This window comes from Biomphalaria glabrata, unplaced genomic scaffold (genome assembly GCF_947242115.1).
Source record: "Biomphalaria glabrata unplaced genomic scaffold, xgBioGlab47.1 scaffold_30, whole genome shotgun sequence".
Taxonomy (NCBI): Eukaryota; Metazoa; Mollusca; class Gastropoda; family Planorbidae; genus Biomphalaria; species Biomphalaria glabrata.
Genome location: NW_026602934.1, coordinates 6262 through 135897, shown reverse-complemented (window position 1 = coordinate 135897; position 129636 = coordinate 6262). Strand labels below are relative to the sequence as shown.

The 129636-nt window shown below is 31.5% G+C and overlaps 14 long non-coding RNA genes across 17 annotated transcripts; 3 read left to right on the top strand and 11 right to left on the bottom strand.

The window, feature by feature from the left end:
- Window positions 1-24602: 24602 nt before the first annotated feature.
- On the top strand, window positions 24603-27659 carry LOC129924212 (uncharacterized). Its single transcript, XR_008776198.1, has 4 exons — window positions 24603-25075; window positions 26872-27071; window positions 27164-27369; window positions 27457-27659. It is a non-coding gene; the product is annotated as an uncharacterized LOC129924212 (long non-coding RNA).
- Window positions 27660-29549: 1890 nt separating this feature from the next.
- On the top strand, window positions 29550-31489 carry LOC129924210 (uncharacterized). Its single transcript, XR_008776196.1, has 2 exons — window positions 29550-30492; window positions 31345-31489. It is a non-coding gene; the product is annotated as an uncharacterized LOC129924210 (long non-coding RNA).
- A 15410-nt stretch (window positions 31490-46899) lies between these two features.
- LOC129924213 (uncharacterized) lies at window positions 46900-50031 on the bottom strand. Its single transcript, XR_008776199.1, has 4 exons — window positions 49913-50031; window positions 47884-48055; window positions 47627-47775; window positions 46900-47044 (listed from the first exon to the last, which is right to left on the bottom strand). It is a non-coding gene; the product is annotated as an uncharacterized LOC129924213 (long non-coding RNA).
- On the top strand, window positions 49515-53729 carry LOC129924215 (uncharacterized). Its single transcript, XR_008776202.1, has 3 exons — window positions 49515-49651; window positions 49930-50042; window positions 53659-53729. It is a non-coding gene; the product is annotated as an uncharacterized LOC129924215 (long non-coding RNA).
- LOC129924214 (uncharacterized) lies at window positions 52811-53751 on the bottom strand. 2 transcript variants are annotated; one of them, XR_008776201.1, is made up of 4 exons: window positions 53592-53751; window positions 53334-53482; window positions 53075-53227; window positions 52811-52996 (listed from the first exon to the last, which is right to left on the bottom strand). It is a non-coding gene; the product is annotated as an uncharacterized LOC129924214 (long non-coding RNA). The 2 variants fall into 2 exon arrangements; XR_008776200.1 differs by having other exon boundaries at window positions 52812-52996; window positions 53081-53227; window positions 53592-53750.
- A 4748-nt stretch (window positions 53752-58499) lies between these two features.
- Window positions 58500-59208, bottom strand: LOC129924217 (uncharacterized). The gene is made up of 3 exons (XR_008776204.1): window positions 59031-59208; window positions 58778-58924; window positions 58500-58693 (listed from the first exon to the last, which is right to left on the bottom strand). It is a non-coding gene; the product is annotated as an uncharacterized LOC129924217 (long non-coding RNA).
- A 2133-nt stretch (window positions 59209-61341) lies between these two features.
- Window positions 61342-64844, bottom strand: LOC129924216 (uncharacterized). Its single transcript, XR_008776203.1, has 4 exons — window positions 64698-64844; window positions 64441-64589; window positions 64188-64334; window positions 61342-61411 (listed from the first exon to the last, which is right to left on the bottom strand). It is a non-coding gene; the product is annotated as an uncharacterized LOC129924216 (long non-coding RNA).
- Window positions 64845-69596: 4752 nt separating this feature from the next.
- LOC129924221 (uncharacterized) lies at window positions 69597-72571 on the bottom strand. The gene is made up of 5 exons (XR_008776210.1): window positions 72424-72571; window positions 70393-70564; window positions 70136-70284; window positions 69883-70029; window positions 69597-69798 (listed from the first exon to the last, which is right to left on the bottom strand). It is a non-coding gene; the product is annotated as an uncharacterized LOC129924221 (long non-coding RNA).
- A 2784-nt stretch (window positions 72572-75355) lies between these two features.
- LOC129924222 (uncharacterized) lies at window positions 75356-78338 on the bottom strand. Its single transcript, XR_008776211.1, has 5 exons — window positions 78191-78338; window positions 76160-76331; window positions 75903-76051; window positions 75650-75796; window positions 75356-75565 (listed from the first exon to the last, which is right to left on the bottom strand). It is a non-coding gene; the product is annotated as an uncharacterized LOC129924222 (long non-coding RNA).
- A 2784-nt stretch (window positions 78339-81122) lies between these two features.
- LOC129924219 (uncharacterized) lies at window positions 81123-84083 on the bottom strand. Its single transcript, XR_008776207.1, has 5 exons — window positions 83957-84083; window positions 81926-82097; window positions 81669-81817; window positions 81416-81562; window positions 81123-81331 (listed from the first exon to the last, which is right to left on the bottom strand). It is a non-coding gene; the product is annotated as an uncharacterized LOC129924219 (long non-coding RNA).
- An 8596-nt stretch (window positions 84084-92679) lies between these two features.
- Window positions 92680-95344, bottom strand: LOC129924218 (uncharacterized). The gene is made up of 4 exons (XR_008776206.1): window positions 95219-95344; window positions 93188-93359; window positions 92929-93077; window positions 92680-92822 (listed from the first exon to the last, which is right to left on the bottom strand). It is a non-coding gene; the product is annotated as an uncharacterized LOC129924218 (long non-coding RNA).
- A 2927-nt stretch (window positions 95345-98271) lies between these two features.
- LOC129924223 (uncharacterized) lies at window positions 98272-101423 on the bottom strand. The gene is made up of 4 exons (XR_008776212.1): window positions 100811-101423; window positions 98780-98951; window positions 98521-98669; window positions 98272-98414 (listed from the first exon to the last, which is right to left on the bottom strand). It is a non-coding gene; the product is annotated as an uncharacterized LOC129924223 (long non-coding RNA).
- Window positions 101424-103174: 1751 nt separating this feature from the next.
- On the bottom strand, window positions 103175-106607 carry LOC129924220 (uncharacterized). 2 transcript variants are annotated; one of them, XR_008776209.1, is made up of 5 exons: window positions 105995-106607; window positions 103964-104135; window positions 103714-103862; window positions 103455-103607; window positions 103175-103376 (listed from the first exon to the last, which is right to left on the bottom strand). It is a non-coding gene; the product is annotated as an uncharacterized LOC129924220 (long non-coding RNA). The 2 variants fall into 2 exon arrangements; XR_008776208.1 differs by having other exon boundaries at window positions 103461-103607.
- A 2159-nt stretch (window positions 106608-108766) lies between these two features.
- LOC129924224 (uncharacterized) lies at window positions 108767-109679 on the bottom strand. Of its 2 annotated transcripts, none has more exons than XR_008776214.1 (4): window positions 109555-109679; window positions 109305-109453; window positions 109046-109198; window positions 108767-108967 (listed from the first exon to the last, which is right to left on the bottom strand). It is a non-coding gene; the product is annotated as an uncharacterized LOC129924224 (long non-coding RNA). The 2 variants fall into 2 exon arrangements; XR_008776213.1 differs by having other exon boundaries at window positions 109052-109198.
- Window positions 109680-129636: the final 19957 nt, after the last annotated feature.

The window sequence follows — 129636 nt, the reverse complement described above, 5'->3', positions numbered from 1 at the left end:
CCCTAACCCTAACCCTAACCCTAACCCTAACCCTAACCCTAACCCTAACCCTAACCCTAACCCTAACCCTAACCCTAACCCTAACCCTAACCCTAACCCTAACCCTAACCCTAACCCTAACCCTAACCCTAACCCTAACCCTAACCCTAACCCTAACCCTAACCCTAACCCTAACCCTAACCCTAACCCTAACCCTAACCCTAACCCTAACCCTAACCCTAACCCTAACCCTAACCCTAACCCTAACCCTAACCCTAACCCTAACCCTAACCCTAACCCTAACCCTAACCCTAACCCTAACCCTAACCCTAACCCTAACCCTAACCCTAACCCTAACCCTAACCCTAACCCTAACCCTAACCCTAACCCTAACCCTAACCCTAACCCTAACCCTAACCCTAACCCTAACCCTAACCCTAACCCTAACCCTAACCCTAACCCTAACCCTAACCCTAACCCTAACCCTAACCCTAACCCTAACCCTAACCCTAACCCTAACCCTAACCCTAACCCTAACCCTAACCCTAACCCTAACCCTAACCCTAACCCTAACCCTAACCCTAACCCTAACCCTAACCCTAACCCTAACCCTAACCCTAACCCTAACCCTAACCCTAACCCTAACCCTAACCCTAACCCTAACCCTAACCCTAACCCTAACCCTAACCCTAACCCTAACCCTAACCCTAACCCTAACCCTAACCCTAACCCTAACCCTAACCCTAACCCTAACCCTAACCCTAACCCTAACCCTAACCCTAACCCTAACCCTAACCCTAACCCTAACCCTAACCCTAACCCTAACCCTAACCCTAACCCTAACCCTAACCCTAACCCTAACCCTAACCCTAACCCTAACCCTAACCCTAACCCTAACCCTAACCCTAACCCTAACCCTAACCCTAACCCTAACCCTAACCCTAACCCTAACCCTAACCCTAACCCTAACCCTAACCCTAACCCTAACCCTAACCCTAACCCTAACCCTAACCCTAACCCTAACCCTAACCCTAACCCTAACCCTAACCCTAACCCTAACCCTAACCCTAACCCTAACCCTAACCCTAACCCTAACCCTAACCCTAACCCTAACCCTAACCCTAACCCTAACCCTAACCCTAACCCTAACCCTAACCCTAACCCTAACCCTAACCCTAACCCTAACCCTAACCCTAACCCTAACCCTAACCCTAACCCTAACCCTAACCCTAACCCTAACCCTAACCCTAACCCTAACCCTAACCCTAACCCTAACCCTAACCCTAACCCTAACCCTAACCCTAACCCTAACCCTAACCCTAACCCTAACCCTAACCCTAACCCTAACCCTAACCCTAACCCTAACCCTAACCCTAACCCTAACCCTAACCCTAACCCTAACCCTAACCCTAACCCTAACCCTAACCCTAACCCTAACCCTAACCCTAACCCTAACCCTAACCCTAACCCTAACCCTAACCCTAACCCTAACCCTAACCCTAACCCTAACCCTAACCCTAACCCTAACCCTAACCCTAACCCTAACCCTAACCCTAACCCTAACCCTAACCCTAACCCTAACCCTAACCCTAACCCTAACCCTAACCCTAACCCTAACCCTAACCCTAACCCTAACCCTAACCCTAACCCTAACCCTAACCCTAACCCTAACCCTAACCCTAACCCTAACCCTAACCCTAACCCTAACCCTAACCCTAACCCTAACCCTAACCCTAACCCTAACCCTAACCCTAACCCTAACCCTAACCCTAACCCTAACCCTAACCCTAACCCTAACCCTAACCCTAACCCTAACCCTAACCCTAACCCTAACCCTAACCCTAACCCTAACCCTAACCCTAACCCTAACCCTAACCCTAACCCTAACCCTAACCCTAACCCTAACCCTAACCCTAACCCTAACCCTAACCCTAACCCTAACCCTAACCCTAACCCTAACCCTAACCCTAACCCTAACCCTAACCCTAACCCTAACCCTAACCCTAACCCTAACCCTAACCCTAACCCTAACCCTAACCCTAACCCTAACCCTAACCCTAACCCTAACCCTAACCCTAACCCTAACCCTAACCCTAACCCTAACCCTAACCCTAACCCTAACCCTAACCCTAACCCTAACCCTAACCCTAACCCTAACCCTAACCCTAACCCTAACCCTAACCCTAACCCTAACCCTAACCCTAACCCTAACCCTAACCCTAACCCTAACCCTAACCCTAACCCTAACCCTAACCCTAACCCTAACCCTAACCCTAACCCTAACCCTAACCCTAACCCTAACCCTAACCCTAACCCTAACCCTAACCCTAACCCTAACCCTAACCCTAACCCTAACCCTAACCCTAACCCTAACCCTAACCCTAACCCTAACCCTAACCCTAACCCTAACCCTAACCCTAACCCTAACCCTAACCCTAACCCTAACCCTAACCCTAACCCTAACCCTAACCCTAACCCTAACCCTAACCCTAACCCTAACCCTAACCCTAACCCTAACCCTAACCCTAACCCTAACCCTAACCCTAACCCTAACCCTAACCCTAACCCTAACCCTAACCCTAACCCTAACCCTAACCCTAACCCTAACCCTAACCCTAACCCTAACCCTAACCCTAACCCTAACCCTAACCCTAACCCTAACCCTAACCCTAACCCTAACCCTAACCCTAACCCTAACCCTAACCCTAACCCTAACCCTAACCCTAACCCTAACCCTAACCCTAACCCTAACCCTAACCCTAACCCTAACCCTAACCCTAACCCTAACCCTAACCCTAACCCTAACCCTAACCCTAACCCTAACCCTAACCCTAACCCTAACCCTAACCCTAACCCTAACCCTAACCCTAACCCTAACCCTAACCCTAACCCTAACCCTAACCCTAACCCTAACCCTAACCCTAACCCTAACCCTAACCCTAACCCTAACCCTAACCCTAACCCTAACCCTAACCCTAACCCTAACCCTAACCCTAACCCTAACCCTAACCCTAACCCTAACCCTAACCCTAACCCTAACCCTAACCCTAACCCTAACGGAGATAGTTACCCTAACGGAGATAGTTACCCTAACGGAGATAGTTACCCTAATGGAGATAGTTACCCTAATGGAGATAGTTACCCTAATGGAGATAGTTACCCTAATGGAGATAGTTACCCTAATGGAGATAGTTACCCTAATGGAGATAGTTACCCTAATGGAGATAGTTACCCTAATGGAGATAGTTACCCTAATGGAGATAGTTACCCTAATGGAGATAGTTACCCTAATGGAGATAGTTACCCTAATGGAGATAGTTACCCTAATGGAGATAGTTACCCTAATGGAGATAGTTACCCTAATGGAGATAGTTACCCTAATGGAGATAGTTACCCTAATGGAGATAGTTACCCTAATGGAGATAGTTACCCTAATGGAGATAGTTACCCTAATGGAGATAGTTACCCTAATGGAGATAGTTACCCTAATGGAGATAGTTACCCTAATGGAGATAGTTACCCTAATGGAGATAGTTACCCTAATGGAGATAGTTACCCTAATGGAGATAGTTACCCTAATGGAGATAGTTACCCTAATGGAGATAGTTACCCTAATGGAGATAGTTACCCTAATGGAGATAGTTACCCTAATGGAGATAGTTACCCTAATGGAGATAGTTACCCTAATGGAGATAGTTACCCTAATGGAGATAGTTACCCTAATGGAGATAGTTACCCTAATGGAGATAGTTACCCTAATGGAGATAGTTACCCTAATGGAGATAGTTACCCTAATGGAGATAGTTACCCTAATGGAGATAGTTACCCTAATGGAGATAGTTACCCTAATGGAGATAGTTACCCTAATGGAGATAGTTACCCTAATGGAGATAGTTACCCTAATGGAGATAGTTACCCTAATGGAGATAGTTACCCTAATGGAGATAGTTACCCTAATGGAGATAGTTACCCTAATGGAGATAGTTACCCTAATGGAGATAGTTACCCTAATGGAGATAGTTACCCTAATGGAGATAGTTACCCTAATGGAGATAGTTACCCTAATGGAGATAGTTACCCTAATGGAGATAGTTACCCTAATGGAGATAGTTACCCTAATGGAGATAGTTACCCTAATGGAGATAGTTACCCTAATGGAGATAGTTACCCTAATGGAGATAGTTACCCTAATGGAGATAGTTACCCTAATGGAGATAGTTACCCTAATGGAGATAGTTACCCTAATGGAGATAGTTACCCTAATGGAGATAGTTACCCTAATGGAGATAGTTACCCTAATGGAGATAGTTACCCTAATGGAGATAGTTACCCTAATGGAGATAGTTACCCTAATGGAGATAGTTACCCTAATGGAGATAGTTACCCTAATGGAGATAGTTACCCTAATGGAGATAGTTACCCTAATGGAGATAGTTACCCTAATGGAGATAGTTACCCTAATGGAGATAGTTACCCTAATGGAGATAGTTACCCTAATGGAGATAGTTACCCTAATGGAGATAGTTACCCTAATGGAGATAGTTACCCTAATGGAGATAGTTACCCTAATGGAGATAGTTACCCTAATGGAGATAGTTACCCTAATGGAGATAGTTACCCTAATGGAGATAGTTACCCTAATGGAGATAGTTACCCTAATGGAGATAGTTACCCTAATGGAGATAGTTACCCTAATGGAGATAGTTACCCTAATGGAGATAGTTACCCTAATGGAGATAGTTACCCTAATGGAGATAGTTACCCTAATGGAGATAGTTACCCTAATGGAGATAGTTACCCTAATGGAGATAGTTACCCTAATGGAGATAGTTACCCTAATGGAGATAGTTACCCTAATGGAGATAGTTACCCTAATGGAGATAGTTACCCTAATGGAGATAGTTACCCTAATGGAGATAGTTACCCTAATGGAGATAGTTACCCTAATGGAGATAGTTACCCTAATGGAGATAGTTACCCTAATGGAGATAGTTACCCTAATGGAGATAGTTACCCTAATGGAGATAGTTACCCTAATGGAGATAGTTACCCTAATGGAGATAGTTACCCTAATGGAGATAGTTACCCTAATGGAGATAGTTACCCTAATGGAGATAGTTACCCTAATGGAGATAGTTACCCTAATGGAGATAGTTACCCTAATGGAGATAGTTACCCTAATGGAGATAGTTACCCTAATGGAGATAGTTACCCTAATGGAGATAGTTACCCTAATGGAGATAGTTACCCTAATGGAGATAGTTACCCTAATGGAGATAGTTACCCTAATGGAGATAGTTACCCTAATGGAGATAGTTACCCTAATGGAGATAGTTACCCTAATGGAGATAGTTACCCTAATGGAGATAGTTACCCTAATGGAGATAGTTACCCTAATGGAGATAGTTACCCTAATGGAGATAGTTACCCTAATGGAGATAGTTACCCTAATGGAGATAGTTACCCTAATGGAGATAGTTACCCTAATGGAGATAGTTACCCTAATGGAGATAGTTACCCTAATGGAGATAGTTACCCTAATGGAGATAGTTACCCTAATGGAGATAGTTACCCTAATGGAGATAGTTACCCTAATGGAGATAGTTACCCTAATGGAGATAGTTACCCTAATGGAGATAGTTACCCTAATGGAGATAGTTACCCTAATGGAGATAGTTACCCTAATGGAGATAGTTACCCTAATGGAGATAGTTACCCTAATGGAGATAGTTACCCTAATGGAGATAGTTACCCTAATGGAGATAGTTACCCTAATGGAGATAGTTACCCTAATGGAGATAGTTACCCTAATGGAGATAGTTACCCTAATGGAGATAGTTACCCTAATGGAGATAGTTACCCTAATGGAGATAGTTACCCTAATGGAGATAGTTACCCTAATGGAGATAGTTACCCTAATGGAGATAGTTACCCTAATGGAGATAGTTACCCTAATGGAGATAGTTACCCTAATGGAGATAGTTACCCTAATGGAGATAGTTACCCTAATGGAGATAGTTACCCTAATGGAGATAGTTACCCTAATGGAGATAGTTACCCTAATGGAGATAGTTACCCTAATGGAGATAGTTACCCTAATGGAGATAGTTACCCTAATGGAGATAGTTACCCTAATGGAGATAGTTACCCTAATGGAGATAGTTACCCTAATGGAGATAGTTACCCTAATGGAGATAGTTACCCTAATGGAGATAGTTACCCTAATGGAGATAGTTACCCTAATGGAGATAGTTACCCTAATGGAGATAGTTACCCTAATGGAGATAGTTACCCTAATGGAGATAGTTACCCTAATGGAGATAGTTACCCTAATGGAGATAGTTACCCTAATGGAGATAGTTACCCTAATGGAGATAGTTACCCTAATGGAGATAGTTACCCTAATGGAGATAGTTACCCTAATGGAGATAGTTACCCTAATGGAGATAGTTACCCTAATGGAGATAGTTACCCTAATGGAGATAGTTACCCTAATGGAGATAGTTACCCTAATGGAGATAGTTACCCTAATGGAGATAGTTACCCTAATGGAGATAGTTACCCTAATGGAGATAGTTACCCTAATGGAGATAGTTACCCTAATGGAGATAGTTACCCTAATGGAGATAGTTACCCTAATGGAGATAGTTACCCTAATGGAGATAGTTACCCTAATGGAGATAGTTACCCTAATGGAGATAGTTACCCTAATGGAGATAGTTACCCTAATGGAGATAGTTACCCTAATGGAGATAGTTACCCTAATGGAGATAGTTACCCTAATGGAGATAGTTACCCTAATGGAGATAGTTACCCTAATGGAGATAGTTACCCTAATGGAGATAGTTACCCTAATGGAGATAGTTACCCTAATGGAGATAGTTACCCTAATGGAGATAGTTACCCTAATGGAGATAGTTACCCTAATGGAGATAGTTACCCTAATGGAGATAGTTACCCTAATGGAGATAGTTACCCTAATGGAGATAGTTACCCTAATGGAGATAGTTACCCTAATGGAGATAGTTACCCTAATGGAGATAGTTACCCTAATGGAGATAGTTACCCTAATGGAGATAGTTACCCTAATGGAGATAGTTACCCTAATGGAGATAGTTACCCTAATGGAGATAGTTACCCTAATGGAGATAGTTACCCTAATGGAGATAGTTACCCTAATGGAGATAGTTACCCTAATGGAGATAGTTACCCTAATGGAGATAGTTACCCTAATGGAGATAGTTACCCTAATGGAGATAGTTACCCTAATGGAGATAGTTACCCTAATGGAGATAGTTACCCTAATGGAGATAGTTACCCTAATGGAGATAGTTACCCTAATGGAGATAGTTACCCTAATGGAGATAGTTACCCTAATGGAGATAGTTACCCTAATGGAGATAGTTACCCTAATGGAGATAGTTACCCTAATGGAGATAGTTACCCTAATGGAGATAGTTACCCTAATGGAGATAGTTACCCTAATGGAGATAGTTACCCTAATGGAGATAGTTACCCTAATGGAGATAGTTACCCTAATGGAGATAGTTACCCTAATGGAGATAGTTACCCTAATGGAGATAGTTACCCTAATGGAGATAGTTACCCTAATGGAGATAGTTACCCTAATGGAGATAGTTACCCTAATGGAGATAGTTACCCTAATGGAGATAGTTACCCTAATGGAGATAGTTACCCTAATGGAGATAGTTACCCTAATGGAGATAGTTACCCTAATGGAGATAGTTACCCTAATGGAGATAGTTACCCTAATGGAGATAGTTACCCTAATGGAGATAGTTACCCTAATGGAGATAGTTACCCTAATGGAGATAGTTACCCTAATGGAGATAGTTACCCTAATGGAGATAGTTACCCTAATGGAGATAGTTACCCTAATGGAGATAGTTACCCTAATGGAGATAGTTACCCTAATGGAGATAGTTACCCTAATGGAGATAGTTACCCTAATGGAGATAGTTACCCTAATGGAGATAGTTACCCTAATGGAGATAGTTACCCTAATGGAGATAGTTACCCTAATGGAGATAGTTACCCTAATGGAGATAGTTACCCTAATGGAGATAGTTACCCTAATGGAGATAGTTACCCTAATGGAGATAGTTACCCTAATGGAGATAGTTACCCTAATGGAGATAGTTACCCTAATGGAGATAGTTACCCTAATGGAGATAGTTACCCTAATGGAGATAGTTACCCTAATGGAGATAGTTACCCTAATGGAGATAGTTACCCTAATGGAGATAGTTACCCTAATGGAGATAGTTACCCTAATGGAGATAGTTACCCTAATGGAGATAGTTACCCTAATGGAGATAGTTACCCTAATGGAGATAGTTACCCTAATGGAGATAGTTACCCTAATGGAGATAGTTACCCTAATGGAGATAGTTACCCTAATGGAGATAGTTACCCTAATGGAGATAGTTACCCTAATGGAGATAGTTACCCTAATGGAGATAGTTACCCTAATGGAGATAGTTACCCTAATGGAGATAGTTACCCTAATGGAGATAGTTACCCTAATGGAGATAGTTACCCTAATGGAGATAGTTACCCTAATGGAGATAGTTACCCTAATGGAGATAGTTACCCTAATGGAGATAGTTACCCTAATGGAGATAGTTACCCTAATGGAGATAGTTACCCTAATGGAGATAGTTACCCTAATGGAGATAGTTACCCTAATGGAGATAGTTACCCTAATGGAGATAGTTACCCTAATGGAGATAGTTACCCTAATGGAGATAGTTACCCTAATGGAGATAGTTACCCTAATGGAGATAGTTACCCTAATGGAGATAGTTACCCTAATGGAGATAGTTACCCTAATGGAGATAGTTACCCTAATGGAGATAGTTACCCTAATGGAGATAGTTACCCTAATGGAGATAGTTACCCTAATGGAGATAGTTACCCTAATGGAGATAGTTACCCTAATGGAGATAGTTACCCTAATGGAGATAGTTACCCTAATGGAGATAGTTACCCTAATGGAGATAGTTACCCTAATGGAGATAGTTACCCTAATGGAGATAGTTACCCTAATGGAGATAGTTACCCTAATGGAGATAGTTACCCTAATGGAGATAGTTACCCTAATGGAGATAGTTACCCTAATGGAGATAGTTACCCTAATGGAGATAGTTACCCTAATGGAGATAGTTACCCTAATGGAGATAGTTACCCTAATGGAGATAGTTACCCTAATGGAGATAGTTACCCTAATGGAGATAGTTACCCTAATGGAGATAGTTACCCTAATGGAGATAGTTACCCTAATGGAGATAGTTACCCTAATGGAGATAGTTACCCTAATGGAGATAGTTACCCTAATGGAGATAGTTACCCTAATGGAGATAGTTACCCTAATGGAGATAGTTACCCTAATGGAGATAGTTACCCTAATGGAGATAGTTACCCTAATGGAGATAGTTACCCTAATGGAGATAGTTACCCTAATGGAGATAGTTACCCTAATGGAGATAGTTACCCTAATGGAGATAGTTACCCTAATGGAGATAGTTACCCTAATGGAGATAGTTACCCTAATGGAGATAGTTACCCTAATGGAGATAGTTACCCTAATGGAGATAGTTACCCTAATGGAGATATTATTTAAATTGCAATTAAAGGAAACAAAACGTACACACAGCATTCAAGGGAAGACGATTATGTCGTTATCCCTTAAGTACTGTTTTAGAAGTTTTGTTTCCTTTGAATGCTAACTAAATACTTAGAGTTTAGGGATGGGTGGTCTTATGTTATAGGATTTAAGGGAAAAAAAGCTTTATCAAGTATTAGAGATGACGTAGACTCGATTAATCATTGCATTTATATCTTTATCTTAGTAAATAGTTGAAACCTAGTGATCATGTTAGCTAGACCAGCGCTGGCAGTGTCACATGTCAAGTTCAGCGCTGGCTAAGACCAGCGCTGGCAGTGTCTCATGTCAAGTTCAGCGCTGGCTAAGACCAGCGCTGGCAGTGTCTCATGTCAAGTTCAGCGCTGGATAAGTAACAGTTTAGGTTAACTAGTTACAAGAAAAAATATAAATAGACAAGTTTTAAGTACCCAGCTAACGTAAACTTTCACGTATATGATTATTTTCCCCACGTCTAGCATCTACAACTAACCTTAACCTAAATTCCAATCATCTTTAAACATAAGGACAACTCTAATATTTATCTATAAATAAACATGCAATACAAAAAAAAAGCAATGGAACAATTGAAACAAGCTTTTAAGAAAAGTCAGAAATAAAATTAAGTGTGCAATGTTATGTATGCAATTATTGTCTAACGTTTACTGCCGTATTGGATGTTTGGGTTTACTTTAAATCCATGTGTCAAATGGTTTTAAATATGTTTGCATAAGTTATATTTATGTAAGCAAATGAGTAATTCCAACTTTTAAATTGTTAAAGAGCTATATAGGGAATATATAATTACATATTTTATTTAAGAGCATTACATAAAAAGCAATTGAACAAGTAAAACAAACTAACTATTAAAAGAGAATTGTATATCTGAGATAAAATTTAGGGTGTAAAATGTTATGCAACTGCTATCTAATGTTTATTACAATGTGTTGGGTGATAGGGTTTACTTGTAATGCATGTGTACATTGTACTAAACAGGTTTGTTTTATCTAATTTTATAAAAGTAAGACATTAAGGCCACCTCTTATTGGTTTTATTAGCTACAAGGAATAAATAATTGTCCATTTCAAAAATGAAATGGAAACCTTCAAAGTTTATGCATTTGATACCAAGGATTTTAACATTTCTAAAGTTTTAGTCCATAATATGTAACAATAAAGACCTTGAAAAGTCTATATCAAGAGATAAATTTAGATTATTTTTAAAGCCTTTTTAGAGTTGACATTTAACACTTAGTCTACGAGAACTAAAGAAACGTAATGACCCATGGTTCAACAGATTGATTGATATGTAAAGCTAAGAATTTAATGTATTTTGTAAAACATTTCATAAAATTGGTGTTAATTACATTAAGGGACTTTATTTTCATAAAATAATATTAGGTTTATGGTCCTTTCAACATTGAGTTATAGCAAAAAGAATGATAGAAAGACAATGTGAAGACATCAAAGAATGGGCAGGTCCGCTATGAAATGGTTTATCCAGGGCTAAATACAGAGAGGAATATAGAAGGGCTGTTGACAGATCTTGTGTGGTGCCCCCATGGTTCAACAGATTGATCGATAGGTAAAGCCAAGAATTTAATTTATTTTGTAAAACATTTCGAAAAAAATTGGTGTTAATTACATTAAGGGACTTAATCACTCTTTTTTATTTCCAGAAAATATTACCAGGGTTATGGTCCTTTCACAATTGAGTTCCAGGATGAAGAATGAAAGACAAAGAGCAATGTGAAGACATCAAAGAATGGGCAGGTCTGCCATGAAATGGTTTATTCAGGGCTAAGTACAGAGAGGAATATAGAAGGGCTGTTGACAGATTTTGTGTGGTGCCCCCATGGTTCAACAGATTAATCGATAGTTAAAGCTAAGAATTTAATGTATTTTGTAATTTATTTCCTTATATTTGTGTTAATTACATTAAGGGACTTAATCACTCTTTTTTTTTATTTCCAGAAAATAGAACCAGGGTTATGGTCCTTTCACAATTGAGTTCCAGGATGAAGAATGAAAGACAAAGAGCAATGTGAAGACATCAAAGAATGGGCAGGTCTGCCATGAAATGGTTTATCCAGGGCTAAGTACAGAGAGGAATATAGAAGGGCTGTTGACAGATTTTGTGTGGTGCCCCATGGTTCAACAGATTAATCGATAGTTAAAGCTAAGAATTTAATGTATTTTGTAATTTATTTCCTTATATTTGTGTTAATTACATTAAGGGACTTAATCACCACTCTTTTTTTTATTTTAAGAAAATATTACCAGGGTTATGGTCCTTTCACAATTGAGTTCCAGGATGAAGAATGAAAGACAGAGCAATGTGAAGACATCAAAGAATGGGCAGGTCTGCCATGAAATGGTTTATCCAGGGCTAAGTACAGAGAGGAATATAGAAGGGCTGTTGACAGATCTTGTGTGGTGCCCCCATGGTTCAACAGATTAATCGATAGGTAAAACTAAGAATTTAATGTATTTTGTAATTTATTTCCTTATATTGGTGTTAATTACATTAAGGGATTTAATCACTCTTTTTTTTCATAAGAAAATAATAACAGGGTTATGGTCCTTTCAATATTGAGATCCAGGATGAAAAAATGAGAAAGACAGAGCAATGTGAAGACATCAAAGAATGGCCAGGTCTGCAATGAAATGGTTTATCCAGGGCTAAGTACAGAGAGGAATATAGAAGGGCTGTTGACAGATCTTGTGTGGTTTCCCCATGGTTCAGATTGATCGATAGTTAAAGCCAAGAATTTAATGTATTTTGTAAAACATTTCGAAAAAAATTGGTGTTAATTACATTAAGGGACTTAATCACTCTTTTTTTATTTTAAGAAAATATTACCAGGGTTATGGTCCTTTCACAATTGAGTTCCAGGATGAAGAATGAAAGACAGAGAGCAATGTGAAGACATCAAAGAATAGGCAGGTCTGCCATGAAATGGTTTATCCAGGACTAAGTACAGAGAGGAATATAGAAGGGCTGTTGACAGATCTTGTGTGGTGCCCCCATGGTTCAACAGATTAATCGATAGGCAAAACTAAGAATTTAATGTATTTTGTAATTTATTTCCTTATATTGATGTTAATTACATTAAGGGATTTAATCACTCTTTTTTTTCCATAAGAAAATAATAACAGGGTTATGGTCCTTTCAATATTGAGATCCAGGATGAAAAAATAAGAAAGACAGAGAGCAATGTGAAGACATCAAAGAATGGCCAGGTCTGCAATGAAATGGTTTATCCAGGGCTAAGTACAGAGAGGAATATAGAAGGGCTGTTGACAGATCTTGTGTGGTGCCCCCATGGTTCAACAGATTGATCGATAGGTAAAGCCAAGAATTAATGTATTTTGTAAAACATTTCGAAAAAAATTGGTGTTAATTACATTAAGGGCCTTAATCACTCTTTTTTATTTTAAGAAAATATTACCAGGGTTATGGTCCTTTCAACATTGAGTTCCAGGATGAAGAATGAAAGACAGAGAGCAATGTGAAGACATCAAAGAATAGCCAGGTATGCCATGAAATGGTTATCCAGGGCTAATTAAAGAGAGGAATATATAAGGGCTGTAGACAGATCTTGTGTGGTGCCCCCCATGTTTTAACAGATTGATCGATAGGTAAAGCTAAGAATTTAATGTATTTTGTAAAACATTTCCAAAAGTTGGTGTTAATTACATTAAGGGACTTAATCACTCTTTTTTTATTTTAGGAAATACCAGGGTTATGGTCCTTTCACCATGGAGTTCTAGGATGAAGAATGAGAGAAAGACAATGTGAAGACATCAAAGAATGGCCAGGTCTGCCATGAAATGGTTTATCCAGGGCTAATAAGAATTTAATGTATTTTGTAATTTATTTCCTTATATTGATGTTAATTACATTAAGGGATTTAATCACTCTTTTTTTTTCCATAAGAAAATAATAACAGGGTTATGGTCCTTTCAATATTGAGATCCAGGATGAAAAAATAAGAAAGACAGAGAGCAATGTGAAGACATCAAAGAATGGCCAGGTCTGCAATGAAATGGTTTATCCAGGGCTAAGTACAGAGAGGAATATAGAAGGGCTGTTGACAGATCTTGTGTGGTGCCCCCATGGTTCAACAGATTGATCGATAGGTAAAGCCAAGAATTAATGTATTTTGTAAAACATTTCGAAAAAAAATGGTGTTAATTACATTAAGGGCCTTAATCACTCTTTTTTATTTTAAGAAAATATTACCAGGGTTATGGTCCTTTCAACATTGAGTTCCAGGATGAAGAATGAAAGACAGAGAGCAATGTGAAGACATCAAAGAATAGCCAGGTATGCCATGAAATGGTTATCCAGGGCTAATTAAAGAGAGGAATATATAAGGGCTGTTGACAGATCTTGTGTGGTGCCCCCCATGTTTTAACAGATTGATCGATAGGTAAAGCTAAGAATTTAATGTATTTTGTAAAACATTTCCAAAAGTTGGTGTTAATTACATTAAGGGACTTAATCACTCTTTTTTTATTTTAGGAAAATAATACCAGGGTTATGGTCCTTTCACCATTGAGTTCTAGGATGAAGAATGAAAGACAATGTGAAGACATCAAAGAATGGCCAGGTCTGCCATGAAATGGTTTATCCAGGGCTAATTAAAGAGGAATATAGAAGGGCTGTTGACAGATCATGTGTGGTGCCCCCATGTTTTAACAGATTGATCGATAGGTAAAGCTAAGAATTTAATTTATTTTGTAAAACATATCCAAAAATTGGTGTTAATTACATTAAGGGACTTAATCGCTCTTTTTTATTAAAGGAAAAGTTTGGGATGATTTCTATGGGTTGCCTCTCTTGAATCCAAGACAATATTTCATTATTTTTATTAAGATCTAGAGACTGAAGATTCATAGTAAACTGGGGCGTGGATATGAGGAATTCTAAGACGTGGGGGGCTTTTTTTTCTCAGGTGCTCAGGGCTGCTACACTTAAATACTTGTTCTATGCAAATTAGTTTTATTTACTTCTTATGCTGGGTAGGTTCAAGCTAAAATATTCATTGTATACATTTGCGGCTTTTCTTGTACCGAAAGGGAAAGTTTGGGATGATTTCTATGGGTTGCCTCTCTTGAATCCAAGACAATATTTCGTTTTTATTTAGATCTAGAGACTGAAGATTCATAGTAAACTGGGGCGTGGATATGAGGAACTCTAAGACGTGGGGGCCGTTTTTTTTTCAGGTGCTCAGGGCAGCTACACTTAAGTAGTTATTGTTCCATGCAAATTAGTTTGATTTACTTATACTGGGTAGGTTCAAGCTAAAATATTCATTGTATACATTTGCGGCTTTTCTTGTACCGAAAGAAAAGTTTGGGATGATTGCTATGGGTTGCCTCTCTTGAATCCAAGACAATATTTCGTTTTTATTTAGATCTAGAGACTGAAGATTCATAGTAAACTGGGGCGTGGATATGAGGAACTCTAAGACGTGGGGGGGGGGGGCTTTTTTTTTCCAGGTGCTAAGGGCTTCTACACTTAAGTACTTATTGTTCCATGCAAATTAGTTTGATTTTTTCTTATGCTGGGTAGGTTTCAAGCTACAATATTCATTGTACACATTTTCGGATTTTTTTGTACGACAGGGAAAGTTCGGGATGATTTATATGGGTTGCCTCTCTTGAATCCTAGACAATAATAATATCTTTTAGATCTAGAGACTGGAGCTTCATAGTAAACTGGGGCGTGGATATATGGAGGTCAAGACATGGGGGGGGGAGTTTATTTCAGATGCTCAGGGCTGCTACATAAAAGTGCTTATTACACGATGCAAACATTTTTTTTACTTCTTTTGCTGGGTAAGTTTCAAGCTAAATATTCATTGACACAAAGCTAAAATTAAAAAAAAAACTATTCCAAATAACGTAACCAAATATATGCACAAGTCTTATTCCAATAAACCACGCGGGAAAAAAAGCACAAGTCAATTCTAAATAAATACACCAAAATGCACAAGTCTATTCCACCACGAAAACAAAAGACCAGTTGTTTTTAAAAAGCACACTAAAAAAAGCACAAGCTGATTTCAAACTTCATCCACGTCAGAAAAGCACAAATTGATTTTAAATAGCCACAACGAAAAATAAAGCACAATTGATTTTAAACAGCTAACACAAAAAACACAAGTCCGATTCAGAATAGCCGGCACAAAAATGCACAAGCCCGAGTCAGAATAGCCGGCACAAAAATGCACACTTTTGATTCAAGATAGATGGCAAAAAACGAATAGGCACCACACAAAGAATTTAGTTGCACTTCAAAGTAGCACGACACAATACACAAACCTCCGATTCGAAATTGGAATACAAAACACCATATCGAAAATACTATACCACAGTCCATATTTGATATTAAATGTAAACGACGTTAGCTAAGACAAATGACAAAATGATAATGAACTGAAGCAAAATTTGATTATTGTAAACTCAACATGTATAAACAAGGGTCGAGAGAGCAAAATCTCAGGCCAAAAGATAGTAAAATAATGCAAAGAGTCTAAAAGAGCTACATCTAAATTCTAAAATAGCCTTTTCAATTTTGTTGACCTTAGTAAAACAAAGGACCAATGAATGTAGAATCTACAGACTATGTAAAATTAGATCTAGATCTACATACAACGGGCCAGAATTGTGCAATTATAGCTTATTTTGAATTTAATGGCTAATGAGTTGGGTTTTTTTTTTGTGTGGGGGGGGGGGGGGAGGAAAGGGGGGGGGTCTATCATTGTCCCCCCAAAGTATAACCAGTATAGGTTATAGAAATAAACTTAGAAATTCTGTTCGACATAGTCTACGGAATGTGTGGTCGATATAGTTTACGGTATGTGCGTTCAAAATAGATTACTCGTGTGTAAGAGATCTCGATTAAGCTCAATACCTAGATTTACACTAGTGTAGATCTAACTTTAGAAATATTAAATTACTACATCTAATTAAAAGCTAGAGTTGTAGATCTAGTATACATTCTACACATATCTATATTTCGTTAGGCAATATTCTATTTAAACTAGATCTATTCTAGATCTAGATAAATAAATCTAACATGTTCGACTGCAATGACAAATTGCATTGTATACGCGAAGGAAGTAATTAGATCTAGATATTTTGTTATGTAAAGTCTGTAATGTATTAGATCTAAACATAGATCTAGAAAGATTATCAGTTTAAAATAGGAATACATGGTGAATAAATCGATTTAAATCTAAAATTTAGTTTTGAACAAAAAAGTCAAACTCCATTTAACTATTATCATTTGAGTCTTGGGTTTTCCCACTAAAGTTGGGTTTTTCTCATCAAGAGTTTATGCTTGCTATAATTAAAGTATAGATCTAGATATTTTAACCTTACTAAAGACCGGGTGGGGCATTTTAATGTACGACTGAAAACATGCTGCATTTGTTAAAGTTGATTGTTTAAAGAAGAGACGAAAATGTATTTGCTAATACAGATCAAAATTAAGAATTGTCAAACGCCATTCCTTTAGCTTGGGTTTTCCCCTTAAAGCTGGGTTAAGTTTACCTTGCTATAAACTTTAGATTTAGATATTTTAACTATAATAAAGACCAGGTGTATGGCTAAAATAATGTTGCAAGTTGAATTTCTTACTTTGCAGAAGAGATGAAAATGCATTGCTAATACATATCAAAATCAAACATGTTAAATGCTGAATATAAGAGGTGGCCTTAGCAAAAGAATATTGAACTTTTAAAATAAATAGGGTACTCACAAATTGTAGACGATCCACTTCGTTGAATCCTCCACACATGAAATTTAATGTCACTAGTACACATTTTTAAAAGCAAAGTCATTGTCAATTGTGTACTGCACATTTTGAAAAGCACATAAAGTTCATAGTCTATATTGTGTAGACTATTTTGATGTCGTAGAATGATGCTGGTATAGCATGTTTATAAATAGCTCATTTTGGAGAGCACGCACTTCTGATAAGAAGAGTGTACTGAGAGCATGGGCATTAGCTGCCCGAAATGTTGACAACAGTTCTGCACACTATGTACGTAGTAAAGACGGGACTGCTACAGTTTTGGAATAGGCATTGATGAACAAACAGACCTAGGGAAAAAAAGTAATGTGTTAAAGTATGAACTTTAATAAATTTATTTCTTTCAAAAACACTTGTAAATATGTTAAGAACAGACATAAAAAAACACAAATCTAAAGTTACCGTTTAATTCTAAGTTTCATATTGACTCACCGATCTCCAGGTCAACTTCAAGAAACATGCATAGACACCATCTAAACTTTAGGGCATAGAAAATGACGACTTTCTTCTCTTCTTCCACTTTCAATCTCGTATGGGTCACCTGTAGATGAACTAACTTGATAGCCCAAATGTCTTGACTTTTATACACTATCGAGTTCAGAAAAAAGTGTGCTGAGTTAATTTTCAATTCAACGACAAAAAAAATATTAATAATAACGACCCAGTTTACAATAGTTCTAAATTGTTTTCAATAGGGAACAACAAAATTACAATTTTAAAGATTTTTGTGTTATAACTACTGACTACTGAGCTCATGCAGCCTAAGGAAGAGAGAATTAGGTCTAGATGTAGATTATATTAATTTTAGACTAAAAAATACGGTAAATCAATAATTTTTATCTATTTTCAGATAGATTTACATTTCCAAATTAAAATAAATAACCCAAACCATAGATCTAATCTGAAAAGAAATCGCATCACACGAGTCACTAGCAACACTCTAACAGTAACAGAGCGATACAGAAACAAACACTAAAAAAAAAAGTTGTTTTTTTTTCGATAAAAATGTTAATTTAAAGACAATTGTAAGCAAAAGTATATTAGATCTAGTCTGCCTATTATAGATATTTATTTTTTAAAAAATATTTCATCTAGATGCTAGCTGACGGTAATTCATCTTTTTTTGAATCCACGATAATACAAAGAGAAAATATCTGGATCTATGGGCTAGTTTTAACAATGTTAGAACCATCGTACATCAAATAAAACCTTGATCTAGAATTTTCTTTTTTTTTTATTCATGGCGAGTTCAAATATAATAAATGTATGCACTTTTTGTACTTCATTTTTCTCACGTGAAAAACAATTATCAGGGAGGGAAGCTTGTGTTGACGGCTAACCTTTGGGGAAAAAATCATCCAATTTTTTTTTTTTTATTTTGTGCTTGTAAAAAAAAATGGGAGCGGGCAGGGTTTGAACCCTCGACCGTCGATAAATCCGAACAACAGTCCAGCGTGCTAACCACTTGACCAGGCAGCCAGCTATGTGCGAGGCAGTTCAAAGCCTAAAAAAAAATAAAGAAAAAAAGAGTGTGCTGAGTTAAATTTCAATTCAACGACAAAAAAAAAGTATTAATAATAACGACCCAGTTTACAATAGTTCTAAATTGTTTTCAATAGGGAACAATAAAATTACAATTTTAAAGATTTTTGTGTTATAAATACTGACTACTGAGCTCATGCAGCCTAAGGAAGAGAGAATTAGGTCTAAATGTAGATTATATTAATTTTAGACTAAAAAATACGGTAAATCAATAGAAATGATACAGTTTAAATTTTAAGGAATAAGCTAGATCTACAAACTAGATATTGATTGAAACTTACAGAAATTCTATATAGATAATAGACTACCTTCGTTGAATACATTATGTCAAAATTGTTATTATCTAGATCTATTTTATAGAATCAAATTCGATTGTTTATCTTAGCAACAAGTAAGTTATTTTAAAACAAGAAATGAATTTCTAAAAAGGAAAAGATATTAATTGTTTTTTTTAAATACCGGTATATATAATTCCGATAAAACAAAATATATTTTTTTCCCATTGTTTAGCCCGGGGGGGGGGGGAATCGGTTCACAGAAATAGATTTCTGCTTAACTGTTTAATGTATCCTATTACATAGATCTACATTAATATATAATTTTTAACATTTTCAGCTAGATCTACATTTTCAAAATAAAAAAAAATAACCCAAACCATAGATCTAATCTGAAAAGAAATCGCATCACACAAGTCACTAGCAACACTCTAACAGTAACAGAGCGATACAGAATAAACACTAAAAAAAAAAGTTTTTTTTTTCCGATAAAAATGTTAATTTAAAGACAATTGTAAGCAAAAGTATATTAGATCTAGACAGCCTATTATAGATATTTATTTTTTAAAAAATATTTCATCTAGATGCTAGATTACGGTAATTCCACTTTTTTGGAATCCACGATAATACAAAGAGAAAATATCTGGATCTATGGGCTAGTTTTAACAATGTTAGAACCATCGTACATCAAATAAAACCTTGATCTAGAATTTTCATTTTTTTTTATTCATGGCGAGTTCAAATATAATAAATGTATGCACTTTTTGTACTTCATTTTTTTCTCGTGAAAAAAAAATTATCAGGGAGGGGAGCTTGTGTTGACGGCTAACCTTTGGGGGAAAAAATCATCCAATACAATTTTTTTTCTTATTTTGTGCTTGTAAAAAATGGGAGCGGGCTGGGTTTCCAGTGGTTCCCAAACTTTAAAAAATTATTTTATTTTTTTTTTTATTTTTTTTTTGTTTTATTATTTTTTTTTATTATTTTTTTTTTTAAATTTTTTAAAATTAAAAAAAAATAATAAAAAAAAAAAAAAATTAAAAAAAAAAAAAAAATTAAAAAAAAAGTTTAGGAACCACTGGTCTACAGTGAAGTCAGTCCCGGGATAGTGAATTCTCGAAAAAAAAAATAATAAAAAATTGAAAAAAAATTTTCTAAAAAAATAAAAAAATTAAAAAAAAAAAAATTAAAAAAAAAGTTTAGGAACCACTGGTCTACAGTGAATTCAGTCCCGGGATAGTGAATTCTCGAAAAAAAAAATAAAAAATTAAAAAATTGAAAAAAAATTTTCTAAAAAAATATAAAAAAAATTTTTTTCCAATAAAATTGTTAATTTAAAGACAATTGTAAGCAAAAGTATATTAGATCTAGACTTCCTATTATAAATCTTTTTTTTTTTTTAATATTTCATCTAGATGCTAGATTACGGTAATTCCACATTTTTTCATCAACGATAATACAAAGAGAAAATATCTGGATCTATGGGCTAGTTTTAATAATGTTAGAACCATCGTACATCAAATAAAACCTTGATCTAGAATTTTCTTTTTTTTTTATTCATGGCGAGTTCAAATATAATAAATGTATGCACTTTTTGTACTTCATTTTTCTCACGTGAAAAACAATTGTCAGGGAGGGGAGCTTGTGTTGACGGCTATCCTTTCTTATTTTGTGCTTGTAAAAAAAAATGGGAGCGGGCAGGGTTTGAACCCTCGACCGTCGATAAATCCGAACGACAGTTAAGCTTGCAAACCACTTGACCAGGCAGCCATCAATGTACGAGGCAGTTCAAAGCTTAGAAAAAAATAAAAAATAAAAAATGTCCTCTAATTTAAATCCTTACGTTAGATCTAATGGTTTAATTTAAAACTATTTATTATGAATGACTATATATCAATTACAAGTAAAGATCTATTATAATTGCAATGGGCTTGAATGGGTAATTCACTATCCTGGGACTGACTTCAATGTAGACCAGTGGTTCCCAAACTTTAAAAAAAAAAAAAAAAAATTTTTTATTTTTATTTTTTTTTTATTATTTTTTTTTATTTAAAAAAATAATAAAAAAAAAAAAAATAAAAAAAATATTTTTTTTTCTTATTTTTGTGCTTGTAACAAATGGTAGCGGGCAAGGTTTGATCCCTCGACCGTCGATAAATCCGAACGACAGTCCAGCGTGCAAACCACTTGACTAGGTAGCCATCCATGTGCGAGGCAGTTCAAAGCTTAGAAAAAAATAAAAAATAAAAAATGTCCTCTAATTCAAATCCTTACGTTAGATCTAATGGTTTAATTTAAAACTATTTATAATGAATGGCTACATATCAATTACAAGTAAAGATCTATTATTAATGCAATGGGCTTGAATGGGTAATTCACTATCCCGGGACTGACTTCACTGTAGACCAGTGATTCCCAAACTTTTTTAAAAAAATAATTTTTTTATTTTTTTATTTTTTTTTTTGTAGTTTTATTTTTTTTTTTTATTATGTTTTTTTGTTTAAATTAAAAAAAAAATAATAAAAAAAAATAAATAAAAAAATAATAAATTTTTTTTTCTTTTTTTGTGCTTGTAAAAAAAAATGGGAGCGGACAGGGTTTGAACCCTCGACCGTCGATAAATCCGAACGACAGTCCAGCGTGCAAACCACTTGACCAGGCAGCCATCCATGCGAGAGCAGTTTAAAGCTTAGAAAAAAATAAAAAATAAAAAATGTCCTCTAATTCAAATCCTTACGTTAGATCTAATGGTTTAATTTAAAACTATTTATAATGAATGGCTACATATCAATTACAAGTAAAGCTCTATTATTAATGCAATGGGCTTGAATGGGTAATTCACTATCCCGGGTCTGACTTCACTGAAGACCAGTGGTTCCCAAACTTTAAAAAAAATTTTTTTTTTTATTTTATTAGTATATTAGATCTAGACTGCCTATTATAGATCTTTTTTTTTTAATATTTCATCTAGATGCTAGATTACGGTAATTCCACTTTTTTTTAATCAACGATAATACAAAGAGAAAATATCTGGATCTATGGGCTAGTTTTAACAATGTTAGAACCATCGTACATCAAATAAAACCTTGATCTAGAATTTTCTTTTTTTTTTATTCATGGCGAGTTCAAATATAATAAATGTATGCACTTTTTGTACTTCATTTTTCTCACGTGAAAAACAATTATCAGGGAGGGAAGCTTGTGTTGACGGCTAACCTTTGGGGAAAAAAATCATCCAATTTTTTTTTCTTATTTTGTGCTTGTAAAAAAAAATGGGAGCGGACAGGGTTTGAACCCTCGACCGTCGATAAATCCGAACGACAGTCCAGCGTGCAAACCACTTGACCAGGCAGCCATCCATGTACGAGGCAGTTCAAAGCTTAGAAAAAAAAAAAAATGTCCTCTAATTCAAATCCTTACGTTAGATCTAATGGTTTAATTTAAAACTATTTATAATGAATGGCTACATATCAATTACAAGTAAAGATCTATTATTAATGCAATGGGCTTGAATGGGTAATTCACTATCCCGGGACTGACTTCACTGTAGACCAGTGGTTCCCAAACTTTTAAAAAAAATATTTTTTTTATTTTTTTTTTGTAGTTTTATTTTTTTTTATTATTTTTTTTTGTTTAAATTAAAAAAAAAATAATAAAAAAAAAAATAAAAAAACAATAAAAATTTTTTTTTCTTTTTTTGTGCTTGTAAAAAATGGGAGCGGATAGAGTTTGAACCCTCGACCATCGATAAATCCGAACGACAGTCCAGCGTGCAAACCACTTGACCAGGCAGCCATCCATGCGAGAGCAGTTTAAAGCTTAGAAAAAAATAAAAAATAAAAAATGTCCTCTAATTCAAATCCTTACGTTAGATCTAATGGTTTAATTTAAAACTATTTATAATGAATGGCTACATATCAATTACAAGTAAAGCTCTATTATTAATGCAATGGGCTTGAATGGGTAATTCACTATCCCGGGACTGACTTCACTGAAGACCAGTGGTTCCCAAACTTTAAAAAAAAATTTTTTTTTTTTATTTTATTAGTATATTAGATCTAGACTGCCTATTATAGATCTTTTTTTTTTTAATATTTCATCTAGATGCTAGATTACGGTAATTCCACTTTTTTTTAATCAACGATAATACAAAAAGAAAATATCTGGATCTATGGGCTAGTTTTAACAATGTTAGAACCATCGTACATCAAATAAAACCTTGATCTAGAATTTTCTTTTTTTTTATTCATGGTGAGTTCAAATATAATAAATGTATGCACTTTTTGTATTTCATTTTTCTCACGTGAAAAACAATTATCAGGGAGGGAAGCCTTTGTTGACGGCTAACCTTTGGGGAAAAAAATCATCCAATTTTTTTTTTTCTTATTTTGTGCTTGTAAAAAAACTGGGAGCGGACAGGGTTTGAACCCTCGACCGTCGATAAATCCGAACGACAGTCCAGCGTGCAAACCACTTGACCAGGCAGCCATCTATGCGCGAGCAGTTTAAAGCTTAGAAAAAAATAAAAAATAAAAAATGTCCTCTAATTCAAATCCTTACGTTAGATCTAATGGTTTAATTTAAAACTATTTATAATGAACGGCTACATATCAATTACAAGTAAAGCTCTATTATTAATGCAATGGGCTTGAATGGGTAATTCACTATCCCGGGACTGACTTCACTGAAGACCAGTGGTTCCCAAACTTTAAAAAAAAAAAAAATTATTTTTTTTATTTTAATAGTATATTAGATCTAGACTGCCTATTATAGATCTTTTTTTTAAATATTTCATCTACATGCTAGATTACGGTAATTCCACTTTTTTTAATCAACGATAATACAAAGAGAAAATATCTGGATCTATGGGCTAGTTTTAACAATGTTAGAACCATCGTACATCAAATAAAACCTTGATCTAGAATTTTCTTTTTTTTTTATTCATGGCGAGTTCAAATATAATAAATGTATGCACTTTTTGTACTTCATTTTTCTCACGTGAAAAACAATTATCAGGGAGGGAAGCTTGTGTTGACGGCTAACCTTTGGGAAAAAAAATCATCCAATTTTTTTTTTCTTATTTTGTGCTTGTAAAAAAAACTGGGAGCGGACAGGGTTTGAACCCTCGACCGTAGATAAATCCGAACGACAGTCCAGCGTGCAAATCACTTGACCAGGCAGCCATCCATGTACGAGGCAGTTCAAAGCTTAGAAAAAAAAAATGTCCTCTAATTCAAATCCTTACGTTAGATCTAATGGTTTAATTTAAAACTATTTATAATGAATGGCTACATATCAATTACAAGTAAAGATCTATTATTAATGCAATGGGCTTGAATGGGTAATTTATCATGAAGAATAATCTTTTGAAAAGAAAACCCTAAATTCTGTTTCATTTTGACCGGGGCTGCTCTGTCTAATTGTAAACCATGTGGCGGCCATGTTCATGATTTAATGTAACAATAAATTATCTTTTTCCTCTAAATCTAGATTATCAGTTCAAAATCTTCTACTCGACGTCTATATCTATAAATCCTTTATAACTAGTTCAGTCCTAGTCTAAAAACCAATGTTACGACTCAATTCAATAATTCATGTTGATGGGTCTAGACTGAATCGATTTAAGATAATTTATCTTATCGTAATTACTAATTTTATTAGATTTATTTAAATAGAACTAATAATTTAAAATTTAGATAGATCTATCTAGACTAGTTACTAGATCTATAGAAATTCTCAATCAAGATTATCTAAATCTATATAGATCAAGAAGAAGAACAGTTTAAAGGTAAGAAAATAATCTAGATCTAGAAAAAATCAGGGTCAACAGACAGAGAAGTTTTGTAAGGCTATCCAAACACACCACCTATTCAACTTATTCGATTGTCAATATTAGATCTATTTAGAAATATTAGATCTAGACTAGATTACTATAGATTATAATTATATAAGTAGATCTAGCATCATCTAGATTAATCTATCATCTATTTACTAGTCTAGATCTAGAAAAAAATCTAGATCTAGCTAGAATCTTTTAAATCTTTATCACTCAAGACTGAGTCTTTAAAGAAAGTTTATAAGACTAGATAGAGAGTCTAGAATACAATTCAATATTGATTGTAGATATAGTCAATATAGATTCTAGATATTTAGAATGTAGACTGTAAAGTTTCTTATTAATTTTAATACTAGAATTGTCATTAGAGTATTAGAGTTTGTTTAGTATAGTCTAGTCAGTCTAGAATAGAATGTCTAGATTACTCTAGTCCTAGTACCTAGTTATAGACTTGATCTATAGATTAAATCTAGATCTATATAGACTAGATCAAGAAGTAGAATAGTTTAAGAGGTAAGAAAATCTGCTAGATCTAGATAACTAGACCTATAATGTAGTCTAGATCATTAATTAGAATATTACTAGATCTAGATCTATTAACTAGTTTAGAAAAGTCTAGATCTATTATCTAGTCTAGAATAGTCTAGATCAAACTAGAAGCATAATCACTCAAGTCTCAGAGTCTTTAAAAAAAGTTTATAAGACTAGACAGAGAGTCTAGAATACAATTCAATATTGATTGTAGTAATATCCAGATTTAGAGTGTAGACTAAACTCTAGATCAGTGATTCCCAAAGTGGTCTATATAGACCCCCAGGGGTCTACGAAGACTTCCAGGGGGTCTACAAAATTAAAAAATAAATTGGGGGTCTATGAGAGGTCCACGGGGGTCTACGATAATAGATTTCATTTAAAGCAGATCATTTTAATTTTTACATTCATTTAATGTAATTATTTTATACAGTAATATATGATTTTTATCTTGGTAAATCATTTAAACATATTTCCTGCTAATCAAACCAAAGAATTGTCTCAATACTTATTTAAAAATTTTAATTTTGTCTACATGTAACAAATGTTTAACAAAAAGAAATGTACACTGTCCAGCGTTGATTATTTAAAACTGAGATTCATTCCTTCCTTGTCAAACAAGCGGTTGCCTAAGTGACTTTTTTAAAATAATGATACCAAACCAATGGCTAGAGGATCATCTGAGACAATGTCACCCTGACAAAATAGATAAAGATTTAAAAATTTTCTAGCACTCAAAGATAAAGTTAAGAATAGACCCACACAATCTCACTTCAACATCATATATATATAGAGAAGATGTTGGTTTGTGAGCGTCTTCCAATATCTCTTTACGTATAGCAAAATACGGAAACATAGGTAAAACATTGATTTTACCAGCCGTTGTAGTTGTGAAAACTGTTTTACACACACCTACATCTGATATTATTAAAAGAATTTCTTTAAGCAAAAATACAAATCAAGGGCACATCGGTGGCATGAGTTATCAAATTAAAAGCTTCTTATGTGATTCTTTGCAAAGGAAATATATACAGTTTGGGATCAGTTTGGAACCAGTGGCATCACAGGCTCTGATGGGGTGTAGCGATGTGTGCTGTAAACTAACCCAGACTTTTTAAAAAAAATGATACCAAACCAATAGCTAGAGGATCATCATCAGTCTGTTGAATTGGTGTTAATTACATTAAGGGATTTAATCACTCTTTTTTTATTTCCAGAAAATAATACCAGTGTTATGCTCCTTTCACCATTGAGTTCCAGGATGAAGAATGAAAGACAGAGAGCAATGTGAAGACATCAAAGAATGTGCAGGTCTGCCATGAAATGGTTTATCCAGGGCTAAGTAAAGAGAGGAATATAGAAGGGCTGTTGACTGATCTTGTGTGGTGCCCCCATGGCTCAACAGACTGATTGATAGGTAATGGTAAGAATTTAATGTATTTTGTAAAAAAATTATGAAAATTGGTGTTAATTACATTAAGAGACTTAATCACTTTTTTTTCTTTCCAGAAAATAATACCAGGGTTATGTTCCTTTCACTGTTGAGTTCCTGGATGAAGAATGAAAGACAGAGAGCAATGTGAAGACATCAAAGAATGTGCAGGTCTGCCATGAAATGGTTTATCCAGGGCTAAGTACAGAGAGGAATATAGAAGGGCTGTTGACAGATCTTGTGTGGTGCCCCCATGGTTCAAAAGACTGATTGATAAGTAATGGTAAGAATTTAATTTATTTTGTAAAAAAAAATTATAAAAATTGGTTTTAATTATATTAAGAGACTTAATCACTTTTTTTATTTCCAGAAAATAATACCAGGGTAATGGTCCTTTCACTGTTGAGTTCCAGGATGAAGAATGAGAAAGACAGTGAGCAATGTGAAGACATCAAAGAATGTGCAGGTCTATTATGAAATGGTTTATCCAGGGCTAAGTACAGAGAGGAATATAGAAGGGCTGTTGACAGATCTTGTGTGGTGCCCCCATGGTTCAACAGACTGATTGATAGGTAATGGTAAGAATTTAATGTATTTTGAAAAGAAAATTAAAAAAATTGGTGTTAATTACATTAAGGGACTTAATCACTCTTTTTTTATTTCCAGAAAATGATACCAGGGTCATGCTCCTTTCACCGTTGAGTTCCAGGATGAAGAATGAAAGACAGAGAGCAATGTGAAGACATCAAAGAATGTGCAGGTCTGCCATGAAATGGTTTATCCAGGGCTAAGTACAGAGAGGAATATAGAAGGGCTGCTGACAGATCTTGTGTGGTGCCCCCATGGTTCAACAGACTGATTGATAGGTAATGGTAAGAATTTAATGTATTTTGTAAAAAAATTATAAAAATTGGTGTTAATTACATTAAGAGACTTAATCACTTTTTTTATTTCCAGAAAATAATACCAGGGTTATGGTCCTTTCACTGTTGATTTCCAGGATGAAGAATGAAAAACAGAGAGCAATGTGAAGACATCAAAAAAATGTGCAGGTCTGCCAGGAAATGGTTTATCCAGGGCTAAGTACAGAGAGGAATATAGAAGGGCTGATGACAGATCTTGTGTGGTGCCCCTATGGTTCAACAAACTGATTGATAGGTAATGGTAAGAATTTAATGTATTTTGTAAAAAAATTATAAAAATTGGTTTTAATTATTTTAAGAGACTTAATCACTTTTTTTATTTCCAGAAAATAATACCAGGGTTATGGTCCTTTCACCGTTGAGTTCCAGGATGAAGAATGAAAGACAGAGAGCAATGTGAAGACATCAAAGAATGTGCAGGTCTGCCATGAAATGGTTTATCCAGGGCTAAGTACAGAGAGGAATATAGAAGGGCTGATGACAGATCTTGTGTGGTGTCCCCATGATTAAACAGACTGATTGATAGGTAATGGTAAGAATTTAATGTATTTTGTAAAAAAATTATAAAAATTGGTTTTAATTATATTAAGAGACTTAATCACTTTTTTTATTTCCAGAAAATAATACCAGGGTTATGGTCCTTTCACTGTTGAGTTCCAGGATGAAGAATGAAAGACTGAGAGCAATGTGAAGACATCAAAGAATGTGCAGGTCTGCCATGAAATGGTTTATCCAGGGCTAAGTACAGAGAGGAATATAAAAGGGCTGTTGACAGATCTTGTGTGGTGCCCCCATGGTTCAACAGACTGATTGATAGGTAATGCTAAGAATTTAATGTATTTTGATTCTTACTTGTCATTTTTGTGATTAATGCTCGGAATAGAATTTGTACATTTTAATTTTTTTTTTATGTGGTTATTTAGAATTGGCATTCAAGTTTTTCGTAGTGGCTATTTGAATCGACATATGCTTTTTGTGATTGCTGTTTGGAATCAAACTTGTGCATTCATTTTATAATTATTTAGAATGGACATTTTTTAATTTTTTTTTGTAACTGATGTTAAACATCGGACTTGTGGGTTTTTTTTTTTTTTTTTTTTTAGAATCAACGTGTTTTGTATAGTTGCTGTTTGAATAGAAATTCGATTTTTTTGTGATGGCTGTTTTGAATTGAAATTGTGCTTTTTTGTAATGACTGACTGGAATCGGACTTGTGTGATTATATTATCGATTTTCAGTATTGGACTTGTTCCTTTTTATGATCAGTAATAGAAATCCGACTTGCGCGTTTTTTTTTGGTGGTTATTAAAATTTTTGTGATGGTTGTTTTTAATCATACCTCTGCTTTTTTGTGTGGGCTGTTTGAAAAAGACTTGTGTTTTTCTGTGATGGATATTCACATTCCAAGTTGTGCATTTACTTTGTGTTTTTTTAGAATGGCATTTTTATTTGTTTATTTTATGTGACAGCTGTTAGAAGTCTGACTTTGCCTCCTTTTTATGATCGGTGTGGAGTTCGAAACTGGTGGGTTTTTTTTGTGATCATTGTTCGGCATAAGACTTGTTTTTTTTTTTTTTAATCAACTGCTTTTTTTAGTAGTGGCTGATTGAATTGACATTTGGGTCTTTATTGATGGCAGTTTGGACATGTGTTTTTTTAATTGATGTTCTTTATCAGATTTGTTTGTTTTTCTTTTATCAATGTTTTAAATTGGACTTGTGCGTTTTTGTGATCAATGTTCTGCATTAGACTTGTGTGCTTTTTTTTTGTGATGGCTTTTTATGAGCTCTGTTTGAAATTAGACTTGTGTGTTTTTTGTGATCATTGTTCAGTATTGGATTTTTTTTTTTTAAAGAATCATGTGCTTTTTTTTAGTAGCGAAAGAATTGACATTTTCTTCTTTGGAGATGGCTGTTTAGAATCAAACATGTGTATATTACTTAAGCTCTTCATTGGATTTGTGTGTTTTTATGATCAATGTCTGATATTGTGTTTTTCATAGTGGTTGTTTAAATTAGTTGCTTTTTTTTTGTGATGGCTGTTTGGAATCAGACTTTTGCATTTTTTTGTTTGTTTGTTTGTTGTTATTTAGAATTGACTTGATTATTTTTTGGCAGTTAATATTTGGAATCTACTTGATAACTTTTCTTTATGACTGCTTGGAATCGACTTTTGTGTTATTTGTAGTGGCTGTCTGGAATTATGTTGTATTATTTTGTTATGGCCTTTCAGAAACAAACTTATATTTTATTTTTTTTGGTTATATAGATTTGATTTTTTTTTTTTGCTTTAGCTATTATAATCCAAATTTGCTTTTTTTTGTGATGACTTTTCATATTGACACTGGTTGAATAAAAATTTAATTATTTTTTATTTCACATGATGCAAGTTTACCTTTTGTTTTGCAGTAATTAGATTCATTGTGAAGATGTGTGCACTGGGCTGGAACATTTCCAGAGAAAGCTGGACTAGCCATGCATCAGGTAATTATTTACTATTACTGAATGTTATTAAGGTATTGTCTTACACCTATCTTTTCCTCAACTGATCTTAGGTACCCATTAGAGTTGGGTTGACTTGGTATTATCATAAATATCCTGGAATTCAAAACCCCAGTTTTTATGTTGTAACCTTCAGCCACCAAATCATCTAGTTAGTAGGTGAAAGAAGTGTATACCAAAAAATGGATGCAAAAACTATTATCTAACATAGAGAACATAAATTTAGATCTCTACTCATCTATCATGATCTAGTCAATCTTGATTAGAGTTTATAATAATTTTAGATTCTAGATCTAAAGCTAAATAATATATTCTATTTCTATATTTTTCAATAGACTCTAGACTTGATTGTCACTAGATCTTGTTAGTCATCTAGACAATCTCATCTTATTTCTAAGTTTACTCAAGACTATGGTCTCTAGCAAAGATTAGAATTTTTTTGAAATTCAGGAATTAAAAGGGCGCCTCGGAGTAACCCACCCAACTTTAATGGGTACCTGACATTAGTTGGGGAAATGTATTTGCATATGGCCATTGTGCTGGCAGTGCTGGCCTTTGGTGATTGGATGCCATAGGCAAGGTGAATTTGGTGGCCCTTAATTAAAAAGAAATTGTGAAAAGTTAAAAATAAGGCTATTTCAATTGTTTGGTTGAAATAATCAATGCTGGCGAGTAACAAAATATTATAATGTCATTTAATTAAGCCCTTAGTTTTCAAATATTTTTTTTGTAGATCTTGATATATGTATTACATACATCTTAATTTATATATGTTATGGATTTAATTTATTTATAAAGCAGTTTAATAAATATTCTTTTCTATTTTTTTTTCAGCATACTAGCCAAGATTGATACCTCTCCACAAATCAACAAAGACATCAATGAAGCTTTGTTAAAGCTAGTGACAATTTACATGTTTTCTTATGTGGCTTAATTATAATAATGTCAAGAAAGCTAATTAAATAAGAACTATACATTTTATTGTCAGGCTTATGTTAGTCTTAACTATTTCTGTAATTTCTTATTCTTCATTATGGGGGGCATTATGAATCTTAGATAGTTTTCAATGGACCTCATTCACCAATTGTAAACAAACAACATTTAGCCACGTGGTGCTTTATCTCTTCTATATAATTTACGATCTCATGTTTAATTCATGATGGTTGTCACGAGACAATTTTTTTCATTGTTTTATCAATAAGATCACGTGACTAAATGTTGGTGAATGAGGTCCATTCTAAGATAAGTTAATTTTTATTGATCCAATCAAATGGATATTCAGTTTGACTACAATTTTGCTTATAAAAAGCTCAATCGTATAGTTTTGTATTAAATAATAGTTTAATTGCGTTTTAGGTACTAATAGTTAGTATGCTATGTAATATTTAAATGCAGTTTTTTATTATTAAAAATCATTGTTATGTAAATAATTAATTCTGTAATATTAGACATAATTGTAGGTCTTTCTGTGTAGCAACTATACTGCACACTTTTTTTTCATTCCTACGAGTAGATAATATAATTTATTCAATGATAATAAAGAGCTTTGAAATAAATCTCTTTATAATTCTGTACTTATTTCATAATAAAGTAATTTTTACTATCCAAAAAGAAATGCATTTAGAATTTCTATGTGAGAATGATATTTAAATATGTACAGTAGCATGACAAAAGAGCTTTTACATTATATTCTAAAAAGATGTATTACTCTTGCTTATAGCTATAACAATATTTGTCTTGATCTTTTGCAAAAATCAATTTTAAGATAAAACTTAAAATTCTGAAAATCACTATAACCCAAAATATTGTATTATTCTGTTCATGCATCATGGTCCCTCTCTCGACCTTGCTGATGAGATCCAAAAGAACGCTTCGAGTTACATTTGGCACCAACTCAGTTGCAGAAGCTGCTGGAGTAAATTTCACGGTTTATACTCCCAACGCCTAAGGGGATTATTCCTTGAGGTTGTTACCGCAATGCAGCGTGGGTTTGAAATCACAGTACCCCTAGATGAATTGCCTAACTAGGCTGACGAGCTCCATCTACCCGAAGCTCCCGGTTTTGTGGCGCCAAGTATCCGCCTTCACCTGTTAGTAAGAGCAGTTTTGCCGGGCTTAGTATTTAAGCCACACGAGAAGGCCAGGTGCTGGACTTGGTTGTCAGAGGCTATCTGAGACGCTTGCCTTTAGGAGTATTTTATATACAATGGAAGCTTATCCCCACTGACACCCCTGGCCATGACAACCACATTAAGGTGCACAATACTATGGTGTCTAGCTGTGCATTGTACCTGACTTAGCACACGCTGATTAAAATTTATAAGATTGAAAAAAGGTAACAAAAACTATTACCTTAAAATGCATCAATGCATTTCTATATGTTTTATTCTTATTCTCTTCCTATCAGTTATAATCTAGCGATATAAATCTATTATTTCTGTTTTTTTTTTTTTTTTGTTGTTTTTTTCCATATCAGTTTTCAGCTGGCGATATTAAAAATCAACTAGGTTATTCCCCCCTTGGAAAATACGTTTAGTCTTGATCCAGCGCCTAGACAACGCAAAAAATCTGGCCAGTGGTAGCAAGGTCTACTTAGAGACATAAATAGTTCTGTGAAGTTATAATTTGATTAAAATTTAAGGTGCTATTGACATGTATTATTATGAAGATAAAGTTGAAATAAATATTGAATTAAAATAGATCTAGGCTTATATCTAGTCGTATAGTAAAATTAGTTAATAGATCTGCGAAGTTATATTTTGATTTATGATGCTGTCAACATGTAATATTTTAAGATAAGGCGGAAATTGATATCGATCTTTTTTTTTTTAGCCTTTATATATATTATGGTCATATGGAGTTAATGCCTTTAATAGATAATATTTGGAATTATTTTTTTTTTCTGTCAATGATGAGTGGGTGCATTGGTGGATTTTTTTTTTGCACTACCACCCAATCTTCAATTAAAAAGTGATGCATCTTAGTAATCTTTCCTTTTTTTTCTCGCTTATTTATAATCCCTCACACACTGTCACACACATACACACACACACATTGGCAGACTGGCTGCATGGAGCAGCACATTATCCCCCAGCATCCTGCTGTCGTGTATGGGACGCCACTATTTGTAAGCATTCATGCATTAAAGCCCCGTGCTGCACGCATTTTACTTAATGATTACATTGAAAAATATTATTTTTTATGTAAAAAATGCATTTAATAATGGTCACCTTGTCATATAAGAGCTTAAAATGACCAAAAGATTCATTGTTTTTACTTGATATTCATACACAATGGTTAAAGGGAGCCCGCCATGTTTTGAAATTAATGATTTAAGTTTGAAGTTTCTTCCTTCCTATATAAATGCGTTTCTTGACTATAAAAAGAACTGCTAAGACATATATATATATCTTCTGTTTACATACAAGAATAATCCGATTGGTTCGCGTGATTTTTTTCTCTAATATGATTGATTGTCAATGGACGCTTTAACACAGGCTCACAGCAGAAGTGAACTTATTAGTCTTACGTAGATAAGAATCTAGAGATCTTTAACTTTGCTTAATTCTTTTTAAAGTTTAATTTTATCCAACAATTTCTTAAATCAAATAATTTTTTTAAAGATTCGTGTAAACTTCGTAGATCTAGAAATTAAAATTGGTTTAAACATGGAAATTACTCTGGCAACAGAAGCCGAAAGAGTCACAAGTCTAGATTCTAGATATTAAGATAGATATGTAAGAGTAAGAGTATGATCTACTTGATTTAGAAAATCACGATCTAACTTATCTAAGCATAGGTTGGTGAATGCTACAATCCCGAAGTAGACATATTATAGATCTAGATCTAGAATTTTACAATATAGATTTAGATCTATGTAAGAGATCTAGAAAAGTATATCTAGGTCTAGAATACTCTAGAGTCTACAGTAAAGTCAGTCCCGGGATAGTGAATTCTCGAAAAAAAAAAAAAAATTTATCTAAAAAAAAAAAAATATAAAAAAAATTAAAAAAAAAGAAAATAAAAACTAAAAATTTAAAAAAATTAAAAAAAAAATTGAAAATGAAAAAAAAATTTAAAAAAATTAAATGAAAAATAAAAATTTTTTTTTTTTAAATTAAAAAAAAAAAAATACAAATAATAATAAAAAAAAATCCAAAAAAAATAAAAAAAATAAAAAATAAATAATAAAAAAATTAAAAAAAAATTCAAAAAATTCAAAAAAATAAAAAATATATAAATAATTTAAAAAAATTATAAAAAAAAAAATTAAAAAAAAAAAAAAAAATTATAAAAAAAAAAAAATTAAAAATTAAAAAAAAAAGAAAAAAAAAAGAAAAAAATAAAAATTATAAAAAATTTTTAAAAAAATATAAGTTAAGCAGTGGGTCTACCGAAAAGCAGAAAACATGTCAAGGGGTCTATAAGACAAAAAAGTTTGGGAACCACTGGTCTACAGTGAAATCAGTCCCGGGATAGTGAATTCTCAAAAAAGAAATAAAAAAAAAATTTATCTAAAAAAAAAATTAAAAATGAAAAAAAAAAATTTAAAAAAAAATTAAAAAAAAAATAAAAAAAAAAAATTTAAAAATTAAAAAAAAAATATATAAAAAAATAAAAAAATAAAAAAAAATAATAATAAAAAAAATAATTTAAAAAAAATTTTAAAAAATTATAAAAAAAAAAATTTAAAAAATTAAAAAAAATATATATAAAAAAATAAAAAAATAAAAAAAAATAATATTAAAAAAATAATTTAAAAAAAATTTTAAAAAATTATAAAAAAAAAAATTTAAAAATTAAAAAAAAAAATAAAAAAAAAATAAAAAAAAAAAAATTAAAAATTATAAAAAAAATAATAAAAAAAAAGATAAAAAAATAATACGAGGGTTATGGTCCTTTCACCATTGAGTTCCAGGATGAAGAATGAAAGACAAAGCAATGTGAAGACATCAAAGTATGGGCAGGTCTGCCATGAAATGGTTTATCCAGGGCTCAGTACAGAGAGGAATAAGGAATATAGAAGGGCTTATGACAGATCTTGTGTGGTGCCCCCATGGTTCAACAGATTGATCATTAGGTAATGGTAAGAATTTAATGTATTTTTTAAAAAATTGGTGTTAATTACATTAAGGGACTTAATCAGTCTTTTTTTATTTCCAGAAAATAATACCAGGGTTATGGTCCTTTCATTATTGAGTTCCAGGATGAAGAATGAAAGATAGAGAGCAATGTGAAGACATCAAAGAATGGGCAGGTCTGCCATTAAAAATGGTTTATCCAGGGCTAAGTACAGAGAAGAATATAGAAAGGCTGTTGACAGATCTTGTGATGTGCCCCCATGGTTCAAGAGATTGATCATTAGGTAATGGTAAGAATTTAATGTATTTTGTAAAAAATTGGTGTTAATTACATTAAGGGACTTTATCAATCTTTTTTTATTTATAGTACACAAGTTTTTTTTACCGCCTAGCTGCTTACTAAGAACGGGTTTCGATAGAATCAATACGTTGGGACCACAATTTGCGAAAAACCATAGGCTTGCTATCAAAGCTTTGTATTTTATTTTTTGTATTTCCCAAATAACTTAATAAAGAAATTATAAGACTTGTCTACGAAAATCAAGATATCTCTTAAACTATTGCTTCTATTCAAGTGAAATTTAGTACACATGTTCCTTTTACCTCCTAGATGCTAAGAATGAATTTCGTCAGAATCAAAAGGTTAGGACCACAATTTGCGAAAAACCACAGGCTTGCTATCAAAGCTTTGTATTTTATTTTTGTTTTTTCCCAAATCAACTTAATAAGGAATATATAAAGCTTGTTTTTGAAAATCACGATATCTCTTAAACTGTCGCTTCTATTCAAGTAAAATTTAGTACAAAGGTTCCTTTTACCTCCTAGATGCTTACTAAAAACGGGTTTCGATAGAATAAAAACGTTGGGACCACAATTTGTGTAAAACCACAGGCTAGCTATCAAAGATTTGTTTTTTTTTTTTTTGGTGTTTCCCAAATCAACTTAATAATGAAATTATAAGGCTTCTTTTCGAAAATCAAGATATCTCTTAAACTGTCGTTTCTATTTAAGTGAAATTTAGTACACAAGTTCAGTTTTACCTCCTAAATGCTTACTAAGAACGGTTTTCGTCAGAATCAAAACGTTTGGACCACAATATGTGAAAAACCACAGGCTTGCTATCAGAGCTTTGTATTTTCTTATTGGTATTTCCCAAATTAACTAAATAAAAAAATTATAAGGCTTGTTTTTTAAAAAATCAAGATATCTATATATATAGAAGGGCTGTTGACAGATCTTATGTGGTGCCCCCATGGTTCAACAGACTGATTGATAGGTAATGGTAAGAATGTATGTATTTTGTAAAAAATTGGTGTTAATTACATTAAGGGACTTAATCAGTCTTTTTTTTATTTCCAGAAAATAATACCAGGGTTATGGTCCTTTCACCTTTGAGTTCCAGGATGAAGAATGAAAGACAGAGAGCAATGTGAAGACATCAAAGAATGGGCAGGTCTGCCATTAAAAATGGTTTATACAGTGCTAAGTACAGAGAGGAATATAGAAGGGCTGTTGACAGATCTTGTGATGTGCCCCCATGGTTCAACAGATTGATCATTAGGTAATGGTAAGAATTTAATGTATTTTTTAAAAAATTGGTGTTAATTACATTAAGGGACTTAATCAGTCTTTTTTATTTATAGTACACAGGTTTCTTTTACCTTCTAGATGCTTACTAAGAACGGGTTTCGATAGAATTAAAACGTTGGGACCACAATTTGCGAAAAACCATAGGCTTGCTATCAAAGCTTTGTATTTTATTTTTGGTATTTCCCAAATCAACTTAATAAGGAATATATAAAGCTTGTTTTCAAAAATCACGATATCTCTTAAACTGTCTCTTCTATTCAAGTGAAATTTAGTACGAAGGTTCCTTTTACATCCTAGATGCTTACTAAGAACGGGTTTCGATAGAATCAAAACGTTGGGACCACAATTTCTGTAAAACCACAGGCTTGCAATCAAAGCTTTGTATTTTATTTTTGGTATTTCCCAAATCAACTTAAGAAAGAAATTTTAAGGCTTGTCTTCGAAAATCAAGATATCTCTTAAACTGTCGATTCTATTCAAGCGAAATTTAGTACACAGGTTCCTTTTACCTCCTAGATGCTTACTAAGAACTGGTTTTGTCAGAATCAAAACGTTAGGACCACAATTTGCGAAAAACCACAGGCTTACTATCAAAGCTTTGTATTTTATTTTTGGTATTTCCCAAATCAACTTAGTAAGAAATTATAAGGCTTGTCTTTGAAAATCAGGATATCTCTTAAACTGTCGCTTTTATTCAAGTGAAATTTAGTTCAAAGGGTTCCTTTTACCTCCTACATGCTTACAAAAAATGGATTTCGTCAGAATCAAAACGATAGGACCACAATTTTCGAAAAACCACAGGCTTGCTATCAAAGCTTTGTATTTTATTTTTGGTATTTTCCAAATCAACTTAATAAGGAAATTATAAGGCTTGTTTTCGAAAATCAGGATATCTCTTAAACTGTCGCTTCTATTCAAGTGAAATTTAGTACACAGGTTCCTTTTACCTCCCACATGCTTACAAAGAATGGATTTCGTCAGAATCAAAACGTTAGGACCACAATTATCAAAAAACCACAGGCTTGCTATCAAAGCTTTGTATTTTATTTTTGGTATTTTCCAAATCAACTTAATAAGGAAATTATAAGGCTTGTTTTCGAAAATCAGGATATCTCTTAAACTGTCGCTTCTATTCAAGTGAAATTTAGAACACAGGTTCCTTTTACCTCCTACATGCTTACAAAGAATGGATTTCGTCAGAATCAAAACGTTAGGACCACAATTATCAAAAAACCACATGCTATCTATCAAAGCTTTGTTTTTTGTTTGTTTTTTTTTGGTGTTTCTCAAATCAACTTAATAAGGAAATTATAAGGCTTGTTTTCGAAAATCAAAATATCTCTTAAACTGTCAATTCTATTCAAATCAAATTTAGTACACAGGTTCCTTTTACCTCCTACATGCTTACAAAGAATGGATTTCGTCAGAATCAAAACATTAGGACCATAATTTGCGAAAAACCACAGGCTTGCTATCAAAGCTTTGTATTTTATTTTTGGTATTTCCCAAATCAACTTAATAAGGAATATATAAAGCTTGTTTTCGAAAATCACGATATCTCTTAAAGTGTCGCTTCTATTCAAATAAAATTTAGTACGAAGGTTCCTTTTACATCCAAGATGCTTACAAAGAATGGATTTCGTCAGAATCAAAACGTTAGGACCACAATTTGCGAAAAACCACAGGCTTGCAATCAAAGCTTTGTATTTTATTATTGGTAATTCCCAAATCGACTTAATAAGGAATATATAAAGCTTGTTTTCGAAAATCACGATATCTCTTAAACTGTCGCTTCTATTCAAGTGAAATTTAGTACACAAGTTAAGTTTTACCTCCTAGATGCTTACTAAGAACGGTTTTCGTCAGAATCAAAACGTTTGGACCACAGTATGTGAAAAACCACAGGCTTGCTATCAAAGCTTTGTATTTTCTTATTGGTATTTCCCAAATCAACTTAATAAAAAAATTATAAAGTTTGTCTTCGAAAATCAAGATATCTATATATATAGAAGGGCTGTTGACAGATCTTATGTGGTGCCCCCATGGTTCAACAGACTGATTGATAGGTAATGGTAAGAATGTATGTATTTTGTAAAAAATTGGTGTTAATTACATTAAGGGACTTAATCAGTCTTTTTTTTATTTCCAGAAAATAATACCAGGGTTATGGTCCTTTCACCTTTGAGTTCCAGGATGAAGAATGAAAGACAGAGAGCAATGTGAAGACATCAAAGAATGGGCAGGTCTGCCATTAAAAATGGTTTATACAGTGCTAAGTACAGAGAGGAATATAGAAGGGCTGTTGACAGATCTTGTGATGTGCCCCCATGGTTCAACAGATTGATCATTAGGTAATGGTAAGAATTTAATGTATTTTTTAAAAAATTGGTGTTAATTACATTAAGGGACTTAATCAGTCTTTTTTATTTATAGTACACAGGTTTCTTTTACCTTCTAGATGCTTACTAAGAACGGGTTTCGATAGAATTAAAACGTTGGGACCACAATTTGCGAAAAACCATAGGCTTGCTATCAAAGCTTTGTATTTTATTTTTGGTATTTCCCAAATCAACTTAATAAGGAATATATAAAGCTTGTTTTCAAAAATCACGATATCTCTTAAACTGTCTCTTCTATTCAAGTGAAATTTAGTACGAAGGTTCCTTTTACATCCTAGATGCTTACTAAGAACGGGTTTCGATAGAATCAAAACGTTGGGACCACAATTTCTGTAAAACCACAGGCTTGCAATCAAAGCTTTGTATTTTATTTTTGGTATTTCCCAAATCAACTTAAGAAAGAAATTTTAAGGCTTGTCTTCGAAAATCAAGATATCTCTTAAACTGTCGATTCTATTCAAGCGAAATTTAGTACACAGGTTCCTTTTACCTCCTAGATGCTTACTAAGAACTGGTTTTGTCAGAATCAAAACGTTAGGACCACAATTTGCGAAAAACCACAGGCTTACTATCAAAGCTTTGTATTTTATTTTTGGTATTTCCCAAATCAACTTAGTAAGAAATTATAAGGCTTGTCTTTGAAAATCAGGATATCTCTTAAACTGTCGCTTTTATTCAAGTGAAATTTAGTTCAAAGGGTTCCTTTTACCTCCTACATGCTTACAAAAAATGGATTTCGTCAGAATCAAAACGATAGGACCACAATTTTCGAAAAACCACAGGCTTGCTATCAAAGCTTTGTATTTTATTTTTGGTATTTTTCAAATCAACTTAATAAGGAAATTATAAGGCTTGTTTTCGAAAATCAGGATATCTCTTAAACTGTCGCTTCTATTCAAGTGAAATTTAGTACACAGGTTCCTTTTACCTCCCACATGCTTACAAAGAATGGATTTCGTCAGAATCAAAACGTTAGGACCACAATTATCAAAAAACCACAGGCTTGCTATCAAAGCTTTGTATTTTATTTTTGGTATTTTCCAAATCAACTTAATAAGGAAATTATAAAGCTTGTTTTCGAAAATCAGGATATCTCTTAAACTGTCGCTTCTATTCAAGTGAAATTTAGTACACAGGTTCCTTTTACCTCCTACATGCTTACAAAGACTGGATTTCGTCAGAATCAAAACGTTAGGACCACAATTATCAAAAAACCACATGCTATCTATCAAAGCTTTGTTTTTTGTTTTTTTTTTTTGGTGTTTCTCAAATCAACTTAATAAGCAATATATAAAGCTTGTTTTCGAAAATCACGATATCTCTTAAACTGTCGCTTCTATTCAAGTGAAATTTAGTACACAGGTTCCTTTTACCTCCTACATGCTTACAAAGAATGGATTTCGTCAGAATCAAAACGTTAGGACCACAATTATCAAAAAACCACATGCTATTTATCAAAGCTTTGTTTTTTGTTTGTTTTTTTTTGGTGTTTCTCAAATCAACTTAATAAGGAAATTATAAGGCTTGTTTTCGAAAATCAAGATATCTCTTAAACTGTCGCTTCTATTCAAGTGAAATTTAGTACGAAGGTTCCTTTTACATCCTAGATGCTTACTAAGAACGGGTTTTGAAAGATTCAAAACGTTGGGACCAAAATTTGTGTAAAACCTCAGGGTTGCTATCAAAGCTTTGTATTTTATTTTTTAAAATTTCCCAAATCAACATAAGAAGGAAAATTTAAGGCTTGTCTTCGAAAATAAAAATATCTCTTAAACTGTCGATTCTATTCAAATCAAATTTAGTACACAGGTTCCTTTTATCTCCTACATGCTTTTAAAGAATGGATTTCGTCAGAATCAAAACGTTAGGACCATAATTTGCGAAAAACCACAGGCTTGCTATCAAAGCTTTGTATTTTATTTTTGGTATTTCCCAAATCAACTTAATAAGGAATATATAAAGCTTGTTTTCGAAAATCACGATATCTCTTAAACTGTCGCTTCTATTCAAATAAAATTTAGTACGAAGGTTCCTTTTACATCCAAGATGCTTACAAAGAATGGATTTCGTCAGAATCAAAACGTTAGGACCACAATTTGCGAAAAAACACAGGCTTGCTATCAAAGCTTTGTATTTTATTATTGGTATTTCCCAAATCGACTTAATAAGGAATATATAAAGCTTGTTTTCGAAAATCACGATATCTCTTAAACTGTCGCTTCTATTCAAGTGAAATTTAGTACACAAGTTAAGTTTTACCTCCTAGATGCTTACTAAGAACGGGTTTCGATAGAATCAAAACGTTAGGACCACAATTATCAAAAAACCACAGTCTTGCTATCAAAGCTTTGTATTTTATTTTTGGTATTTCCCAAATCAACTTAAGAAGGAAATTTTAAGGCTTCTCTTCGAAAATCAAGATATCTCTTAAACTGTCGCTTCTATTCAAGTGAAATTTAGTACACAGGTTCCTTTTACCTCCTACATGCTTACAAAAAATGGATTTCGTCAGAATCAAAACGTTAGGACCATAATTTGCGAAAAACCACAGGCTTGCTATCAAAGCTTTGTATTTTATTTTTGGTATTTCCCAAATCAACTTAAGAAGGAAATTTTAAGGCTTCTCTTCGAAAATCAAGATATCTCTTAAACTGTCGCTTCTATTCAAGTGAAATTTAGTACACAGGTTCCTTTTACCTCCTACATGCTTACAAAAAATGGATTTCGTCAGAATCAAAACGTTAGGACCATAATTTGCGAAAAACCACAGGCTTGCTATCAAAGCTTTGTATTTTATTTTTGGTATTTCCCAAATCAACTTAATAAGCAATATATAAAGCTTGTTTTCGAAAATCACGATATCTCTTAAACTGTCGCTTCTATTCAAGTGAAATTTAGTACACAAGTTAAGTTTTACCTCCTAGATGCTTACTAAGAACGGTTTTCGTCAGAATCAAAACGTTTGGACCACAGTATGTGAAAAACCACAGGCTTGCTATCAAAGCTTTGTATTTTCTTATTGGTATTTCCCAAATCAACTTAATAAAAAAATTATAAAGCTTGTCTTCGAAAATCAAGATATCTATATATATAGAAGGGCTATTGACAGATCTTATGTGGAGCCCTCATGGTTCAACAGACTGATTGATAGGTAATGGTAAGAATTTAATGTATTTTGTAAAAAATTGGTGTTAATTACATTAAGGGACTTAATCATTCTTTTTTTATTTCCAGAAAATAATACCAGGGTTATGGTCCTTTCACCATTGAGTTCCAGGATTAAGAATGAAAGATAGAGAGCAATGTGAAGACATCAAAGAATGGGCAGGTCTGCCATTAAAAATGGTTTATCCAGGACTAAGTACAGAAAGGAATATAGAAGGGCTGTTGACAGATCTTGTGATGTTCCCCCATGGTTCAAAAGATTGATTATTAGGTAATGGTAAGAATTTAATGTATTTTTTAAAAAATTGGTGTTAATTACATTAAGGGACTTAATCAGTCTTTTTTATTTATAGTACACAGGTTTTATTTATCTCCTAGATGCTTACTAAGAACGGGTTTCGATAGAAACAAAACGTTGGGTCCACATTTTGCGAAAAACCATAGGCTTGCTATCAAAGCTTTGTATTTTATTTTTGGTATTTCCCAAATCAACTTAATAAAGAAATTATAAGACTTGTCTACGAAAATCAAGATATCTCTTAAACTATCACTTCTATTCAAATGAAATTTAGTACACATGTTCCTTTTACCTCCTAGATGCTAACTAAGAATGAATTTCGTCAGAATCAAAACGTTAGGACCACAATTTGCGAAAAACCACAGGCTTGCTATCAAAGCTTTGTATTTTATTATTGGTATTTCCCAAATCAACTTAATAAGGAATATATAAAGCTTGTTTTTGAAAATCACGATATCTCTTAAACTGTCGCTTCTATTCAAGTGAAATTTAGTACGAAAGTTCCTTTTACATCCTAGATGCTTACTAAGAACGGGTTTCGATAGAATCAAAACGTTGGGACCATAATTTGTGTAAAACCACAGGCTTGCTATCTAAGCTTTGTATTTTATTTTTGGTATTTCCCAAACCAACTTAAGAAGGAAATTTTAATGCTTGTCTTCGAAAATCAAGATATCTCTTAAACTGTCGATTCTATTCAAGCGAAATTTAGTACACAGGTTCCTTTTACCTCCTAGATGCTTACTAAGAACGGGTTTTGTCAGAATCAAAACGTTAGGACCACAATTTGGGAAAAACCACAGGCTTACTATCAAAGCTTTGTATTTTCTTATTGGTATTTCCCAAATCAACTTAATAAAAAAATTATAAGGCTTTTCTTCGAAAATCAAGATATCTCTTAAACTGTCGCTTCTATTCAAGTGAAATTTAGAACAAAAGTTCCTTTTACCTCCTAGATGCTTACTAAGAACGGGTTTTGATAGCATCAAAGAGTTGGAACCACAATATGTGAAAAACCACAGGCTTGCTATCAAAGCTTTGTATTTTATTTTTGGTATTTCCTAAATCAATTTAAGAAAGAAATTATAAGGCTTGTCTTCAAAAATTAAGATATCGCTTAAACTGTCGATTTTATTCAAGTGAAATTAAGTACACATGTTCCTTTTACCTCATAGATGCTTAGTTAGAACGGGTTTTGTTAGAATCAAAACGTTAGGACCACAATTTGCGAAAAACCACAGGCTTACTATCAAAGCTTTGTATTTTATTTTTGGTATTTCCCAAATCAACTTAATAAGGAAATTATAAGGCTTGTCTACTAAAATCAAAATATCTATATATATTGGAGGGCTGTTGACAGATCTTGTGTGGTGCCCCCATGGTTCAACAGACTGATTGCTAGGTAATGGTAAGAATTTAATGTATTTTGTAAAAAAAAAATATTAAAAATTGGTGTTAATTACATTAAGGGACTTAATCACTCTCTTTTTATTTCCAGAACATAATACCAGGGTTATGCTCCTTTCACTGTTGAGTTCCAGGATGAAGAATGAAAGACAGAGAGCAATTTGAAGACATCAAAGAATGTGCAGGTCTGCCATGAAATGGTTTATCCAGGGCTAACTACAGAGAGGAATATAGAAGGGCTGATGACAGATCTTGTGTGGTGTACCAGTGGTTCAACAGACTGATTGATAGGTAATGGTAAGAATTTAATGTATTTTGTAAAAAAATTATAAAAATTGGTTTTAATTATATTAAGAGACTTAATCACTTTTTTTTATTTCCAGAAAATAATACCAGAGTTATGGTCCTTTCACTTTTGAGTTCCAGGATGAAGAATGAAAGACAGAGAGCAATGTGAAGACATCAAAGAATGTGCAGGTCTGCCATGAAATGGTTTATCCAGGACTAAGTACAGAGAGGAATATAGAAGGGCTGTTGACAGATCTTGTGTGGTGCCCCCATTGTTCAACAGACTGATTGATAGGTAATGGTAAGATTTTAATGTATTTTGATTCTTACTTGTCATTTTTGTGATTAATGCTAGGAATAGAATTTGTACATTTTAATTTTTTTTTATGTGGTTATTTAGACTTTGCATTCAAGTTTTTCGTTGGGCTGTTTGAATCGACATATGCTTTTTGTGATTGCTGTTTGGAATCAAACTTGTGCATTCATTTTATAATTATTTAGAATGGACATTTTTTAATTATTTTTTTTTTGTAACTGATGTTCGACATCGGACTTTTGTTGTTTTTTGTTTTTTTTTTAGAATCAACGTGTTTTGTATAGTGGCTGTTTGAATAGAAATTTGCTTTTTTCGTGATGGCTGTTTGGAATGAAATTGTGCTTTTTTGTTATGGCTGACTGGAATCGGACTTGTGTGATTATGTTTTCGATTTTCAGAATTGGACTTGTGCCTTTTTATGATCAGTAATAGAAATCCGACTTGCGCATTTTTTTTTTGGTGGTTATTAAAATTTTTGTGATGGGTGTTTTTAATCATACTTCTGCTTTTTTGTGTGGGCTGTTTAAAAAAGACTTGTGTTTTTCTGTGATGGATATTCACATTCCGAGTTGTGCATTTACTTTGTGTTTTTTTAGAATGGCATTTTTATTTGTTTATTTTATGTGATGGCTGTTAGAAGTCTGACTTGTGCCTCCTTTTTATGATCGGTGTGGAGTTCGAAACTGTACTTGGTGGGGTTTTTTTTGTGATCAATGTTCGGCATAAGACTTGTTTTGTTTTTTTTAATCAACTGCTTTTTTTAGTAGTTGCTGATTGAATTGACATTTGGGTCTTTATTGATGGCAGTTTGGACATGTGTTTTTTTAATTGATGTTCTTTATCAGATTTGTTTTTTTTTCTTTTATCAATGTTTTAAATAGGACTTGTGCGTTTTTGTGATCAATGTTCTGCATTAGACTTGTGGGCTTTTTTTTGTGATGGCTTTTTATGAGCTCTAATTGAAATTAGACTTGTGTGTTTTTTGTGATCATTGTTTAGTATCGGATTTTTTTATATATTTTTTTTTTAAAGAATCATGTGCTTTTTTTTAGTAGCTGAATGAATTGACATTTTCTTCTTTGGAGATTGCTGTTTGGAATCAGACATGTGTATATTCAAATATTATTTTTGAAATTTTTGAATTTTTTTTTATAATTTTTTTTTATAATTTTTTTATTATTATTATTTTTTAATTTTTAAATTTTTTTAAATTTTTTTTTTTCTCATTTTTAATTTTTTTATTTTTTTAGAAAAAGTTTTTTTAAAGTTTATTTTTTCAAGAATTCACTATCCCGGGACTGATTTCACTGTAGACCAGAAGTTCCCAAACTTTTTTGTCTTGTAGACCCTATGCCATGTTTTCTGCTTTTCGGTAGACCCCCTGCTTAGCTTATATTATTTACATAACAATGATTTTTAATAATAAAAAACTGCATTTAAATATTACATAGCATACTATCTATCAGTACTTAAAACGCAATTAAACTATTATTTAATACAAAACATTACGATTGAGCTTTTTATAAGCAAAATTGTAGTCAAACTGAATATCCCTTTGATTGGATCAATAAAAATTAACTTATCTTAGAATGGACCTCATTCACCAACATTTAGTAACGTGATCTTATTGGTAAAACAATGAAAAAACTGTCTCGTGACAACCATCATGAATTACACATGAGATCGTAAATTATTTAGAAGAGATATAGCACCACGTGGCTAAATGTTGTTTGTTTACAATTGGTGAATAAGGTCCATTGAAAACTATCTAAGATCCATAATGCCCCCAATAATGAAGAATAAGAAATTACAGAAATAGTTAAGACTAACATAAGCCTGACAATAAAATGTATAGTTCTTATTTAATTAGCTTTCTTGACATTATTATAATTAAGCCACATAAGAAAACATGTAAATTGTCACTAGCTTTAGCAAAGCTTCATTGATGTCTTTGTTAATTTGTGGAGAGGTATCAATCTTGGCTAGTATGCTGAAAAAAAATAGAAAAGAATATTTATTAAACTGCTTTATAAATAAACTAAATCCATAACATATATAAATTAAAATGTATGTAATACATATATCAAGATCTACAAAAAAAAAATTGAAAACTAAGGGCTTAATTAAATGACATTATAATATTTTGTTACTCGCCAGCATTGATTATTTCAACCAAACAATTGAAATAGCCTTATTTTTAACTTTTCACAATTTCTTTTTTATTAACGGCCTTCAAATTCACCTTGCCTATGGCATCCAATCACCAAAGGCCAGCACTGCCAGCACAATGGCCATATGCAAATACATTTCCCCAACTAATGTCAGGTACCCATTAAAGTTGGGTGGGTTACTCCGAGGCGCCCTTTTAATTCCTGAATTAAAAAAAAATTCTAATCTTGGCTAGAGACCATAGTCTTGAGTAAACTTAGAAATAAGATGAGATTGTCTAGATGACTAACAAGATCTAGTGACAATCTAGTCTATATAAAATGGACAATAATTATTAAAAAAGAAATTTAAAATCATTAAATAAAATTTAATTTAATTTCTAATTATTAATAAAATATCTTACCAGAATGCTAGCCACTCTTTCTAAAACTATGACCAGTGCCTTATTTAAATCTTGAATTATATTTCTAGTCTAGGAGTTCCAATCAATTTTGTTGTATACAAAGGCCATGATACTGATTATAGGAATATGCCAGATGTCTGTTTCAGCATCTGAGTAAATAAATTAATGAAACTCCTATGACTCTAAGTTAGGGTAATGTCATCTTTCATATCTGTATTAAAAAAACACAAAAAAAAACAAAAAAAAACTGGACATACATTCCTCATTATCAGTTCCCATCCTGTTTGTCATTTAAATATTTTGGACATTCCTTTTACATTCCAGCCAAGATCTTGCAGCGGACAGTAGAAAATGGCAGTTTGAACTTCAGATCATTGTGTCAACCGTCTCGTGCAAACCACAAAACCAGGCAGTGTAATCAAGATCTACCTAAGAATGAAAAATACTATCAGATACAATTTCACATTACATCTAAAAAAGGATAGCTATATTTAACTTGATCTAGTAGAAGATGTACAACTATCATACCCATATAATGTAGATTAACAAACTGATTCAAGATAAATACTATTATCTTCTTATCTTATATAATACAGACGTTACTTCAAAAAAGAAGATGATTACGTCCTACGCGTCAAACATTTAGTCATGCATATTAACCAATGACTTAAATTCTGCCAAGTCACTGGTTTTCCTGGCTAGCTCAGGCAACCCATTCCATGCTCTAATAGCACTAGGGAAGAAGGAGTATTTGTACAAATTTGTCCTAGCATATGGGACGAGGAATGTGCCTTTATCTTTGTGTCTTTCAGAGTATTTTATTAAATTTTGTTTTTGTATTTGAAGATTATGGTTCAGTGTTTTATGTATGATTGCTACTTTACTTTTGAGCCTTCTGTCCTGAAGACTTTCTAAATTTAGTGATTTTACTAAAGGTGTTACTCTAGTCAAATGTGAATATTCGTTTGTTATGAATTGCACTGCTCTATTTTGTGTCTGTTCTAGTTTCTTAATGTTTTCTTGAGTTGTGGGGTCCCAAACGGAGGATGCATATTCTATTATTGGCCTAACCAAAGTTTTAAATAACATTTTAGTTTTATGTTCTTATTTGATTTATAGAAATTTCTTTTAATAAATCCTAATGCTTTGTTTGATTTTTTTGTAGTTTCATCAATATGTGGATTCCATGACAGTTTTTCATTTATTATAACACCTAGGTATTTTGCATTTTTAGTCTGTGTTACTGGTTTGCCATGAATAAGATAAGTGGAATTAATTTGTTTTAGTTTTTTTGTTACTCTTAACAACTGACATTTTTCTGGGTGGAAAGACATGCTCCAATTTGATTCCCATTTCTGTAATTCATCTAATTCTCTTTGTAAAATATCTGTGTCTTGTGTTGTTTTTATTGTTCTATATATTATGCAATCGTCTGCAAATAATCTGACTTTTGTTCCTGAAGTAATGCAATTTGGTAAATCATTTATGTAAATTAAAAATAGTAGTGGACCCAAGACTGTTCCTTGAGGTACACCTGAGTTTACTATTATCGGTGTTGATTTAGAGCCATTTATTATTACAGTTTGTTCTCTCCCTATCAGAAAGTCCTTAATCCACTGATGCAGTGGACCATTAATGCCGAAATATTTTAATTTTTAAGCAAACTATGGTGATGAACTTTGTCAAAAGCCTTAGAAAAATCTAGTAAGATAGCATCTATTTGTTCACTATTATATTAAGCCAATCCTACACCCATACTACTTGTATACATAAAATTGGGTGGATCTAGAATTTTAGATCTAGATAGACTAGATTCTTATTAAAATTCTAGATCTTTTCTATTAAGTAATAAAAACCTTTAAAATGTATTTTAATATGGATGAAGCTGAACAGAAAGGATTGGAAAATAGTCGATGCCAACGGAGAGGCTCTTGTTCTCGTATGAGCCATAGTTGTCTTTTGACTGAAGGTGGTGGAGATAATTCAACAAGATGATTTACAATGTAATTCAAGAGATCTGTCTAGGTTAGTTCATTATTTTTCTTGAAGATTTCTATGATCAAGTCTAGATTTTCTAGATCTAGCATCATATACAATAATTTCTAGAGATCTAGTGCTAAGTCCTATACATATGGGATCTAGATCTAATCAAGATCTATCTAAAATCAGAATAAAAAATATGGAATGTCACACTAGATTTAGAATAGAATAGCAAAGTTTTACCAATATCTAGATTTTTAGTCCAGTAAATCAACTTATATAGATCAAAATATAAATTAAATTCACCTTTATCTATCCCTTAGTCTGATGGACTGTTAAGGCACCACACAAGGTTTGTCGACCATTCTTTTCCTCACCGTCTTTTGAATGACTAATTCCTGAGAATAGTAAACCGTTATTGTTAAAGAATATACAGGTAATCAGTGCTTTTTTGTAAAGAAATAGGTGCCGGAGCTCAGTGATGGATTGCCTTTTAACAACTAATAAATAAATAATAAACTTTTAAATACAAAAGTAACTTTTTCGCTGCATTGAAAAAAGTGCCGGTACGCTGTACCAGTGCTTACTGTAATGCTGCTGACCTAAAAAATTGTAGTTAAACTAAATAATACAGTAATATTAAGCCCATACTAATTAGTCTTAGATATATAGATCTAGAAATGATATTGACATTGTGTAGATCTAGTCAATCTAGATTTCAAAGCAAAGAAAACAGAAGAACGGTAGACCATAAGGCAAAGACGATAGGATTGACATGGACCAAGCTGAAGAAATCCAGAATATTTATTGAAAATTTTAAGTTAGATCTAGACTAATAATCTAGAATACTAGGACTATAGTAATCTATACATTCTTTTCTAGACTCTACTAGACAAACTCTAATGATGATTCTAATATTAAATATGTAGATCTAGAGCAGTGGTTCCCAAATTTTTTTGTCTCAAAGACCCCTTGCCAAGTTTTCTGCTTTTTGGTAAAACCCCTGCTTAACTTATTTTTTTTTTTTTTGAATTTTTTTTTTTAGATAAATTTTTTTTAATTTTTATTTTTATTTATTTTTTTATTTTTTTTAGATAATTTTTTTTTTTTTTTTTTAAATTTTTTTTTTTCGAGAATTGACTTTCCCGGTACTGACTTCACTGTTGACCAGTGGTTCCCAAACTTTTATAAAAAAATTTTTATAATTTTTTTAAAAATTTTTTTATTTTTTTTTTTCCGAGAATTGACTATCTTGGGACTAACTTCACTGTAGACCAGTGGTTCCCAAAATTTTAGTAAAATTTTTTTTTTTTTTTTTTGTTGTTTTTTTTACAAAAAAAAATTTTTTTAATTTTTTTTTTTCAATTTTTTTTTTTAGATAAATTTTTTTTTGTAATTTCTTTAGATAAATTTTGTTTTAAATTTTTTTTTTTTTTTTTTGAGAATTCACTATCCCAGGACTGATTTCACTGTACACCAGTGGTTCCCAAACATTCAGTAAATTTTAAATTTTTTTTTTTTTTGTTTTTTTTTTTTTTTTTAATTTTTTTTTTAATTTTTTTTTTTTTTTTTTTTTTTTTTTTTTTAATTTTTTTTTTTTTTTTTTTTTAGTAAAATTTTTTTTTTTTTTTTATAAAATTTTTTTTTAATTTTTTTTTTTTTTTTTATTAGTAAAATTTTTTTTTTTTTTAGTAAATTTTTTTTTTTTAAATTTTTTTAGATAAATTTTGTTTTAAATTTTTTTTTTCTTTTTTTGAGAATTCACTATTGCGGGACTGACTTCACTGTAGACCAGTGGTTCCCAAACTTTTTTGTTTCGTAGACCCCTTGCCATGTTTTCTGCTTTTTGGTAGACCATCTGCTTAACTTATATTGCTTTTTTTTTTCAATTTATTTGAAAACTAATTTCTAATTTTAGTGAGTTGAAGAGTAAAATGCAATTTAAAAATACACATAAGTATTAAATAATAACTCATTTTTATTGATAAAATTCAAATTTAACCAATTTAATATGTATTGCTGGAATCATCAAACACACTGGAAATGTTTTTTTACCCAGGCTTATCATCTGTTCCTATGGATGTCATGTTTCATACATTCTATAAAGAAGACATTCAAACAATAAATATTAATTAATTAATTTGTTTTAAGTATCATTGTAAAAATTTTCGCAAAGAGTTTCTCGTGTATCTTTCACGTGTCCACCGAACTGTTTTCACTAAAGGGGAAGGGACAAAGGCGAGTAACTGGCGCCTTAGCTGGTAGGCTTCAAGCAGGAAGAGCTCATTAGCCACATAGCAGAAGGAAAACTGAATTTAAAAATCTGCTGCCTTGCAACTATTCCCAAACATGGGAAAGCTGTCGTGGGTCAACCCTGAGGAAAAATAAGGAGCTGGCAACCCCTAGGCAGTTTACAGCACACAGCGCTACACCCCATCAGAGCCTGTGACGCCACTGGTTCCAAACTGATCCCAAACTGTATATATTTCCTTTGCAAAGAATCACATAAGAAGCTTTTAATTTGATAACTCATGCCACTGATGTGCCCTTGAACTGTATTTTTGTTTAAAGAAATTCTTTTAATAATATCAGATGTAGGTGTGTGTAAAACAGTTTTCACAACTACAACGGCTGGTAAAATCAATGTTTTACCTATGTTTCCATATTTTGCTATAAGTAAAGAGATATTGTAAGATGCTCACAAACCAACATCTTCTCTATATATATATGATGTTGAAGTGAGATTGTGTGGGTCTATTCTTAACTTTATCTTTGAGTGCTAGAAAATTTTTAAATCTTTATCTATTTTGTTAGGGTGACATTGTCTCAGATGATCCTCTAGCAATTGGTTTCGTATCATTATTTTAAAAAAGTCACTTAGGCAACGGCTTGTTTGACAAGGAAGGAATGAATCCCAGTTTTAAATAATCAATGATGGACAGTGTACATTTCTTTTCGTGAAACATTTGTTACATGCAGACAAAATTAAAATTTTTAAATAAGTATTGAGAAGATTCTTTGGTTTGATTAGCAGGATATATATTTAAATGATTTACCAAGATAAAAATCATATATTACTGTATAAAATAATTACATTAAATGAATGTAAAAATTAAAAAAAGAGTGATTAAGTCCCTTAATGTAATTAACACCATTTTGTTTACAAAATACATTAAATTCTTACCATTACCTATCAATCAGTCTGTTGAACCATGGGGCCACCACACAAGATCTGTCAACAGCCCTTCTATATTTCTCTCTGTATTTAGCCCTGGATAAACCATTTCATGGCAGACCTGCCCATTCTTTCATGTCTTCACATTGCTCTCTGTCTTTCATTCTTCATCCTGGAACTCAATGGTCAAAGGAGCATAACCCTGGTATTATTTTCTGGAAATAAAAAAAGACTGATTTAGTCCCTTAATGTAATTAACACAATTTTTTTTAAAAAATACATTAAATTCTTACCATTACCAATCAATTAGTCTGTTGAACCATGGGGGCACCACACAAGATCTGTCAACAGCCCTTCTATATTCCTCTCTGTACTTAGCCCTGGATAAACCATTTCTTTGCAGACCTGCCCATTCTTTGATGTCTTTCCATCTCTCTGTCTTCCTTCTTTGTACACAAATGGGGAAAAAATGGACCATAATTCTTAAAAAAGAAATTTAATATCATTAAATAAAATTTAATTTAATTTCTAATTATTAATAAAATATCTTACCAGAATGCTAGCCACACTTTCTAAAACTATGACCAGTGCCTTATTTAAATCTTGAATTATATTTCTAGTCTAGGAGTTCCAATCAATTTTGTTGTATACAAAGGCCATGATACTGATTATAGGAATATGCCAGATGTCTGTTTCAGCATCTGAGTAAATAAATTAATGAAACTCCTATGACTCTAAGTTAGGGTAATGTCATCTTTCATATCTGTATTAAAAAAACACAAAAAAAAAACAAAAAAAAACTGGACATACATTCCTCATTATCAGTTCCCATCCTGTTTGTCATTTAAATATTTTGGACATTCCTTTTACATTCCAGCCAAGATCTTGCAGCGGACAGTAGAAAATGGCAGTTTGAACTTCAGATCATTGTGTCAACCGTCTCGTGCTAACCACAAAACCAGGCAGTGTAATCAAGATCTACCTAAGAATGAAAAATACTATCAGATACAATTTCACATTACATCTAAAAAAGGATAGCTATATTTAACTTGATCTAGTAGAAGATGTACAACTATCATACCCATATAATGTAGATTAACAAACTGATTCAAGATAAATACTATTATCTTCTTATCTTATATAATACAGACGTTACTTCAAAAAAGAAGATGATTACGTCCTACGCGTCAAACATTTAGTCATGCATATTAACCAATGACTTAAATTCTGCCAAGTCACTGGTTTTCCTGGCTAGCTCAGGCAACCCATTCCATGCTCTAATAGCACTAGGGAAGAAGGAGTATTTGTACAAATTTGTCCTAGCATATGGGACGAGGAATGTGCCTTTATCTTTGTGTCTTTCAGAGTATTTTATTAAATTTTGTTTTTGTATTTGAAGATTATGGTTCAGTGTTTTATGTATGATTGCTACTTTACTTTTGAGCCTTCTGTCCTGAAGACTTTCTAAATTTAGTGATTTTACTAAAGGTGTTACTCTAGTCAAATGTGAATATTCGTTTGTTATGAATCGCACTGCTCTATTTTGTGTCTGTTCTAGTTTCTTAATGTTTTCTTGAGTTGTGGGGTCCCAAACGGAGGATGCATATTCTATTATTGGCCTAACCAAAGTTTTAAATAACATTTTAGTTTTATGTTCTTATTTGATTTATAGAAATTTCTTTTAATAAATCCTAATGCTTTGTTTGATTTTTTTTGTAGTTTCATCAATATATGTATTCCATGACAGTTTTTCATTTATTATAACACCTAGGTATTTTGCATTTTTAGTCTGTGTTACTGGTTTGCCATGAATAAGATAAGTGGAATTAATTTGTTTTAGTTTTTTTGTTACTCTTAACAACTGACATTTTTCTGGGTGGAAAGACATGCTCCAATTTGATTCCCATTTCTGTAATTCATCTAATTCTCTTTGTAAAATATCTGTGTCTTGTGTTGTTTTTATTGTTCTATATATTATGCAATCGTCTGCAAATAATCTGACTTTTGTTCCTGAAGTAATGCAATTTGGTAAATCATTTATGTAAATTAAAAATAGTAGTGGACCCAAGACTGTTCCTTGAGGTACACCTGAGTTTACTATTATCGGTGTTGATTTAGAGCCATTTATTATTACAGTTTGTTCTCTCCCTATCAGAAAGTCCTTAATCCACTGATGCAGTGGACCATTAATGCCGAAATATTTTAATTTTTTAAGCAAACTATGGTGGTGAACTTTGTCAAAAGCCTTAGAAAAATCTAGTAAGATAGCATCTATTTGTTCACTATTATATTAAGCCAATCCTACACCCATACTACTTGTATACATAAAATTGGGTGGATCTAGAATTTTAGATCTAGATAGACTAGATTCTTATTAAAATTCTAGATCTTTTCTATTAAGTAATTAAAACCTTTAAAATGTATTTTAATATGGATGAAGCTGAACAGAAAGGATTGGAAAATAGTCGATGCCAACGCAGAGGCTCTTGTTCTCGTATGAGCCATAGTTGTCTATTGACTGAAGGTGGTGGAGATAATTCAACAAGATGATTTACAATGTAATTCAAGAGATCTGTCTAGGTTAGTTCATTATTTTTCTTGAAGATTTCTATGATCAAGTCTAGATTTTCTAGATCTAGCATCATATACAATAATTTCTAGAGATCTAGTGCTAAGTCCTATACATATGGGATCTAGATCTAATCAAGATCTATCTAAAATCAGAATAAAAAATATGGAATGTCACACTAGATTTAGAATAGAATAGCAAAGTTTTACCAATATCTAGATTTTTAGTCCAGTAAATCAACTTATATAGATCAAAATATAAATTAAATTCACCTTTATCTATCCCTTAGTCTGATGGACTGTTAAGGCACCACACAAGGTTTGTCGACCATTCTTTTCCTCACCGTCTTTTGAATGACTAATTCCTGAGAATAGTAAACCGTTATTGTTAAAGAATATAAAGGTAATCAGTGCTTTTTTGTAAAGAAATAGGTGCCGGAGCTCAGTGATGGATTGCCTTTTAACAACTAATAAATAAATAATAAACTTTTAAATACAAAAGTAACTTTTTCGCTGCATTGAAAAAAGTGCCGGTACGCTGTACCAGTGCTTACTGTAATGCTGCTGACCTGAAAAATTGTAGTTAAACTAAATAATACAGTAATATTAAGCCCATACTAATTAGTCTTAGATATATAGATCTAGAAATTATATTGACATTGTGTAGATCTAGTCAATCTAGATTTCAAAGCAAAGAAAACAGAAGAACGGTAGACCATAAGGCAAAGACGATAGGATTGACATGGACCAAGCTGAAGAAATCCAGAATATTTATTGAAAATTTTAAGTTAGATCTAGACTAATAATCTAGAATACTAGGACTATAGTAATCTATACATTCTTTTCTAGACTCTACTAGACAAACTCTAATGATGATTCTAATATTAAATATGTAGATCTAGAGCAGTGGTTCCCAAATTTTTTTGTCTCGTAGACCCCTTGCCATGTTTTCTGCTTTTCGGTAAAACCCCTGCTTAACTTATATTTTTTTTTTTTGTATTTTTTTTTTTTGATAAATTTTTTTTAATTTTTATTTTTATTTATTTTTTTATTTTTTTTAGATAAATTTTTTTTTTTTTTTTTAATTTTTTTTTTTTTTCGAGAATTGACTTTCCCGGTACTGACTTCACTGTAGACCAGTGGTTCCCAAACTTTTATAAAAAATTTTTTATAATTTTTTTAAAAATTTTTTTTATTTTTTTTTTCCGAGAATTGACTATCTTGGGACTAACTTCACTGTAGACCAGTGGTTCCCAAAATTTTAGTAAAATTTTTTTTTTTTTTTTTTGTTTTTTTTATAAAAAAAAATTTTTTTTAATTTTTTTTTTTCAATTTTTTTTTTAGATAAATTTTTTTTTTTGTAATTTCTTTAGATAAATTTTGTTTTAAATTTTTTTTTTTTTTTTGAGATTTCACTATCCCAAGACTGATTTCACTGTAGACCAGTGGTTCCCAAACATTCAGTAAATTTTTTTTTTTTTTTTTTTTTTAATTTTTTTTTTTTTTTTTTTTTTTTAATTTTTTTTTTTTTTTTTTTTTTAATTTTTTTTTTTTTTTTTTTTTTTTTTAGTAAATTTTTTATTTTTTTTTTATAAAATTTTTTTTGTTTAATTTTTTTTTTTTTTTTTTTAGTAAATTTTTTTTTTTTTTTTTTTTTTTAAATTTTTTTAGATAAATTTTGTTCTAAATTTTTTTTTTTTTTTTTTTTGAGAATTCACTATTGCGGGACTGACTTCACTGTAGACCAGTGGTTCCCAAACTTTTTTGTTTCGTAGACCCCTTGCCATGTTTTCTGCTTTTTGGTAGACCCCCTGCTTAACTTATATTGCTTTTTTTTTTTCAATTTATTTGAAAACTAATTTCTAATTTTAGTGAGTTGAAGAGTAAAATGCAATTTAAAAATACATATAAGTATTAAATAATATTTCATTTTTATTGATAAAATTCAAATTTAACCAATTTAATATGTATTGCTGGAATCATCAAACACACTGGAAATGTTTTTTTACCCAGGCTTATCATCTGTTCCTATGGATGTCATGTTTCATACATTCTATAAAGAAGACATTCAAACAATAAATATTAATTAATTAATTTGTTTTAAGTATCATTGTAAAAATTTTCGCAAAGAGTTTCTCGTGTATCTTTCACGTGTCCACCGAACTGTTTTCACTAAAGGGGAAGGGACGAAGGCGAGTAACTGGCGCCTTAGCTGGTAGGCTTCAAGCAGGAAGAGCTCATTAGCCACATAGCAGAAGGAAAACTGAATTTAAAAATCTGCTGCCTTGCAACTATTCCCAAACATGGGAAAGCTGTCGTGGGTCAACCCTGAGGAAAAATAAGGAGCTGGCAACCCCTAGGCAGTTTACAGCACACAGCGCTACACCCCATCAGAGCCTGTGACGCCACTGGTTCCAAACTGATCCCAAACTGTATATATTTCCTTTGCAAAGAATCACATAAGAAGCTTTTAATTTGATAACTCATGCCACTGATGTGCCCTTGAACTGTATTTTTGTTTAAAGAAATTCTTTTAATAATATCAGATGTAGGTGTGTGTAAAACAGTTTTCACAACTACAACGGCTGGTAAAATCAATGTTTTACCTATGTTTCCATATTTTGCTATAAGTAAAGAGATATTGTAAGATGCTCACAAACCAACATCTTCTCTATATATATATGATGTTGAAGTGAGATTGTGTGGGTCTATTCTTAACTTTATCTTTGAGTGCTAGAAAATTTTTAAATCTTTATCTATTTTGTTAGGGTGACATTGTCTCAGATGATCCTCTAGCAATTGGTTTCGTATCATTATTTTAAAAAAGTCACTTAGGCAACGGCTTGTTTGACAAGGAAGGAATGAATCCCAGTTTTAAATAATCAATGATGGACAGTGTACATTTCTTTTCGTGAAACATTTGTTACATGCAGACAAAATTAAAATTTTTAAATAAGTATTGAGAAGATTCTTTGGTTTGATTAGCAGGATATATATTTAAATGATTTACCAAGATAAAAATCATATATTACTGTATAAAATAATTACATTAAATGAATGTAAAAATTAAAAAAAGAGTGATTAAGTCCCTTAATGTAATTAACACCATTTTGTTTACAAAATACATTAAATTCTTACCATTACCTATCAATCAGTCTGTTGAACCATGGGGCCACCACACAAGATCTGTCAACAGCCCTTCTATATTTCTCTCTGTATTTAGCCCTGGATAAACCATTTCATGGCAGACCTGCCCATTCTTTCATGTCTTCACATTGCTCTCTGTCTTTCATTCTTCATCCTGGAACTCAATGGTCAAAGGAGCATAACCCTGGTATTATTTTCTGGAAATAAAAAAAGACTGATTTAGTCCCTTAATGTAATTAACACAATTTTTTTTAAAAAATACATTAAATTCTTACCATTACCAATCAATTAGTCTGTTGAACCATGGGGGCACCACACAAGATCTGTCAACAGCCCTTCTATATTCCTCTCTGTACTTAGCCCTGGATAAACCATTTCTTGGCAGACCTGCCCATTCTTTGATGTCTTTCCATCTCTCTGTCTTCCTTCTTTGTACACAAATGGGGAAAAAATGGACCATAATTCTTAAAAAAGAAATTTAATATCATTAAATAAAATTTAATTTAATTTCTAATTATTAATAAAATATCTTACCAGAATGCTAGCCACACTTTCTAAAACTATGACCAGTGCCTTATTTAAATCTTGAATTATATTTCTAGTCTAGGAGTTCCAATCAATTTTGTTGTATACAAAGGCCATGATACTGATTATAGGAATATGCCAGATGTCTGTTTCAGCATCTGAGTAAATAAATTAATGAAACTCCTATGACTCTAAGTTAGGGTAATGTCATCTTTCATATCTGTATTAAAAAAACACAAAAAAAAAACAAAAAAAAACTGGACATACATTCCTCAATATCAGTTCCCATCCTGTTTGTCATTTAAATATTTTGGACATTCCTTTTACATTCCAGCCAAGATCTTGCAGCGGACAGTAGAAAATGGCAGTTTGAACTTCAGATCATTGTGTCAACCGTCTCGTGCTAACCACAAAACCAGGCAGTGTAATCAAGATCTACCTAAGAATGAAAAATACTATCAGATACAATTTCACATTACATCTAAAAAAGGATAGCTATATTTAACTTGATCTAGTAGAAGATGTACAACTATCATACCCATATAATGTAGATTAACAAACTGATTCAAGATAAATACTATTATCTTCTTATCTTATATAATACAGACGTTACTTCAAAAAAGAAGATGATTACGTCCTACGCGTCAAACATTTAGTCATGCATATTAACCAATGACTTAAATTCTGCCAAGTCACTGGTTTTCCTGGCTAGCTCAGGCAACCCATTCCATGCTCTAATAGCACTAGGGAAGAAGGAGTATTTGTACAAATTTGTCCTAGCATATGGGACGAGGAATGTGCCTTTATCTTTGTGTCTTTCAGAGTATTTTATTAAATTTTGTTTTTGTATTTGAAGATTATGGTTCAGTGTTTTATGTATGATTGCTACTTTACTTTTGAGCCTTCTGTCCTGAAGACTTTCTAAATTTAGTGATTTTACTAAAGGTGTTACTCTAGTCAAATGTGAATATTCGTTTGTTATGAATCGCACTGCTCTATTTTGTGTCTGTTCTAGTTTCTTAATGTTTTCTTGAGTTGTGGGGTCCCAAACGGAGGATGCATATTCTATTATTGGCCTAACCAAAGTTTTAAATAACATTTTAGTTTTATGTTCTTATTTGATTTATAGAAATTTCTTTTAATAAATCCTAATGCTTTGTTTGATTTTTTTTGTAGTTTCATCAATATATGTATTCCATGACAGTTTTTCATTTATTATAACACCTAGGTATTTTGCATTTTTAGTCTGTGTTACTGGTTTGCCATGAATAAGATAAGTGGAATTAATTTGTTTTAGTTTTTTTGTTACTCTTAACAACTGACATTTTTCTGGGTGGAAAGACATGCTCCAATTTGATTCCCATTTCTGTAATTCATCTAATTCTCTTTGTAAAATATCTGTGTCTTGTGTTGTTTTTATTGTTCTATATATTATGCAATCGTCTGCAAATAATCTGACTTTTGTTCCTGAAGTAATGCAATTTGGTAAATCATTTATGTAAATTAAAAATAGTAGTGGACCCAAGACTGTTCCTTGAGGTACACCTGAGTTTACTATTATCGGTGTTGATTTAGAGCCATTTATTATTACAGTTTGTTCTCTCCCTATCAGAAAGTCCTTAATCCACTGATGCAGTGGACCATTAATGCCGAAATATTTTAATTTTTTAAGCAAACTATGGTGGTGAACTTTGTCAAAAGCCTTAGAAAAATCTAGTAAGATAGCATCTATTTGTTCACTATTATATTAAGCCAATCCTACACCCATACTACTTGTATACATAAAATTGGGTGGATCTAGAATTTTAGATCTAGATAGACTAGATTCTTATTAAAATTCTAGATCTTTTCTATTAAGTAATTAAAACCTTTAAAATGTATTTTAATATGGATGAAGCTGAACAGAAAGGATTGGAAAATAGTCGATGCCAACGCAGAGGCTCTTGTTCTCGTATGAGCCATAGTTGTCTATTGACTGAAGGTGGTGGAGATAATTCAACAAGATGATTTACAATGTAATTCAAGAGATCTGTCTAGGTTAGTTCATTATTTTTCTTGAAGATTTCTATGATCAAGTCTAGATTTTCTAGATCTAGCATCATATACAATAATTTCTAGAGATCTAGTGCTAAGTCCTATACATATGGGATCTAGATCTAATCAAGATCTATCTAAAATCAGAATAAAAAATATGGAATGTCACACTAGATTTAGAATAGAATAGCAAAGTTTTACCAATATCTAGATTTTTAGTCCAGTAAATCAACTTATATAGATCAAAATATAAATTAAATTCACCTTTATCTATCCCTTAGTCTGATGGACTGTTAAGGCACCACACAAGGTTTGTCGACCATTCTTTTCCTCACCGTCTTTTGAATGACTAATTCCTGAGAATAGTAAACCGTTATTGTTAAAGAATATACAGGTAATCAGTGCTTTTTTGTAAAGAAATAGGTGCCGGAGCTCAGTGATGGATTGCCTTTTAACAACTAATAAATAAATAATAAACTTTTAAATACAAAAGTAACTTTTTCGCTGCATTGAAAAAAGTGCCGGTACGCTGTACCAGTGCTTACTGTAATGCTGCTGACCTGAAAAATTGTAGTTAAACTAAATAATACAGTAATATTAAGCCCATACTAATTAGTCTTAGATATATAGATCTAGAAATTATATTGACATTGTGTAGATCTAGTCAATCTAGATTTCAAAGCAAAGAAAACAGAAGAACGGTAGACCATAAGGCAAAGACGATAGGATTGACATGGACCAAGCTGAAGAAATCCAGAATATTTATTGAAAATTTTAAGTTAGATCTAGACTAATAATCTAGAATACTAGGACTATAGTAATCTATACATTCTTTTCTAGACTCTACTAGACAAACTCTAATGATGATTCTAATATTAAATATGTAGATCTAGAGCAGTGGTTCCCAAATTTTTTTGTCTCGTAGACCCCTTGCCATGTTTTCTGCTTTTCGGTAAAACCCCTGCTTAACTTATATTTTTTTTTTTTTGTATTTTTTTTTTTTGATAAATTTTTTTTAATTTTTATTTTTATTTATTTTTTTATTTTTTTTAGATAAATTTTTTTTTTTTTTTTTAATTTTTTTTTTTTTCGAGAATTGACTTTCCCGGTACTGACTTCACTGTAGACCAGTGGTTCCCAAACTTTTATAAAAAATTTTTTATAATTTTTTTAAAAATTTTTTTTATTTTTTTTTTCCGAGAATTGACTATCTTGGGACTAACTTCACTGTAGACCAGTGGTTCCCAAAATTTTAGTAAAATTTTTTTTTTTTTTTTTTGTTTTTTTTATAAAAAAAAATTTTTTTTAATTTTTTTTTTTCAATTTTTTTTTTAGATAAATTTTTTTTTTTGTAATTTCTTTAGATAAATTTTGTTTTAAATTTTTTTTTTTTTTTTGAGATTTCACTATCCCAAGACTGATTTCACTGTAGACCAGTGGTTCCCAAACATTCAGTAAATTTTTTTTTTTTTTTTTTTTTTAATTTTTTTTTTTTTTTTTTTTTTTTAATTTTTTTTTTTTTTTTTTTTTTAATTTTTTTTTTTTTTTTTTTTTTTTTAGTAAATTTTTTATTTTTTTTTTATAAAATTTTTTTTGTTTAATTTTTTTTTTTTTTTTTTTAGTAAATTTTTTTTTTTTTTTTTTTTTTAAATTTTTTTAGATAAATTTTGTTCTAAATTTTTTTTTTTTTTTTTTTTGAGAATTCACTATTGCGGGACTGACTTCACTGTAGACCAGTGGTTCCCAAACTTTTTTGTTTCGTAGACCCCTTGCCATGTTTTCTGCTTTTTGGTAGACCCCCTGCTTAACTTATATTGCTTTTTTTTTTCAATTTATTTGAAAACTAATTTCTAATTTTAGTGAGTTGAAGAGTAAAATGCAATTTAAAAATACATATAAGTATTAAATAATATTTCATTTTTATTGATAAAATTCAAATTTAACCAATTTAATATGTATTGCTGGAATCATCAAACACACTGGAAATGTTTTTTTACCCAGGCTTATCATCTGTTCCTATGGATGTCATGTTTCATACATTCTATAAAGAAGACATTCAAACAATAAATATTAATTAATTAATTTGTTTTAAGTATCATTGTAAAAATTTTCGCAAAGAGTTTCTCGTGTATCTTTCACGTGTCCACCGAACTGTTTTCACTAAAGGGGAAGGGACGAAGGCGAGTAACTGGCGCCTTAGCTGGTAGGCTTCAAGCAGGAAGAGCTCATTAGCCACATAGCAGAAGGAAAACTGAATTTAAAAATCTGCTGCCTTGCAACTATTCCCAAACATGGGAAAGCTGTCGTGGGTCAACCCTGAGGAAAAATAAGGAGCTGGCAACCCCTAGGCAGTTTACAGCACACAGCGCTACACCCCATCAGAGCCTGTGACGCCACTGGTTCCAAACTGATCCCAAACTGTATATATTTCCTTTGCAAAGAATCACATAAGAAGCTTTTAATTTGATAACTCATGCCACCGATGTGCCCTTGAACTGTATTTTTGTTTAAAGAAATTCTTTTAATAATATCAGATGTAGGTGTGTGTAAAACAGTTTTCACAACTACAACGGCTGGTAAAATCAATGTTTTACCTATGTTTCCATATTTTGCTATAAGTAAAGAGATATTGTAAGATGCTCACAAACCAACATCTTCTCTATATATATATGATGTTGAAGTGAGATTGTGTGGGTCTATTCTTAACTTTATCTTTGAGTGCTAGAAAATTTTTAAATCTTTATCTATTTTGTTAGGGTGACATTGTCTCAGATGATCCTCTAGCAATTGGTTTCGTATCATTATTTTTAAAAAGTCACTTAGGCAACGGCTTGTTTGACAAGGAAGGAATGAATCCCAGTTTTAAATAATCAATGATGGACAGTGTACATTTCTTTTCGTGAAACATTTGTTACATGCAGACAAAATTAAAATTTTTAAATAAGTATTGAGAAGATTCTTTGGTTTGATTAGCAGGATATATATTTAAATGATTTACCAAGATAACAATCATATATTACTGTATAAAATAATTACATTAAATGAATGTAAAAATTAAAAAAAGAGTGATTAAGTCCCTTAATGTAATTAACACCATTTTGTTTACAAAATACATTAAATTCTTACCATTACCTATCAATCAGTCTGTTGAACCATGGGGCCACCACACAAGATCTGTCAACAGCCCTTCTATATTCCTCTCTGTACTTAGCCCTGGATAAACCATTTCTTGGCAGACCTGCCCATTCTTTGATGTCTTTCCATCTCTCTGTCTTCCTTCTTTGTACACAAATGGGGAAAAAATGGACCATAATTCTTAAAAAAGAAATTTAATATCATTAAATAAAATTTAATTTAATTTCTAATTATTAATAAAATATCTTACCAGAATGCTAGCCACACTTTCTAAAACTATGACCAGTGCCTTATTTAAATCTTGAATTATATTTCTAGTCTAGGAGTTCCAATCAATTTTGTTGTATACAAAGGCCATGATACTGATTATAGGAATATGCCAGATGTCTGTTTCAGCATCTGAGTAAATAAATTAATGAAACTCCTATGACTCTAAGTTAGGGTAATGTCATCTTTCATATCTGTATTAAAAAAACACAAAAAAAAACAAAAAAAAACTGGACATACATTGCTCATTATCAGTTCCCATCCTGTTTGTCATTTAAATATTTTGGACATTCCTTTTACATTCCAGCCAAGATCTTGCAGCGGACAGTAGAAAATGGCAGTTTGAACTTCAGATCATTGTGTCAACCGTCTCGTGCTAACCACAAAACCAGGCAGTGTAATCAAGATCTACCTAAGAATGAAAAATACTATCAGATACAATTTCACATTACATCTAAAAAAGGATAGCTATATTTAACTTGATCTAGTAGAAGATGTACAACTATCATACCCATATAATGTAGATTAACAAACTGATTCAAGATAAATACTATTATCTTCTTATCTTATATAATACAGATGTTACTTCAAAAAAGAAGATGATTACGTCCTACGCGTCAAACATTTAGTCATGCATATTAACCAATGACTTAAATTCTGCCAAGTCACTGGTTTTCCTGGCTAGCTCAGGCAACCCATTCCATGCTCTAATAGCACTAGGGAAGAAGGAGTATTTGTACAAATTTGTCCTAGCATATGGGACGAGGAATGTGCCTTTATCTTTGTGTCTTTCAGAGTATTTTATTAAATTTTGTTTTTGTATTTGAAGATTATGGTTCAGTGTTTTATGTATGATTGCTACTTTACTTTTGAGCCTTCTGTCCTGAAGACTTTCTAAATTTAGTGATTTTACTAAAGGTGTTACTCTAGTCAAATGTGAATATTCGTTTGTTATGAATCGCACTGCTCTATTTTGTGTCTGTTCTAGTTTCTTAATGTTTTCTTGAGTTGTGGGGTCCCAAACGGAGGATGCATATTCTATTATTGGCCTAACCAAAGTTTTAAATAACATTTTAGTTTTATGTTCTTATTTGATTTATAGAAATTTCTTTTAATAAATCCTAATGCTTTGTTTGATTTTTTTTGTAGTTTCATCAATATATGTATTCCATGACAGTTTTTCATTTATTATAACACCTAGGTATTTTGCATTTTTAGTCTGTGTTACTGGTTTGCCATGAATAAGATAAGTGGAATTAATTTGTTTTAGTTTTTTTGTTACTCTTAACAACTGACATTTTTCTGGGTGGAAAGACATGCTCCAATTTGATTCCCATTTCTGTAATTCATCTAATTCTCTTTGTAAAATATCTGTGTCTTGTGTTGTTTTTATTGTTCTATATATTATGCAATCGTCTGCAAATAATCTGACTTTTGTTCCTGAAGTAATGCAATTTGGTAAATCATTTATGTAAATTAAAAATAGTAGTGGACCCAAGACTGTTCCTTGAGGTACACCTGAGTTTACTATTATCGGTGTTGATTTAGAGCCATTTATTATTACAGTTTGTTCTCTCCCTATCAGAAAGTCCTTAATCCACTGATGCAGTGGACCATTAATGCCGAAATATTTTAATTTTTTAAGCAAACTATGGTGGTGAACTTTGTCAAAAGCCTTAGAAAAATCTAGTAAGATAGCATCTATTTGTTCACTATTATATTAAGCCAATCCTACACCCATACTACTTGTATACATAAAATTGGGTGGATCTAGAATTTTAGATCTAGATAGACTAGATTCTTATTAAAATTCTAGATCTTTTCTATTAAGTAATTAAAACCTTTAAAATGTATTTTAATATGGATGAAGCTGAACAGAAAGGATTGGAAAATAGTCGATGCCAACGCAGAGGCTCTTGTTCTCGTATGAGCCATAGTTGTCTATTGACTGAAGGTGGTGGAGATAATTCAACAAGATGATTTACAATGTAATTCAAGAGATCTGTCTAGGTTAGTTCATTATTTTTCTTGAAGATTTCTATGATCAAGTCTAGATTTTCTAGATCTAGCATCATATACAATAATTTCTAGAGATCTAGTGCTAAGTCCTATACATATGGGATCTAGATCTAATCAAGATCTATCTAAAATCAGAATAAAAAATATGGAATGTCACACTAGATTTAGAATAGAATAGCAAAGTTTTACCAATATCTAGATTTTTAGTCCAGTAAATCAACTTATATAGATCAAAATATAAATTAAATTCACCTTTATCTATCCCTTAGTCTGATGGACTGTTAAGGCACCACACAAGGTTTGTCGACCATTCTTTTCCTCACCGTCTTTTGAATGACTAATTCCTGAGAATAGTAAACCGTTATTGTTAAAGAATATACAGGTAATCAGTGCTTTTTTGTAAAGAAATAGGTGCCGGAGCTCAGTGATGGATTGCCTTTTAACAACTAATAAATAAATAATAAACTTTTAAATACAAAAGTAACTTTTTCGCTGCATTGAAAAAAGTGCCGGTACGCTGTACCAGTGCTTACTGTAATGCTGTTGACCTGAAAAATTGTAGTTAAACTAAATAATACAGTAATATTAAGCCCATACTAATTAGTCTTAGATATATAGATCTAGAAATTATATTGACATTGTGTAGATCTAGTCAATCTAGATTTCAAAGCAAAGAAAACAGAAGAACGGTAGACCATAAGGCAAAGACGATAGGATTGACATGGACCAAGCTGAAGAAATCCAGAATATTTATTGAAAATTTTAAGTTAGATCTAGACTAATAATCTAGAATACTAGGACTATAGTAATCTATACATTCTTTTCTAGACTCTACTAGACAAACTCTAATGATGATTCTAATATTAAATATGTAGATCTAGAGCAGTGGTTCCCAAATTTTTTTGTCTCGTAGACCCCTTGCCATGTTTTCTGCTTTTCGGTAAAACCCCTGCTTAACTTATATTTTTTTTTTTTGTATTTTTTTTTTTTGATAAATTTTTTTTAATTTTTATTTTTATTTATTTTTTTATTTTTTTTAGATAAATTTTTTTTTTTTTTTTTAATTTTTTTTTTTTTTCGAGAATTGACTTTCCCGGTACTGACTTCACTGTAGACCAGTGGTTCCCAAACTTTTATAAAAAATTTTTTATAATTTTTTTAAAAATTTGTTTTATTTTTCTTTTCCGAGAATTGACTATCTTGGGACTAACTTCACTGTAGACCAGTGGTTCCCAAAATTTTAGTAAAATTTTTTTTTTTTTTTTTTTGTTTTTTTTATAAAAAAAAATTTTTTTTAATTTTTTTTTTTCAATTTTTTTTTTAGATAAATTTTTTTTTTTGTAATTTCTTTAGATAAATTTTGTTTTAAATTTTTTTTTTTTTTTTTGAGATTTCACTATCCCAAGACTGATTTCACTGTAGACCAGTGGTTCCCAAACATTCAGTAAATTTTTTTTTTTTTTTTTTTTTTAATTTTTTTTTTTTTTTTTTTTTTTTAATTTTTTTTTTTTTTTTTTTTTTAATTTTTTTTTTTTTTTTTTTTTTTTTAGTAAATTTTTTATTTTTTTTTTATAAAATTTTTTTTGTTTAATTTTTTTTTTTTTTTTTTTAGTAAATTTTTTTTTTTTTTTTTTTTTTAAATTTTTTTAGATAAATTTTGTTCTAAATTTTTTTTTTTTTTTTTTTTGAGAATTCACTATTGCGGGACTGACTTCACTGTAGACCAGTGGTTCCCAAACTTTTTTGTTTCGTAGACCCCTTGCCATGTTTTCTGCTTTTTGGTAGACCCCCTGCTTAACTTATATTGCTTTTTTTTTTCAATTTATTTGAAAACTAATTTCTAATTTTAGTGAGTTGAAGAGTAAAATGCAATTTAAAAATACATATAAGTATTAAATAATATTTCATTTTTATTGATAAAATTCAAATTTAACCAATTTAATATGTATTGCTGGAATCATCAAACACACTGGAAATGTTTTTTTACCCAGGCTTATCATCTGTTCCTATGGATGTCATGTTTCATACATTCTATAAAGAAGACATTCAAACAATAAATATTAATTAATTAATTTGTTTTAAGTATCATTGTAAAAATTTTCGCAAAGAGTTTCTCGTGTATCTTTCACGTGTCCACCGAACTGTTTTCACTAAAGGGGAAGGGACGAAGGCGAGTAACTGGCGCCTTAGCTGGTAGGCTTCAAGCAGGAAGAGCTCATTAGCCACATAGCAGAAGGAAAACTGAATTTAAAAATCTGCTGCCTTGCAACTATTCCCAAACATGGGAAAGCTGTCGTGGGTCAACCCTGAGGAAAAATAAGGAGCTGGCAACCCCTAGGCAGTTTACAGCACACAGCGCTACACCCCATCAGAGCCTGTGACGCCACTGGTTCCAAACTGATCCCAAACTGTATATATTTCCTTTGCAAAGAATCACATAAGAAGCTTTTAATTTGATAACTCATGCCACTGATGTGCCCTTGAACTGTATTTTTGTTTAAAGAAATTCTTTTAATAATATCAGATGTAGGTGTGTGTAAAACAGTTTTCACAACTACAACGGCTGGTAAAATCAATGTTTTACCTATGTTTCCATATTTTGCTATAAGTAAAGAGATATTGTAAGATGCTCACAAACCAACATCTTCTCTATATATATATGATGTTGAAGTGAGATTGTGTGGGTCTATTCTTAACTTTATCTTTGAGTGCTAGAAAATTTTTAAATCTTTATCTATTTTGTTAGGGTGACATTGTCTCAGATGATCCTCTAGCAATTGGTTTCGTATCATTATTTTAAAAAAGTCACTTAGGCAACGGCTTGTTTGACAAGGAAGGAATGAATCCCAGTTTTAAATAATCAATGATGGACAGTGTACATTTCTTTTCGTGAAACATTTGTTACATGCAGACAAAATTAAAATTTTTAAATAAGTATTGAGAAGATTCTTTGGTTTGATTAGCAGGATATATATTTAAATGATTTACCAAGATAAAAATCATATATTACTGTATAAAATAATTACATTAAATGAATGTAAAAATTAAAAAAAGAGTGATTAAGTCCCTTAATGTAATTAACACCATTTTGTTTACAAAATACATTAAATTCTTACCATTACCTATCAATCAGTCTGTTGAACCATGGGGGCACCACACAAGATCTGTCAACAGCCCTTCTATATTCCTCTCTGTACTTAGCCCTGGATAAACCATTTCATGGCAGACCTGCCCATTCTTTCATGTCTTCACATTGCTCTCTGTCTTTCATTCTTCATCCTGGAACTCAATGGTCAAAGGAGCATAACCCTGGTATTATTTTCTGGAAATAAAAAAAGACTGATTTAGTCCCTTAATGTAATTAACACAATTTTTTTTAAAAAATACATTAAATTCTTACCATTACCAATCAATTAGTCTGTTGAACCATGGGGGCACCACACAAGATCTGTCAACAGCCCTTCTATATTCCTCTCTGTACTTAGCCCTGGATAAACCATTTCTTGGCAGACCTGCCCATTCTTTGATGTCTTTCCATCTCTCTGTCTTCCTTCTTTGTACACAAATGGGGAAAAAATGGACCATAATTCTTAAAAAAGAAATTTAATATCATTAAATAAAATTTAATTTAATTTCTAATTATTAATAAAATATCTTACCAGAATGCTAGCCACACTTTCTAAAACTATGACCAGTGCCTTATTTAAATCTTGAATTATATTTCTAGTCTAGGAGTTCCAATCAATTTTGTTGTATACAAAGGCCATGATACTGATTATAGGAATATGCCAGATGTCTGTTTCAGCATCTGAGTAAAAAAATTAATGAAACTCCTATGACTCTAAGTTAGGGTAATGTCATCTTTCATATCTGTATTAAAAAAACACAAAAAAAAACAAAAAAAAACTGGACATACATTCCTCATTATCAGTTCCCATCCTGTTTGTCATTTAAATATTTTGGACATTCCTTTTACATTCCAGCCAAGATCTTGCAGCGGACAGTAGAAAATGGCAGTTTGAACTTCAGATCATTGTGTCAACCGTCTCGTGCAAACCACAAAACCAGGCAGTGTAATCAAGATCTACCTAAGAATGAAAAATACTATCAGATACAATTTCACATTACATCTAAAAAAGGATAGCTATATTTAACTTGATCTAGTAGAAGATGTACAACTATCATACCCATATAATGTAGATTAACAAACTGATTCAAGATAAATACTATTATCTTCTTATCTTATATAATACAGACGTTACTTCAAAAAAGAAGATGATTACGTCCTACGCGTCAAACATTTAGTCATGCATATTAACCAATGACTTAAATTCTGCCAAGTCACTGGTTTTCCTGGCTAGCTCAGGCAACCCATTCCATGCTCTAATAGCACTAGGGAAGAAGGAGTATTTGTACAAATTTGTCCTAGCATATGGGACGAGGAATGTGCCTTTATCTTTGTGTCTTTCAGAGTATTTTATTAAATTTTGTTTTTGTATTTGAAGATTATGGTTCAGTGTTTTATGTATGATTGCTACTTTACTTTTGAGCCTTCTGTCCTGAAGACTTTCTAAATTTAGTGATTTTACTAAAGGTGTTACTCTAGTCAAATGTGAATATTCGTTTGTTATGAATCGCACTGCTCTATTTTGTGTCTGTTCTAGTTTCTTAATGTTTTCTTGAGTTGTGGGGTCCCAAACGGAGGATGCATATTCTATTATTGGCCTAACCAAAGTTTTAAATAACATTTTAGTTTTATGTTCTTATTTGATTTATAGAAATTTCTTTTAATAAATCCTAATGCTTTGTTTGATTTTTTTTGTAGTTTCATCAATATATGTATTCCATGACAGTTTTTCATTTATTATAACACCTAGGTATTTTGCATTTTTAGTCTGTGTTACTGGTTTGCCATGAATAAGATAAGTGGAATTAATTTGTTTTAGTTTTTTTGTTACTCTTAACAACTGACATTTTTCTGGGTGGAAAGACATGCTCCAATTTGATTCCCATTTCTGTAATTCATCTAATTCTCTTTGTAAAATATCTGTGTCTTGTGTTGTTTTTATTGTTCTATATATTATGCAATCGTCTGCAAATAATCTGACTTTTGTTCCTGAAGTAATGCAATTTGGTAAATCATTTATGTAAATTAAAAATAGTAGTGGACCCAAGACTGTTCCTTGAGGTACACCTGAGTTTACTATTATCGGTGTTGATTTAGAGCCATTTATTATTACAGTTTGTTCTCTTCCTATCAGAAAGTCCTTAATCCACTGATGCAGTGGACCATTAATGCCGAAATATTTTAATTTTTTAAGCAAACTATGGTGGTGAACTTTGTCAAAAGCCTTAGAAAAATCTAGTAAGATAGCATCTATTTGTTCACTATTATATTAAGCCAATCCTACACCCATACTACTTGTATACATAAAATTGGGTGGATCTAGAATTTTAGATCTAGATAGAGTAGATTCTTATTAAAATTCTAGATCTTTTCTATTAAGTAATAAAAACCTTTAAAATGTATTTTAATATGGATGAAGCTGAACAGAAAGGATTGGAAAATAGTCGATGCCAACGCAGAGGCTCTTGTTCTCGTATGAGCCATAGTTGTCTATTGACTGAAGGTGGTGGAGATAATTCAACAAGATGATTTACAATGTAATTCAAGAGATCTGTCTAGGTTAGTTCATTATTTTTCTTGAAGATTTCTATGATCAAGTCTAGATTTTCTAGATCTAGCATCATATACAATAATTTCTAGAGATCTAGTGCTAAGTCCTATACATATGGGATCTAGATCTAATCAAGATCTATCTAAAATCAGAATAAAAAATATGGAATGTCACACTAGATTTAGAATAGAATAGCAAAGTTTTACCAATATCTAGATTTTTAGTCCAGTAAATCAACTTATATAGATCAAAATATAAATTAAATTCACCTTTATCTATCCCTTAGTCTGATGGACTGTTAAGGCACCACACAAGGTTTGTCGACCATTCTTTTCCTCACCGTCTTTTGAATGACTAATTCCTGAGAATAGTAAACCGTTATTGTTAAAGAATATACAGGTAATCAGTGCTTTTTTGTAAAGAAATAGGTGGCGGAGCTCAGTGATGGATTGCCTTTTAACAACTAATAAATAAATAATAAACTTTAAAATACAAAAGTAACTTTTTCGCTGCATTGAAAAAAGTGCCGGTACGCTGTACCAGTGCTTACTGTAATGCTGCTGACCTGAAAAATTGTAGTTAAACTAAATAATACAGTAATATTAAGCCCATACTAATTAGTCTTAGATATATAGATCTAGAAATTATATTGACATTGTGTAGATCTAGTCAATCTAGATTTCAAAGCAAAGAAAACAGAAGAACGGTAGACCATAAGGCAAAGACGATAGGATTGACATGGACCAAGCTGAAGAAATCCAGAATATTTATTGAAAATTTTAAGTTAGATCTAGACTAATAATCTAGAATACTAGGACTATAGTAATCTATACATTCTTTTCTAGACTCTACTAGACAAACTCTAATGATGATTCTAATATTAAATATGTAGATCTAGAGCAGTGGTTCCCAAATTTTTTTGTCTCGTAGACCCCTTGCCATGTTTTCTGCTTTTCGGTAAAACCCCTCCTTAACTTATATTTTTTTTTTTTTGTATTTTTTTTTTTAGATAAATTTTTTTTAATTTTTATTTTTATTTATTTTTTAATTTTTTTTAGATAATTTTTTTTTTTTTTTTTTAATTTTTTTTTTTTCGAGAATTGACTTTCCCGGTACTGACTTCACTGTTGACCAGTGGTTCCCAAACTTTTATAAAAAAATTTTTATAATTTTTTTAAAAATTTTTTTTATTTTTTTTTTTCCGAGAATTGACTATCTTGGGACTAACTTCACTGTAGACCAGTGGTTCCCAAAATTTTAGTAAAATTTTTTTTTTTTTTTTCTTGTTTTTTTTATAAAAAAAATTTTTTTTCAATTTTTTTTTTTAATTTCTTTTTTTAGATAAATTTTTTTTTGTAATTTCTTTAGATAAATTTTGTTTTAAATTTTTTTTTTTTTTTTTGAGAATTCACTATCCCAGGACTGATTTCACTGTAGACCAGTGGTTCCCAAACATTCAGTAAATTTTTTTTTTTTTTTTTTTTTTAATTTTTTTTTTTTTTTTTTTAATTTTTTTTTTTTTTTTTTTTTTAGTAAATTTTTTTTTTTTTTTTTTTATAAAATTTTTTTTTTTAATTTTTTTTTTTTTTTTTAAGTAAATTTTTTTTTTTTTTCTTTTTTTTTTTAGTAAATTTTTTTTTTTTTTTTTTATAAAATTTTTTTTTTTAATTTTTTTTTTTTTTTTTTTTTAGTAAATTTTTTTTTTTTTTCTTTTTTTTTTTTTTTAAATTTTTTTTAGATAAATTTTGTTTTAAATTTTTTTTTTTTTTTTTTTTTGAGAATTCACTATTGCGGGATTGACTTCACTGTAGACCAGTGGTTCCCAAACTTTTTTGTTTCGTAGACCCCTTGCCATGTTTTCTGCTTTTTGGTAGACCCCCTGCTTAACTTATATTGCTTTTTTTTTTCAATTTATTTGAAAACTAATTTCTAATTTTAGTGAGTTGAAGAGTAAAATGCAATTTAAAAATACATATAAGTATTAAATAATAACTCATTTTTATTGATAAAATTCAAATTTAACCAATTTAATATGTATTGCTGGAATCATCAAACACACTGGAAATGTTTTTTTACCCAGGCTTATCATCTGTTCCTATGGATGTCATGTTTCATACATTCTATAAAGAAGACATTCAAACAATAAATATTAATTAATTAATTTGTTTTAAGTATCATTGTAAAAATTTTCGCAAAGAGTTTCTCGTGTATCTTTCACGTGTCCGCCGAACTGTTTTCACTAAAGGGGAAGGGACGAAGGCGAGTAACTGGCGCCTTAGCCGGTAGGCTTCAAGCAGGAAGAGCTCATTAGCCACATAGCAGAAGGAAAACTGAATTTAAAAATCTGCTGCCTTGCAACTATTCCCAAACATGGGAAAGCTGTCGTGGGTCAACCCTGAGGAAAAATAAGGAGCTGGCAACCCCTAGGCAGTTTACAGCACACAGCGCTACACCCCATCAGAGCCTGTGACGCCACTGGTTCCAAACTGATCCCAAACTGTATATATTTCCTTTGCAAAGAATCACATAAGAAGCTTTTAATTTGATAACTCATGCCACCGATGTGCCCTTGAACTGTATTTTTGTTTAAAGAAATTCTTTTAATAATATCAGATGTAGGTGTGTGTAAAACAGTTTTCACAACTACAACGGCTGGTAAAATCAATGTTTTACCTATGTTTCCATATTTTGCTATAAGTAAAGAGATATTGTAAGATGCTCACAAACCAACATCTTCTCTATATATATATGATGTTGAAGTGAGATTGTGTGGGTCTATTCTTAACTTTATCTTTGAAAGCTAGAAAATTTTTAAATCTTTATCTATTTTGTTAGGGTGACATTGTCTCAGATGATCCTCTAGCAATTGGTTTCGTATCATTATTTTAAAAAAGTCACTTAGGCAACGGCTTGTTTGACAAGGAAGGAATGAATCCCAGTTTTAAATAATCAATGATGGACAGTGTACATTTCTTTTCATTAAACATTTGTTACATGCAGACAAAATTAAAATTTTTAAATAAGTATTGAGAAGATTCTTTGGTTTGATTAGCAGGATATATATTTAAATGATTTACCAAGATAAAAATCATATATTACTGTATAAAATAATTACATTAAATGAATGTAAAAATTAAAAAGAGAGTGATTAAGTCCCTTAATGTAATTAACACCATTTTGTTTACAAAATACATTAAATTCTTACCATTACCTATCAATCAGTCTGTTGAACCATGGGGGCACCACACAAGATCTGTCAACAGCCCTTCTATATTCCTCTCTGTACTTAGCCCTGGATAAACCATTTCATGGCAGACCTGCCCATTCTTTCATGTCTTCACATTGCTCTCTGTCTTTCATTCTTCATCCTGGAACTCAATGGTCAAAGGAGCATAACCCTGGTATTATTTTCTGGAAATAAAAAAAGACTGATTTAGTCCCTTAATGTAATTAACACAATTTTTTTTAAAAAATACATTAAATTCTTACCATTACCAATCAATTAGTCTGTTGAACCATGGGGGCACCACACAAGATCTGTCAACAGCCCTTCTATATTCCTCTCTGTACTTAGCCCTGGATAAACCATTTCTTGGCAGACCTGCCCATTCTTTGATGTCTTTCCATCTCTCTGTCTTCCTTCTTTGTACACAAATGGGGAAAAAATGGACCATAATTCTTAAAAAAAAAATTTAATATCATTAAATAAAATTTAATTTAATTTCTAATTATTAATAAAATATCTTACCAGAATGCTAGCCACACTTTCTAAAACTATGACCAGTGCCTTATTTAAATCTTGAATTATATTTCTAGTCTAGGAGTTCCAATCAATTTTGTTGTATACAAAGGCCATGATACTGATTATAGGAATATGCCAGATGTCTGTTTCAGCATCTGAGTAAAAAAATTAATGAAACTCCTATGACTCTAAGTTAGGGTAATGTCATCTTTCATATCTGTATTAAAAAAACACAAAAAAAAACAAAAAAAAACTGGACATACATTCCTCATTATCAGTTCCCATCCTGTTTGTCATTTAAATATTTTGGACATTCCTTTTACATTCCAGCCAAGATCTTGCAGCGGACAGTAGAAAATGGCAGTTTGAACTTCAGATCATTGTGTCAACCGTCTCGTGCAAACCACAAAACCAGGCAGTGTAATCAAGATCTACCTAAGAATGAAAAATACTATCAGATACAATTTCACATTACATCTAAAAAAGGATAGCTATATTTAACTTGATCTAGTAGAAGATGTACAACTATCATACCCATATAATGTAGATTAACAAACTGATTCAAGATAAATACTATTATCTTCTTATCTTATATAATACAGACGTTACTTCAAAAAAGAAGATGATTACGTCCTACGCGTCAAACATTTAGTCATGCATATTAACCAATGACTTAAATTCTGCCAAGTCACTGGTTTTCCTGGCTAGCTCAGGCAACCCATTCCATGCTCTAATAGCACTAGGGAAGAAGGAGTATTTGTACAAATTTGTCCTAGCATATGGGACGAGGAATGTGCCTTTATCTTTGTGTCTTTCAGAGTATTTTATTAAATTTTGTTTTTGTATTTGAAGATTATGGTTCAGTGTTTTATGTATGATTGCTACTTTACTTTTGAGCCTTCTGTCCTGAAGACTTTCTAAATTTAGTGATTTTACTAAAGGTGTTACTCTAGTCAAATGTGAATATTCGTTTGTTATGAATCGCACTGCTCTATTTTGTGTCTGTTCTAGTTTCTTAATGTTTTCTTGAGTTGTGGGGTCCCAAACGGAGGATGCATATTCTATTATTGGCCTAACCAAAGTTTTAAATAACATTTTAGTTTTATGTTCTTATTTGATTTATAGAAATTTCTTTTAATAAATCCTAATGCTTTGTTTGATTTTTTTTGTAGTTTCATCAATATATGTATTCCATGACAGTTTTTCATTTATTATAACACCTAGGTATTTTGCATTTTTAGTCTGTGTTACTGGTTTGCCATGAATAAGATAAGTGGAATTAATTTGTTTTAGTTTTTTTGTTACTCTTAACAACTGACATTTTTCTGGGTGGAAAGACATGCTCCAATTTGATTCCCATTTCTGTAATTCATCTAATTCTCTTTGTAAAATATCTGTGTCTTGTGTTGTTTTTATTGTTCTATATATTATGCAATCGTCTGCAAATAATCTGACTTTTGTTCCTGAAGTAATGCAATTTGGTAAATCATTTATGTAAATTAAAAATAGTAGTGGACCCAAGACTGTTCCTTGAGGTACACCTGAGTTTACTATTATCGGTGTTGATTTAGAGCCATTTATTATTACAGTTTGTTCTCTTCCTATCAGAAAGTCCTTAATCCACTGATGCAGTGGACCATTAATGCCGAAATATTTTAATTTTTTAAGCAAACTATGGTGGTGAACTTTGTCAAAAGCCTTAGAAAAATCTAGTAAGATAGCATCTATTTGTTCACTATTATATTAAGCCAATCCTACACCCATACTACTTGTATACATAAAATTGGGTGGATCTAGAATTTTAGATCTAGATAGAGTAGATTCTTATTAAAATTCTAGATCTTTTCTATTAAGTAATAAAAACCTTTAAAATGTATTTTAATATGGATGAAGCTGAACAGAAAGGATTGGAAAATAGTCGATGCCAACGCAGAGGCTCTTGTTCTCGTATGAGCCATAGTTGTCTATTGACTGAAGGTGGTGGAGATAATTCAACAAGATGATTTACAATGTAATTCAAGAGATCTGTCTAGGTTAGTTCATTATTTTTCTTGAAGATTTCTATGATCAAGTCTAGATTTTCTAGATCTAGCATCATATACAATAATTTCTAGAGATCTAGTGCTAAGTCCTATACATATGGGATCTAGATCTAATCAAGATCTATCTAAAATCAGAATAAAAAATATGGAATGTCACACTAGATTTAGAATAGAATAGCAAAGTTTTACCAATATCTAGATTTTTAGTCCAGTAAATCAACTTATATAGATCAAAATATAAATTAAATTCACCTTTATCTATCCCTTAGTCTGATGGACTGTTAAGGCACCACACAAGGTTTGTCGACCATTCTTTTCCTCACCGTCTTTTGAATGACTAATTCCTGAGAATAGTAAACCGTTATTGTTAAAGAATATACAGGTAATCAGTGCTTTTTTGTAAAGAAATAGGTGGCGGAGCTCAGTGATGGATTGCCTTTTAACAACTAATAAATAAATAATAAACTTTAAAATACAAAAGTAACTTTTTCGCTGCATTGAAAAAAGTGCCGGTACGCTGTACCAGTGCTTACTGTAATGCTGCTGACCTGAAAAATTGTAGTTAAACTAAATAATACAGTAATATTAAGCCCATACTAATTAGTCTTAGATATATAGATCTAGAAATTATATTGACATTGTGTAGATCTAGTCAATCTAGATTTCAAAGCAAAGAAAACAGAAGAACGGTAGACCATAAGGCAAAGACGATAGGATTGACATGGACCAAGCTGAAGAAATCCAGAATATTTATTGAAAATTTTAAGTTAGATCTAGACTAATAATCTAGAATACTAGGACTATAGTAATCTATACATTCTTTTCTAGACTCTACTAGACAAACTCTAATGATGATTCTAATATTAAATATGTAGATCTAGAGCAGTGGTTCCCAAATTTTTTTGTCTCGTAGACCCCTTGCCATGTTTTCTGCTTTTCGGTAAAACCCCTCCTTAACTTATATTTTTTTTTTTTGTATTTTTTTTTTTAGATAAATTTTTTTTAATTTTTATTTTTATTTATTTTTTAATTTTTTTTAGATAATTTTTTTTTTTTTTTTTTAATTTTTTTTTTTTCGAGAATTGACTTTCCCGGTACTGACTTCACTGTTGACCAGTGGTTCCCAAACTTTTATAAAAAAATTTTTATAATTTTTTTAAAAATTTTTTTTATTTTTTTTTTTCCGAGAATTGACTATCTTGGGACTAACTTCACTGTAGACCAGTGGTTCCCAAAATTTTAGTAAAATTTTTTTTTTTTTTTTCTTGTTTTTTTTATAAAAAAAATTTTTTTTCAATTTTTTTTTTTAATTTCTTTTTTTAGATAAATTTTTTTTTGTAATTTCTTTAGATAAATTTTGTTTTAAATTTTTTTTTTTTTTTTTGAGAATTCACTATCCCAGGACTGATTTCACTGTAGACCAGTGGTTCCCAAACATTCAGTAAATTTTTTTTTTTTTTTTTTTTTTAATTTTTTTTTTTTTTTTTTTAATTTTTTTTTTTTTTTTTTTTTTAGTAAATTTTTTTTTTTTTTTTTTTATAAAATTTTTTTTTTTAATTTTTTTTTTTTTTTTTAAGTAAATTTTTTTTTTTTTTCTTTTTTTTTTTAGTAAATTTTTTTTTTTTTTTTTTATAAAATTTTTTTTTTTAATTTTTTTTTTTTTTTTTTTTTAGTAAATTTTTTTTTTTTTTCTTTTTTTTTTTTTTTAAATTTTTTTTAGATAAATTTTGTTTTAAATTTTTTTTTTTTTTTTTTTTTGAGAATTCACTATTGCGGGATTGACTTCACTGTAGACCAGTGGTTCCCAAACTTTTTTGTTTCGTAGACCCCTTGCCATGTTTTCTGCTTTTTGGTAGACCCCCTGCTTAACTTATATTGCTTTTTTTTTTCAATTTATTTGAAAACTAATTTCTAATTTTAGTGAGTTGAAGAGTAAAATGCAATTTAAAAATACATATAAGTATTAAATAATAACTCATTTTTATTGATAAAATTCAAATTTAACCAATTTAATATGTATTGCTGGAATCATCAAACACACTGGAAATGTTTTTTTACCCAGGCTTATCATCTGTTCCTATGGATGTCATGTTTCATACATTCTATAAAGAAGACATTCAAACAATAAATATTAATTAATTAATTTGTTTTAAGTATCATTGTAAAAATTTTCGCAAAGAGTTTCTCGTGTATCTTTCACGTGTCCGCCGAACTGTTTTCACTAAAGGGGAAGGGACGAAGGCGAGTAACTGGCGCCTTAGCCGGTAGGCTTCAAGCAGGAAGAGCTCATTAGCCACATAGCAGAAGGAAAACTGAATTTAAAAATCTGCTGCCTTGCAACTATTCCCAAACATGGGAAAGCTGTCGTGGGTCAACCCTGAGGAAAAATAAGGAGCTGGCAACCCCTAGGCAGTTTACAGCACACAGCGCTACACCCCATCAGAGCCTGTGACGCCACTGGTTCCAAACTGATCCCAAACTGTATATATTTCCTTTGCAAAGAATCACATAAGAAGCTTTTAATTTGATAACTCATGCCACCGATGTGCCCTTGAACTGTATTTTTGTTTAAAGAAATTCTTTTAATAATATCAGATGTAGGTGTGTGTAAAACAGTTTTCACAACTACAACGGCTGGTAAAATCAATGTTTTACCTATGTTTCCATATTTTGCTATAAGTAAAGAGATATTGTAAGATGCTCACAAACCAACATCTTCTCTATATATATATGATGTTGAAGTGAGATTGTGTGGGTCTATTCTTAACTTTATCTTTGAAAGCTAGAAAATTTTTAAATCTTTATCTATTTTGTTAGGGTGACATTGTCTCAGATGATCCTCTAGCAATTGGTTTCGTATCATTATTTTAAAAAAGTCACTTAGGCAACGGCTTGTTTGACAAGGAAGGAATGAATCCCAGTTTTAAATAATCAATGATGGACAGTGTACATTTCTTTTCATTAAACATTTGTTACATGCAGACAAAATTAAAATTTTTAAATAAGTATTGAGAAGATTCTTTGGTTTGATTAGCAGGATATATATTTAAATGATTTACCAAGATAAAAATCATATATTACTGTATAAAATAATTACATTAAATGAATGTAAAAATTAAAAAGAGAGTGATTAAGTCCCTTAATGTAATTAACACCATTTTGTTTACAAAATACATTAAATTCTTACCATTACCTATCAATCAGTCTGTTGAACCATGGGGGCACCACACAAGATCTGTCAACAGCCCTTCTATATTCCTCTCTGTACTTAGCCCTGGATAAACCATTTCATGGCAGACCTGCCCATTCTTTCATGTCTTCACATTGCTCTCTGTCTTTCATTCTTCATCCTGGAACTCAATGGTCAAAGGAGCATAACCCTGGTATTATTTTCTGGAAATAAAAAAAGACTGATTTAGTCCCTTAATGTAATTAACACAATTTTTTTTAAAAAATACATTAAATTCTTACCATTACCAATCAATTAGTCTGTTGAACCATGGGGGCACCACACAAGATCTGTCAACAGCCCTTCTATATTCCTCTCTGTACTTAGCCCTGGATAAACCATTTCTTGGCAGACCTGCCCATTCTTTGATGTCTTTCCATCTCTCTGTCTTCCTTCTTTGTACACAAATGGGGAAAAAATGGACCATAATTCTTAAAAAAAAAATTTAATATCATTAAATAAAATTTAATTTAATTTCTAATTATTAATAAAATATCTTACCAGAATGCTAGCCACACTTTCTAAAACTATGACCAGTGCCTTATTTAAATCTTGAATTATATTTCTAGTCTAGGAGTTCCAATCAATTTTGTTGTATACAAAGGCCATGATACTGATTATAGGAATATGCCAGATGTCTGTTTCAGCATCTGAGTAAAAAAATTAATGAAACTCCTATGACTCTAAGTTAGGGTAATGTCATCTTTCATATCTGTATTAAAAAAACACAAAAAAAAACAAAAAAAAACTGGACATACATTCCTCATTATCAGTTCCCATCCTGTTTGTCATTTAAATATTTTGGACATTCCTTTTACATTCCAGCCAAGATCTTGCAGCGGACAGTAGAAAATGGCAGTTTGAACTTCAGATCATTGTGTCAACCGTCTCGTGCAAACCACAAAACCAGGCAGTGTAATCAAGATCTACCTAAGAATGAAAAATACTATCAGATACAATTTCACATTACATCTAAAAAAGGATAGCTATATTTAACTTGATCTAGTAGAAGATGTACAACTATCATACCCATATAATGTAGATTAACAAACTGATTCAAGATAAATACTATTATCTTCTTATCTTATATAATACAGACGTTACTTCAAAAAAGAAGATGATTACGTCCTACGCGTCAAACATTTAGTCATGCATATTAACCAATGACTTAAATTCTGCCAAGTCACTGGTTTTCCTGGCTAGCTCAGGCAACCCATTCCATGCTCTAATAGCACTAGGGAAGAAGGAGTATTTGTACAAATTTGTCCTAGCATATGGGACGAGGAATGTGCCTTTATCTTTGTGTCTTTCAGAGTATTTTATTAAATTTTGTTTTTGTATTTGAAGATTATGGTTCAGTGTTTTATGTATGATTGCTACTTTACTTTTGAGCCTTCTGTCCTGAAGACTTTCTAAATTTAGTGATCTTACTAAAGGTGTTACTCTAGTCAAATGTGAATATTTGTTTGTTATGAATCGCACTGTTCTATTTTGTGTCTGTTCTAGTTTCTTAATGTTTTCTTGAGTTGTGGGGTCCCAAACGGAGGATGCATATTCTATTATTGGCCTAACCAAAGTTTTAAATAACATTTTAGTTTTATGTTCTTATTTGATTTATAGAAATTTCTTTTAATAAATCCTAATGCTTTGTTTGATTTTTTTTGTAGTTTCATCAATATGTGGATTCCATGACAGTTTTTCATTTATTATAACACCTAGGTATTTTGCGTTTTTAGTCTGTGTTACTGGTTTGCCATGAATAAGATAAGTGGAATTAATTTGTTTTAGTTTTTTTGTTACTCTTAACAACTGACATTTTTCTGGGTGGAAAGACATGCTCCAATTTGATTCCCATTTCTGTAATTCATCTAATTCTCTTTGTAAAATATCTGTGTCTTGTGTTGTTTTTATTGTTCTATATATTATGCAATCGTCTGCAAATAATCTGACTTTTGTTCCTGAAGTAATGCAATTTGGTAAATCATTTATGTAAATTAAAAATAGTAGTGGACCCAAGACTGTTCCTTGAGGTACACCTGAGTTTACTATTATCGGTGTTGATTTAGAGCCATTTATTATTACAGTTTGTTCTCTTCCTATCAGAAAGTCCTTAATCCACTGATGCAGTGGACCATTAATGCCGAAATATTTTAATTTTTTAAGCAAACTATGGTGGTGAACTTTGTCAAAAGCCTTAGAAAAATCTAGTAAGATAGCATCTATTTGTTCACTATTATATTAAGCCAATCCTACACCCATACTACTTGTATACATAAAATTGGGTGGATCTAGAATTTTAGATCTAGATAGAGTAGATTCTTATTAAAATTCTAGATCTTTTCTATTAAGTAATAAAAACCTTTAAAATGTATTTTAATATGGATGAAGCTGAACAGAAAGGATTGGAAAATAGTCGATGCCAACGCAGAGGCTCTTGTTCTCGTATGAGCCATAGTTGTCTATTGACTGAAGGTGGTGGAGATAATTCAACAAGATGATTTACAATGTAATTCAAGAGATCTGTCTAGGTTAGTTCATTATTTTTCTTGAAGATTTCTATGATCAAGTCTAGATTTTCTAGATCTAGCATCATATACAATAATTTCTAGAGATCTAGTGCTAAGTCCTATACATATGGGATCTAGATCTAATCAAGATCTATCTAAAATCAGAATAAAAAATATGGAATGTCACACTAGATTTAGAATAGAATAGCAAAGTTTTACCAATATCTAGATTTTTAGTCCAGTAAATCAACTTATATAGATCAAAATATAAATTAAATTCACCTTTATCTATCCCTTAGTCTGATGGACTGTTAAGGCACCACACAAGGTTTGTCGACCATTCTTTTCCTCACCGTCTTTTGAATGACTAATTCCTGAGAATAGTAAACCGTTATTGTTAAAGAATATACAGGTAATCAGTGCTTTTTTGTAAAGAAATAGGTGCCGGAGCTCAGTGATGGATTGCCTTTTAACAACTAATAAATAAATAATAAACTTTAAAATACAAAAGTAACTTTTTCGCTGCATTGAAAAAAGTGCCGGTACGCTGTACCAGTGCTTACTGTAATGCTGCTGACCTGAAAAATTGTAGTTAAACTAAATAATACAGTAATATTAAGCCCATACTAATTAGTCTTAGATATATAGATCTAGAAATTATATTGACATTGTGTAGATCTAGTCAATCTAGATTTCAAAGCAAAGAAAACAGAAGAACGGTAGACCATAAGGCAAAGACGATAGGATTGACATGGACCAAGCTGAAGAAATCCAGAATATTTATTGAAAATTTTAAGTTAGATCTAGACTAATAATCTAGAATACTAGGACTATAGTAATCTATACATTCTTTTCTAGACTCTACTAGACAAACTCTAATGATGATTCTAATATTAAATATGTAGATCTAGAGCAGTGGTTCCCAAATTTTTTTGTCTCGTAGACCCCTTGCCATGTTTTCTGCTTTTCGGTAAAACCCCTGCTTAACTTATATTTTTTTTTTTTGTATTTTTTTTTTTTTATAAAATTTTTTTTAATTTTTATTTTTATTTATTTTTTTATTTTTTTTAGGTAATTTTTTTTTTTTTTTTTTAATTTTTTTTTTTTTCGAGAATTGACTTTCCAGGTACTGACTTCACTGTAGACCAGTGGTTCCCAAACTTTTATAAAAAAATTTTTATAATTTTTTTAAAAATTTTTTTTAATTTTTTTAAAAATTTTTTTTAATTTTTTTTCCCGAGAATTGACTATCTTGGGACTAACTTCACTGTAGACCAGTGGTTCCCAAAATTATAGTAAAATTTTTTTTTTTTTTTTTGTTGTTTTTTTTATAAAAAAAAATTTTTTTAAATTTTTTTTTTCAATTTTTTTTTTAGATAAATTTTTTTTTTGTAATTTCTTTAGATAAATTTTGTTTTAAATTTTTTTTTTTTTTTTTTGAGATTTCACTATCCCAGGACTGATTTCACTGTAGACCAGTGGTTCCAAAACATTTAGTAAATTTTTTTTTTTTTTTTTTTTTTTTTTTTTTTTTTTTAATAAAATTTTTTTTTTTTTTTTTTTTTTTTAGTAAATTTTTTTTTTTTTTTTTTATAAAATTTTTTTTTTTAATTTTTTTTTTTTTTTTTTTTAGTAAATTTTTTTTTTTAATTTTTTTTTTTTTTTTTTTAGTAAATTTTTTTTTTTTTTTTTTTTTGAGAATTCACTATTGCGGGACTGACTTCACTGTAGACCAGTGGTTCCCAAACTTTTTTGTTTCGTAGACCCCTTGCCATGTTTTCTGCTTTTTGGTAGACCCCCTGCTTAACTTATATTGCTTTTTTTTTTTCAATTTATTTGAAAACTAATTTCTAATTTTAGTGAGTTGAAGAGTAAAATGCAATTTAAAAATACATATAAGTATTAAAGAATAACTCATTTTTATTGATAAAATTCAAATTTAACCAATTTAATATGTATTGCTGGAATCATCAAACACACTGGAAATGTTTTTTTACCCAGGCTTATCATCTGTTCCTATGGATGTCATGTTTCATACATTCTATAAAGAAGACATTCAAACAATAAATATTAATTAATTAATTTGTTTTAAGTATCATTGTAAAAATTTTCGCAAAGAGTTTCTCGTGTATCTTTCACGTGTCCGCCGAACTGTTTTCACTAAAGGGGAAGGGACGAAGGCGAGTAACTGGCGCCTTAGCCGGTAGGCTTCAAGCAGGAAGAGCTCATTAGCCACATAGCAGAAGGAAAACTGAATTTAAAAATCTGCTGCCTTGCAACTATTCCCAAACATGGGAAAGCTGTCGTGGGTCAACCCTGAGGAAAAATAAGGAGCTGGCAACCCCTTGGCAGTTTACAGCACACAGCGCTACACCCCATCAGAGCCTGTGACGCCACTGGTTCCAAACTGATCCCAAACTGTATATATTTCCTTTGCAAAGAATCACATAAGAAGCTTTTAATTTGATAACTCATGCCACCGATGTGCCCTTGAACTGTATTTTTGTTTAAAGAAATTCTTTTAATAATATCAGATGTAGGTGTGTGTAAAACAGTTTTCACAACTACAACGGCTGGTAAAATCAATGTTTTACCTATGTTTCCATATTTTGCTATAAGTAAAGAGATATTGTAAGATGCTCACAAACCAACATCTTCTCTATATATATATGATGTTGAAGTGAGATTGTGTGGGTCTATTCTTAACTTTATCTTTGAGTGCTAGAAAATTTTTAAATCTTTATCTATTTTGTTAGGGTGACATTGTCTCAGATGATCCTCTAGCAATTGGTTTCGTATCATTATTTTTAAAAAGTCACTTAGGCAACGGCTTGTTTGACAAGGAAGGAATGAATCCCAGTTTTAAATAATCAATGATGGACAGTGTACATTTCTTTTCGTTAAACATTTGTTACATGCAGACAAAATTAAAATTTTTAAATAAGTATTGAGAAGATTCTTTGGTTTGATTAGCAGGATATATATTTAAATGATTTACCAAGATAAAAATCATATATTACTGTATAAAATAATTACATTAAATGAATGTAAAAATTAAAAAAAGAGTGATCAAGTCCCTTAATGTAATTAACACCATTTTGTTTACAAAATACATTAAATTCTTACCATTACCTATCAATCAGTCTGTTGAACCATGGGGGCACCACACAAGATCTGTCAACAGCCCTTCTATATTCCTCTCTGTACTTAGCCCTGGATAAACCATTTCAAGGCAGACCTGCCCATTCTTTCATGTCTTCACATTGCTCTCTGTCTTTCATTCTTCATCCTGGAATTCAATGGTCAAAGGAGCATAACCCTGGTATTATTTTCTGGAAATAAAAAAAGACTGATTTAGTCCCTTAATGTAATTAACACAATTTTTTTTAAAAAATACATTAAATTCTTACCATTACCAATCAATTAGTCTGTTGAACCATGGGGGCACCACACAAGATCTGTCAACAGCCCTTCTATATTCCTCTCTGTACTTAGCCCTGGATAAACCATTTCTTGGCAGACCTGCCCATTCTTTGATGTCTTTCCATCTCTCTGTCTTCCTTTTTTGTACACAAATGGGGAAAAAATGGACCATAATTCTTAAAAAAGAAATTTAATATCATTAAATAAAATTTAATTTAATTTCTAATTATTAATAAAATATCTTACCAGAATGCTAGCCACACTTTCTAAAACTATGACCAGTGCCTTATATAAATCTTGAATTATATTTCTAGTCTAGGAGTTCCAATCAATTTTGTTGTATACAAAGGCCATGATACTGATTATAGGAATATGCCAGATGTCTGTTTCAGCATATGAGTAAATAAATTAATGAAACTCCTATGACTCTAAGTTAGGGTAATGTCATCTTTCATATCTGTATTAAAAAAACACAAAAAAAAAACCAAAAAAAAACTGGACATACATTCCTCATTATCAGTTCCCATCCTGTTTGTCATTTAAATATTTTGGACATTCCTTTTACAGTCCAGCCAAGATCTTGCAGCGGACAGTAGAAAATGGCAGTTTGAACTTCAGATCATTGTGTCAACCGTCTCGTGCAAACCACAAAACCAGGCAGTGTAATCAAGATCTACCTAAGAATGAAAAATACTATCAGATACAATTTCACATTACATCTAAAATAGGATAGCTATATTTAACTTGATCTAGTAGAAGATGTACAACTATCATACCCATATAATGTAGATTAACAAACTGATTCAAGATAAATACTATTATCTTCTTATCTTATATAATACAGACGTTACTTCAAAAAAGAAGATGATTACGTCCTACGCGTCAAACATTTAGTCATGCATATTAACCAATGACTTAAATTCTGCCAAGTCACTGGTTTTCCTGGCTAGCTCAGGCAACCCATTCCATGCTCTAATAGCACTAGGGAAGAAGGAGTATTTGTACAAATTTGTCCTAGCATATGGGACGAGGAATGTGCCTTTATCTTTGTGTCTTTCAGAGTATTTTATTAAATTTTGTTTTTGTATTTGAAGATTATGGTTCAGTGTTTTATGTATGATTGCTACTTTACTTTTGAGCCTTCTGTCCTGAAGACTTTCTAAATTTAGTGATTTTACTAAAAGTGTTACTCTAGTCAAATGTGAATATTCGTTTGTTATGAATCGCACTGCTCTATTTTGTGTCTGTTCTAGTTTCTTAATGTTTTCTTGAGTTGTGGGGTCCCAAACGGAGGATGCATATTCTATTATTGGCCTAACCAAAGTTTTAAATAACATTTTAGTTTTATGTTCTTATTTGATTTATAGAAATTTCTTTTAATAAATCCTAATGCTTTGTTTGATTTTTTTTGTAGTTTCATCAATATGTGGATTCCATGACAGTTTTTCATTTATTATAACACCTAGGTATTTTGCGTTTTTAGTCTGTGTTACTGGTTTGCCATGAATAAGATAAGTGGAATTAATTTGTTTTAGTTTTTTTGTTACTCTTAACAACTGACATTTTTCTGGGTGGAAAGACATGCTCCAATTTGATTCCCATTTCTGTAATTCATCTAATTCTCTTTGTAAAATATCTGTGTCTTGTGTTGTTTTTATTGTTCTATATATTATGCAATCGTCTGCAAATAATCTGACTTTTGTTCCTGAAGTAATGCAATTTGGTAAATCATTTATGTAAATTAAAAATAGTAGTGGACCCAAGACTGTTCCTTGAGGTACACCTGAGTTTACTATTATCGGTGTTGATTTAGAGCCATTTATTATTACAGTTTGTTCTCTCCCTATCAGAAAGTCCTTAATCCACTGATGCAGTGGACCATTAATGCCGAAATATTTTAATTTTTTAAGCAAACTATGGTGGTGAACTTTGTCAAAAGCCTTAGAAAAATCTAGTAAGATAGCATCTATTTGTTCACTATTATATTAAGCCAATCCTACACCCATACTACTTGTATACATAAAATTGGGTGGATCTAGAATTTTAGATCTAGATAGACTAGATTCTTATTAAAATTCTAGATCTTTTCTATTAAGTAATAAAAACCTTTAAAATGTATTTTAATATGGATGAAGCTGAACAGAAAGGATTGGAAAATAGTTGATGCCAACGCAGAGGCTCTTGTTCTCGTATGAGCCATAGTTGTCTGTTGACTGAAGGTGGTGAAGATAATTCAACAAGATGATTTACAATGTAATTCAAGAGATCTGTCTAGGTTAGTTCATTATTTTTCTTGAAGATTTCTATGATCAAGTCTAGATTTTCTAGATCTAGCATCATATACAATAATTTCTAGAGATCTAGTGCTAAGTCCTATACATATGGAATCTAGATCTAATCAAGATCTATCTAAAATCAGAATAAAAAATATGGAATGTCACACTAGATTTAGAATAGAATAGCAAAGTTTTACCAATATCTAGATTTTTAGTCCAGTAAATCAACTTATATAGATCAAAATATAAATTAAATTCACCTTTATCTATCCCTTAGTCTGATGGACTGTTAAGGCACCACACAAGGTTTGTCGACCATTCTTTTCCTCACCGTCTTTTGAATGACTAATTCCTGAGAATAGTAAACCATTATTGTTAAAGAATATACAGGTAATCAGTGCTTTTTTGTAAAGAAATAGGTGGCGGAGCTCAGTGATGGATTGCCTTTTAACAACTAATAAATAAATAATAAACTTTAAAATACAAAAGTAACTTTTTCGCTGCATTGAAAAAAGTGCCGGTACGCTGTACCAGTGCTTACTGTAATGCTGCTGACCTGAAAAATTGTAGTTAAACTAAATAATACAGTAATATTAAGCCCATACTAATTAGTCTTAGATATATAGATCTAGAAATTATATTGACATTGTGTAGATCTAGTCAATCTAGATTTCAAAGCAAAGAAAACAGAAGAACGGTAGACCATAAGGCAAAGACGATAGGATTGACATGGACCAAGCTGAAGAAATCCAGAATATTTATTGAAAATTTTAAGTTAGATCTAGACTAATAATCTAGAATACTAGGACTATAGTAATCTATACATTCTTTTCTAGACTCTACTAGACAAACTCTAATGATGATTCTAATATTAAATATGTAGATCTAGAGCAGTGGTTCCCAAATTTTTTAATCTCTTAGACCCCTTGCCATGTTTTCTGCTTTTCGGTAAAACCCCTGCTTAACTTATATTTTTTTTTTTTTGTATTTTTTTTTTTAGATAAATTTTTTTTAATTTTTATTTTTATTTATTTTTTAATTTTTTTTAGATAATTTTTTTTTTTTTTTTTAATTTTTTTTTTTTTCGAGAATTGACTTTTCCGGTACTGACTTCACTGTAGACCAGTGGTTCTCAAACTTTTATAAAAAAATTTTTATAATTTTTAAAAAAATTTTTTTTTTTTTTTTCCGAGAATTGACTATCTTGGGACTAACTTCACTGTAGACCAGTGGTTCCCAAAATTTTAGTAAAATTTTTTTTTTTTTTTTTTTTTTTATAAAAAAAATTTTTTTTCAATTTTTTTTTTTCAATTTTTTTTTTTAGATAAATTTTTTTTTGTAATTTCTTTAGATAAATTTTGTTTTAAATTTTTTTTTTTTTTTTGAGAATTCACTATCCCAGGACTGATTTCACTGTAGACCAGTGGTTCCCAAACATTCAGTAAAATTTTTTTTTTTTTTTTTTTTTTTAATTTTTTTTTTTTTTTTTTTAGTAAATTTTTTTTTTTTTTTTTTTTATAAAATTTTTTTTTTTAATTTTTTTTTTTTTTTTTTTAGTAAATTTTTTTTTTTTTTTTTTTTTGAGAATTCACTATTGCGGGACTGACTTCACTGTAGACCAGTGGTTCCCAAACTTTTTTGTTTCGTAGACCCCTTGCCATGTTTTCTGCTTTTTGGTAGACCCCCTGCTTAACTTATATTGCTTTTTTTTTTTCAATTTATTTGAAAACTAATTTCTAATTTTAGTGAGTTGAAGAGTAAAATGCAATTTAAAAATACATATAAGTATTAAATAATAACTCATTTTTATTGATAAAATTCAAATTTAACCAATTTAATATGTATTGCTGGAATCATCAAACACACTGGAAATGTTTTTTTACCCAGGCTTATCATCTGTTCCTATGGATGTCATGTTTCATACATTCTATAAAGAAGACATTCAAACAATAAATATTAATTAATTAATTTGTTTTAAGTATCATTGTAAAAATTTTCGCAAAGAGTTTCTCGTGTATCTTTCACGTGTCCGCCGAACTGTTTTCACTAAAGGGGAAGGGACAAAGGCGAGTAACTGGCGCCTTAGCCGGTAGGCTTCAAGCAGGAAGAGCTCATTAGCCACATAGCAGAAGGAAAACTGAATTTAAAAATCTGCTGCCTTGCAACTATTCCCAAACATGGGAAAGCTGTCGTGGGTCAACCCTGAGGAAAAATAAGGAGCTGGCAACCCCTAGGCAGTTTACAGCACACAGCGCTACACCCCATCAGAGCCTGTGACGCCACTGGTTCCAAACTGATCCCAAACTGTATATATTTCCTTTGCAAAGAATCACATAAGAAGCTTTTAATTTGATAACTCATGCCACCGATGTGCCCTTGAACTGTATTTTTGTTTAAAGAAATTCTTTTAATAATATCAGATGTAGGTGTGTGTAAAACAGTTTTCACAACTACAACGGCTGGTAAAATCAATGTTTTACCTATGTTTCCATATTTTGCTATAAGTAAAGAGATATTGTAAGATGCTCACAAACCAACATCTTCTCTATATATATATGATGTTGAAGTGAGATTGTGTGGGTCTATTCTTAACTTTATCTTTGAGTGCTAGAAAATTTTTAAATCTTTATCTATTTTGTTAGGGTGACATTGTCTCAGATGATCCTCTAGCAATTGGTTTCGTATCATTATTTTTAAAAAGTCACTTAGGCAACGGCTTGTTTGACAAGGAAGGAATGAATCCCAGTTTTAAATAATCAATGATGGACAGTGTACATTTCTTTTCGTGAAACATTTGTTACATGCAGACAAAATTAAAATTTTTAAATAAGTATTGAGAAGATTCTTTGGTTTGATTAGCAGGATATATATTTAAATGATTTACCAAGATAACAATCATATATTACTGTATAAAATAATTACATTAAATGAATGTAAAAATTAAAAAAAGAGTGATTAAGTCCCTTAATGTAATTAACACCATTTTGTTTACAAAATACATTAAATTCTTACCATTACCTATCAATCAGTCTGTTGAACCATGGGGGCACCACACAAGATCTGTCAACAGCCCTTCTATATTCCTCTCTGTACTTAGCCCTGGATAAACCATTTCATGGCAGACCTGCCCATTCTTTCATGTCTTCACATTGCTCTCTGTCTTTCATTCTTCATCCTGGAATTCAATGGTCAAAGGAGCATAACCCTGGTATTATTTTCTGGAAATAAAAAAAGACTGATTTAGTCCCTTAATGTAATTAACACAATTTTTTTTAAAAAATACATTAAATTCTTACCATTACCAATCAATTAGTCTGTTGAACCATGGGGGCACCACACAAGATCTGTCAACAGCCCTTCTATATTCCTCTCTGTACTTAGCCCTGGATAAACCATTTCTTGGCAGACCTGCCCATTCTTTGATGTCTTTCCATCTCTCTGTCTTCCTTCTTTGTACACAAATGGGGAAAAAATGGACCATAATTCTTAAAAAAGAAATTTAATATCATTAAATAAAATTTAATTTAATTTCTAATTATTAATAAAATATCTTACCAGAATGCTAGCCACACTTTCTAAAACTATGACCAGTGCCTTATTTAAATCTTGAATTATATTTCTAGTCTAGGAGTTCCAATCAATTTTGTTGTATACAAAGGCCATGATACTGATTATAGGAATATGCCAGATGTCTGTTTCAGCATCTGAGTAAATAAATTAATGAAACTCCTATGACTCTAAGTTAGGGTAATGTCATCTTTCATATCTGTATTAAAAAAACACAAAAAAAAAACCAAAAAAAAACTGGACATACATTCCTCATTATCAGTTCCCATCCTGTTTGTCATTTAAATATTTTGGACATTCCTTTTACATTCCAGCCAAGATCTTGCAGCGGACAGTAGAAAATGGCAGTTTGAACTTCAGATCATTGTGTCAACCGTCTCGTGCAAACCACAAAACCAGGCAGTGTAATCAAGATCTACCTAAGAATGAAAAATACTATCAGATACAATTTCACATTACATCTAAAAAAGGATAGCTATATTTAACTTGATCTAGTAGAAGATGTACAACTATCATACCCATATAATGTAGATTAACAAACTGATTCAAGATAAATACTATTATCTTCTTATCTTATATAATACAGACGTTACTTCAAAAAAGAAGATGATTACGTCCTACGCGTCAAACATTTAGTCATGCATATTAACCAATGACTTAAATTCTGCCAAGTCACTGGTTTTCCTGGCTAGCTCAGGCAACCCATTCCATGCTCTAATAGCACTAGGGAAGAAGGAGTATTTGTACAAATTTGTCCTAGCATATGGGACGAGGAATGTGCCTTTATCTTTGTGTCTTTCAGAGTATTTTATTAAATTTTGTTTTTGTATTTGAAGATTATGGTTCAGTGTTTTATGTATGATTGCTACTTTACTTTTGAGCCTTCTGTCCTGAAGACTTTCTAAATTTAGTGATTTTACTAAAAGTGTTACTCTAGTCAAATGTGAATATTCGTTTGTTATGAATCGCACTGCTCTATTTTGTGTCTGTTCTAGTTTCTTAATGTTTTCTTGAGTTGTGGGGTCCCAAACGGAGGATGCATATTCTATTATTGGCCTAACCAAAGTTTTAAATAACATTTTAGTTTTATGTTCTTATTTGATTTATAGAAATTTCTTTTAATAAATCCTAATGCTTTGTTTGATTTTTTTTGTAGTTTCATCAATATGTGGATTCCATGACAGTTTTTCATTTATTATAACACCTAGGTATTTTGCGTTTTTAGTCTGTGTTACTGGTTTGCCATGAATAAGATAAGTGGAATTAATTTGTTTTAGTTTTTTTGTTACTCTTAACAACTGACATTTTTCTGGGTGGAAAGACATGCTCCAATTTGATTCCCATTTCTGTAATTCATCTAATTCTCTTTGTAAAATATCTGTGTCTTGTGTTGTTTTTATTGTTCTATATATTATGCAATCGTCTGCAAATAATCTGACTTTTGTTCCTGAAGTAATGCAATTTGGTAAATCATTTATGTAAATTAAAAATAGTAGTGGACCCAAGACTGTTCCTTGAGGTACACCTGAGTTTACTATTATCGGTGTTGATTTAGAGCCATTTATTATTACAGTTTGTTCTCTCCCTATCAGAAAGTCCTTAATCCACTGATGCAGTGGACCATTAATGCCGAAATATTTTAATTTTTTAAGCAAACTATGGTGGTGAACTTTGTCAAAAGCCTTAGAAAAATCTAGTAAGATAGCATCTATTTGTTCACTATTATATTAAGCCAATCCTACACCCATACTACTTGTATACATAAAATTGGGTGGATCTAGAATTTTAGATCTAGATAGACTAGATTCTTATTAAAATTCTAGATCTTTTCTATTAAGTAATAAAAACCTTTAAAATGTATTTTAATATGGATGAAGCTGAACAGAAAGGATTGGAAAATAGTCGATGCCAACGCAGAGGCTCTTGTTCTTGTATGAGCCATAGTTGTCTGTTGACTGAAGGTGGTGAAGATAATTCAACAAGATGATTTACAATGTAATTCAAGAGATCTGTCTAGGTTAGTTCATTATTTTTCTTGAAGATTTCTATGATCAAGTCTAGATTTTCTAGATCTAGCATCATATACAATAATTTCTAGAGATCTAGTGCTAAGTCCTATACATATGGGATCTAGATCTAATCAAGATCTATCTAAAATCAGAATAAAAAATATGGAATGTCACACTAGATTTAGAATAGAATAGCAAAGTTTTACCAATATCTAGATTTTTAGTCCAGTAAATCAACTTATATAGATCAAAATATAAATTAAATTCACCTTTATCTATCCCTTAGTCTGATGGACTGTTAAGGCACCACACAAGGTTTGTCGACCATTCTTTTCCTCACCGTCTTTTGAATGACTAATTCCTGAGAATAGTAAACCATTATTGTTAAAGAATATACAGGTAATCAGTGCTTTTTTGTAAAGAAATAGGTGGCGGAGCTCAGTGATGGATTGCCTTTTAACAACTAATAAATAAATAATAAACTTTAAAATACAAAAGTAACTTTTTCGCTGCATTGAAAAAAGTGCCGGTACGCTGTACCAGTGCTTACTGTAATGCTGCTGACCTGAAAAATTGTAGTTAAACTAAATAATACAGTAATATTAAGCCCATACTAATTAGTCTTAGATATATAGATCTAGAAATTATATTGACATTGTGTAGATCTAGTCAATCTAGATTTCAAAGCAAAGAAAACAGAAGAACGGTAGACCATAAGGCAAAGACGATAGGATTGACATGGACCAAGCTGAAGAAATCCAGAATATTTATTGAAAATTTTAAGTTAGATCTAGACTAATAATCTAGAATACTAGGACTATAGTAATCTATACATTCTTTTCTAGACTCTACTAGACAAACTCTAATGATGATTCTAATATTAAATATGTAGATCTAGAGCAGTGGTTCCCAAATTTTTTAATCTCTTAGACCCCTTGCCATGTTTTCTGCTTTTCGGTAAAACCCCTGCTTAACTTATATTTTTTTTTTTTTGTATTTTTTTTTTTTAGATAAATTTTTTTAATTTTTATTTTTATTTATTTTTTAATTTTTTTTAGATAATTTTTTTTTTTTTTTTTAATTTTTTTTTTTTTCGAGAATTGACTTTCCCGGTACTGACTTCACTGTAGACCAGTGGTTCTCAAACTTTTATAAAAAAATTTTTATAATTTTAAAAAAATTTTTTTTTTTTTTTTTCCGAGAATTGACTATCTTGGGACTAACTTCACTGTAGACCAGTGGTTCCAAAAATTTTAGTAAAATTTTTTTTTTTTTTTTTTTTTTTTTTATAAAAAAAATTTTTTTTCAATTTTTTTTTTTCAATTTTTTTTTTTAGATAAATTTTTTTTTTGTAATTTCTTTAGATAAATTTTGTTTAAAATTTTTTTTTTTTTTTTGAGAATTCACTATCCCAGGACTGATTTCACTGTAGACCAGTGGTTCCCAAACATTCAGTAAAATTTTTTTTTTTTTTTTTTTTTTTTTTATTTTTTTTTTTTTTTTTTTTAGTAAATTTTTTTTTTTTTTTTTTTTATAAAATTTTTTTTTTTAATTTTTTTTTTTTTTTTTTTAGTAAATTTTTTTTTTTTTTTTTTTTTGAGAATTCACTATTGCGGGACTGACTTCACTGTAGACCAGTGGTTCCCAAACTTTTTTGTTTCGTAGACCCCTTGCCATGTTTTCTGCTTTTTGGTAGACCCCCTGCTTAACTTATATTGCTTTTTTTTTTTCAATTTATTTGAAAACTAATTTCTAATTTTAGTGAGTTGAGGAGTAAAATGCAATTTAAAAATACATATAAGTATTAAATAATAACTCATTTTTATTGATAAAATTCAAATTTAACCAATTTAATATGTATTGCTGGAATCATCAAACACACTGGAAATGTTTTTTTACCCAGGCTTATCATCTGTTCCTATGGATGTCATGTTTCATACATTCTATAAAGAAGACATTCAAACAATAAATATTAATTAATTAATTTGTTTTAAGTATCATTGTAAAAATTTTCGCAAAGAGTTTCTCGTGTATCTTTCACGTGTCCACCGAACTGTTTTCACTAAAGGGGAAGGGACGAAGGCGAGTAACTGGCGCCTTAGCCGGTAGGCTTCAAGCAGGAAGAGCTCATTAGCCACATAGCAGAAGGAAAACTGAATTTAAAAATCTGCTGCCTTGCAACTATTCCCAAACATGGGAAAGCTGTCGTGGGTCAACCCTGAGGAAAAATAAGGAGCTGGCAACCCCTAGGCAGTTTACAGCACACAGCGCTACACCCCATCAGAGCCTGTGACGCCACTGGTTCCAAACTGATCCCAAACTGTATATATTTCCTTTGCAAAGAATCACATAAGAAGCTTTTAATTTGATAACTCATGCCACCGATGTGCCCTTGAACTGTATTTTTGTTTAAAGAAATTCTTTTAATAATATCAGATGTAGGTGTGTGTAAAACAGTTTTCACAACTACAACGGCTGGTAAAATCAATGTTTTACCTATGTTTCCATATTTTGCTATAAGTAAAGAGATATTGTAAGATGCTCACAAACCAACATCTTCTCTATATATATATGATGTTGAAGTGAGATTGTGTGGGTCTATTCTTAACTTTATCTTTGAGTGCTAGAAAATTTTTAAATCTTTATCTATTTTGTTAGGGTGACATTGTCTCAGATGATCCTCTAGCAATTGGTTTCGTATCATTATTTTTAAAAAGTCACTTAGGCAACGGCTTGTTTGACAAGGAAGGAATGAATCCCAGTTTTAAATAATCAATGATGGACAGTGTACATTTCTTTTCGTGAAACATTTGTTACATGCAGACAAAATTAAAATTTTTAAATAAGTATTGAGAAGATTCTTTGGTTTGATTAGCAGGATATATATTTAAATGATTTACCAAGATAACAATCATATATTACTGTATAAAATAATTACATTAAATGAATGTAAAAATTAAAAAAAGAGTGATTAAGTCCCTTAATGTAATTAACACCATTTTGTTTACAAAATACATTAAATTCTTACCATTACCTATCAATCAGTCTGTTGAACCATGGGGGCACCACACAAGATCTGTCAACAGCCCTTCTATATTCCTCTCTGTACTTAGCCCTGGATAAACCATTTCATGGCAGACCTGCCCATTCTTTCATGTCTTCACATTGCTCTCTGTCTTTCATTCTTCATCCTGGAATTCAATGGTCAAAGGAGCATAACCCTGGTATTATTTTCTGGAAATAAAAAAAGACTGATTTAGTCCCTTAATGTAATTAACACAATTTTTTTTAAAAAATACATTAAATTCTTACCATTACCAATCAATTAGTCTGTTGAACCATGGGGGCACCACACAAGATCTGTCAACAGCCCTTCTATATTCCTCTCTGTACTTAGCCCTGGATAAACCATTTCTTGGCAGACCTGCCCATTCTTTGATGTCTTTCCATCTCTCTGTCTTCCTTCTTTGTACACAAATGGGGAAAAAATGGACCATAATTCTTAAAAAAGAAATTTAATATCATTAAATAAAATTTAATTTAATTTCTAATTATTAATAAAATATCTTACCAGAATGCTAGCCACACTTTCTAAAACTATGACCAGTGCCTTATTTAAATCTTGAATTATATTTCTAGTCTAGGAGTTCCAATCAATTTTGTTGTATACAAAGGCCATGATACTGATTATAGGAATATGCCAGATGTCTGTTTCAGCATCTGAGTAAATAAATTAATGAAACTCCTATGACTCTAAGTTAGGGTAATGTCATCTTTCATATCTGTATTAAAAAAACACAAAAAAAAAACCAAAAAAAAACTGGACATACATTCCTCATTATCAGTTCCCATCCTGTTTGTCATTTAAATATTTTGGACATTCCTTTTACATTCCAGCCAAGATCTTGCAGCGGACAGTAGAAAATGGCAGTTTGAACTTCAGATCATTGTGTCAACCGTCTCGTGCAAACCACAAAACCAGGCAGTGTAATCAAGATCTACCTAAGAATGAAAAATACTATCAGATACAATTTCACATTACATCTAAAAAAGGATAGCTATATTTAACTTGATCTAGTAGAAGATGTACAACTATCATACCCATATAATGTAGATTAACAAACTGATTCAAGATAAATACTATTATCTTCTTATCTTATATAATACAGACGTTACTTCAAAAAAGAAGATGATTACGTCCTACGTGTCAAACATTTAGTCATGCATATTAACCAATGACTTAAATTCTGCCAAGTCACTGGTTTTCCTGGCTAGCTCAGGCAACCCATTCCATGCTCTAATAGCACTAGGGAAGAAGGAGTATTTGTACAAATTTGTCCTAGCATATGGGACGAGGAATGTGCCTTTATCTTTGTGTCTTTCAGAGTATTTTATTAAATTTTGTTTTTGTATTTGAAGATTATGGTTCAGTGTTTTATGTATGATTGCTACTTTACTTTTGAGCCTTCTGTCCTGAAGACTTTCTAAATTTAGTGATTTTACTAAAAGTGTTACTCTAGTCAAATGTGAATATTCGTTTGTTATGAATCGCACTGCTCTATTTTGTGTCTGTTCTAGTTTCTTAATGTTTTCTTGAGTTGTGGGGTCCCAAACGGAGGATGCATATTCTATTATTGGCCTAACCAAAGTTTTAAATAACATTTTAGTTTTATGTTCTTATTTGATTTATAGAAATTTCTTTTAATAAATCCTAATGCTTTGTTTGATTTTCTTTGTAGTTTCATCAATATGTGGATTCCATGACAGTTTTTCATTTATTATAACACCTAGGTATTTTGCGTTTTTAGTCTGTGTTACTGGTTTGCCATGAATAAGATAAGTGGAATTAATTTGTTTTAGTTTTTTTGTTACTCTTAACAACTGACATTTTTCTGGGTGGAAAGACATGCTCCAATTTGATTCCCATTTCTGTAATTCATCTAATTCTCTTTGTAAAATATCTGTGTCTTGTGTTGTTTTTATTGTTCTATATATTATGCAATCGTCTGCAAATAATCTGACTTTTGTTCCTGAAGTAATGCAATTTGGTAAATCATTTATGTAAATTAAAAATAGTAGTGGACCCAAGACTGTTCCTTGAGGTACACCTGAGTTTACTATTATCGGTGTTGATTTAGAGCCATTTATTATTACAGTTTGTTCTCTCCCTATCAGAAAGTCCTTAATCCACTGATGCAGTGGACCATTAATGCCGAAATATTTTAATTTTTTAAGCAAACTATGGTGGTGAACTTTGTCAAAAGCCTTAGAAAAATCTAGTAAGATAGCATCTATTTGTTCACTATTATATTAAGCCAATCCTACACCCATACTACTTGTATACATAAAATTGGGTGGATCTAGAATTTTAGATCTAGATAGACTAGATTCTTATTAAAATTCTAGATCTTTTCTATTAAGTAATAAAAACCTTTAAAATGTATTTTAATATGGATGAAGCTGAACAGAAAGGATTGGAAAATAGTCGATGCCAACGCAGAGGCTCTTGTTCTTGTATGAGCCATAGTTGTCTGTTGACTGAAGGTGGTGAAGATAATTCAACAAGATGATTTACAATGTAATTCAAGAGATCTGTCTAGGTTAGTTCATTATTTTTCTTGAAGATTTCTATGATCAAGTCTAGATTTTCTAGATCTAGCATCATATACAATAATTTCTAGAGATCTAGTGCTAAGTCCTATACATATGGGATCTAGATCTAATCAAGATCTATCTAAAATCAGAATAAAAAATATGGAATGTCACACTAGATTTAGAATAGAATAGCAAAGTTTTACCAATATCTAGATTTTTAGTCCAGTAAATCAACTTATATAGATCAAAATATAAATTAAATTCACCTTTATCTATCCCTTAGTCTGATGGACTGTTAAGGCACCACACAAGGTTTGTCGACCATTCTTTTCCTCACCGTCTTTTGAATGACTAATTCCTGAGAATAGTAAACCATTATTGTTAAAGAATATACAGGTAATCAGTGCTTTTTTGTAAAGAAATAGGTGGCGGAGCTCAGTGATGGATTGCCTTTTAACAACTAATAAATAAATAATAAACTTTAAAATACAAAAGTAACTTTTTCGCTGCATTGAAAAAAGTGCCGGTACGCTGTACCAGTGCTTACTGTAATGCTGCTGACCTGAAAAATTGTAGTTAAACTAAATAATACAGTAATATTAAGCCCATACTAATTAGTCTTAGATATATAGATCTAGAAATTATATTGACATTGTGTAGATCTAGTCAATCTAGATTTCAAAGCAAAGAAAACAGAAGAATGGTAGACCATAAGGCAAAGACGATAGGATTGACATGGACCAAGCTGAAGAAATCCAGAATATTTATTGAAAATTTTAAGTTAGATCTAGACTAATAATCTAGAATACTAGGACTATAGTAATCTATACATTCTTTTCTAGACTCTACTAGACAAACTCTAATGATGATTCTAATATTAAATATGTAGATCTAGAGCAGTGGTTCCCAAATTTTTTTATCTCTTAGACCCCTTGCCATGTTTTCTGCTTTTCGGTAAAACCCCTGCTTAACTTATATTTTTTTTTTTTGTATTTTTTTTTTTAGATAAATTTTTTTTAATTTTTATTTTTATTTATTTTTTAATTTTTTTTAGATAATTTTTTTTTTTTTTTTTTAATTTTTTTTTTTTTCGAGAATTGACTTTCCTGGTACTGACTTCACTGTAGACCAGTGGTTCCCAAGCTTTTATAAAAAAATTTTTATAATTTTTAAAAAAATTTTTTTTATTTTTTTTTTCCGAGAATTGACTATCTTGGGACTAACTTCACTGTAGACCAGTGGTTCCCAAACTTTTTTGTTTCGTAGACCCCTTGCCATGTTTTCTGCTTTTTGGTAGACCCCCTGCTTAACTTATATTGCTTTTTTTTTTTCAATTTATTTAAAAAATTTCTAATTTTAGTGAGTTGAAGAGTAAAATGCAATTTAAAAATACATATAAGTATTAAATAATAACTCATTTTTATTGATAAAATTCAAATTTAACCAATTTAATATGTATTGCTGGAATCATCAAACACACTGGAAATGTTTTTTTACCCAGGCTTATCATCTGTTCCTATGGATGTCATGTTTCATACATTCTATAAAGAAGACATTCAAACAATAAATATTAATTAATTAATTTGTTTTAAGTATCATTGTAAAAATTTTCGCAAAGAGTTTCTCGTGTATCTTTCACGTGTCCGCCGAACTGTTTTCACTAAAGGGAAAGGGACAAAGGCGAGTAACTGGCGCCTTAGCCGGTAGGCTTCAAGCAGGAAGAGCTCATTAGCCACATAGCAGAAGGAAAACTGAATTTAAAAATCTGCTGCCTTGCAACTATTCCCAAACATGGGAAAGCTGTCGTGGGTCAACCCTGAGGAAAAATAAGGAGCTGGCAACCCCTAGGCAGTTTACAGCACACAGCGCTACACCCCATCAGAGCCTGTGACGCCACTGGTTCCAAACTGATCCCAAACTGTATATATTTCCTTTGCAAAGAATCACATAAGAAGCTTTTAATTTGATAACTCATGCCACCGATGTGCCCTTGAACTGTATTTTTGTTTAAAGAAATTCTTTTAATAATATCAGATGTAGGTGTGTGTAAAACAGTTTTCACAACTACAACGGCTGGTAAAATCAATGTTTTACCTATGTTTCCATATTTTGCTATAAGTAAAGAGATATTGTAAGATGCTCACAAACCAACATCTTCTCTATATATATATGATGTTGAAGTGAGATTGTGTGGGTCTATTCTTAACTTTATCTTTGAGTGCTAGAAAATTTTTAAATCTTTATCTATTTTGTTAGGGTGACATTGTCTCAGATGATCCTCTAGCAATTGGTTTCGTATCATTATTTTTAAAAAGTCACTTAGGCAACGGCTTGTTTGACAAGGAAGGAATGAATCCCAGTTTTAAATAATCAATGATGGACAGTGTACATTTCTTTTCGTGAAACATTTGTTACATGCAGACAAAATTAAAATTTTTAAATAAGTATTGAGAAGATTCTTTGGTTTGATTAGCAGGATATATATTTAAATGATTTACCAAGATAAAAATCATATATTACTGTATAAAATAATTACATTAAATGAATGTAAAAATTAAAAAAAGAGTGATTAAGTCCCTTAATGTAATTAACACCATTTTGTTTACAAAATACATTAAATTCTTACCATTACCTATCAATCAGTCTGTTGAACCATGGGGGCACCACACAAGATCTGTCAACAGCCCTTCTATATTCCTCTCTGTACTTAGCCCTGGATAAACCATTTCATGGCAGACCTGCTCATTCTTTCATGTCTTTACATTGCTCTCTGTCTTTCATTCTTCATCCTGGAACTCAATGGTCAAAGGAGCATAACCCTGGTATTATTTTCTGGAAATAAAAAAAGACTGATTTAGTCCCTTAATGTAATTAACACAATTTTTTTTAAAAAATACATTAAATTCTTACCATTACCAATCAATTAGTCTGTTGAACCATGGGGGCACCACACAAGATCTGTCAACAGCCCTTCTATATTCCTCTCTGTACTTAGCCCTGGATAAACCATTTCTTGGCAGACCTGCCCATTCTTTGATGTCTTTCCATCTCTCTGTCTTCCTTCTTTGTACACAAATGGGGAAAAAATGGACCATAATTCTTAAAAAAGAAATTTAATATCATTAAATAAAATTTAATTTAATTTCTAATTATTAATAAAATATCTTACCAGAATGCTAGCCACACTTTCTAAAACTATGACCAGTGCCTTATTTAAATCTTGAATTATATTTCTAGTCTAGGAGTTCCAATCAATTTTGTTGTATACAAAGGCCATGATACTGATTATAGGAATATGCCAGATGTCTGTTTCAGCATCTGAGTAAATAAATTAATGAAACTCCTATGACTCTAAGTTAGGGTAATGTCATCTTTCATATCTGTGTTTAAAAAAAAAACAAAAAAAAAACTGGACATACATTCCTCATTATCAGTTCCCATCCTGTTTGTCATTTAAATATTTTGGACATTCCTTTTACATTCCAGCCAAGATCTTGCAGCGGACAGTAGAAAATGGCAGTTTGAACTTCAGATCATTGTGTCAACCGTCTCGTGCAAACCACAAAACCAGGCAGTGTAATCAAGATCTACCTAAGAATGAAAAATACTATCAGATACAATTTCACATTACATCTAAAAAAGGATAGCTATATTTAACTTGATCTAGTAGAAGATGTACAACTATCATACCCATATAATGTAGATTAACAAACTGATTCAAGATAAATACTATTATCTTCTTATCTTATATAATACAGACGTTACTTCAAAAAAGAAGATGATTACGTCCTACGCGTCAAACATTTAGTCATGCATATTAACCAATGACTTAAATTCTGCCAAGTCACTGGTTTTCCTGGCTAGCTCAGGCAACCCATTCCATGCTCTAATAGCACTAGGGAAGAAGGAGTATTTGTACAAATTTGTCCTAGCATATGGGACGAGGAATGTGCCTTTATCTTTGTGTCTTTCAGAGTATTTTATTAAATTTTGTTTTTGTATTTGAAGATTATGGTTCAGTGTTTTATGTATGATTGCTACTTTACTTTTGAGCCTTCTGTCCTGAAGAATTTCTAAATTTAGTGATTTTACTAAAAGTGTTACTCTAGTCAAATGTGAATATTCGTTTGTTATGAATCGCACTGCTCTATTTTGTGTCTGTTCTAGTTTCTTAATGTTTTCTTGAGTTGTGGGGTCCCAAACGGAGGATGCATATTCTATTATTGGCCTAACCAAAGTTTTAAATAACATTTTAGTTTTATGTTCTTATTTGATTTATAGAAATTTCTTTTAATAAATCCTAATGCTTTGTTTGATTTTTTTTGTAGTTTCATCAATATGTGGATTCCATGACAGTTTTTCATTTATTATAACACCTAGGTATTTTGCGTTTTTAGTCTGTGTTACTGGTTTGCCATGAATAAGATAAGTGGAATTAATTTGTTTTAGTTTTTTTGTTACTCTTAACAACTGACATTTTTCTGGGTGGAAAGACATGCTCCAATTTGATTCCCATTTCTGTAATTCATCTAATTCTCTTTGTAAAATATCTGTGTCTTGTGTTGTTTTTATTGTTCTATATATTATGCAATCGTCTGCAAATAATCTGACTTTTGTTCCTGAAGTAATGCAATTTGGTAAATCATTTATGTAAATTAAAAATAGTAGTGGACCCAAGACTGTTCCTTGAGGTACACCTGAGTTTACTATTATCGGTGTTGATTTAGAGCCATTTATTATTACAGTTTGTTCTCTCCCTATCAGAAAGTCCTTAATCCACTGATGCAGTGGACCATTAATGCCGAAATATTTTAATTTTTTAAGCAAACTATGGTGGTGAACTTTGTCAAAAGCCTTAGAAAAATCTAGTAAGATAGCATCTATTTGTTCACTATTATATTAAGCCAATCCTACACCCATACTACTTGTATACATAAAATTGGGTGGATCTAGAATTTTAGATCTAGATAGACTAGATTCTTATTAAAATTCTAGATCTTTTCTATTAAGTAATAAAAACCTTTAAAATGTATTTTAATATGGATGAAGCTGAACAGAAAGGATTGGAAAATAGTCGATGCCAACGCAGAGGCTCTTGTTCTTGTATGAGCCATAGTTGTCTGTTGACTGAAGGTGGTGAAGATAATTCAACAAGATGATTTACAATGTAATTCAAGAGATCTGTCTAGGTTAGTTCATTATTTTTCTTGAAGATTTCTATGATCAAGTCTAGATTTTCTAGATCTAGCATCATATACAATAATTTCTAGAGATCTAGTGCTAAGTCCTATACATATGGGATCTAGATCTAATCAAGATCTATCTAAAATCAGAATAAAAAATATGGAATGTCACACTAGATTTAGAATAGAAAAGCAAAGTTTTACCAATATCTAGATTTTTAGTCCAGTAAATCAACTTATATAGATCAAAATATAAATTAAATTCACCTTTATCTATCCCTTAGTCTGATGGACTGTTAAGGCACCACACAAGGTTTGTCGACCATTCTTTTCCTCACCGTCTTTTGAATGACTAATTCCTGAGAATAGTAAACCATTATTGTTAAAGAATATACAGGTAATCAGTGCTTTTTTGTAAAGAAATAGGTGGCGGAGCTCAGTGATGGATTGCCTTTTAACAACTAATAAATAAATAATAAACTTTAAAATACAAAAGTAACTTTTTCGCTGCATTGAAAAAAGTGCCGGTACGCTGTACCAGTGCTTACTGTAATGCTGCTGACCTGAAAAATTGTAGTTAAACTAAATAATACAGTAATATTAAGCCCATACTAATTAGTCTTAGATATATAGATCTAGAAATTATATTGACATTGTGTAGATCTAGTCAATCTAGATTTCAAAGCAAAGAAAACAGAAGAATGGTAGACCATAAGGCAAAGACGATAGGATTGACATGGACCAAGCTGAAGAAATCCAGAATATTTATTGAAAATTTTAAGTTAGATCTAGACTAATAATCTAGAATACTAGGACTATAGTAATCTATACATTCTTTTCTAGACTCTACTAGACAAACTCTAATGATGATTCTAATATTAAATATGTAGATCTAGAGCAGTGGTTCCCAAATTTTTTTTATCTCTTAGACCCCTTGCCATGTTTTCTGCTTTTCGGTAAAACCCCTGCTTAACTTATATTTTTTTTTTTTGTATTTTTTTTTTTAGATAAATTTTTTTTAATTTTTATTTTTATTTATTTTTTAATTTTTTTTAGATAATTTTTTTTTTTTTTTTTTTTAATTTTTTTTTTTTTCGAGAATTGACTTTCCCGGTACTGACTTCACTGTAGACCAGTGGTTCCCAAGCTTTTATAAAAAAATTTTTATAATTTTTAAAAAAATTTTTTTTATTTTTTTTTTTCCGAGAATTGACTATCTTGGGACTAACTTCACTGTAGACCAGTGGTTCCCAAAATTTTAGTAAAATTTTTTTTTTTTTTTTTTTTTTTTATAAAAAAAATTTTTTTTCAATTTTTTTTTTTCAATTTTTTTTTTTAGATAAATTTTTTTTTGTAATTTCTTTAGATAAATTTTGTTTTAAATTTTTTTTTTTTTTTTGAGAATTCACTATCCCAGGACTGATTTCACTGTAGACCAGTGGTTCCCAAACATTCAGTAAAATTTTTTTTTTTTTTTTTTTTTTTAATTTTTTTTTTTTTTTTTTTTTTTAGTAAATTTTTTTTTTTTTTTTTTTTTTTATAAAATTTTTTTTTTTAATTTTTTTTTTTTTTTTTTTTTAGTAAATTTTTTTTTTTTTTTTTTTTTTGAGAATTCACTATTGCGGGACTGACTTCACTGTAGACCAGTGGTTCCCAAACTTTTTTGTTTCGTAGACCCCTTGCCATGTTTTCTGCTTTTTGGTAGACCCCCTGCTTAACTTATATTGCTTTTTTTTTTTCAATTTATTTAAAAAATTTCTAATTTTAGTGAGTTGAAGAGTAAAATGCAATTTAAAAATACATATAAGTATTAAATAATAACTCATTTTTATTGATAAAATTCAAATTTAACCAATTTAATATGTATTGCTGGAATCATCAAACACACTGGAAATGTTTTTTTACCCAGGCTTATCATCTGTTCCTATGGATGTCATGTTTCATACATTCTATAAAGAAGACATTCAAACAATAAATATTAATTAATTAATTTGTTTTAAGTATCATTGTAAAAATTTTCGCAAAGAGTTTCTCGTGTATCTTTCACGTGTCCGCCGAACTGTTTTCACTAAAGGGAAAGGGACAAAGGCGAGTAACTGGCGCCTTAGCCGGTAGGCTTCAAGCAGGAAGAGCTCATTAGCCACATAGCAGAAGGAAAACTGAATTTAAAAATCTGCTGCCTTGCAACTATTCCCAAACATGGGAAAGCTGTCGTGGGTCAACCCTGAGGAAAAATAAGGAGCTGGCAACCCCTAGGCAGTTTACAGCACACAGCGCTACACCCCATCAGAGCCTGTGACGCCACTGGTTCCAAACTGATCCCAAACTGTATATATTTCCTTTGCAAAGAATCACATAAGAAGCTTTTAATTTGATAACTCATGCCACCGATGTGCCCTTGAACTGTATTTTTGTTTAAAGAAATTCTTTTAATAATATCAGATGTAGGTGTGTGTAAAACAGTTTTCACAACTACAACGGCTGGTAAAATCAATGTTTTACCTATGTTTCCATATTTTGCTATAAGTAAAGAGATATTGTAAGATGCTCACAAACCAACATCTTCTCTATATATATATGATGTTGAAGTGAGATTGTGTGGGTCTATTCTTAACTTTATCTTTGAGTGCTAGAAAATTTTTAAATCTTTATCTATTTTGTTAGGGTGACATTGTCTCAGATGATCCTCTAGCAATTGGTTTCGTATCATTATTTTTAAAAAGTCACTTAGGCAACGGCTTGTTTGACAAGGAAGGAATGAATCCCAGTTTTAAATAATCAATGATGGACAGTGTACATTTCTTTTCGTGAAACATTTGTTACATGCAGACAAAATTAAAATTTTTAAATAAGTATTGAGAAGATTCTTTGGTTTGATTAGCAGGATATATATTTAAATGATTTACCAAGATAAAAATCATATATTACTGTATAAAATAATTACATTAAATGAATGTAAAAATTAAAAAAAGAGTGATTAAGTCCCTTAATGTAATTAACACCATTTTGTTTACAAAATACATTAAATTCTTACCATTACCTATCAATCAGTCTGTTGAACCATGGGGGCACCACACAAGATCTGTCAACAGCCCTTCTATATTCCTCTCTGTACTTAGCCCTGGATAAACCATTTCATGGCAGACCTGCTCATTCTTTCATGTCTTTACATTGCTCTCTGTCTTTCATTCTTCATCCTGGAACTCAATGGTCAAAGGAGCATAACCCTGGTATTATTTTCTGGAAATAAAAAAAGACTGATTTAGTCCCTTAATGTAATTAACACAATTTTTTTTAAAAAATACATTAAATTCTTACCATTACCAATCAATTAGTCTGTTGAACCATGGGGGCACCACACAAGATCTGTCAACAGCCCTTCTATATTCCTCTCTGTACTTAGCCCTGGATAAACCATTTCTTGGCAGACCTGCCCATTCTTTGATGTCTTTCCATCTCTCTGTCTTCCTTCTTTGTACACAAATGGGGAAAAAATGGACCATAATTCTTAAAAAAGAAATTTAATATCATTAAATAAAATTTAATTTAATTTCTAATTATTAATAAAATATCTTACCAGAATGCTAGCCACACTTTCTAAAACTATGACCAGTGCCTTATTTAAATCTTGAATTATATTTCTAGTCTAGGAGTTCCAATCAATTTTGTTGTATACAAAGGCCATGATACTGATTATAGGAATATGCCAGATGTCTGTTTCAGCATCTGAGTAAATAAATTAATGAAACTCCTATGACTCTAAGTAAGGGTAATGTCATCTTTCATATCTGTGTTTAAAAAAAAAACAAAAAAAAAACTGGACATACATTCCTCATTATCAGTTCCCATCCTGTTTGTCATTTAAATTTTTGGACATTCCTTTTACATTCCAGCCAAGATCTTGCAGCGGACAGTAGAAAATGGCAGTTTGAACTTCAGATCATTGTGTCAACCATCTCGTGCAATCCACAAAACCAGGCAGTGTAATCAAGATCTACCTAAGAATGAAAAATACTATCAGATACAATTTCACATTACATCTAGAAAAGGATAGCTATATTTAACTTGATCTAGTAGAAGATGTACAACTATCATACCCATATAATGTAGATTAACAAACTGATTCAAGATAAATACTATTATCTTCTTATCTTATATAATACAGACGTTACTTCAAAAAAGAAGATGATTACGTCCTACGCGTCAAACATTTAGTCATGCATATTAACCAATGACTTAAATTCTGCCAAGTCACTGGTTTTCCTGGCTAGCTCAGGCAACCCATTCCATGCTCTAATAGCACTAGGGAAGAAGGAGTATTTGTACAAATTTGTCCTAGCATATGGGACGAGGAATGTGCCTTTATCTTTGTGTCTTTCAGAGTATTTTATTAAATTTTGTTTTTGTATTTGAAGATTATGGTTCAGTGTTTTATGTATGATTGCTACTTTACTTTTGAGCCTTCTGTCCTGAAGACTTTCTAAATTTAGTGATTTTACTAAAAGTGTTACTCTAGTCAAATGTGAATATTCGTTTGTTATGAATCGCACTGCTCTATTTTGTGTCTGTTCTAGTTTCTTAATGTTTTCTTGAGTTGTGGGGTCCCAAACGGAGGATGCATATTCTATTATTGGCCTAACCAAAGTTTTAAATAACATTTTAGTTTTATGTTCTTATTTGATTTATAGAAATTTCTTTTAATAAATCCTAATGCTTTGTTTGATTTTTTTTGTAGTTTCATCAATATGTGGATTCCATGACAGTTTTTCATTTATTATAACACCTAGGTATTTTGCGTTTTTAGTCTGTGTTACTGGTTTGCCATGAATAAGATAAGTGGAATTAATTTGTTTTAGTTTTTTTGTTACTCTTAACAACTGACATTTTTCTGGGTGGAAAGACATGCTCCAATTTGATTCCCATTTCTGTAATTCATCTAATTCTCTTTGTAAAATATCTGTGTCTTGTGTTGTTTTTATTGTTCTATATATTATGCAATCGTCTGCAAATAATCTGACTTTTGTTCCTGAAGTAATGCAATTTGGTAAATCATTTATGTAAATTAAAAATAGTAGTGGACCCAAGACTGTTCCTTGAGGTACACCTGAGTTTACTATTATCTGTGTTGATTTAGAGCCATTTATTATTACAGTTTGTTCTCTCCCTATCAGAAAGTCCTTAATCCACTGATGCAGTGGACCATTAATGCCGAAATATTTTAATTTTTTAAGCAAACTATGGTGGTGAACTTTGTCAAAAGCCTTAGAAAAATCTAGTAAGATAGCATCTATTTGTTCACTATTATATTAAGCCAATCCTACACCCATACTACTTGTATACATAAAATTGGGTGGATCTAGAATTTTAGATCTAGATAGACTAGATTCTTATTAAAATTCTAGATCTTTTCTATTAAGTATTAAAAACCTTTAAAATGTATTTTAATATGGATGAAGCTGAACAGAAAGGATTGGAAAATAGTCGATGCCAACGCAGAGGCTCTTGTTCTTGTATGAGCCATAGTTGTCTGTTGACTGAAGGTGGTGAAGATAATTCAACAAGATGATTTACAATGTAATTCAAGAGATCTGTCTAGGTTAGTTCATTATTTTTCTTGAAGATTTCTATGATCAAGTCTAGATTTTCTAGATCTAGCATCATATACAATAATTTCTAGAGATCTAGTGCTAAGTCCTATACATATGGGATCTAGATCTAATCAAGATCTATCTAAAATCAGAATAAAAAATATGGAATGTCACACTAGATTTAGAATAGAAAAGCAAAGTTTTACCAATATCTAGATTTTTAGTCCAGTAAATCAACTTATATAGATCAAAATATAAATTAAATTCACCTTTATCTATCCCTTAGTCTGATGGACTGTTAAGGCACCACACAAGGTTTGTCGACCATTCTTTTCCTCACCGTCTTTTGAATGACTAATTCCTGAGAATAGTAAACCATTATTGTTAAAGAATATACAGGTAATCAGTGCTTTTTTGTAAAGAAATAGGTGCCGGAGCTCAGTGATGGATTGCCTTTTAACAACTAATAAATAAATAATAAACTTTAAAATACAAAAGTAACTTTTTCGCTGCATTGAAAAAAGTGCCGGTACGCTGTACCAGTGCTTACTGTAATGCTGCTGACCTGAAAAATTGTAGTTAAACTAAATAATCTTATCTTATCTTCTTATCTTATATAATACAGACGTTACTTCAAAAAAGAAGATGATTACGTCCTACGCGTCATGCATTTAGTCATGCATATTAACCAATGACTTAAATTCTGCCAAGTCACTGGTTTTCCTGGCTAGCTCAGGCAACCCATTCCATGCTCTAATAGCACTAGGGAAGAAGGAGTATTTGTACAAATTTGTCCTAGCATATGGGACGAGGAATGTGCCTTTATCTTTGTGTCTTTCAGAGTATTTTATTAAATTTTGTTTTTGTATTTGAAGATTATGGTTCAGTGTTTTATGTATGATTGCTACTTTACTTTTGAGCCTTCTGTCCTGAAGACTTTCTAAATTTAGTGATTTTACTAAAGGTGTTACTCTAGTCAAATGTGAATATTCGTTTGTTATGAATCTCACTGCTCTATTTTGTGTCTGTTCCAGTTTCTTAATGTTTTCTTGAGTTGAGGGGTCCCAAACGGAGGATGCATATTCTATTATTGGCCTAACCAAGGTTAAGTAACATTTTAGTTTTATGTTCTTATTTGATTTATAGAAATTTCTTTTAATAAATCCTAATGCTTTGTTTGATTTTTTTGTAGTTTCATCAATATGTGGATTCCATGATAGTTTTTCATTTATTATAACACCTAGGTATTTTGCGTTTTTAGTCTGTGATACTGGTTTGCCATGAATAAGATAAGTGGAATTAATTTGTTTTAGTTTATTTGTTACTCTTAACAACTGACATTTTTCTGGGTGGAAAGACATGCTCCAATTTGATTCCCATTTCTGTAATTCATCTAATTCTCTTTGTAAAATATCTGTGTCTTGTGTTGTTTTTATTGTTCTATATATTATGCAATCGTCTGCAAATAATCTGACTTTTGTTCCTGAACTAATGCAATTTGGTAAATCATTTATGTAAATTAAAAATAGTAGTGGACCCAAGACTGTACCTTGAGGTACACCTGAGTTTACTGTTATCGGTGTTGATTTAGAGCCATTTATTATTACAGTTTGTTCTCTCCCTATCAGAAAGTCTTTAATCCACTGATGCAGTGGACCATTAATGCCGAAATATTTTAATTTTTTAAGCAAACTATGGTGGTGAACTTTGTCAAAAGCCTTAGAAAAATCTAGTAAGATAGCATCTATTTGTTCACTATTATCTAAACCTTTTGAAAAATCATCAATTAGTCCTATTAGTTGTGTTTCACATGATCTATATTTCCTAAAGCCATGTTGGTATGGTGTGAGGACATTATGTTTGTCAAAGTGGTTTATGATGTTGCTACATATTATGTGTTCTAGGATTTTACATGTGATGCTGGTAAGTGATACTGGTCTGTAGTTCCCTGGGTCAGATTTTTCTCCTTTTTTAAATAGGGGGGTGACATTAGCTTCTTTCCAGTCCTTTGGTACTCTGCCCTGGTTAAGTGAAGCCTGAAAGAGTATTTTGAACACTGGGGCTAGCTCATTACTTAGTTCTTTGAGTAATCTAGCTGGAATACCATCAGGTCCAGAAGCTTTATTTGGTTTGGTGTTGGCTAATAGTTTTTGAATTCCATTTTCTTGTACTACTATATCTTCTATGTTGTCTACTTGGTTCAAATTCAGTAATATGTCTTTGTCTCCTGGGGCTGAGAATGCTGATGCAAAGTATTTGTTTAGAATGTTTGCTTTAGTTTCATTATCATTATGTATTATGTTATGTTCATCTTTTAATGGCGCTACGCCTGTTGTTTCCATTTTCTTAGACTTAATGTATGACCATAGGTTTTTGTTGTTATCTTTAGATATTACATTGTTTATGTATTCACTCTGCAGCTGTCTGCTTACTTTTTGGGTTAAGTGTTTAATTTTTATATACTTTTTGTAAACTCTTTCTGCATTAGTTTCTTTAAATTTTCTATAGAGGTTTTCCTTCTGTTTACAAAGCTTCTTTAGTCTATTATTAAACCAGCATTTATTTATTTTGTTTGATGTGTATTTAGTTGGTATATGATTTTCTATTATGCTTTTAAGATGGTTTTTAATGAAATTCCAGAGGTCATCGACTGGTTGGTTAATGTCTTTTTCTAATAAGAATGTTTGTTGAAAGTTTAGTGCAGCTTGGTGTAGTTGTGTTAGGTTACATTTATTCCAGAGTAAGATTTTTCTTTTGAGTTTTGTATTGGCTACTGCTTTTATCTGACTGTGTATTTTTATGATCTCATGGTCTGATAGACCAGGGATAATTTCATAATCAACTACTAATCCAGGTCTGTTGGTTAAGAAGAGATCTAATGTGTTGTTTAATCTAGTTGGCTTTTTAATGATTTGATCTAAACTTAGGTTGTGTAAAGTTTCTATGAAAAGCTCATTTATGTCCTTAAGGTTTTGGTGTTTATCTATGGTTAGTGTTTTCCAATTTATATCAGGTAGGTTGAAATCACCCATAATCCAAAAAACTGCATTTTTATTTGTCTCTTTAAGTGTAGTAATCTGATTACATAGTTCCTGCATGTATTCTAAACTAGAATTTGGTGGTCTGTAAATGCTGCCTATTATTAGGGATGTTGAGGTGGTATTAATTTTACAAAATGTTGATTCTACATTTTTTGAGTTAGGTAAGGTAATTTCTTCTGCTATAAGAGTGTTTTTTATTGCTAAAAGAACTCCTCCATGATTATCAGCCCTATCTTTTCTAAAAATTTCATAATTACTATTGAAAATTTCTGCATTATAAATTTCAGGATGCAGCCAAGTTTCTGTTCCTGCAATTATGTCTGGTTTCTCACATTCTAATAAAATTTCTAAGTCTGCTGTTTTGTTCCTAATGCTTTGAAAATTTATAACTAAGGTTTTAAGGTATTTTGGTATTACTTCTTTAGTAGGTTTGTTTAGTGAGGCTGTTGTATTAATTTTAGTAGATTTAGGTTTAACAGGAGTGGATCTGGCTAGTGGTTGGTGAGTTTGGTTCGGGGTGGTGTTTAGGATGTTGTATGGGTTAGAAGTGTCCGCATCAAAGGAATCAAACAGTCCTGATGTAAACTGAGGTAACCCACACGGTACACAGTGCCATGATGCGTCTTTGTTGCCTAAGGCATAATACACAGGTGTATTCATATGGAGACATGATGCATGGTACCATTCATCGCACGTGTCACATTGAATGGCTTTCTGTTTCAGGGTGCATATTTTTTTGCAGATGTTGCATCTATCTTTAGATCTAGGCCCTGGATTTGACTCTACATCTCCTGCCATTAATATTAACAGTGATAGGTATTTATTTCTGCTGTGTCTGATTGAGAACTTCCATTTGTGATGGGTAATCTTCTTTAATGTTATAGATGTGTATGTTAGGTTATTTTTGAAGTTGCATTGTTCTAAAGTGTGATGATTGATTATGACTGTTGTTTCCTTTTTAAGTTTAGTGTTGACAAAGGTAGATCTAGTTCTGTGTTCAGAAAATAATACAGTAATATTAAGCCCATACTAATTAGTCTTAGATATATAGATCTAGAAATTATATTGACATTGTGTAGATCTAGTCAATCTAGATTTCAAAGCAAAGAAAACAGAAGAACGGTAGACCATAAGGCAAAGACGATAGGATTGACATGGACCAAGCTGAAGAAATCCAGAATATTTATTGAAAATTTTAAGTTAGATCTAGACTAATAATCTAGAATACTAGGACTATAGTAATCTATACATTCTTTTCTAGACTCTACTAGACAAACTCTAATGATAATTCTAATATTAAATATGTAGATCTAGAGCAGTGGTTCCCAAATTTTTTTGTCTCGTAGACCCCTTGCCATGTTTTCTGCTTTTCGGTAAAACCCCTGCTTAACTTATATTTTTTTTTTTTGTATTTTTTTTTTTAGATAAATTTTTTAAATTTTTATTTTTATTTATTTTTTTATTTTTTTTAGATAATTTTTTTTTTTTTTTTTAATTTTTTTTTTTTCGAGAATTGACTTTCCCGGTACTGACTTCACTAAAGACCAGTGGTTCCCAAACTTTTATAAAAAAATTTTTATAATTTTTTTAAAAATTTTTTTTATTTTTTTTTTCCGAGAATTGACTATCTTTGGACTAACTTCACTGTAGACCAGTGGTTCCCAAAATTTTAGTAAAATTTTTTTTTTTTTTTTTTTTTTTTTATAAAAAAAATTTTTTTTCAATTTTTTTTTTTCAATTTTTTTTTTTTAGATAAATTTTTTTTTGTAATTTTTTTAGATAAATTTTGTTTTAAATTTTTTTTTTTTTTTTGAGAATTCACTATCCCATGATTGATTTCACTGTAGACCAGTGGTTCCCAAACATTTAGTAAATTTTTTTTTTTTTTTTTTTTTTTTTAATTTTTTTTTTTTTTTTTTTTTAGTAAATTTTTTTTTTTTTTTTTTTTTTTTTTTTTTTTTTTTTTTAGATAAATTTTGTTTTAAATTTTTTTTTTTTTTCTTTTTTTTTTTTTAAATTTTTTTAGATAAATTTTGTTTAAAATTTTTTTTTTTTTTTTTTTTGAGAATTCACTATCCCAGGACTGATTTCACTGTAGACCAGTGGTTCCCAAACATTCAGTAATTTTTTTTTTTTTAGTAAATTTTTTTTTTTTTTTTTTTAGTAAGTTTTTTTTTTTTAATTTTTTTTTTTTTTTTTTTTTAGTAAATTTTTTTTTTTTTTTTTTATAAAATTTTTCTTTTTTCTTTTTTTTTTTTTCTTTTTTTTTTAAATTTTTTTTAGATAAATTTTGTTTTAAATTTTTTTTTTTTTTTTTTTTTGAGAATTCACTATTGCGGGACTGACTTCACTGTAGACCAGTGGTTCCCAAACTTTTTTGTTTCGTAGACCCCTTGACATGTTTTCTGCTTTTTGGTAGACCCCCTGCTTAACTTATATTGCTTTTTTTTTTCAATTTATTTGAAAACTAATTTCTAATTTTAGTGAGTTGAAGAGTAAAATGCAATTTAAAAATACATATAAGTATTAAATAATAACTCATTTTTATTGATAAAATTCAAATTTATCCAATTTGTATTGCTGGAATCATCAAACACACTGGAAATGTTTTTTTACCCAGGCTTATCATCTGTTCCTATGGATGTCATGTTTCATACATTCTATAAAGAAGACATTCAAACAATAAATATTAATTAATTAATTTGTTTTAAGTATCATTGTAAAAATTTTCGCAAAGAGTTTCTCGTGTATCTTTCACGTGTCCGCCGAACTGTTTTCACTAAAGGGGAAGGGACGAAGGCGAGTAACTGGCGCCTTAGCCGGTAGGCTTCAAGCAGGAAGAGCTCATTAGCCACATAGCAGAAGGAAAACTGAATTTAAAAATCTGCTGCCTTGCAACTATTCCCAAACATGGGAAAGCTGTCGTGGGTCAACCCTGAGGAAAAATAAGGAGCTGGCAACCCCTAGGCAGTTTACAGCACACAGCGCTACACCCCATCAGAGCCTGTGACGCCACTGGTTCCAAACTGATCCCAAACTGTATATATTTCCTTTGCAAAGAATCACATAAGAAGCTTTTAATTTGATAACTCATGCCACCGATGTGCCCTTGAACTGTATTTTTGTTTAAAGAAATTCTTTTAATAATATCAGATGTAGGTGTGTGTAAAACAGTTTTCACAACTACAACGGCTGGTAAAATCAATGTTTTACCTATGTTTCCATATTTTGCTATAAGTAAAGAGATATTGTAAGATGCTCACAAACCAACATCTTCTCTATATATATATGATGTTGAAGTGAGATTGTGTGGGTCTATTCTTAACTTTATCTTTGAGTGCTAGAAAATTTTTAAATCTTTATCTATTTTGTTAGGGTGACATTGTCTCAGATGATCCTCTAGCAATTGGTTTCGTATCATTATTTTTAAAAAGTCACTTAGGCAACGGCTTGTTTGACAAGGAAGGAATGAATCCCAGTTTTAAATAATCAATGATGGACAGTGTACATTTCTTTTCGTGAAACATTTGTTACATGCAGACAAAATTAAAATTTTTAAATAAGTATTGAGAAGATTCTTTGGTTTGATTAGCAGGATATATATTTAAATGATTTACCAAGATAACAATCATATATTACTGTATAAAATAATTACATTAAATGAATGTAAAAATTAAAAAAAGAGTGATTAAGTCCCTTAATGTAATTAACACCATTTTGTTTACAAAATACATTAAATTCTTACCATTACCTATCAATCAGTCTGTTGAACCATGGGGGCACCACACAAGATCTGTCAACAGCCCTTCTATATTCCTCTCTGTACTTAGCCCTGGATAAACCATTTCATGGCAGACCTGCTCATTCTTTCATGTCTTCACATTGCTCTCTGTCTTTCATTCTTCATCCTGGAACTCAATGGTCAAAGGAGCATAACCCTGGTATTATTTTCTGGAAATAAAAAAAGACTGATTTAGTCCCTTAATGTAATTAACACAATTTTTTTTAAAAAATACATTAAATTCTTACCATTACCAATCAATTAGTCTGTTGAACCATGGGGGCACCACACAAGATCTGTCAACAGCCCTTCTATATTCCTCTCTGTACTTAGCCCTGGATAAACCATTTCTTGGCAGACCTGCCCATTCTTTGATGTCTTTCCATCTCTCTGTCTTCCTTCTTTGTACACAAATGGGGAAAAAATGGACCATAATTCTTAAAAAAGAAATTTAATATCATTAAATAAAATTTAATTTAATTTCTAATTATTAATAAAATATCTTACCAGAATGCTAGCCACACTTTCTAAAACTATGACCAGTGCCTTATTTAAATCTTGAATTATATTTCTAGTCTAGGAGTTCCAATCAATTTTGTTGTATACAAAGGCCATGATACTGATTATAGGAATATGCCAGATGTCTGTTTCAGCATCTGAGTAAATAAATTAATGAAACTCCTATGACTCTAAGTTAGGGTTGTTGATGGTCTATTTTGTTGATGAGTATATATATGTTACTGGTGCATGCGAGTCCATATGACACAACAACAGAATGAATCAAGAATATACTTAATAACGCAGGCTGATAACTTCAACAATTTAATAAACAATAAAAAGGGCACAGTCCTCTGTCGTCGCTAGCCTAGCGTCGTCCTCTTAGGCGTCTTGTCCGTTATTCTTCTTGTTCATCAACCTACTCTGTTCTTACTCGTCACATTACTTAGGAAAAACCCGATTCACATCAACTTCTACGCATCTTGTGTCATTACATATTTCCTCCCCCCTTTATCAAAAAAAAAATTTTGTCAATTTTTTTTTTTTCAGTCTAAAACACTATCCCTACTGTCATGTCTTTACAATATATATGGCCAAAATTTTGGGGAAAGACAAAACAAACATATATCTTGATCTTGATGGACATCATCATGTTTCCCATCTTCATCAGTTCCCTGGTGAAATTGTCCATGTTCCTATGTCACAAAGTTCACACTGTAGTTGAATGTTGACACCAAGAAAACAATACAGTTCCAATACAGTTATTAGTAAGAAAATATCTGGTATGCGGTGTTCTAATCATCACTCATTGACGATAAAATAGTATAGTACAGTGTAATAGTTTCACCAACCAATAGTACTAAGTCCATCAAGACATGTATACAGTCCCCATACGACGATGCCTTTGCTGACTCCATAGGCATAAAACAGAGTTTTTCAGAGTAAATACTGTTATTGGCTATATGTACGTTGGTGGTTGCCTCATATCACACCAAACCCCTCCTGTCAGACAAAATGTAATATTTGTGTCAAAACAACTTTCCAAATTATTCTACCTAACTTTTTTGTTGGGTACCAATAAGTATATTTTCTCTCCACTTACCATTTCCAAACTGACCTAGCCTTTTACTAATGGATGATAATGATTATATAAAAAAATAATAACTGTAGATGATCATACTTACTTTAATTTACACCTTTGACTTCAATTATTGAAATTTTATAATTATCTCCCTTGATTTAATAAAATTCCCAATTTATATTTTACTGAGTTATCTTCCTTTAAAGGAAATAAAATATATATAGTCCATATATAAACAACTTATTCATACCCATTGACTAGAACATATACATATATATACATGCATAAACAAATCAAAATGAATAATCATTATTTACAACAGTTTATCTCACTGTAACTCTTGACAACATGTCAGCTACAATATTAATTTCTCCCCTAATAGCCTCCAATTGAAAATTATATTCTTGTAGAATTAGAAACCACCTGTATAATCTACCATTTTTAATACTTTTTTCTTGCATAAACTTAAGAGGCCTGTGATCAGATAACAATATGAATTTGTTTCCCAGTACATAGCTTTCCAACTTAGTTACAACCCAAACAACAGCTAAAGCCTCCTTCTCTATGACACTGTATCTCTTCTCAGTATCAGATAATTTCCTACTTACATAAATTATTGGGTGTAATTTATCATACTGTTGCATCAAACAACCTCCTATAGCACTACCAGAAGCATCAGTAGTGACATAGAATATTTTAGAAACATCCGGTAATCTCAATATCAAATTTGTAGAAAAAATATGCTTAACTTTCTCTATAGCTTCTACACACTTTCTATTACAAGTCACTTTTCTAGGCTGTCCTTTCTTTAATAACTGGTTTAATGGATTAACTAACTCTGCTAAATTTGGTATGTATTTTCTATAATAGTTTATCATCCCTAGTATTGATTTAATCTGTTTTTGTGTTGTTGGTATTTCTATTTCTAATATCTTCTTTACATTATCTTCAATGGGACTGATAGTATTATTTTTAACTCTATGTCCTAAAAATGTGATTTCTTCTAAGCCTATCTCTACCTTTTCTGCTTGAACTGTTAGACCATTTTGTTTAATTAACTCAAAAATCTCCCTAATTCCTTTTAAATGTTCTTTCCAATCCTCATGAAAAATGCATATATCATCTAAGTAACAGATTACATTTTTTCTATGACCTATAACCGACATCATCATCCTATTAAAGGTAGCTGGAGCATTTATAAGCCCAAAGCTCATAAAGTTCCATTGGAATATTCCATAAGGAGTGATAAATGCAGTATAAGGTTTAGCTCTATTGGTTAAAGGAATTTGCCAATATCCTTTTGTCAGATCCAATTTTGTAAATACTTTAGCATTGGACAATTTGTGTAATATGTCATCAATGTTAGGCATAGGGTAAGGATCAAATTCAGTTATTTTATTTAACTGTCTATAATCTATGCATAACCTTATATCCCCATTTTTTTTCTTTGCTATAACTATTGGTGAAGCATAAGCTGAATTGGATGGTTCTATTATTCCTAGTTTTAATAAGTTGTCTATTTCATCTTTAACTTTTCCCTGTAAGTGTAATGGAATCCTATAAGGCTTCATGAAAATAGGTTTGTCACTAGTTAACTTTATGTCATGCTTTATGATATTTGTTTTTCCTGGCAAACTGGAAAAAATTTCTTTAAAATCACTGATTACATTTATTATGTCTTTTGTTTTTTCTGGAGATAAATTTTCTAAATTCAGTTTTTCCCATGTTTGGTTATCTTTAGTTTCTAGTATAGGAATATTTTTAATATCATTTTCATTAGTTTCCTCATTGATTAAAACAATTAAACATTCATCTACTTGATTTTCATTTTCCACAGTTTCTGTATCTAACTTTTGAGTTTGATTTTCATTGTTTACTTCTGTATCCAAATTTTGAAATTGATTTTCATTTCTCTCATTGTATAACTTCAAATTATTTATATGATATGTTTTTATTTTTCCATTCATATTAATCTTATAGTTTACTTCACTTGTTTTATTTGTAACAACAAATGGACCCTTCCACTGTTTTCCTAATTTGTTTTTTAAGTCAATTACCAAAAGTAATACCTTGTCTCCTACCTCCAATGTTCTTAATTTTCTTTTTTCATTTAAGTTCTCATGTACTGTTTCTTTATATTTCATGTTATTCTCAAAAGCTTCCGCCCATATTTGTTTTAAATCTAAAGCTGTTTCATTGTCATTTTCCTTTTCTATTTTATTTAAGATCAAACTTTCTTTAAAAATTTGTATTTCATCCCTAGGTTTCCTTCCATGTACTAACTCATATGGTGAAAATTGAGTTGCCTCATGAATATTATTTCTAATAGAAAATAGAACAAAATTAATATATTGATCCCAGTTTTTCTGATTATTTTCTACAATTTTAGCTAAGGATCTTTTTATAACACCGTTAAGGCGTTCACAAAGCCCGTTGGCTTCCGGGTGGAATGGCGATGATTTAATGTGTTCTATACCATATTTTAATATCCATCTTTTAAATAACTCAGATGTAAACATAGAAGCATTGTCTGATAGTAATGTTTTTGGTATCCCATGTCTGACTATGAACTTTTGATCTAAAGTATTAATAATATTTTCTGTGTCTATATTGGATAATACCACTGCTTCAGGATATCTACTGAACATGTCTACTATTGTCAATATGTACTTATTATTATGTTCTGTTTTAGTTAAAGGTCCTATGATGTCTATTGCTATTTTTTGAAATGGTTTATTTGGTTCATCCATTGACTGTAATGGAGCTTTACCTAATTTACCCTTAAGTCCCCTTCTTTGACACATATCACATGATCTTATGTATTTTGATATGGTTCCTTTCATTTTAGGCCAAAATACTTGAGTTGCTAAATTTCTAAAACATTTCTTTATACCCCTATGTCCACTTAAATTACTGTCATGTGACAAAATCATGATATCCTTCCAATACTTTTGTGGTAAGACTAATTGTTTTATTTCTCTATCATTTATTTTTGTTTTTCTAAATAGTATTCCTTCTTCTATGACATATTTCTCCATTGGGTTATTATTTCTCCTGTCACTAATTCTGTCATATGTTTTCCCAATGATGTTATCTTGTTTTTGTTCTTGAGCCAATTTGTTTATTCCTTTCAATTCTTCTGTTTTCATTTCTTCAGTTCCATCTTTCTGTTTTTCTGCTTGCGTTTCGTCTTGTTTTTGACCTTGTATTTCAACCTCTTTCTCTTTATCTTCTTCACCATTAACTATTTCATCATTCATATCAATAAGTTCCTGAGTTTCTTGTTTTGGCTTGTTCTTAGATCTGGTTATTACCATATTACTAATGTAATTATCTGTTTCAGTATTCCTATTCTGCTGTAACCTTTCATATTTCTTTTCCCATGCTTCAATTTCCTGTCTTGAACATTCCTTCAAACCTGTTAAGTTTCCAATTAACATATCATGTCTCATGTTAGGCATGGCTACTCCCTCACAATGGCCAGTGTAAAAAGGTGTCTCAATAAACACTTTAAATACTTTAAATTCCTTTATACTGCCATCTGCCAACTCCACTTTCCTTGTATATCCCCTATAATATTGCGCCTCAATGAGATCAGCCCGAACCACGAGTGTGTTACAGCCACTATCTCGGATTGCCTTTATTGGAACATTGTTAATAAAAGCTGGGTAGAAAGCAAAATTGTTTTTATTTTCCCTAATAAAAAACACTCTGTCAGAATCTCTATTTTTATATTCCCTGCTTTTACTCCTATTGTATGTGTTATTATTGTAATTGTTGTTGTAATTGCTGTACCTATTCCTACTGTCTGCTCTGTAATTATTTCTACTATCTGTCCTATTGTAATTATGTGTACTACTTGATCTATTATAATTATTCCTACTGTTTGACCTGTTTTGTGTTCCCCTGCATCTCATAGCCATATGTCCTTTTTTCCCACATCTATAACATGTAACATCCCTGTTGTTTGACCTATCTCTACTATTGCTATATCTAAAATGTTGGCTATCCCTACTTCTATTTCTACTTCTTTCATTGTTTTCCTGTGTATATCCCACTAGATCAATATTCTTTTTATCTTTACATGAAAAAAGGTTGTTGGGATAGGCATTTTTATATGTTCTTATTATCTCAGTAACATCATCCAAAACTTTGGGATTCCTTTCTTTGATAAATGATTGTAATTGCGGGTCACACTTAGCTACAAAATTATCAAGTAATATAAAATTTTTTAATCCCTCAAAGGTACTGTCAATCTTCTCAAATCCCAGCCATTTATTAAAATAGTCTTTTTCCAAATTTATAGTGGTTTGTGGTTCTATCTGATTGGAAGGTGTGTTTTCAAAATATTTTTTTCTGAATGTGCTGGCATTGTGTCCATATGCATTCAGCAATTCCTTTTTTAAAATTTGGTAGCTATTTTGTACAGTATGATTATGGTTTTGACAAATTGTAAGAGCTTGCCCTTGTACAAAGTCTAACAAAATTTGAGACCACTCTTCCTCCCTTATATTGCAATTAACCATTTTAATTTCATATCTCTTTAGGTAGTCTGAAATACAATCTCTAGCCTCCTGAAAGGGTTGTAGTTTTTTCCTCAACCAATGGTTGTTATCACTTGAAATATTAGTGTTGTTTGTGTGATTATTACTATTATTGGTTTCAATGTGATTGTCTGGGGCATTGGTAGTATTAGTATTAGATCTATCATTAGTATTATTGCTATTAACTTTTTGTTTATTTTGTTCAGCTTCAATTCTCAATTTCTCAAGATCATATTGTAATTTCCTATCTGCTTCTTCTTTTATTAATTGTGCATCTAGTTTATTCTTTTCCATTTCTATCTTATCTATTCTATCTCTCTCTATTGTCACCATTTGCTGTACATAGCTAGTTAGGTCCTTTCCTTTAAGTTCTAGCTGTTTAGCCTCAGCAATAATTTGCTGGCGAAAAGTCTCCATATAATCAAAGTTTGGAGCTGTTGCCATTATGCTTATTTTATTTTAAACAATGTCTCAATATAGTTTTGATATGGCCTCCCTATTGGCCTAAATATCCCAATTTAGTTTTCACAAAAACTCTTTCAAATACTTCTTGTAATATATATATATTTAAATACCTTTGCTCAATGTTATATTAAGAAATATTACCTCAGTGGACTTACTCACAGCCACAATACTTGAATACAACTCAAAATTTTATATCACCTTAATTCAGTGGACTTACTTTAGACCACATAAACAAATATCATTTACTTTTATCAATACCTCAATACTTAATTCAATGGACTTACTTCTTGCCAATAAATACCCCTAGGACTATTCTAGTCACTAGTCTAGATTCAATACAACTTTAATACAACTTCAAATAGATAAATCAATATTATACCTCCAACAGTAAATCACAATCCAGTGATACTGACAAAAAATTTTATTCTGACCAATTAGACTGTGTTTAAACACATCTATAAAATAATGTCAACCGATTAATCGGGACAAAAGATCTATATATAAATAATTACTCCTTAGACTCAGTTGTCCTCAGGATAAAATAGATCTAAGGCTCTCATAGGTATAACAATTTAGTTAATACCTGGAAACAATCTAGAATTTATAATCTAGATTAAACGTGGCTTACCTTATCTACTTAAGATAAAATTACTAATATATAATAAGAATAGTGTAAAATAAACGTAATAAGACACAAAAAAAATAAATCTATTCTAATGAGATGAGACTTTTTAGAGGAAGTATACACTGAAAGAGACAAATAAAGATAACTTCACTTGACTTCTAAAAAAAATAAAATGTACGTGGATACGAACAAAACAAGACAATCTAAACAATCATCGAGACTTTATTAAATGGAGCAGGTCCACTTTCTAATGTGTCCTATAATGACGCCCTTATCAGGCAACCTGCTCTTAACAAAGATCTACTGTCCCTAATAGACTTAATTTAATAATAATGGAGAGAAAAAATAAACTTATCTTTAGTTAGATCCCCTTTGTTCAGTCCACGGAGCTACAACGGTCAGTTCCACACAAGTTCCCCACTGTCTTAGTCTTAGGCAAGGCAAGGTGTGCTCCCACAGGCTACTCGACAGGCAGTACTGAGTTAGGCCAATCTCTCCTGGTGCTGCCACGGTATGGTACGGTTCTCAGATAAAGTCCTCTGGTCAGGTTCCAAGGTTCCGGTTCCACTTGATGATCTGTTGGTGCTGGCTTCTGTCTTCAGGTCAGGAACATAAGTCAATACTGAGACAAGCTGGTGGTGCTGTCTCAAGAGAGGTAAAAAAAATGACTAAGTCCAACTCTCTCTTTTGATGAATATAAATGAGTCAACTTTATAAGTTGAATAGATGGTCACGCAGTGTGGTAGTAGGGTATACCATCACTCGTGTGTAGATTAGATTGTAAGCTCAGCAACACTGCAACAGTCAATTAATAGCTTGAAAAACAAACCTGACAAGGTGACTCGATCCAACGGTCAGCTTGTAGATACTAGATATGTAGACTCAGATGACTTTCCGTACTCACAATAAACAGATAAACCTGACAAAATGAGGTATCTTCACTCTTGAGGTATATAGGTAGAGGTATACTGACGACGGACTGCCCTAAATCACTTCAACGGACGAAATAGTTCTGGATTCAGACACAATAGATATAGATCTAGTCAATATAGATCCAAGTTCAATCTAAAAATATCCAACATGGCTGACAAAGCTAGACGCTGGTAACGGTTTCGAATTTTCTCTAATAGAAAGTCTAGATCCACTGGAACAAAGATGCCAAAATCCAGCTGCAGTCCAGATAATTAGCACAGACGTAGGGTAGATCTAGTAGAAATAAACGAATGTTAATCCAGTACTTCTCCAGTGTACTTCGCCAAGTGTAGAATTGTAGATAGATATATCCAGAACACGAAGTTAACTAGATTGTAGATCAAAATGACGCCCTGGCCGTCGTGGGTCGCCACATCTGTTGATGGTCTATTTTGTTGATGAGTATATATATGTTACTGGTGCATGCGAGTCCATATGACACAACAACAGAATGAATCAAGAATATACTTAATAACGCAGGCTGATAACTTCAACAATTTAATAAACAATAAAAAGGGCACAGTCCTCTGTCGTCGCTAGCCTAGCGTCGTCCTCTTAGGCGTCTTGTCCGTTATTCTTCTTGTTCATCAACCTACTCTGTTCTTACTCGTCACATTACTTAGGAAAAACCCGATTCACATCAACTTCTACGCATCTTGTGTCATTACAGGGTAATGTCATCTTTCATATCTGTATTAAAAAAACACAAAAAAAAACAAAAAAAAACTGGACATACATTCCTCATTATCAGTTCCCATCCTGTTTGTCATTTAAATATTTTGGACATTCCTTTTACATTCCAGCCAAGATCTTGCAGCGGACAGTAGAAAATGGCAGTTTGAACTTCAGATCATTGTGTCAACCGTCTCGTGCAAACCACAAAACCAGGCAGTGTAATCAAGATCTACCTAAGAATGAAAAATACTATCAGATACAATTTCACATTACATCTAAAAAAGGATAGCTATATTTAACTTGATCTAGTAGAAGATGTACAACTATCATACCCATATAATGTAGATTAACAAACTGATTCAAGATAAATACTATTATCTTCTTATCTTATATAATACAGACGTTACTTCAAAAAAGAAGATGATTACGTCCTACGCGTCAAACATTTAGTCATGCATATTAACCAATGACTTAAATTCTGCCAAGTCACTGGTTTTCCTGGCTAGCTCAGGCAACGCATTCCATGCTCTAATAGCACTAGGGAAGAAGGAGTATTTGTACAAATTTGTCCTAGCATATGGGACGAGGAATGTGCCTTTATCTTTGTGTCTTTCAGAGTATTTTATTAAATTTTGTTTTTGTATTTGAAGATTATGGTTCAGTGTTTTATGTATGATTGCTACTTTACTTTTGAGCCTTCTGTCCTGAAGACTTTCTAAATTTAGTGATTTTACTAAAAGTGTTACTCTAGTCAAATGTGAATATTCGTTTGTTATGAATCGCACTGCTCTATTTTGTGTCTATTCTAGTTTCTTAATGTTTTCTTGAGTTGTGGGGTCCCAAACGGAGGATGCATATTCTATTATTGGCCTAACCAAAGTTTTAAATAACATTTTAGTTTTATGTTCTTATTTGATTTATAGAAATTTCTTTTAATAAATCCTAATGCTTTGTTTGATTTTTTTTGTAGTTTCATCAATATGCGGATTCCATGACAGTTTTTCATTTATTATAACACCTAGGTATTTTGCGTTTTTAGTCTGTGTTACTGGTTTGCCATGAATAAGATAAGTGGAATTAATTTGTTTTAGTTTTTTTGTTACTCTTAACAACTGACATTTTTCTGGGTGGAAAGACATGCTCCAATTTGATTCCCATTTCTGTAATTCATCTAATTCTCTTTGTAAAATATCTGTGTCTTGTGTTGTTTTTATTGTTCTATATATTATGCAATCGTCTGCAAATAATCTGACTTTTGTTCCTGAAGTAATGCAATTTGGTAAATCATTTATGTAAATTAAAAATAGTAGTGGACCCAAGACTGTTCCTTGAGGTACACCTGAGTTTACTATTATCTGTGTTGATTTAGAGCCATTTATTATTACAGTTTGTTCTCTCCCTATCAGAAAGTCCTTAATCCACTGATGCAGTGGACCATTAATACCGAAATATTTTAATTTTTTAAGCAAACTATGGTGGTGAACTTTGTCAAAAGCCTTAGAAAAATCTAGTAAGATAGCATCTATTTGTTCACTATTATATTAAGCCAATCCTACACCCATACTACTTGTATACATAAAATTGGGTGGATCTAGAATTTTAGATCTAGATAGACTAGATTCTTATTAAAATTCTAGATCTTTTCTATTAAGTAATAAAAACCTTTAAAATGTATTTTAATATGGATGAAGCTGAACAGAAAGGATTGGAAAATAGTCGATGCCAACGCAGAGGCTCTTGTTCTTGTATGAGCCATAGTTGTCTGTTGACTGAAGGTGGTGAAGATAATTCAACAAGATGATTTACAATGTAATTCAAGAGATCTGTCTAGGTTAGTTCATTATTTTTCTTGAAGATTTCTATGATCAAGTCTAGATTTTCTAGATCTAGCATCATATACAATAATTTCTAGAGATCTAGTGCTAAGTCCTATACATATGGGATCTAGATCTAATCAAGATCTATCTAAAATCAGAATAAAAAATATGGAATGTCACACTAGATTTAGAATAGAAAAGCAAAGTTTTACCAATATCTAGATTTTTAGTCCAGTAAATCAACTTATATAGATCAAAATATAAATTAAATTCACCTTTATCTATCCCTTAGTCTGATGGACTGTTAAGGCACCACACAAGGTTTGTCGACCATTCTTTTCCTCACCGTCTTTTGAATGACTAATTCCTGAGAATAGTAAACCATTATTGTTAAAGAATATACAGGTAATCAGTGCTTTTTTGTAAAGAAATAGGTGCCGGAGCTCAGTGATGGATTGCCTTTTAACAACTAATAAATAAATAATAAACTTTAAAATACAAAAGTAACTTTTTCGCTGCATTGAAAAAAGTGCCGGTACGCTGTACCAGTGCTTACTGTAATGCTGCTGACCTGAAAAATCGTAGTTAAACTAAATAATACAGTAATATTAAGCCCATACTAATTAGTCTTAGATATATAGATCTAGAAATTATATTGACATTGTGTAGATCTAGTCAATCTAGATTTCAAAGCAAAGAAAACAGAAGAACGGTAGACCATAAGGCAAAGACGATAGGATTGACATGGACCAAGCTGAAGAAATCCAGAATATTTATTGAAAATTTTAAGTTAGATCTAGACTAATAATCTAGAATACTAGG